Here is a 125,273-nt window from a genome sequence, read left to right on the forward strand (position 1 = left end):
GAAACGCGTTTCGCGTCATTGCGTCCATTGTCTGTATATCATATACTCTGGCCGTGCTCGCAAGCTCACGTAAACTACGACCAGGACAAGCGCAAGTTTGAAGAGGCAATCCGGAGTGAAAAACCCGCTCTCCAACTCTGGGCCGTCCAGCAGGTCCACGACGCCGCCAGGAAACTCAACCTTCCGGTTCCGTCGTGGGAGACGCCCACTCCATGAGAGCCCAAAGCTCTCGTGGCCTGCAGGACCTGAATAAAGTTGATTTCCTTCCTTCCTTCCTGGGGTTTCCCCAGTTCCTGCCTCGTCTATGTACATTTCGGTGCTATGTCGTTCAATCTTCGAGTCCGACAAAGGATGCTCCAGGCCAAACCTTCGTTAGGCTTTGGCGCGCTCACACGGGACTCGTGCGATTTATGTGCGGTAAAAACTCGCAAAGTTCACGCTCACCCAAAACATTGGTATCCCTGGGTTCACAATGACTTGCTCTTTCCGATTACATGTCGCTTTTGTGTGTAAGATTCTAAAAACCGGCGGAAATACTCATGAATCAACGGAGTCGATGCGAGAAGCGTCCGGTCTCACTGCCGGCTTCTTCCCCCAAAGTTAATGAAAACAGAGTTAATTCTAATACACGAACCAGCGACCTTCAGTGCTAGTCGAACCCTTGTGCTTATATGGAAGTCGGACCCACGACCTTTGGAATTAAGGCAAATTAATCCACCGTTTCTCAGTGTAGAGTTAAGGCACTCGAATCCACGAACTTTGATGGACGTCGCACCCTCTACCTTTGGTGGATGTAGAACCCAGGACCTTTGGAGTTAATTAGAACAATGAAGGCAGTTAACGTAGCGTCAGATAAGGCATTATTGTTCCCTCCCACGATCTATGGTGGAAGAAAACAATAAGCAGCAATAACGCATTCGAGTGAGAATGTCAATTTATTTATTGTGAATTGAGCGCACAGGCTTTCGCCTTCACCCTCTGCCGTATGCTAAAGTGGGCGTCAATATTTTTAATTGCCCCTATACTGAATAACCCAAATACGTTGCAGTACGTGTAACTTTAATGCGTGAACATTAAATTTTGACATCTGTGCCTCCAGTGCAGAAGGCTCCTGCATCGTACAGCACTCATGTCGCCACATTCGCGTGCGTTTTGTCGTCGCCTGAAGGAGATTCGGTGCACTGCTTCACCACACCGGTGAAAAGGCAACTGGCATGTATTTCAAGAAGCTCGAAACTACTAACATTTAAAAGTGCTAATGAGACCAAGATACTACTATGATCAAACTCCGAATAAGATCACATGATCGTGTAGGCAACCACGGCTGAATTAACAAAGCTTTTTATTGTTCTCAAGTGCTCCCTGCTTTGACAGGTAGCGTTCGCTAATACTACGTGCACCATTAGGATTGGTTTAATTATCTTACGAACGAATCGGTTGCAAAAGCAAATGCTAGCCAACCTTTATGTTGAACACATCACCAAAGGACACTAGCCAATGGCAAAGAGCCCTTACGAACGGCTCTTTGTTAAAGTCTTCCTTATGTTAAATGTTAAAGCCCTCCTTATCGCATGACACTTTTTAAGCAACACACAAGTATTGAAGCGAGCTAGACTATTTTACGTGAATTCATATTGAAAAAGACTGCTCAAGAAAAAAACTGTTAAATACGTTCAACGATATCAACAAGCTATTGCAGAGCGCAGTCATAAAACGCTTTTATTCAGAACGTGCCCGTGCTATCTTGATAACGCAAAGGCGCTGATCAGAGTCACAAATGCTGTCGTCCTGGCTTAATGTGCATATACGTTTCACGGCAGTGTAAGTCACACTGCAATTGTTAGTGCTTGTTCAATGCTATCGAGCAACAGAAGCTACTGTTCAAGCTTTAAGAACCGCATAAATGTGTGTGTGGCTATTAAACAAGGTCCCCCACAAAAGGCCACTATTGTCTACGCGCAAGAGGAATGTCTTACCAGCTGCAACCAAGAATCGTTCAGGTTATATAATGACATGTAAACAGCCGTCATGCCCAAACGAAAGCCACAGGACGTTTATAAATCTGCTGGAAGTGACGCCAAGACTTACGAATATGCAGTTCTCTTGACAAAAGTGAACGCAAGGCAACGCCGTATACTTGAAGACCACATAACAGAGCACTTCCCGAACAGCACTAGGTGTCGAAAGATTCGGCACTGAAGAGCAGCCCACTGAACACGTTTCCATCCACAGAAATATGTACGACAAACAACAAAATGTCTGTAACACGCCAATGAAGTGATTCCTATTTACAGCACTAATATACGCTGAAACAAGAGCCATTATTTTTGAAGACTGCTGGGCGAGAAAATAATTTACGCAGAAAAACTCACGAAGCAGAAAAACATTTTGGACGATCGCGATCCTTTACGCTTGTTCCATAGCACAATAAAAAATCTTGGCAAATTAAACACGAAGAAAATGTTTCGCGAGCGATGAAGACATCTAGATGCAAAAAAAGGCACTGCGAAATGCAAATTGAGATCAGTGTTCGTGCGCGTTGTTCTCAAACTGCGCCGTAGCACATCAATAAGCACAATTCGCGTTGCTGCCCTCGTTGTCGTCTCGTAGTTCCACAGCTGCTAGAGGACACACGGCACGTCACTCATTGCCGCGCTTTCTCGCAGGCTTCGATTGCGTTCCACATAGGCGTCCCCGCACAGTCGAAAGCCTTGAAGAACTCGTCGAAGCCCCGCATCTGCGCCGACGCTTTCACTCCACTCCCATAGGAACCACTCGGGACACAAACGTGGTGAACAAAGAAGAGTATGAAGAACACCTGGCTGGCCGACAAGCTATGGTAGCCGAATACAGGGGCCCGGTCGTGCCAGCTGGGTGTGGCATAGGCGCGGACCGCGGCTGACATCGACAAAATTGTGTACTTCAGTTCAGTGTTCACAACACCTCCACTTTGCCGTCGAAGGCAATGCAGGTGCGCTACCAGCCCTTCCCAGCTATCGGTTTCCTGCTCTGCGTAGTCGAAAAGCTTGTCCCACAAGGCGTCGGCAAGCATGACGCCCAGCACGGCCGCGTTGATGACATCTGCGCCGTGGGCTAAGCTGCGGCTTCCTCCGGCGGTCTCCTTGCCGAAACTGAGAAGCGCGTACACGTTTGCCGCGACGGCGATCTGGTTGCCGAATCTCACGAGGAATGTGTGAGACAAGTCGGCGCGCAGTCTGTACAACCCAGAGAGGCCCCGTATTGCATTGCTGCTGCGTATCTGAAATAAGAATGCACCGTTTCAGTTGCACGTAGGCAGCCAGCTTGACCCGCAAAGCCGAGAAAACAATATAAGCGTTTCACGTGTCATACGTATGAATTGATTACAGCTCAGTGCGCGTAAGGATGTCTAGAAATTATTGAATCACAACACCCAGTGTTTTCTGTCCTGGTTACTGTTACTGCATGATATACAGGCACTCTATATTTCATTCTCTATGGCGCCACTAAGTAGACATCAAAAATAGTGATGTGGCTGATGTTCAAGCAGAGCGTTCGCTCCTATTTCCTCGTTGCTTCGATATCTATCCGGGACATCTCGGCGCGATTCAGGCGCGGCCGACAATATAGGATCAGACAACAACGACTTCTTGTGTGAAGGAATTGAGAAGAGAATCAATGACCATTGATTGCAGGCAATCAGGCTACACCACAGAGTCACCGCAAAAGATGGCAATATCACTCCGCGATCGCAGGGCTCAGCACTACGTGGAAGCAGGCTGCCACTGAAGATCTGTGGCTCACGGTATGCACTATTGATTTGTGGTCGGTCTACACTTGCAACAATTCTGCTCAATTAAATTCACTCTCCCGTTACTCAATATCCTCGCAAAAGCTCAAGCTAAGCTGATTACACCCTCAAAGAAGATGATGCACTACGTCACTGTTTACGACCCACCTGGCGGCACGGACGTTATAATCATTGACAAGTACAGAACTGAAACATCCGAGTAAAGGATATAGAACGTACTAGGCAATGATTTTTAAGAATGAAGGAGCAGCAACGAAATGGGTGCGACAAATAAATGGCAGTAGCAAACTGCGCTAAGTGTAGCTCCAGTCACATGGCCCTTTTCGCACGACCTACTAATCTAAGTCATGTTTTGATAGGTCCTTGGATAACAGATTTCATTATCCTCGTTGTGTAATGGTGACAGACACTTCCACTATGCTATTCTACATTTAAACACTCATTCTGGGTACGTTTAAAGGTTCGCAAAGGTTACCTGCTCACTGTCATTCTGTTGATGTGCCACCTTTGTGGTTAAATATTACACCCCTGTCAAGCGAGCAACTTAAGTGCACTTACGGGGAGTGCACTTAAGCACCTAGAGTGATACGTTAGGCTACGCGGTGCTAAACGAAATTCCACCTGTGGTATGTCTTGAAGGTGGTAAGACAATGAAATGTGCACTATGTCACGTATCGGAAATACGAGAACAGCACATTTGCTGGCATTGAGGGTGAAGTGACTAGCATCTAACCACCTCTCCAGATCATAAAGGTAAGTTTGCAGTCGTTGGTATAGCGTGTGGATGTCGTTTGCAGATGCAAAAACGCAATATCGTCTGCATAAACATAAGTAGTTATTTCTTGATGACAAGGTAGTGTGCTCATGAGAATATTAAAAAGTACCAAGGAAAGAACTGAGCCTTGCGGTACGCCTCTCGTTTGTTTGTGTCTAGAAGAAGAAACGCCGCTTTCGTAGCAATAGAATTCTCTTTCACCTAAGAATGACCGAATCCACGCTACTATATACCCAGGAACACAACAGGAAGTTAACCGATTGATCAATATAGTGTGCTCCACAGTGTCGTATGCTTTAGCGATATCGAGCGTCACTAAGGCAGCGTATTGCTTATGACGTCGAGCGAGTTGTATTCGGCTGTCTAAGTCGACGTGGGCATGCCAGATGGAGCAGCCGGCCCTGAAACCAATCTGACAGGGACTAAGAATGGAATTATCATTAATAAATTTCATGATGCGACGGTGAAGAAGACTCTCAATGAATTTTACTACGTTTGATGTAAGCGCAATGGGCCTAATGTTCTCCAATACATACCTTCCTCCTTGGTTCGTAAGCATCAATATTACCTTGGCAAGCTTCCAGTGCAACGGAATCCATGCGTATTTAAGTGAATAATTCACCAGGTCTAAAAGAACGTTAGGCGATTCATGTAACAATATTTTTAACATTGCATTTGTGACACCATCAGGGCCAGGGGCTGAATTCGGTAAACATATTGCAGTCTCATTTAGTTCAGCTAAGGAAATTGGAGTAAAGTCATCCCAAGGACCTAATGTAGAATGAATAGCCGGAAGCCTGGCCGTAAATCGATTTTCTAAGCCTTCGGCAATCCCTTCTAGGAAGGCGCTCAGTTCCTGCGGGGTCAAAACAATTGAATCTAATGTTAAGGGTGTTGGTAGCACCTTCCTAGCACAAAGGAAGGAAAATAAAGCACGCTTATTTTTTGAATTAGATAGATAATCGTAATGTCTAATATCGTATTCCTTTTTGGCTCGAATAACAGTACGCTTAAATAAACCAGCATGAAACTGATAATTTTTCCAATTGGTCGGGCACTGATTATGTAGAAGCATTTTCCAAGCGGCCTTTCTTTTTCTGTAGTCCCGCGTACACTCATTATTCCACCAACGACAAGCGGTGCCTTTAGCCGAAGGGATGACAAATTCAGCTTGCTTCCGGGAATCCTCTAGAATTCAGCAAATGATAGAAGCGATTTCCTTATCATTGGCATTGGCAAGTTTCGAAACGGCAGAACGTAAGAAAGTCGTAAATTTCGTATGGTCCATAAATGTGCATGCCTGGTAATCTAAAGATGTTATTTGACAATTGATTTCAAATGACACAGGAAGATGATCACTGTTGGTTGCTGATTCAACCGCTACCCACGACAAAACCTTGATGCCAGCGCTACAAAATGTCAAATCTAACACTGAACGGAAGGGTCCTCTAACAAACGTTACTTGTCCTGTGTTCTTACATGAAAGGTGACTATCAATAGTCCACTCCCAAAGTCGCTTACCGCACAAATCTGTTTTGTGTCCCCACGACACGTGATGCGAATTGAAATCCCCTACAAACAAAATTTCTTTTCTACATGCAGCCACAGCCCTATCAAGTTGACGCGTACTTTGCACACCGCTGGGGAAATAAGCATTTATAATTGAAAATGGGTGGTATCCTGGGAGACATAAATCTATGGCCAAAATTTCACAGTCGCAGTCCATGATTTGAAAAGAAATTTTTGCCTTGTGACAAATTTTACTGGAAACAAGTATCATTAATCCTCCACCTCGCGAGTCTCTATCTAATTGGAAGGACCGAAAACCTTTTAAATGAAAATGTTTCTCTGGTGAAAGCCACGTTTCTTGAAGAAGTAAGATATCTGGATTGAATTGAATAGATAGGCAAGATAAATCTGTTGAAGCTGAAAATATAGAACGACAGTTCTACTGCAGCACTTTCAACTGTCCAATGGTGTTGAACGCACAGCAGTGGCAACTGCCGCCTTTAGAATACTTTCTGTAAGCACAGGAGTTGGTTGACTCTTTTTTGATTTTGGTTTCATAGTTTGTGAAATTGGGGTCCCCATACGTTTGGGAGCTCGAGTGTCAAGTTCCATGTCTGTGACAATAGCAGTGTCTGAATAGGAGGGCTCATCCTCGCGTGTTTGGACTAGCGGAGCAGTGTCTGTGGAATATTCTGCAACTGTGGAAGGCGTCTCTACCTCGTTGCTAGGAGTCCGAGGTGTGGCGTTATATTCTGGGCACTGCATCGGTGTCCTAGTGGGCTGCATTATTTGCATCATGTGACTGGAAATTATTTGCGCTAAGCAATCAGAGAGACTGGATATCAATTTATCCATCGCTTTAGCCATTGCTTTGTCCACAGCAGAGTCAATTGCTTCTGAGAGGTTAAGATCCATGCTTGGAGTGTTGCGCGCTGTAACACCAGAGTATCCGAAGGCCCTGTCTTTGATAACTGAAATTGCATCTCTTCGGGAGCAACGACGGCGGTCGATTATTTCAAGAATTTGTATTTCTTGAGCGCGAGCTGAGCAGTGCGAATAGTCCGCAGGGTGTTCTCCCCCACAGAGGCAGCACTTTGGAGATTGAGTAGAGCATTCACTTGAAGAATGACCATCCCCACAGGTGCGGCAACGCAAGCTAGACTTACATCCTCCTGCGCTGTGCCCGAATCTCCAACAATTGGGCACGGGAACATTGCAAGAAGCATGGCTCCTGATTTTCGCTTTGCTCCGATGCAGGTTACGCTGACGCTCTTCTTCACCTGGCTGATACCGGAATCGCTATCTCCCTCATGCCCACCAGCTCAGATGCTACCACCGCCACTGCCCGACTGTGGCCCCTTCAACAAATATTTCATCCCTGCGCACCCGATGGAATCCCTCGCCTTCGGCCGTTCAACCCCATCGACGACTGCATCATCGCCCGCAAGGAATTTAAGCTGTGGCCACTCCGTCCTCGGATTCAGTGGGCACGGGAACATAGCAAGAAGCATGGCTCCTGATTTTCGCTTTGCTCCGATGCAGGTTACGCTGACGCTCTTCTTCACCTGGCTGATACCGGAATCGCTATCTCCCTCATGCCCACCAGCTCAGATGCTACCACCGCCACTGCCCGACTGTGGCCCCTTCAACAAATATTTCAACCCTGCGCACCCGATGGAATCTCTCGCCTTCGGCCGTTCAACCCCATCGACGACTGCATCATCGCCCGCAAGGAATTTAAGCTGTGGCCACTCCGTCCTCGGATTCAGTGGGCACGGGAACATTGCAAGAAGCATGGCTCCTGATTTTCGCTTTGCTCCGATGCAGGTGTGTACGTTTTCCTTGTACGCTAAAAAAAGCGATGACATCTGCTTATTGCTGTTCCCGTGCCCAGGGGTGCTGTGTGAAACTGTGCATGATTGCTTTTCTATGGCTTTCCTACTCTTGTGCTCCGGCGACATAGAAACGAACCCTGGCCAATGGCTGCTAGCGTAGACACCAGCGTCTTTCGCTGTGACGCGTAGAGAGGGTCGTCGCAAAACAGACATTTTTGAGTTTTAACATTTGGCAGCGATTGCAGTTCGCAGTGACAGGGTTCGCAGACGATGGAGAGGTGATGTGTAGCTTGAAGTGTACAGAGCTGATTCAGGGATGTCGGGAGCCCGGCGTAAGAAAAAGTAGTCTCTCCACTTCACCACCGGGCACCGTTACCTCGACAAACAGGAAAATATATTGCCGCATTTAGGGCTAGGAAAACTAGTACAGTTGCTACAAGGTTTATTGAGGTTAGCGGGTTAGTGGGTCCAGCGCAGAGAGCAGCCGAGCAGCCTCAGCCAAATGACAGCGCGAGCCCGAGCAGTGACGCCGACCCTTTGCATTTACCTTCCTGAATTCAGGAGCCATGCGTCCCCAATTACGCTTGTGCTATCTTCGCCATTGCATGGTGTTTGATTTACCTGTCCCATTCTACTTACATTTTCCCCCTTGAAGCGCAGAATCTGTTCAAAACTGTCCGCTGCAGTTCTCGTCAGTATCTTTTCTTTTCTATGGCGAAAGCCTTACATGGCTCATACACCCGATGGTCTGGAAAACGCAGCGTCCGGTACAGAAAGTCATGTGAGCTCACCTCGCGCAGACACGCGTCCGTGCCACTGCTTGCGCGTTCGTGAGTGAGTGAGTGAAGTAACTTTATTTCGGTCCAGAAAAGACGCAGGGGAGACCCCGCGCCACCTGGCTAGTCCGCCCTAGGGACCGCCAAGCCGAGCTTGACGGCCCAATCGCGGGCACTGTGGACGTTCGTCGCCGCATTCTACCACAACTGGCTCCGACGCCGCTCATCATGCCAGCGTTACCGTGCTGCCCCTCGCGCTCGTGCCACTGCTCTCGCGTTTGTCGTCGTCTTCTTGCACAGGTGTCTCCGATGCCGCTCACATGCCAATAAAGAAAGGCAAAGTTAAGGAAGATAGAGTTAATTCAGGTGCACGAACCAACGACCTTCAGTGGGAGTCGAACCCTCGAGCTTTAAGGTCAGTTAGCTTTAAGTCAATTAAGGCAATCGAACCCACGAGCTTTGGTGGGAGAAAACAATAAGCAGAAACAACGCATTCAAACGTCGAGTAATTTCATGAATGCGTCTTACGCGCGCAGGCTTTCGCCTTCACCCTCTTTGGTGAATGCTAAAGTGAGTGTCAATATTTTTAAAAGCCGCTATTGAACCACTGAATAACCTAAATACATTGCAGTATGTGTCACTTTAATCAGTGAACGTTAAATTTTGAATTCTGTGCCGCCAGTGCAGAAGGCTGCTGCATGGTACAGCACTGTTGCGCCGCATTGGTGTGCGTTTTGTCGTCGCCTTAAGGAGATCCTTAAGGAGATTCGGTGCACTGCTGCACCAGACCAGGGAAAAGGAAACTGGCATGTATTTCAAGAAGCTCGAAGCTACTAACATTTAAAAGTGCTAATGAAACAAAGATACTTCTATGGTCAAACTACAAATAACATAACATTTTCGTGTAGGCAACCAGCGCTGCATTAACAAAGCGTTTCCTTTTTCGCAAGTGTTCCCTGCTTTGACAGGTAGCGTTCGCTAATAGTACGTCCAACATTAGGATTGGTTAAGTTATCTTACGAACGAATCGAGCGCAAGAGCAAATGCTAGCCAATCTTTGTGTTGAACACATCACCAAAGGTCACTGGCCAATGGCAAAGAGCCGTTAGAAACCTTTGCGAATTCGGCCCTTGAAATGTTAAAGCCCTCCATATCGCATGAGACTTTTATGCGAAGCATATTACGAGAGCTCAACCCAGCTCCTCAGGCGCGGCGGTGTCGCCTTCAATACCACGTGACACCGTGACGTCACGACAGAGGAGAAACAGGGCTCCAACTCGCGCCGTCGCTCGCGGCGTCGCGGCGGTATATAAGCAGCTGCGCTTGCCTCTGCTAGACACTCACGAGGTGAGACGCCTCCTGGAGACAAAGCTGCTCGTTGGAATGAGGAGCGAAGGTTGCGGCGTGCTACAGAGACTGTTTCTAGGTGGCTTTGGCTCAACTCTTGCAAGATGGGCTGGGTGGGAACCGAACCAGGGTCTCCGGAGTGTTAGACGGAGACGCTACCACTGAGCCACGAATACGATGCTTCAAAGCGGTACAAAACCGCCTCTAGTGAATGCGGTGTTGCCTTAGAAACGAGCTGTTTCTAAGGGTCAGGCGTGCGTCGCTTGCTCAGGCGCACATTTCGTTGCCGCGCCGAACGCTGCGTTGCTCGACGCTCACTGCGTCCAATTCGGGGCGCGTAGTCGCTGCGCCGTAGCCCATTGTCTTACATCCCTTGGCGGGTCGACGGGAACGCTATCGCGTTCCACTCTTGAAGGCGAAGCAGAGTAACGCATGAGTTGTTTCTTCGTCTAGCCGAACCAAATATAGCCAAGCAACAGCAGTTCACCAGGCTAAACAGTGGTTCAACAACTAAAATAAAGGCTAGTATGCTTCGCATCCTGGGCTTAACCTTAGCTAAGCCACAGCCATTTCTTTAAGCAACGCAGAAGTATCGAAGCGAGCTAGACTATTTTATGTGAATAGACGTTGAAACAAACTGCTCATGAGAAAAACTCTTAAATGTGTTCAACGATATCAACGAGATATTACAGAGCGCAGGTAAACGCTTTTATTCGGAACCTTCTCGTGCTAATATTAATAATAATATTTGGGGTTTTTACGTGCCAAAACCACTTTCTGATTATGAGGCACGCCGTAGTGGAGGACTCCGGAAATTTTGACCACCTGGGGTTCTTTAACGTGCACCTAAATCTAAGCACACGGGTGTTTTTCGCATTTCGCCCCCATCGAAATGCGGCCGCCGTGGCCGGGATTCGATCCCGCGACCTCGTGCTCAGCAGCCCAACACCATAGCCACTGAGCAACCACGGCGGGTCCCTTCTCGTGCTATCTTGATAACGCAAAGGTGCTGATCAGAGTCAAAAATGCGCTCGTCTTGGCTTAAAATGCATAAGCGTTTCTCGGCAGTGTAAGCCGCACTGCAATTGTTAGGGATTGTTCAACGCTATAGAACAATACAAGCTACTGTTCAAGCTTGAAGAATAGCTTAAATGTGTGTGTGGCTTTTAAACAAGGTCCTCCTTAAAAGAGGACTGTTGTGCTCGCACAAGGGGAATATCTTACCAGCTACAGCCAAGAATTGTTCACGTTAACTAATGAGATGTAAACAGCCGTCATGCCCAAACAAAACCCGCAGGACGTTTATAAATCTGCTAAAACTGACGCCAAGGCTTACGAATGTGCAGTTCTCTCGACATAAAGGAACGTAAAGTAACGCCCTATATTTGAAGACCACATAACAGAGCAGTTCCCGAACAGCACTAGGTGTCGAAAAGTTCGTCACTGTAGAGTAGCCCACTGAACACGTTTCGATCCACGGAAATCTACACAACAAGCAACAAAGAGTCTGTAACACGCCTATAAAGCGATTCCTACTGACAGCACTGATATTATCTATGTTCACCAGCTACGCTAAAGCAGGAGCCATTATTTTTGAAAACCGCCGGGCGAGAAAATAAATTACGCAGAGAAACTCACGAACCAGAAAAAAAATTCTACACGACCGCCATCCTTCACGCTAGTTCCATATATATCACAATAAAGCAGCTTGGCAAATTCGGAAACGCAGAAACAGTTTCGCAAGTGATGGAAACATTTAGATGCAAAATAGGGCACTGCGAAAGGGAAATGAGACCAATGTTCGTGCGAGTTGTTCTCGAACTGTGCGGTGGCACACCAATAAGCATGATTCTCGTTGCTGCCCTCGTTGTCGTCTCGTAGTTCCACAGGTGCTAGAGGACACACAGCGCGTCACTCATCGCCGCGGCTTTCCGCAGGCGTCCACTGCGTTCCGCATAGGCGTCCCCGCACAGGCGAAAGCCTTGAAGAACTCCTCGAAGTTCCGCATCTGCGCCGACGCTCTCACTCCACTCCCATAGGAACCCCTCGGGAGACAAACGTGGTGCACAAAGAAGAGTATGAAGAACACCTGGCTGGCCGACAATCTGTGGTAGCCAAATACCGGGGCCCGGCCGTGCCAGCTGGGTGTTGCAAAGGCGCGGACCGCGGCTGACATCGACAAAATTGGGTACTTCAGTTCAGTGTCCACAACACCTCCACTTTGTCGTCGAAGGCAGCGCAGGTGCGCTGCCAGCCCTTCCCAGCTGTCGGTGTCCCGTTGTGCGTGTTCGAAAATCTTCTCCCATAGGACGTCGGCAAGCATTACGCCCAGCACGGCCGCGTTGATGACACCTGCGCCGTCGGCTATGCTGCGGTTTCCTCCGGCGGTCTCCTTGCCGAAACTGAGAAGCGCGTAGACGCTTGCCGTAACGGCGATCTGGTTGCCGAATCTCACGAGGGATGTGTGAGACAAGTCGACGCGCCGACTGTACAACGCAGAGAGGCCCCGCAGAGCACTGCTGCTGCGTATCTGAAATAAGAATACACCGTTTTAATTGCACGTAGGCAGCCAACTTGATCCGCAAAACCGAGAAAACAATATAAGTGTTTCGCGTGCTATACGAATGAATTGCTTACAACTGAGCGCCTGTAAACATGCCTCGAAATCATTGAATCACGAACAGCCAGTTTTTCCGTCCTGGTTAGAGTTACTGTATGATATACATATCATAAGAAGCCAACAAACACTGACACCAAGGACAACATAGGGAAAATTACTTGTGTTTCATAAATGAAATAAAGAATTAATTTTCCCTATGTTGTCCTTGGTGTCAGTGTTTGTTGGCTTCTTATGATATGACTAATAAAAATCGGGCCCCTCGGTTAACCCCCTTTCTTCTCGTTATTACATAACGAGGGTCTCGAATCCGGCAACATTGATGCCTTCAGGTAGCATATGTGGGTTTATTGACCAGTTGCCTTCACCCTAAAAGATCATGTTCTCGTGACGCCTGCGGCGAAAAAGACGTTCCACGTCCGCCGCCAAGGTCTGTGAGTGGTGGCACTGGCTAACACTCCCAGGGTTCTACTAGGACACATAAATACCCAAGAAAGGGGATGGAAAAACGGCGCCGCGGTAGCTCAATTGGTAGAGCATCGCACGCGAAATGCGAAGGTTGTGGGTTCGGTTCCCATTTGCGGCAAGTTGCTTTATCATCCACTTTAATTTCCATTAATTTATGGTTTCTTTATTTCATTTATTAAACACAAGTAATTTTCCCTATGTTTCTTTTGGTGTCAGTGTTTGTTGGCTTCTTATGATATGACTAATAAAAATCGGGCCCCTCGGTTAACCCCCTTTCTTCTCGTGTATGATATACAGGCACTCTATTTTTAATTCTCAGTGGCTCCACTAAGCAGTCATCAAAAATAGTGATATGGCAGAACGTTCGCTCCTACTTTCTGGTTGGTTATATATCTATACGGGATATCTCGGAGCGATTCAGACGCGTCCGACAATATACGGTCAGACAACAACCGCTTTTTGTGTAAAGGAATCTAAAACAGAACCAATGACCACTGATTGCAGGCCATGAGGCTATACCACAGAGTCACCGCTAAAGATGGCAATCTCACTACGAGATCGCAGGGCCCTGCAATGCGTGGAAGCGGGGTGTCACTGAAGATCTCTGGCTTACGGTATACACTAATGATCGGTGGTAGGTCTACACTTTCAACAATTAAGCTCAATTAATTTCACTCCTGCATTACTCAACATGCTCGCGAAAGCTCAAACCAAGCTGATTACACCCTCACAGGAGATGATGTACTGCGTCACTGTTTACGACCCACCTGGAGGCACTGACGTTACAATTCATTGACAAGTACAGAACTGAAACATCCGAATAAAAGCAATAGAACGTACTATTAAGAATGAAGGAGCGGCGGCGACGAAATGGGTGCGACAAATAAATGGCAGTAACAAACTGCGCTAAATGTAGCTCCAGTACCATGCTCCCTTTCGCACGACCTACCAATCTAAGTCATGTTTTCATAGACCCTTGGATAACAGGTTTCATTATGCTTGCTGTGTCATGGTGACAGACAATTCGACTATACCATTCTACTGTGAAGAAGAAGACGCGCCTCGCGGCACAGCCGCATCGCCAACGCGCGGCTCGTCTCGGCTCGCGCTGTTGATTGCTGGCGTCCGTTTGGACAGTGCTTCGGGCTGCTTCGCCGTTCCCGGTTGCTGTGCCTTTGCATTAGGAGTCGGCAATAAACCTTCTCTCAATTGGTGGAGGTGCTGGGACTCAAACCCCGTCGCTTGAAACCCTGGAGCTGCGATCAAGAACGCTACCACCCGCCATGACCGACAGCTCCTCCCAAACGGCACCGACGCCACAGTCCGTCACCTGCACCGGCGTTCCACGACAACGGGACCCCAAGGTCTTCAGCGGTGCAGACGACGAAGACGTAGAAGACTGGTTTGCGTCATATGAACGGGTGAGCGCACACAACAAGTGGGATGATCCAGCCAAGTTAACTCACGTCATCTTTTATCTGGCTGGTGTTGCCCAACTGTGGTTTCACAACCACGAAAGTGACGTGCCCACATGGTCAGTCTTCAAGACTACCTTTACGGAAGTGTTCGGCCGACCCGCTGTTCGCAAGCTGCGTGCCGAACAGCGCTTGCGCGCCCGAGCACAGCAGACGGCGGAAACGTTCACAAGCTACATAGAAGACGTCGTGGACCTTTGTAAACGAGTCAACGCCGCAATGCCCGAAGCTGAGCGAATTCGCCATATACTGAAAGGCATCGATGACGGCGCATTCCAGATGCTCCTAGCCAGGAATCCGCGCACTGTGTCTGAAGTTGTCAGCCTCTGCCAAAGTTACGATGAGTTAAGGAAGCAACGCGCTTCGACTCGGCGTCCTTTGGGTAGCGACGACTCGTTGGCGAGCCTTGACAACATGTACGACCCATCTTCATTCTTTCAGCGGGTAAAGGACTTTGTGCGTGAGGAAGTTGCCCGCCAACTTTCTTTAGTCCCCTTCACTCAGGAGCCCACGTCCCATCTTCCAAACACGCTCCGCACCCTCATTTCCGAAGAGGTCGCCCAAGTTGTCCCTTCCGCACCACATCAGCCGCCTGCAGCCATGAATCTCAACTCTACGCGGGCAGTGCAGCCTGTCGCCACGCCTCTCACCTATGCGCAGCCAGTCCTGCCTGTGGCCGCGCCTCTTACGTACGCCCAGGCAGTACGCAGGCCTCCACCGGCGTCTTTCACGACCCAGTCCCAACCGCTGCCACCGGAAGCCCATGCTACATCTTGGACCGCACCGCGCGCTAATCCTTGGCGGACACCTGACAATCGACCCATCTGTTATTCTTGCTGCACTCCCGGACACGTCGCCCGATATTGCCGCCGTCGTCCTCAAGCGTTCGGCGACGCCTCGCGGCCCTTCCAGTACGGCAGCCAGCCATTTCGCCAATACGCCGCTCCTTCCCCCCAACCGTATGCTCGTGCTGACATCCCAGCATTTCCTTCGCGTCGCTCGCCATCCCCTCGCCGACGCTCGCTCTCCCCAATGCGTCGGCGACCCGCACCACCTGACCAGGAAAACTGAACGTCGCAGTTCAAGAGGCAAGAACTGCGCCCCATTCGAACTGTCAAAGTCCTCGCGCCTCTCCTGCTAACGTGGTCGAAATTTGTGTAGAAGGTGTTCCAGCATTCGCTCTTGTGGATACCGGCGCAGCCGTTTCTGTGATAGCCGCCAAACTGTGCCGTTCGCTGCGCAAGGTGACCACGCCGCTTTCTGGACTGTCGCTTCGTACGGCAAGCGCACAGCACGTCACTCCGCACGCAGCCTGTACTGTACGTGTGCTTATTCACGGCATTGTTTACATCGTCGAGTGTATTGTTCTTCCCACCTGCTCGCATGACGTCATCCTCGGATGGGACTTCTTATCCAGTCATAAAGCCGTGATCGACTGCGCACGCGCCGAAGTTGAATTTTCCCCTTGTGACGCACCCTTGGACGAAGATTGCGACCGCCCTCCTCAGCTTACCGTGCGCGAGGACACAGATATTCCACCTGGCTCCTTCGCCCTCGTACCCGTCTTTTGCGATGCCATCTCTGATGCAACGGTCCTCTTCACGCCGTCCGACGTCTTCATGAGCCGTAAATCTCTCCCACTACCCTTCGCGACGCTTGACATGGCTGGCGGCTGCAGCAATATATCCTTTTACAATCCCCTCTGTGCGCTCATTCTGTGTACATTTAAATGTTGGCGCAGGTTCCCTGCTCACTGTCATTCTCTTGACGTGCCAATTTGTGGATAAATATTATACCCCTGTCAAGCGAGCAACTTAAGTGCACCTACGGGATGTGCACTTAGGGACCTTGAGTGACACATTACGCTACACGGTGCTAAACGAAGAAACAGGGCGCACTAGCAGTAAAAAAAAATGTCGACAGACTAAAAGCGCGTTTTCGAAGATGTAGATTGCAACGAACTTTTTTAAAATGATTCTTTTACGTTGTATTATAAATAAAAACAGACTTAATATTTTTTCAACCGAAGAAAACGAGATTTCTTTTTATTATTATAAGAACATTGCAAGTCAACGCCGGCTAAGACGAGTGGAGTGAAGTGCAGTCTTCTGGGAGTTACACTCCACTTGAGACGTTTTGATTTGGCAAAGTGTACTTAAACTGAGTGAACACTCTCCGTAAGCGCACTTAACTTGCCCGCTTGACAGGGGTTATTAGTATGACTGTGACCAGCAAATTTGACTGCTACGTTGCTTTGTGCGGATATCATGGCGGAGATGCTGAACAAGAACTACGTCCAGCTGGTTTCCGCTTCCGTGCGTAGGCTCAAAGTGGGAGGACTAAACAAGGTATTTCTCCCACCTGCACCCGATGCAAACTACCTGGATGTTCAAACAGCCAGCGATAATGAATCGATATTCAGTCACTTGAAAAGAGGCGCAATATTTGTGACGCTTCAGGCGCGCGGACGAAGATGGCGCCACCGTGTGGGCGCCCAATATTGCGATAATGTAATTACCGGAGAACATGCAAGTGGGTAATATTCGGAAAGATTACTCTTTTGCACAATTCATTGCGCTCGCCAACGACATTTGTATATTTTGTACCCTTAAAAGCGGTCTTTTGACTTTCATCTGAATTATTAAAGAATGCGTTTCATAATTCTTGGTGTTACCTATAACGCGATATGTTACAGCTATCTGGTGAACAAGATGAGGTTATAACGCAACTTCTTTAGCTGGCAGCGCCTTGCTCGTCTAGAGCGGTTGGCACGTTTCTGTATGATAGTTAGTCCTACGTTGGAAGTACGTACAGCGCGAGATGATCAAGGGAGAGCAAGGAGCGATGCCGTGCTTGTTTATAGTGGGTCCCAATCAGAGTCATTGGGTTACTTTTTTGAAACCCAAGTAATCACGAGAGACGTTTCTTATCTGATTTACTTTTCCGGGGTCATCATCATCATCATCTTCAGCCTGGTTACGCCCACTGCAGGGCAAAGGCCTCTCCCATACTTCTCCAACTACCCCGGTCATGTACTAATTGTCGCCATGTTGTCCTTGCTTCCCTTGGAATTCATTCCGTAACTCTTAATGACCATTGGTTATCTTCCCTCCTTATTACGTGTCCTGCCCATGCCCATTTCTTTTTCCTGATTTTAACGAAGATATCATTACCTCGCGTTTGTTCCCTCACCCAATCTGCTCTTTTCTTATCCCTTAACGTTATACCTATCATTCTCCTTTCCATAGCTCGTTGCGTCGTCCTCAATTTAAGTAGAACCCTTTTCGTAAGCCTCCAGGTTTCTGCCCCGTACGTGAGTACTGGTAAGACACAGATGTTATAAACTTTTGTCTTGAGGGATAATGGCAACTTGCTCTTCATGATCTGAGAATGCCTGCCAAACGCACGCCAGCCCATTCTTATTCTTCTGATTATTTCAGTCTCAAGGTCCGGGTCCGCAGTCGCTATCTGTCTTAACTAGGTGTATTCCCTTACCAATTCAAGTGCCTCACTACCTATCGTAAACTGCTGTTCTCTTCCGAAACTGTTAAACATTACTTTAGTTTTCTACAGATTAATTTTTAGACCCGCCCTTCGGCTTTGCCTCTCCAGGTCAGTGAACATGCATTGCAGTTGGTCCCCTGAGTTACTAAGCAAGGCAATATCATCAGCGAATCGCAAGCTACTAAGGTATTCTTCATTAACTCTTATTCCCAATTCTTCCCACTCCAGGTCACTGAATACCTCTTGTAAACACGCTGTGAATAGCATTGGAGAGATCGTACCTCCCTGCCTCACGCCTTTCTTTATTGGGATTTTGTTGCTTTGCTTATGGAGGACTACGGTGGCTGTGGAGCCGCTATAGATATCTTTCAGTTTTTTAACATACGGCTCGTCTACAACCTGATTCCGCAATGCCTCCATGACTGCTGAGGTTTCGACTGAATCAAACGCTTTCCCGTAATCAATGAAAGCATTATATAAAGGTTGGTTATATTCCGCACATTTTTCTGTCACCTGATTGATAGTGTGAATATGGTGTATTGTTGAGTAGCTTTTACGGAATCCTGCCTGGTCCCTTGGTTGACGGAAGTCTAAGATGTTTTTGATTCTGTTTGCAATTACCTTAGTAAATATTTTGTAGGCAACGGACAGTAAGCTGATCGGTCCATAATTTTTCAAGTCTTTTGCGTCCCCTTTCTTATGGATTAGAATTATGTTAGCGTTTTTCCAAGATTCCGGTACGCTCGAACTCCTGAGGCATAGCGTATACAGGGTGGCCAGTTTCTCTAGAACAATCTGCCCACCATCCTTCAACAAATCTGCGGTTACGTGATCCTCCCCAGCTGCCTTCCCCCTTTGCATAGCTCCCAAGGCTTTCTTTACTTCTTTCGGCGTTACGTGTGGGATTTCCAATTCCTCTAGGCTATTCTCTCTTCCATTATCATCGTAGATGCCACTGGTGCTGTATAAATGCCTATAGAACTCCTCAGCCACATGAACTATCTCATCCATATTAGTAATGATATTGCCGGTTTTGTCTCTTAACGCATACATCTGATTCTTGCCAATTCCTACTTTTTTCTTCACTGCTTTTAGGCTTCCTCCGTTCCTGAGAGCATGTTTAATTCCATCCATATTATACTTCCTTATGTCAGCTGTCTTACGCTTGTTGGTTAACTTCAAAAGTTCTGCCAGTTCTATTCTAGCTGTAGGGTTAGAGGCTTTCATACATTGGCGTATCTTGATAAGATCTTTCGTCTCCTGCGATAGCTTAGTTGTATCCTGTCTAAAGGAGTTACCACAGACTTCTATTGCACACTCCCTAATGATGCCCACAAGAATGTCATTCATTGCTTCAACACTAAGGTCCTCTTCCTGAGTTAAAGCCGAATACCTGTTCTGTAGCTTGATCTGGAATTCCTCTATTTTACCTCTTACCACTAACTCATTGATTGCCTTCTTCTGTACCAGTTGGACCTCTTGCACGCAAGGCGGGTATTCTACCTCTACACCACCGCTGCAACGTTTTCCGGGGTGTTCGAGCGTAATTATACAAGACGCTAAGCAGACACCGGGTTGCTAGGTTACAACTGCCTCTCGCAGTAATTTGAACGGGTTGGCCTCTGCGGAATGGATGTAAAAGATGTTCCTGCCACCGCTCTTAATCGGTAATCGGTAATAAGCGCTAATTAAATAATCGCCTCTAGTGAAAGCTCACTGTCCGACTACATTATGTCATCAATGTAATACATAGTACCATACCGGCCGCGAAAGGAGAAACGAGAACATTTTACTGCGCATGTTTGCCCCGCTTATTACAATGCGTCATCGACCTTCAGGTGCTTACATGGAGCGACTCCCCCTGTGAGCACGGTCACGCAATATAGGCCCGTTACTACCAACACCAAGTAAAGGAAATGACAAAAAAGGCAGTCGGCACTAAGGTGTAGCCAAATATCATTAAAATTACCAAGACAAGAAGATTCCTACGGATCCCGTATTTCAACGAAACGAGCGTGTTCGCATTTTCAGCTCGCTACAGGTAAAGCAAGTGTACGCAAGTGTAAAGCAAGTGTACGCCGCTACGACAGGGAAGCCTGGGATTCAGCTAGAGGTCAAATTTGTTAAATGTGCCGTTTTAATCAGTGGCAGAAGTAACACTGCCCGTAAGTATATCTCAAGCCAGTAAAATTCGTTCGTACAACCTACAAGTCAACCTGAACGCAGCGCACGAAGCAAGCGTGCCGCCATAGCACGCATACCCATATTCATGTGCATTAAGCACCCTACTCAGCAAGTGCAGCTTCCGAAACATACCAACGAGGTAGGTGAGACTGCAGACAACATATGAAAGCTGACAGAACAACAGCCAACGCAATCGTTCTTCACCCTCACTCATGGTAAAGCACCAGTAAGTCCACAAAGCGTAGACGAAGAACTTGCTGCTAAAAACGATACACAGCGGCTGACAAGTCGTTTTCGAGAAGTGGAATTTTTCGTAAAAAAAGAAATCCTACAAATGTACAATAGCTGGAAACTTCCTTAAAGATCAAGAAAATGAAGCAATACGTTTTTTACCAGTCGATTTAGTAACTAATACAACTTTTGACTATTCAACTTCATTGCTTCGAGCGAGAGGGAAAAAAGAAAGACCGGTACAAGCTTGCCTCTCGGCAAACATGCAAGAATAACAGATATGGATAGAGATGGTAACGCAATCCGAGCGAAATTTCGCGTACGTTGTTCATTTATTGATGCAAACGCGCATCAAATCGACCATCGAGCGAAAAAGCCGGCGGCTGTCTTCTGGAAAAGAGAAAAACGGCCCCTAAATTCCCGTTGGCTGGCACGCCATGCCAGACGCACTCCTCGACGGATCACAGCGAGCGAAAGGGAACACCTGCTGAGCTAGCGCGCCAAGTGTTGCCCGAGGGGAGAGGGAACCAACACGACGCCACGTCACCCTGCCTCCCGCTCGCAGAAGCCTGTGTTATCCACGCGCATCTTGTCCGCGCAAGTTCTCGCCTGCGTTCTAATTGCGCCTCGGTAACGCCAAATAAAAATGCACCAAGCCAACGCCTCCGAAATAGCAGACCTGTGCACCCTGCTTTATGACGTCATGCTACTCGGAGCGATATTTCCATTGCCAAACCGGGCGTGGCGAAAGCGGTGACGTCAAATCACCGCGGCTTACTCAAGAGCGTCCACATTAGATTCTATGGCTATCGGGCGAGGAAGCATGACGTCACGGATCGAAGTCCACCGGCCTTGTGCTATCTTGGAGGCATTGGCCAAGCGTCTCAACACGCTCGCTTACCCGCGAGGAATGCGCAACTCGAAGGACCGCTCAACGGCGTTCAACTGGACATTCGTGCTTTCAAATTTCCAACTATCTGACGTGCTTAGGGGTCCTCGGATTTCTACGCACCTCCTATCTGGCGCCATCGTAGCAAACCTACACCCTTCTTTCCTAACTCCTCGTCAGAGATTAAACATCTTTGGCTCGTCAGGCGGCGCTGGCTCATTTGTCGCAGTCACAGAACAAAATAAATAGGTGTTGCTTTAGGGCAAAGGCAGCTCCGGAGAACAACTACTTGGAGAGCAAATATCATAATTGAAGTATTCCATAAAAGCAATAGTCGCATTAGATCTTTGAACACGTGAACTGTATCGAGCGGAGAGAAACCGAGTAATACGGAATTTCTTTTTTTCAATTTTTTTAATACCTACGTGTATTTCTTAGGCGACTTGCAGGAATCAGGGCCTGAATTCACAATACAATTCATACGCCAAAGTAAAAAGTAACAGACAGCATATAAGCGAAGGCTTATGTGCTGTCTATCAACATATAAGCCAGCCAAAAGCAAAGCTTCTTTCGAAATAAAAGCTTTCTGAATAAGGCCTAGAGGCGCTTGTAAAAATATAAGCTCTCGAACCAACCGCTTCCACAAATCGAAAGGTCGAAACTAAGGACACAATTGAGAGTGGAGTTATACGAAAGGATAGACAGTTGGGCGACTTGGTACGGTAACATGATTTTGGCTTCTAGCGCGAAGTGAAACAGGGACACAGAAAGGAGCAGACAGGACGAGCGCTAACTCTCAATTACATTTTTATTAAAACGAAGAACATATATATAGGTGATTGCAAAAACCGTAGCACAAGAACATGACAAGGTAAAAAGCATCAGTTAAACGTATCAGGGGGTAGGAAGTCAAATAACAACAACAAAAAAAGATTACTTCAGATTAGGGCCAAGAAGCCACTGCTAGAATTTTCTTCCTGTCATTCTAAACTTGTTAAACAGGGTATAGCTTATTAAACTCTTAGGTGTGCCATTACTAAGTCATCTCCGCAAAATATGCAACAAAGTTTTTCACAACACATAGAAAGGCTTAGAAAGGCTAGCTATCCCGTGCATTTATTATCACTAACCTGCGAAAAACTTTTAAAATGGGTAAAAAGTCCCGGTAAGAAACAAGAAAAACAGAAAAAAGAAACAAAGTTTGCTGTAGTACCCTTCATACATAGATTATCCCATAGTTTAAGGAATGTGGCCAATAGGTGTGACGTTAGTACCGTTTTCTCGGCCCCACGCAAGTTATCTAACATGCGTCCTATGACAAATAGGATACTTGAACAGGGAGGCAAAAAAAGCAAAGATGATTGCGGAGTTAAACATGTGTCCCCTTTAGTGCCTTGCAACACGGGTATAGTTTATCAGATTCCACTCGAGTGCGGGAAAGCTTACATTGGACAGAGCGGTAGGTGCATTAACATTAGACTAAAAGAACACAAACATTCACTAAACAACCCTAATGCATCACATTTAGCGGCAGATTGTTTCGATTGTGGTTGCAAATCTTTCTTTCAAGACACAAAAATTCTTTGTAGACACAGATGCCAAACTACGCGTGAAATTATCGAGGCATTCCACAACATAAAAAGATCAGGAGAACCCTTGCGTCAGTCAAGCTTCGTTGTCACTGTTAGATTGCGAATTTCAGTACCTTCGCAATACGTCTACTAATCTGAAGTAATCTTTTTTAAGTAAACCCCTGATATGTTTAACTGATGCTTTTTACCTTGTCATGTTCTTGTGCTACGGTTCTTGCAGTCACCTATATATATGTTCTTCGTTTTAATAAAAATTTCGCCGAGAGTTAGCGCTCGTCCTGTCTGCACCTTTCTGTGTCCCTGCTTCACCTCGCGCTAGAAGCCAAAATCATGGAGTTATACGATTGGACGCTGCCTATGCTTTATTAGGTAAAAAATAATCTCGCTACTCACCTGATAATAGAAGCTCCGAATTTCAAACTTATTCTCGAAGTAGTTCTCGCTTATAGAAGGCAGATGGCGCTTGTAGGGGGCAGTCAGGTTTTCAGGCAAAACAATATGAATGCTTCGCACCACACTCCGCACCGCGTCGGCGTCCAGGTGAGCAGAGAAGAAAACTTGGGCGTCCGCAATCACGGCTTCAGAGATCTTGTTGAACATTTCCAGCACAACCTGGTCACGGTCTGGACTAGTCATCTGCTGCGTCGCCAACACATCCCAGAATGGAGAAAGTCTCATGGTCAGTATTTCGCAAAGCGCTGCGTGATCCACTCCGCTAGCCTCCTGCCCAATTTCGTCGTCAAACGTGGCCAGCGTCGAGTGTATGGCGAAGTACAGTAGCGCGGCTGCTTGAACGAGGATGTTTTTGTCCATCAATATGCTTAAGACTGCCGCGACGTCGGGAGGGTTTTCGATGGCAATCACTGGGAATGCGCTCAACATCTCTTGCCACGTAGATATGCCCTCCTTTGGAAACTGTTCGCCTAACAACGGTATCGGGACGATAGAGTGCTCACTATCAGAGGTCTTGCGCGTCATGCGTAATCGGCGAATTAGACTAAGCACGTCTGCCTGCGTAGCGTTTATGCCAGCGTGTCTCCTGGCAGCCTCGAACATGGCATGTCCGGCACTTGACGCTTCTAAATCGATATATGGCGCAAGCTGAACGCGTATGACGTAGGTGGATTCTTTTTTCTCGAATGATAATTTGTAGTACATGTATAACACGCTGGCAATTGCGTACCTGAAGTGTAGCAGACCCACAAGCTTGATCAAGTCCACGTTTCGCGCCGTGCTCGTAGAGGTTCCCGACCAGCGGCGAAAGAGGTCCATGACGGCTTCCACTGCGTTCTCTGCAGTGAACAGATTTTTGACGCCTGCGATGAGGCAGCTCTTGTGGTTCCCCCAAATTATATCGCTGACCGGTGAGCGCAGTATGGCCTGGAGAGTAGGGTGAACCACGAGCGATGTGAACACTCGATCCGCAATCGCGCTGCGGTCCACTCCACTCTTTTTGTAGCAGGCATAACTGAGAATGTCAGTACATGGATCGTTTGAAAGGTTGGCCAGCGTCAATATCGTCTACGTGGCGTCGGGGCAGCAGAATGGCGGCACTTCGGGCAATTCACCGTTGGAGCTTGTCAACTCGTTCATCAAGATCCACACGAGTGCCACCAATCCGGAAAGAAGTAGTGTCGCGAACAGAACGACAAGCGCCACGACAGCGCGAGGGCCAGAGCTGCTCGGCGCCTCGTCGTTGGGCATTTGCTGCGAGAAGCGTCTTCCGATAGCCAGCAGGTTCGCCGCGGGCAACTCGTGCAACGCTCCGCCTTCTTCTTCTCTGGCCCGTGCCACGTTCCATACGACTGAACGCGAGCCGCGCCAAAACCAGGCAATCAGAACCAATTGGTGAAGAAGTTGTACATGTAGATCCTTGGGATATACTGGCGCGTACCAACTCTGGGTGATTGGTTGAGAATCGGGTAGATTGAAGCAGGATGTCAGATAAGAGTGAAAAATTTTATACTGGTTAAGTTAGAATTGAAACTTAGAGCATGGAGAGCCTGCATGATCTTGTAAATATGAAAATTTTATTATAGCAATAAAAATAGAAATGTTCCAAGTCAAATTCGGTGAAATAAAAGAAGGCTTAAAAATATTGTCTTGAGAGTTTAAGTCTCATTTATCCTAAAGAAAAATGTTGAACGGAAACATTAACCTTCCCGTCACTGTGCCCAAGTGTAGAGGCACGCAAAGATAGTACATTCTGAACAGTTAAATTTAATCCAAGAAGGCCCAGTGGGTGTTTCTAGGGTTCCTTTTCTTAAACAAACACCATGACATTTACTCGCACTTTAGATCATACCGTTCCCGAAGTCTTTTGTTCATGAGAACTGTTTTTCATTCCATGACCGCTTTCATTTACAGCAGCTCCTCTTTCAGGATTTGCGGAAACGCTATCACGAACCGTAATCGCGAACCAGAACGTGAACTTACAAGTTTCTCTGCTTTTTGACGTGAAACGTCTTTCATTTCGGTCAGTCTAGACGGTCGGTTGCTAAAAACCGTATGCAACGCTATTGTCAGTAAAGAAATGTAATGAAATCATGTTATGCTAATATCATTTACATGTTTGCAATCCTATTACGCAGACACTATGTCTTGGTTTGGCTGCGTAGAGGAAACACGCCATTACTCAATCATCTATTTGTCGCGTGCACAGATGGCACCGCTGTGGCGCCACGCGTTTACGCATTCGGAGCCAAATTTAGTTTAGCCAAATTCATTAAGGGTTACGGACTGGATTCCAAGGGAAGAGAGCGCAGCAGGGGGCGGAAGAAAGTTACGTGGGCGGATGAGATTAAGAAGTTTGCAGGGACGGCATGGCCACAATTAGCACATGACCGCGGTTGTTGGAGAAGTATCGGAGAGGCCCTTGCACTGCAGTGGGCGTGACCAGGCTGACGATGATGACTGAGCGTTCTGTCCCGCATCGGATTCCTTCAGCTTTGTCAGGAGTATGTCAAACATTCGCTCCGTCTTGTTCGTCAATCTGATCACCATCTCTTCGATTGCGTCTATCTTCCTAGCTCCTGACCTGGGCCTCTTCAGAACATGAGCGTGGTCCACAGCGTCTTCCGTAGGTGGCGCATCGCTCATGCTTTTGCGCTTGGAGCCCGCTGTCGCCGGCGGTTCTTCTTCACCATGTCACATGTCCATCTGCCCTACCTCGCCTCCTGTCGCGTTCGCATATCGCCTCGCTCGGCGGCCTCGCGGGAGGTGGAGGAGAATATCCTCTCATGCCCTTCAAGATTTCGTTCAGCGTCTGCTGTAGCTCGTCGATTTTTCCCGCTCATTGTTCGTTCTGCTTTCTCGCCCTGCCCAGCTCTTCTCGAAGTTCCTTATTCTCTCGCTCCATTTTCTCCACCCTCGCCGCCAGGAAGCAGTCGGGTCGCCCCTCGTGCTGCTATAGAGGGTGGAGCTCTCTACAGAACATCCATTTCTTCCCGCAACTACGTCGGACCAGGTGACCTTCTGCGGCCCTGCCTGTATCTCGCCAAGTGTGGCCCGCTTACAGTCTGGCAGGGGGCGGTTTCGGCTTCAGTTGCGGCTTCCACTCTGACTCCGGCTTCGACTTCTGCTCTTACCTCTGTTACGACTTCGGCTACATCTTCTTCTCGGCAAGAGAGATACGATCTAGAGCGACTTTGGCTTTTTCCCTCCGCCATACTGTAACCCGATGGTGATGGTATCCGGTGAGGGGTCGTCTTTCCTTCTTCCAATGTGCGTTCCCTTTCTTCTCTGCTTCTCGCTCGCCACCTTCTTTCCTTTACTATGTGCGACAACTTGTATTTTGCCTTACACATTCGGTAGTGGTCGGCCGTGAAGTGCGCCTCGCCGCAGGTCACGCACTTGGGCGTCCACTCGTGTTCGATAATTGGGTTCTTCGACACGCAGGTCGGACATAGCTTGACCTCCAGTCTTGGGCACACGTCAGGTGGGTGGCCGAGCCTGCCGCACCCCTTGCAGTAGTCCATCTGTTTCCGATACAACCATGCTCTTATCATGATGCTATTGAAGTAAGTCCATGTGGGGACTCTGTTTCCCTCGTACACCAATATAACGGTGGTGGTACTGCCAAGCCGCTTGGAATATATGTTGTGTTGGCGTATGGTTTCTCGAGTTCACCAGCGCGTGCATGAGCAGGTCTTGCGTATACTTCAGCTGAATGTTGCGGATAACCCGTTTTACCATTTGCTCAGCCGCCGAAACATACGCGTTGGTCTCGTGCCTCTTTCCGTTGGTCGTCAACACCTTGATCTTAGCGATTTTCGTCGTAGTTGTCTCGTCCGGTGTGCTTATAACCAGGATGTTTTGCATACGATTGCGACAGATAGTTAACATCTCGTGGTCGCCCACTACCACATCTTGGCGTATCGCCTCGTCGCGACTCTTTCCGCACGTGTTCTTTATATTCAGCCCGTATATCGGTCAAACAATTATCTTGATATCATCCCTGTGTATTATGGGCATCCTTCTTGCTCGGAGAACTTTGCTCACTATGCTTCGGCCGCCTCGGCACATCGGGCTTCGCGAGCGGGTGTTGTCCTTTCCCGCGATGTCGTTAGCGTTCGTGCGGTGCCCTCTTCCGTGTGTAACTTCGATCCAACCGTCTGCAACGCTTTCACTGTCTTCTGCCAAAGAAACGCGTTTTAACGCGATAGCGTTAAGGAGCTCGTGTCGCAGAAAAGCCGGTGTCGTCGGCGTCGGTGTCGGCGTCCGCGGCGTTGGCCGTGAGCGATAAATCACGACAGGCACTTCATAAATAAAAACAACTTCCAAGATGTGCTGGGTGGGAATCGATCCAGGGTCTCCAGAGTGTGAGACGGAGACGCTACCACTCCGCCACGAGTTCGATGCTTCCATGCGGTACAAACGCGCCTCTAGTGAATGCGGTGTTGCCTTCGAAACGAGCCGTGGAAAGTTATACTGCGGTGTATATCGGTAATTATTAACATGTAACTTACAGAAGTCGCAATTACACGAGTAGTGAAGTGCGTTTCCGCTGCGTTTCTTCTGCGCTTTCAGCACACGCAGAGCCATCTTGCGGCAAACACAGAAGACCCCCTCCTCTCCATGTAGGGCGCTGCCCCGACAGATGGCGCGCCACGCGCGCATTGGAGCTGCGAGGACCGGTGCGAGGCGGTTCGCGGCCCGGACTCTCTCTCCCCTGACAACGCTTCGACTTGCTCCCTCTGCAGAATCAAGCGTCCTTCGTTTCTTTAGATCGCTATCTGTCTATCTCTCTGCCCGTGCCGATCACGACACGTTTGGCTGGCGTGCATCATTTCCCCCTCCGAAATACCGAGTTCTTCGGTTCGTTCCGCTTGCTCAGGCGCACGTTTCGTTGCTGCGCCGAACGCCGCGTTGCTCGACCATATGGCTCGACGCTCACCGCGTCCGATGCGGGGCGCCTCGTAAGTGATGGCTGCCCTGTAGCCCATTGTCTTACACCCCTTGGCGGGTCGACGGGAACGCTGTCGCGTTCCACTCTTGAAGGCGAAGCTTAAGGGTCCTCCAATTTTTGCTTCATTGGGTCCGCTGTCTGGGGTTTGCCCAGTTCCTGCCTCGTCTATGTACATTTCGGTGCTATTTCGTTCAATCCTCGGGTCCAACAAAGGATGCTCCAGGCCCAACCTTCGTTAGGCTTGGGCGCGCTCACATGGGACTCTGCGAGTTTTTGCCGCACTTAAATCGCACAAGTTCACGCTCACCCAAACAATTGGTATCCCTCGGTTCACAATGACTTGCTCTTTCCGATTACATGTCGCTTTCGTGTGTAACAATCTAAAAACCGGCGGAAATATTCATGAATCAACGGAGTCGATGCGGGAAGCGTCCGGTCTCACTGCCAACTTCTTCCCCCAAAGTTAATGAAGACAGAATTATTTCTAGTACACGAACCAGCGACCTTCAGTGGTAGTCGAACCCTTGTGCTTATGTGGAAGTCGAACCCACAACCTTTGGACTTAAGGCAAATTAATGCACCGTTTCTCAGGGTAGAGTTAAGGCACTCGAATCCACGAACTTTGATGGAAGTCGCACCCTCGACCTTTGGTGGATGTCAAACCCAGGACCTTTGGTGTTAATTAGAACAATGAAGGCAATTAACGTAGCGTCACATAAGGCATTATTGTTTCCTCCCGCGATCTTTGGTGGAAGAAAACAATAAGCAGCAACAACGCATTCGAGTGAGAATGTCAATTCAATTAATGCATCTTGAGAGCACAGGCTTTCGCCTTCACCCACTGCCGTATGCGAAAGTGAGCGTCAATATTTTTAATTGCCCCATATTGAACCGCTGAATAACCCAAATACGTTGCAGTACGTGTAATTTAATCAGTGAACATTAAATTTTGACATCTGTGCCTCCAGTGCAGAAGGCTCCTGCATCGTACAGCACTCATGTCACCGCATTCGCGTGCGTTTTGTCGTCGCCTGAAGGAGATTCGGTGCACTGCTTCACCACAACGGTGAAAAGGCAACTGGCATGTATTTCAAGAAGCTCGAAGCTACTAACATTTAACAGTGCTAATGAGACCAAGATACTACTATGATCAAAGTCCGAATAAGATCACATGATCGTGTGGACAACCACGGCTGAATTAACAAAGCTTTTTATTGTTCCCAAGTGTTCCCTGCTTTGACAGGTAGCGTTCGCTAATAGTACGTGCAACATTAGGATTGGTTTAATTAGCTTACGAACGAATCGGTTGCAAAAGCAAATGCTAGCCAACCTTTATGTTCAACACATCAACAGAGGACACTAGCCAATGGCAAAGAGCCGTTACGAACGGAAACCTTTGCGAATTCAGCCCTTGAAACGTTAAAGCCCTCTTTATTGCATGACACTCTTTAAGCAACACAGAAGTATTGAAGCGAGCTAGACTATTTTACGTGAATCCATGCTGAAAGATACTGCTCACGAAAAAATCTGATAAATACGTTCAACGATATCAACGAGATATTGCAGAGCGAAGTCATAAAACGCCTTTATTCAGAACGTGCTCGTGCTATCTTAATGACGCAAAGGCGCTGATCACAGTCAGAAATGCGCTCGTCCTGGCTTAAAGTGCATATGCGTTTCCCGGCAGTGTAAGCTGCACAGCAATTGTAAGTGATTGTTCAATGCAATAGAGCAATAGAAGCTACTGTTCAAGCTTTAAGAATAGCATAAATGTGTGTGTGGCTATTAAACAAGGTCCCCCACAAAAGGCCACTATTGTCTTCGCACAAGAGGAATATCTTACCAGCTACAACCAAAAATTGTTCAGGTTATATAATGACACGTAAACAGCCGTCATGCCCAAACGAAACCCACAGGACGTTTATAAATATGCTGGAACTGGCACCAAGACTTACGAATGTGCAGTTTTATCGACAGAAGTGAACGTAAGGCAACGCGGTGTACTTGAAGACCACATAACAGAGCAGTGCGCGAACAGCACTAGGTGTCGAAAGATTCGGCACTGAAGAGCAGCCCACTGATCACGTTTCAATCCACAGAAATATGTACAACAAACAACAAAGAGTCTGTAACACGCCAATGAAGCGATTCCCATTGACAGCACTACAAATACGCTGAAACAAGAGCCATTATTTTTGAAGACTGCTGGGCGAGAAAATAATTTACGCAGCAAAAATCACGAAGCAGAAAAAAACATTCTGGACGATCGCGATCCTTCACGCTTGTTCCATAGCGCAATAAAAAATCTTGGCAAATTAAACACGAAGAAAATGTTTCGCGAGCGATGAAGACATCTAGATGCAAAATAAGGCACTGCGAAATGCAAATTGAAATCAGTGTTCGTGCGCGTTGTTCTCGAACTATGCGGTGGCACACCAATAAGCACGATTCGCGTTGCTGCCTCGTTGTTGTCTCGTGGTTCCACAAGTGCTAGAGGACACACAGCACGTCACCTATCACCGCGCTTTCTCGCAGGCTTTGATTGCGTTCCGCATCGGCGTCCCCGCACAGTCGAAAGCCTTGAAGAACTCGTCGAAGCCCCGCATCTGCGCCGACGCTTTCACTCCACTCCCATAGGAGCCGCTCGGGACACAAACGTGGTGAACAAAGAAGAGTATGAAGAACACCTGGCTGGCCGACAAGCTATGGTAGCCGAATACAGGGGCCCGGTCGTGCCAGCTGGGTGTGGCATAGGCGCGGACCGCGGCTGACAGCGACAAAATTGTGTACTTCAGTTCAGTGTTCACAACACCTCCACTTTGCCGTCGAAGGCAATGCAGGCGCGCTACCAGCCCTTCCCAGCTATCGGTTTCCTGCTCTGCGTAGTCGAAAAGCTTGTCCCACAAGGCGTCGGCAAGCATGACGCCCAGCACGGCCGCGTTGATGACACCTGCGCCGTCGGCTATGCTGCGGCTTCCTCCAGCGGTGTCCTTGCCGAAACTGAGAAGCGCGTACACGCTTGCCGCGACGGCGATCTGGTTGCCGAATCTCACGAGGAATGTGTGAGACAAGTCGACGCGCAGTCTGTACAACCCAGAGAGGCCCCGTATTGCATTGCTGCTGCGTATCTGAAATAAGAATGCACCGTTTCAGTTGCACGTAGGCAGCCAGCTTGACCCGCAAAACCGGGAAAACAGTATAAGCCTTTCACGTGTCATACGTATGAATTGATTACAGCTCAGTGCGCGTAAGCATGTCTAGAAATTATTGAATCACAACACCCAGTGTTTTCTGTCCTGGTTACAGCTCCTGTATGACATAGGGGCACTCTATATATTTCAATCTCAATGGCGCCACGAAGTCGACATCAAAATAGTGATGTGGCTGATGTTAAGCAAAGCGTCCGCTCCTATTTCCTCATTGCTTCGATATCTATCCGGGACATCTCGGGGCGATTCAGACGCGGCCGGCAATATAGCATCAGACAACAACGGCTTCTTGTGTGAAGGAATTGAGAAGAGAATCAATGACCATTGATTGCAGGCAATCAGGCTACACCACAGAGTCACCGCAAAAGATGGCAATATCACTCCGCCATCGCGGGGCTCAGCACTGCGTGGAAGCAGGCTGCCACTGAAGATCTGTGGCTCACGGTATGCACTATTGATTTGTGGTCGGTCTACACTTGCAACAATTATGCTCAATTAACTTCACTCTCACGTTACTCAACATGCTCGCGAAAGCTCAAACCAAGCTGATTACACCCTCATAGGAGATGATGCACTGCGTCACTCTTTACGACCCACCTGGCGGCACTGACGTTATAATCATTGACAAGTACAGAACTGAAACATCTGAGTAAAGGCAATATAACGTACTAGGCAATTATTTTTAAGAATGAAGGAGCAGCAACTAAATGGGTGCGACATATAAATGGCAGTTGCAAACTGCGCTAAGTGTAGCTCCAGTCCCATGCCCCCTTTCGCACGACCTACCAATCTAAGTCATGTTTTGATGGACCCTTGGATAACAGATGGCGCCAGCGTGTGGGCACCCAGTATTGCGATAACGTAATTCCCGGAGAACAACCAAGCGGATAATATTCGGAAAGTTCACTCTTTTGCACAATTTATCGCGCTCGTGAACGACATTTGTATATTTTGTTCACTTAAAAGCGGTCTTTCACTTTCTTCTTAATTATAAAACAATGGGTTCATAATTCTTGGTGTTACCTATAACGCGATATGTTATAACTATCTGGTGAACAAGATGAGGTTATAACGCAACTTCTTTAGCTGGCTGTGCCTTGCTCTTCTAGAGCCGTTTCTGTATGACACGTTTCTGTATACACGTTTCTGTAGGATAGTTGGTCCTACGTTGGAAGTACGTACAGCGCGAGATGATCACGAGAGAGCAAGGAGCGATGCCGTGCTTGTTTGTAGTGGGTCCCAATCAGAGTCATTGGGTTACTTTTTTGAAACCTAAGCAATTACGAGAAACGTTTCTTATCTGATTTACTTTTCCGGGTTGCTAGGTTACAACTGCTTCTCGCAGTGATTTGAACGGGTTTGCCTCTGCGGAATGGATGTAAAAGATGTTGCTGCCACCGCTGTATATCGGTAATCGGTAATAAGCGGTAATTAAATCATCGCCTCCTGTAAAACTCACTGTCCGACTACATTATGTCATCAATGTAATGCATAGTAGCATACCGGCCACGAAGGGACAAAAGAGAACATTTTACTGCGCATGTTTGCCCCGCTTATTACAATGCGTCATCGACCTTCAGGTGCTAAGATGAAGTGACGGTTTTTGCAATCACCTACATATATGTTCTTCGTTTTAATAAACATTTAGCTGAGAGTTAGCGCTCGTCCTGTCTGCTCCTTTCTGTGCCCCTGTTACACTTCACGCTAGAAGCCAAAATCATGGAGTTATACTATTGGACGCTGCCTATGCTCTATTAGGTAAACAATAATCTCGCTACTCACCTGATTATAGAAGCTCCCAATTTCAAACTTGTTCTCGAAGTAGTTCTCGCTTATGGAGGGCAGATAGCGCTTGTAGGGGGCAGTCAGGTTTTCAGGCAAAACAATATGAATGCTTCGCACCACACTCCGCACCGCGTTGGTGTCCAGGTGCGCAGAGAAGAAAACTTGGGCGTCCGCAATCACGGCTTCAGAGATCTTGTTAAACATTTCCAGCAGAACCTGGTCACGGTCTGGGCTAGTCATCTGCTGCGTCGCCAACACATCCCAGAGTGGAAACAGTGCCATGGTCTGCTTTTCGCAAAATGCTGCGTGATCCGCTAGGCTAGCCTCCTGCCGAATTTCATCGTCAAACGTGGCCAGCGTGGAGTGTATGGCGAAGTACAGTAGCGCGGCTGCTTGGACGAGGATGTTTTTGTCCGTCAATATGCTTAAGACTGCCGCGACGTCTGGAGGGTTTTCGATGGCAATCACTGGGAATGCGCTCAAAATCTCTTGCCACGAAGATATGCCCTCCTTTGGAAACTGTTCGCCTAGCTGCGGCATCGGGACGATAGAGTGCCCGTCATGAGAATTCTTGTGGGCCCTGCGGAATCGGCGAATTAGACTAAGCACGTCTGCCTGTGTAGCGCTTATGCCAGAGTGTCTCCTGGCAGCCTCGAACATGGCATGTCCGGCACTTGACGCGTCTAAATCGATATATGGCGCCGGCTGAAAGCTTATGACGTAGGTGCCTTCATTCTTCTCGAATGATGATTTGTAGTACATGTAAAACACGCTGAAAATTTCGTACCTGAAGTGTAGCAGACCGACAAGCTTGATCAGGTCCACGTTGCGCGGGGCGTTCGTAGAGGTTCCCGACCAGCGGTGAAAGAGGTCGATGACGGCTGCCACTGCGTGCTCGGCAGTGAACAGATTTTTGACGCCTGCGAAGAGGCAGCTCTTGTGGTTCACCCAAATTATATCGCTGACCGGTGAGCGCAGTTTGGCCTGGAGAGTAGGGTGAACCACGAGCGATGTGAACGCTCGAACCGCAATCGCGCTGCGGTCCACTCCGCTCTTTTTGTAGCAGGCATAACTGAGAATGTCAGTGCACGGATCGTTTGACAGGTTGACCAGCGTCAGTATCGTCTCCGCGGCGTCGGGGCAGCAGAATGGCGGGACTTCGGGCAATTCGCCGTTGGAGCTTGTCAACTCGTTCATCAAGATCCACACGAGTGCCACCAATCCGGAAAGAAGTAGTGTCGCGAACAGAACGACAAGCGCCACGACAGCGCGAGGGCCAGAGCTGCTCGGCGCCTGGTCGTTTGGCATTTGCAGCGAGAAGCGTCTTCCGATAGCCAGCAGGTTCGCCGCGGGACACCCGTGCAACGCTCCGGCTTCTTCTTCTCTGGCCCGTGCCACGTGTCATACGTGGCACGGGCCAGATATGCAGATCCTTGGAATATACTGGCACGTACCCACTCTGGGAGATTGGTTGAGAATCGGGTAGACCGAAGCAGGATGTCAGATAAGAGTAAAAATTTTATAGTGGTTAAGTTAGAATCGAAACATAGAGCATGGAGCGCCTGCATGATTTTGAAAATATGAAAATTTTATCTTAAACATCACAATAAAAATATTCAAATTCAAATTCGGTGAAATAAAAGAAGGCTTAAAAATATTGTCTTGAGAGTTTAAGTCTCATTTATCCTAAAGGAAAACCTTGGACGGCAAAATTAACCTTCCCGTCACTGTGCCCAAGTGTAGAGGCACGCAAAGATAGTACATTCTGAAGAGTTAAATCAAATCCAAGAATAGCGGTGTGTGTTCGTAGGGTTCGTTTTATTAAACAAACACCATGACATTTACTCGCACTTTAGTTCATACCATTCCCGAAGTCTTTTGTTCGTGAGAATTGTTTTTCATTGCATGACCGCTTTCATTTACAGCAGCTTCTCATTCAGGATTTGCGGAAATGCTCTTACGAACTATAGTCGTGAACCAGAACGTGAACTTACAAGTTTCTCTGCTTTTTGACGTGAAACGTCTTTCATTTCGGACAGTATAGACAGTCGCTTGCTAAAAACCGTATGCAACGCCATTTTCATTAAAGACATGTAACGAAATCATGTCGTGCTAGTATCATTTACATGTTTGCAATCCTATTACGCACACACTATATCTTGGTTTGGCTGCGTAGAGGACACACGCCGTTACTCAATAATGTATCTGTCGTGTGAACAGATGGAACCTTCTATGGCGCCACGCGTTTACGCATTCGGAGCTAAATTTAGTCCCTCACTCGGTGTTCAGAAAGGCATAGCTGTGCAGTACGCTTGCAGATTCGAGCGGGAGTGGACGCGTTTGCGAATGAGCCAAAGGGAGAGGGAAAGAAACAATGCAATGCACAAGGTTATAACCAGGCTGACATCCGCTTTGCTGCCCTGCTCGAAAGGGGTGGGCGCGGGGGGGGGGGGGGGGGGGCGTGGCTATGACGCAAGGAAAGAAATAACTTGTGCGGAATCAATCGACGATTATTGTCAATGCGAGCGAATAGCCGAACGCTCCTAGAAAGCTAGTCTTTTATTATAGGAATGATGCGTTGGATGGCGCTTATTATAATTAGTTAGAGGGCACGGCACCTGGCCTGCGGACAGCATGGTTCACCGGCTTCTGCTGCCTGTGCAGGCACTGCCATGCATCCTGCATGAAACACCAGCCACGATAACGACGACCAGCGCTGGAACGATGCCGTTTTTGGTGTTTCACTCTGACCACGTGACAACGAACTTTTCATTCGTGGGATACGAACTGCACGGTGTGACGTCACCAGCAACAGACCTACTAAAGGAGCGACGCGACTACGACCGGATCAGAGGGCACGGCAGCTGGCCTGCGTACAGCATGGCTCACCTGCTTCTGCTGTTTGTGCAGGTTCGTCCTTAGGGCACTGATTGCTCCTACCGAAGTGACAACAAATTTTTGTTTATCCTGCCGTGCCCTCGCATGTGTTATATTGTTGTCGACTGTTTGTCCATGATGTTGCTATTAGTGTCTGAATTTCTTTTTTGTCGGACTGACTGAATTCGAATTTCTTGTCATGATACAGGAAATGAACAAGAAAATTGGGCATCTTGAGGCTACAGTTCGGCACCAGGCTGAGAAATTGATCGGGTATGAAAACCGCAGCAGGCGTAACAACTTCTTGGTTTTTGGAATCTCGGAGGAAAGCGGTGACTCAGAGGCGAACTTCAGGGCAGCTGTCATTTATGAACTGTTTCACGAAATACAGAGGGTTCAAGACAAAACTGTAGAAAGAATTCATATCATTGGCGAAAAAAACCGTAAACGACCGATACCAGTTACTATGAAGCTTTATGATACCAGAGAAAAGGAGCACGTACTGAATAACTGCAAAAAAAACTTAAAAGAAGATCAGTTAGTATAAACAATGATTATGCAAAGGAAACAGTAAAAAGGCGACGGAAGTTGAGGGCGAGCGCTTCTGCCGAAATGGCGAAGTGCGTGAATGTATTTTCAACCGACGACAAGCTCAAGGTTAACGATAAGCTTTACACATGGGACCACGAAAACAACGCATGTCTGCTTCTAAACCACCAAGATGAGAAAAAGCACCGCGCACGAAAGACAGATGACACCCATGACGATTCTGGTCCCTCAGGCAGTCCCAGCGATTCTCCGTGCACTTCAGTCCTTTCACAGCTCCGAATCTTGTCGCTGAACGCACGCAGTATTGTTAATAAGGTAACTGAGTTAGTATACGTGTTGCTGACGGAGACGCCTCATGTGCTAGTGGTAAGCGAAACATGGCTGAACAGCAACGTACCTACTCACTGTATAGTGCCACCAAACTACCGAATGTTTACATGGGATAGAGACACTGGTGGTGGAGGTGTTGCGATTATTGTTGAACAGCACATTGATGTTGTAATGATTGAATGTACTATCCCTCAGACAGTGTCCCTGTTGTGATGATTGAATGTACTATCCCTGATCCATGTTAACGATGTAACAGTAACGCAAAAAGCAAATATTCCGAGTCATTTTATTAATTTCTTCGAATCAGTTTTTTTCAGCGCCTAGCAGCAATTGCACAGACGCCTATCTGCCGTCTTCCTTTTCATGTAGGATGGAAACTCTTCTCGTCACTCAACAGGCATGTTTACCCAAGTGCGACTTTTAAATTCTAAGAAGGCTAGCTGGCCGGATGGAATACCAACAAAATTTCTAAAGCGATACACAGAGTGGGTGTCATTTTTCTTAAATATAATCTTTGTTAAGTCATTGCGAACTCACTCGTTGCCACAAGACAGGCGCTGCGCAGCCATAACTCCTGTTTTTAAAAGCGGTAACCGATTGCTAATAAATAACTATCGCCCAGTTTCCCTGACCAGCGTCTGTTATAAAGTCTTAAAGCATATCATATGTAAGCATGTTCTCGTTTTTTCTTGAAAATAACGATTTTTTTTTTATCAGGACCAACATGGTTTCCGAAAGGGACTGTCTACAGTAACCCAGCTCATCGAAACTATTCATGATTTTACTTCTGCGTTAGATGCCCAAGAGCAAATTGACATCACCTGCGTAAACACTGCGAAAGCCTTCGACAAAGTTTCACACAATAAATTACTTCCCAAGTTACATAAAGCAGGAATGAATGATACTATTATAAAATGGATTGAAGCCTACCTACACTATCGCAGGCAGGTTGCCATGAGAACGATTGCTTGTCCCCTCCGTAAGAAGTGTTTGCTGGTGTCCCCAGGGGTCCGTTTGGCCACCTTGCTGTTTATGGTTTATATTAATGACATTACAGAGATTGTCCAGTTTCCTGTGGAATTGAAGCTTTTTGCTGACGATTATTCAATTTATTCAACGGTGACACACACTGACGACCAAATCAGAATTAACCGTGTCCTTCATTCCCTTCACCTTTGGTGTGAAAAATGGGATGATGATGATGATGAAGCAACATTTACTGGGCCCGACATAAATCGGTGGTGCACGCAGGCACCAGATGGGGTGGTTCCCTAGTTACGGGACCAATATGTTTCCAGCAGCTCCTGGCCCCTGTCCGTCAGTGCAAGCTGAATCGGTAGGGCGGGGCTGGATAACAAGGTCTCCCATCGCTCAAGGGGTTGGGGGTTGGGGGTGTTGGCGGGAAGGGGAGGAGGGGGGGTCTTGAGTTCTGTGCACTCTGCCAAGACGTGCGGCAGGGTGCCCTTTCCTCTTCTGCAAAAAGGAAAGAGCATATCGTATTCCGCAGGGTACATGCGGTTCATCAGTACGGGATGCCCAAGCGATCCCGCCTGCGCTCGACACAGGATCGTCTGTTGTTGCCTGGTGTGTTTGGGGTGCGGTTCTAGCAGAGTGCACCTTTCCTCTCGGTACATCCGGGTAATGTCCCGAAAGCTGGTAACCGGGTGCGGTAGCTCTTCCGGCTCGTGCTCGGCCCAGATTGACATTTCTCGGGCATGGTAGTTCGCGATGGTGTTGCCTGCTACCTGCGAGTGAGCCGGGACCCACAAGAGCTCTATGGCTCTTCCCAGAGGCTTCTGCTTGGCTGGAATGGCTCGGGTCGCGGAGGAGATTACCCCCCTGCGGAAGCTTCTGTCAGTGACTACGGTGTCCACGCTCGGCTGCGCGAGTGCGAGGGCCACGGCCGCTTCTTCGGCAACAGCGGGGTCTGTTGTCATCAGGGACGCGCTGACGATCAGCCTGTCTTTTGATGTAACCACCACCACTGCACGGTCACTGTGTTTTCGGAGCGAGGTATCCGCGTAGAGGACCCTGGGGTACTCTTCCAGCTTCCGGGCTAAGGCTTTGGCTCGCGCGGTGCGCCTCTCGTCATCCTTGCCCGGCGTCATGATCCGGGGAAGGGGTTTTGTCTGAATGATCGTTTTCCAGTCTTCCGGAAGGGCCGTCTTGATGGGTACTGGCTCGATCTGCGATCCTATCTTGCGTAGGACGGCTCGTCCGTGTTCCGTGTGACTGAGCCGGATTCTCTGATTAGAGAGGTGGGCTTCGATGAGCTCCTCCACCGTGTTGCGGGCGCCCATGTCTAGCAATTTTTGCGTGGACGAGTATATGGGCATGCCCAGTGCTTGTTTCGTTGCCTTACGAAGCATCGTGTTTAGGATGTCCCTATTCGCCTTCGTCAGCTGGAGATACGGAGCGGAGTAGGTAACCCGCGACACGACGAACGCGCGTACCAGGCGCATGGCATCGTCCTCTTTAAGGCGTCGGTTTCTGTTTGATACCCTCCGAATCATACCAAGTATCTGTTCTGTTGTAGTCTTGATCTTTGTGATGGCGGCCTGTCCCTTTCCGTCGCTCTAAGTAGTAGGCCGAGAATCCTAATCTGCTGTGTTAGCTTGATGGTCGTTCCGGCGATCGTGATAATCACGTTCGGCGGCAGCTCCTTCTTGGATTATCCCGGTTGGATCATGAGCAGCTCTGATTTCTGGGGAGCGCAGCTCAGTCCGCACGAATTTGCGTACTCGTGCACGGTCGTTGCCGCCTCTGCAAGACTTCTTCCATCCAGGCATCGGATCCGGCTCGGGCCATCCACACCGTAATATCGTCGGCGTAGAACGCGTGGTCCACGCCTTCGATTTGCTTGAGTAGATCGGGCAGGGGCAGCAGGGCCAGATTGAAGAACAGGGGCAACAAGACCGATCCCTGAGGGGTGCCCCTATCGCTGAGCTCGACAGCGTCCGACTTCTCCTCCCTTATCCTGATGGTCGCCGTTCGGTTTGGCAGAAAATCTTTTATGTAGCCCAATGTCTTTCGGCCACACCGGGTTTTTTTAGATTCTGCAACACGCTCGCGTGGGACACGTTGTCAAACGCTCCCTTCAGGTCGAGGGCGAGTATCCCGCGCGGCGCGTGCCTCGTTGCCGGCTTGACAACCAGTTCATGGAGTTGGATCATCACGTCTTGGGTGCTGAGATGTTGCCTGACGCCGTACATCGTCTCTGGCATCTGATCCGTTTCTTCGAGGTGCTTCTGCAGCCGGCGAAGGACCATGCGCTCCATCACCTTCCCCACGCAGGATGTGAGGGAGATGGGCCGCATGTTGTCTATCGTGAAAGCCTTGCCGGGCTTTGGAATGAAGCGGACCTCGGCGTCCTTCCATACCTTCGGCAACTGTGAGCAATCCCAGGCTTCGGTAATGTGCTCTAGGAGGCCGCGGACCGCTGTACCGCTCATGTTACAGAGTAATTTGTAAGTTATGGTGTCCCTACCAGGTGCACTTCTCTTGTTACTGTCATCTATCGCTGTCCACAGTTCCGTCATGGTAAACGGCCGGTCCAGTTCTTCGTTGTCGAGTCCTTCGTGCCCCTCGGCCACCGGGTACTGCCCCTTCTCTGTCTTTAGGCACTTGGCCTTCAGGTCTTCCAGGAACCTGCAGCCGCTTCCCTTGTACGTGTTCAATACTTTGGTGAGGTTGCGATTGGTCGCAGTTTTGCTACTCAGCGGGTCGATCAGATGCCTCAAGAGACACCACGTCTTCCACGTCGAGAGCTAGCCCTGTAGGCCGTCGCAGGTCCTCAAGGCACCGAAGGCCGGACTCGGTAACAACAATTCTGCGTTCGCGTGGGCTTGAGTTGCTGGAAACACGAAGGAAAAAAGCCAGACTTAAGATTATTTTCCAGATACTTCGAGGACTTTCGAAGATAAAAAAAAGGAAAAATACGCCCAGTTCCCTGAAAATTGTAGCCAGAGAATAAACCGCACCAGAGCCGTAAAGCCTTATAACACACGTGTTGATGTTTTTCATTATTCCTTTTTCCTGGATGTAATTGAAATGTGCAGTGCCTTACCTGATGTTATTGTAGATCAGATGGGCACAAATTTCAATGCTCGATTGATGTTTTGTATTGTGGGTACCTAACCTGATGTTATCAAATGTCAAATTTGCTTGTGTTCTACTATTTTCCGTCCCTGTGACAGCCCTCAAGCGAGGATTAACAGTACGATTTTTAAAAAAAATGAGGGTATTTAGGCAGCGCTCGCTGTGTCATTACGTGATTCAGGGGAGAACAGCGCCCTTAGTCGGCCGATCTCATCAGGGTGCGTCCATTTTTTTCATGACCTGCATTGCTCTCACACTATTTCGCGCTTGTACACCCTCACATTAACTACTACATAACCTCCTGGGGTAACACGTACACTACTCACCTAAAGCCGATACAAACCATCCAAAATCTGCCAATTAGAATAATCACGTCGAATCCACACACCGACAATGCTAAACAGTTACTACAAGCAAATAACATTCTAGACGTTGCAGCCCTTGTCAAGTACAACCTTTTTTTTTTCAAACTAATAAATGACACAATCTCATTATCGCTAATTCCTATATCATCTCTAACAAATACTAACTCAACTCGTTTTGCGCTGCATAATACCTTCGTTTTGCCCAAAGTGCGCACAAATTATGGGAAACAGAAAGTTCACTTTGCAGCCATATCATCATGCAATACATTACCATTTGTCATAAAAACCCTGAAATCCAATCGATGTTGTGATGAACGGAAAACTTTTTTGTTATGTCATGTGTAAGGGACATTATGCACTGTATAATCCGATTTTTGTTTTAGACCTGCTATTCTTATGCGCTCCAACGTGCAATTATTTTTTTCTTTAATATTTTTCTCTTTCTTCCACTTTTACTTTAGTTTTATCTAGTTTCGAAATATAGCTTACGGCCGTTATATTGTCTATTAATTACTTCATCTACTTATATTTGTATCTCATTATTTATCATTACTACAACTGTACCAATTCAGCTGCTGCTGCTGCTTGCCAAATGAACTTTTATGTTAACAATGAACTGGAGGTCCCAATTCAGTTTTAACTATGGGACCTCCTTCTGTATACCACTATCTGTAAATTATTTTTATGTAATAATGAAGGTTGATTGATTGATAGATAGATAGATAGATAGATAGATAGATAGATAGATAGATAGATAGATAGATAGATAGATAGATAGATAGATAGATAGATAGATAGATAGATAGATAGATAGATAGATAGATAGATAGATAGATAGATAGATAGATAGATAGATAGATAGATAGATAGATAGATAGATAGATAGATAGATAGATAGATAGATAGATAGATAGATAGATAGATAGATAGATAGATAGATAGATAGATAGATAGATAGATAGATAGATAGATAGATAGATAGATAGATAGATAGATAGATAGATAGATAGATAGATAGATAGATAGATAGATAGATAGATAGATAGATAGATAGATAGATAGATAGATAGATAGATAGATAGATAGATAGATAGATAGATAGATAGATAGATAGATAGATAGATAGATAGATAGATAGATAGATAGATAGATAGATAGATAGATAGATAGATAGATAGATAGATAGATAGATAGATAGATAGATAGATAGATAGATAGATAGATAGATAGATAGATAGATAGATAGATAGATAGATAGATAGATAGATAGATAGATAGATAGATAGATAGATAGATAGATAGATAGATAGATAGATAGATAGATAGATAGATAGATAGATAGATAGATAGATAGATAGATAGATAGATAGATAGATAGATAGATAGATAGATAGATAGATAGATAGATAGATAGATAGATAGATAGATAGATAGATAGATAGATAGATAGATAGATAGATAGATAGATAGATAGATAGATAGATAGATAGATAGATAGATAGATAGATAGATAGATAGATAGATAGATAGATAGATAGATAGATAGATAGATAGATAGATAGATAGATAGATAGATAGATAGATAGATAGATAGATAGATAGATAGATAGATAGATAGATAGATAGATAGATAGATAGATAGATAGATAGATAGATAGATAGATAGATAGATAGATAGATAGATAGATAGATAGATAGATAGATAGATAGATAGATAGATAGATAGATAGATAGATAGATAGATAGATAGATAGATAGATAGATAGATAGATAGATAGATAGATAGATAGATAGATAGATAGATAGATAGATAGATAGATAGATAGATAGATAGATAGATAGATAGATAGATAGATAGATAGATTGATTGATTGATTGATTGATCTCTACCGTTTGTAATGGTGGCCTTAACATAAAACTCCATTCGTCATTTGTGTTGTCTCCAGCAGCGTGGAACGCGACTGCCATCCATATCCTCTTCGGCGCAATCCCTCCTCGTTCGTCGTCGCTTTCTACCGCAAATAGCTCCGATGCCGCTCATCATGCCAGCGTTGTCATGCTACCCCTCGCCCTTTTGCCACTGCCCTCGCGTTCATCGTCGTCTTCATGCACAGCGGGCTCCAATGCCGCTAACATGCCAAAAAAAGGCAAAGTTAAAGATAGTGGGATAGAGATAAACTTTATTTGTCCAGCGGTTATTGCCATTGATGCCCGGGACTGCCAGGGTTCCATCACCAGAGGAAAATCTTTCGAAATCCTCGGTCATGGCCCTGGCCCGCGGGACGGTCCACTCCTAGTTTCGGGTGCGTCGCTCGCGAGGGCGGCTGGCCATCTCTAAGCGAGGCGCCCCGCTTTATAGGGTCATGCTGTTGTCTTCCCCTTTCCGCCTAGTCCTTCTTCCTCATGGCGTTGGCATTCCCAAAGCACATGGGCCATATCGATGCGTTCATGTTCGCACCACTGGCAGCCGGATGACGCACGGGCCACAGGCGGTGCAGGTGGTAGGGGTTGGCGGAAGTGCCTGTGTGCAATCGTCTCAGGTCGACCGCGTGCGACCTGTCCAGATGCCCGTGGGGTTGTGGATATTTCCTTCATTCCTTCCTGTAGTGACCAAGCACCTCTCGGTACGTTGCCGGAAACTCCTCGACAGCGCGGTCGGCGACCCCGTGATCCCCAGCTCAGTCCGCTGCGGTTTGGGTTGTGTTGGTTACGACAGCGTCGGCGCCGGACGGGGTGGCCGTCGCCATCGCCGTCACTCCTTCGCTGGGATCCCGCACAACAACGGTAGCGGCTGCCTTCTGGGTGACCGCGTCGAGACGGGTAAGCTGCCTCGCGACGAGGTGGGCGCGCTGGTTGTGGTTGGGCGGAGTTAGGATGTGTCTTCGGCTGTTAGATGCTGTTGTCGTTCTCGTCGCGGCTGCTCTTGTTGGTGTCGTTATTGCCAAGCTCCAGGACATGCGCGGGAAACCACTCGAGGGACTTGTTTGTAATCGTGCCGGACCCGAAGACCCTGGCTTTGGCGTTGAGCATGCGCGCTACATCGGCGGACAGCCAACCTTTAGTGTAGTTCTGAATCGCTGCTTTGGAATCACTAATGATCAGGCTATCCTCCGCACCTCCGTGGAGTACCGCGAGGGCTATGGCTATCTTCTCCGCTGCTTCGGCCGACGGCAGCCTCACTGATGCCGCGACTCAGATCCTGCTCTTCGTATCTACGACTGCCATGGAGAAGGCGGGCGCCGCCGCCGTCGGCCGGCCGTGTCGATGTTGTCGCTGTTGCTGCTGCCGTTTTTGTCGTAGTAGTAGTAGTGATGGTGGTGTTGGTAACTCCGGTTCATCTCGCACATTCCGTCGTAGCAGCGGTGGTGGTCGGCGTCCCTCGTCGCCCTCACAGTCACCGGCTGGCCGCGGGTACCTCACTACATCGACCAAGAGGACGCCTTCTCGTTTACGTCCTTGCACGTCATGCACAGAGCGAACATTCTTCGTCACGTTTTCCGTCTTCATGGCGACCCAGACTTCAGGTAGCTGTATTTCCTTCAGCGCACACGCCTCGTGATATCGAATCCCGAGAAGGCCTAGAATTCGTCTTCCCGTTCAGATGCTCGACAGCCTCTCCAGGTGCGCGATTCTCGGCGCCTCGGCGATCTCCTCGAGTGTGTTGTGTGCGCCCAACTCGAGGAGTCTGTGGGTTGGCGTGTACTGGCGTACTCCCAGGGCGGTCTTGAACGGCCTGCGGATCGACACGTTCAGCTTCTAGGGTTCGCTTCTGTTCCAGTCATCGTACGAGGCAACGTACGCTATGTGGCTCATCGCGTACGCCTGTATCAGCCTCGTAACGTTGTGTTCCTTCATTCCTTTCCTCTTGTTCACGACCCGCCGCACGAGGTGTGTGGCGGCGGCCACTTTCTTCTGCAGTCGGGCAACCAGGTCGCGGTTGGCACCATTCTTTTCCAGCCACAGGCCGAGCACTCGCAACTGGGACACCGTCGATATTCGGGTACCCTCCCTCGTCGTGACGTGGATTCCCGAACGACGGGCGTTTAGCACGCCCTGCGGTAGGGATCCTTTCTTGCGCGGTCTGCGGAACGGTATCTCCGACTTGTCGGTTGAGCAGACGAGGCCCCTGTCTTCGAGGTGCCTCTCTCTAACCTCCCGGACGGCCCACTGCAGCCGCTCTTGCATTTCGCCGACGCTCGTGCTCTCCATGGTCCACACCTTCACGTCATCTGCGTAAATCGCGTGGTTGATGTCCACTATCGCGTAAAGTCACTCCGGCAGGCCGCTCATGACGAGCGTGAAAAGCATGGGGGAGAGTACGGAGCCTTGCGGCGTTCCCGCTTCACCCATTCGGACCGTTCGAGGCGGGGCTCCGTCGACCTTGACCGTCGCCTCACGCCCATTGAAGCAGCTGCTGACATATCGGTTGAACCTCGCCCAGAGATCGAGTCGGTTGATCTTGGCCAGTATGGTCATGTGCTTCACAGTGTCGAAGGCGCTCTCGAGGTCTAACCCGAGCAGGGCGCACACGTACGTGCTTGGAGCGTTCACGACCTGTTCCTGGATCTCTAGCATGTCGTTCTGCGTGGAAAATCCCTTCCGGAAACCAATGATGTAGGTGCCGAAAGCGTCCTGCTTCTCGAGGAGCGTCGTCACCCTGTTGAGGCAGGCATGCTCCATCACTTTCCCGACGCAGGACGTGAGGGAAATCCGCCTCATGTTTCGGACCTCTAGCGGTTTGCCCCGGTTTGGTAGGAGTATAACGACCGCGGTCTTCCACTCTCGCGGAGTTCGGCCCTCCTTCCGACACGCGTTGATGTTCTCGCAAAGCTTCTCGATGGCGGCGTCGTTCAGGTTCTCTAGGATTCTTTAGTGATCCTCTAAGGATCGGGCACCCATTTGTTGTTGAACAGCTGGAGGACTGTTCTAATTTCCTGCACGGAAAAGCCCGCGTCCATCTCCTCGTTGGGAGCCCCGCTGTACTCTTGGTGACTCTCCCCTTCCGGTCGAGTGAGGTGCCTCTGCACGATCTCTTCCGCGAATGCCTCCGGGTCGTCCTTGTACTTGTGTCGCAGCTTGGCCATCTCTGCACGGGTCGCCATTCTGGTTCTTGTCGGGTCGAGCAGGTGCTGGAGAATCTTCCAGGTGCCTCCCGCGCTCATGATGCCGTTCATCCTGTGGATCAGCTCTTGCTATTCTTGCTCGCACAGGCGGGCGCAATGCATCTCGATCTCCCGATTGATTTCGGCCATCTGCTGTTTTGGCTTACTAGCTCTCCGTTACATGGATTTCTTGGCCGCAACGAGATGTGTAAGCCGGCTGTCCACTCAGGACGGCTGGGGAGCGCCGTCGTCCCCGGCTCCGCGGAGTCTGTCGCCTCCTCCTCTGGGCGGTTCTTGTCGCCAGTCCGTCCATTCGATCTCATCGGTGACTTTCTCTACGTCCGCGAGTAGTTCCCTGCGCCATTCGCTGTTGTCTTCGATCGGGCCCTCCTTCTCGTCTCGTTCTCCATTTTTCCGGAATCTGTCCGAGTCCACGATTCGGGCCTTTTGGCAGACGTCCTCGTCATTTTCATCCTCATGAACGGTCACGCACAGGATCCTGTGGTCACTCCCCAGGCCCTAGAAGGAGTTCTACCAAGTGAACACGCCCGCACCTGACCAAACGGAGAGGTCGGGGGATGTGCAGCGGCACACACCCTGTCCGATCCTAGTGTGCGACACCAGTTCGTTGAGTACAGTCAGGCCGAGCTCGTCCGTCAGACCGGCCTTCGGGAGCGGCTCCATATTCCTATTGTCGGCTCCATATAGCTCCATATTGTCGGCTCCATAGAGTCGGCTCCATATTCCTATTGCGTGTGCGGCGCGTTAAAGTCTCCGCATATCAGCAATTGAATGGAGGCGGCCTTGGCCATCGCTTCGCGAAATAGGGCGTCGGAAGTGTGAGTGTAGTGTCTTTGCGAGGGGGAGCTATATACGTTGTGCACGAAGAGGCCGGTCTTCCTTCTTCCACTACTGGGCACGACTTCGATAAGCACGTGGTCTATATCCGACTCTTCGTTGAGCACTAGTTCGTGTTCGATGAAGGCCGTCCCGCGCTTAACCAAGGTGCACACCCTCACATCCCTCCCCATGCATTCGTAGGGGGGACGGCACGTCCCATAGCCCGGGAACTGGGCCCGGTCGAACGGTTCTTGCAAGGCAAGCACGACAGGAAGTTTGTTATTCGAAAGCGTTTTCATGTATTGCACCATCGTTGCTTTCTTGTTTTTGAAGCCCCTGCAGTTCCAATGCCAGACTATGTGTCTGTTGTCGGACTTCCGGGACACAGCCATGATTGTTATGCTGAGGTGTTTGGGGACACAACTGTCGGTGCGTCCCTCCCGCCCCGGTGCATGTGGTGTTGGCGTTGTTGCCGCTCGTGAGGATGCAGGTACGTTTACCGCTTGTGACGACGGTACCACAACGGTACCCCGGCCGTTCCGGGCAGGGATAGTGATGTCGCTGTTGCTGCAGGTGCATCGTCCCGCATTCCAGATCTTCATTCGCTTATTCATGGCAACGAGTTGGGAGTTAACTGCTGCGTACTGAGCGTTCCGTCCCGCGTCGGATTCGCTCAGCTTTGTCAGGAGTATGTCACACATTCGCTCCGCCTTGTTCGTCAATTTGATCACCATCTATTCGATCGCGGCTATCTTCCTAGCTCCTGACCTGGGTCTCTTCAGAGCATGTGCGTGGTCCACAGCGCCTTCCGTACGTGGCGCATCGCTTATGCCTTTGCGCTTGGAGCCCGCTGTCGCGGGCGGTTCTTCTTCACCATGTCACATGTCCATCTGCCCTACCTCGCCTCCTGTCGCGTTCGCATATCGCCTCGCTCGGCGGCCTCGCTGGAGGTGAAGGGGAATATCCTCTCATGCCCTTCAAGATTTGGTTCAGCGTCTGCTGTAGCTCGTCGATTTTTCCCGCTCATTGTTCGTTCTGCTTTCTCGCCCTGCCCAGCCCTTCTCGAAGTTCCTTATTCTCTCGCTCCATTTTCTCCATCCTCGCCGCCAGGAGGCCGTCGGGGGCTCCCCTCGTGCTGCCATAGAGGGGGGAGCTCCCTACAGAATATCCATTTCTTCCCGCGACTACGTCGGACAAGGTGACCTTCCGCGGCCCTGCCTGTATCTCGCCAAGTGTGGCCCGCTCGCAGTCTGGCAGGGGGCGGTTTCGGCTTCAATTGTGGTTTCCACTCCGACTCCGGCTTCTACTTCTGCTCTTACCTCTGTTACGACTTCGGCTACATCTTCTTCTCGGCGAGAGAGATACGATCTAGAGGGACTTTGGCCTTTTTCCTCCGCCATACAGTAACCCGATGGTGATGGGGTCCGGTGAGGGGTCGTCTTTCCTTCTTGCAATGTGCGTTCCCTTTCTTCTCTGCTTCTCGCTCGCCACCTTCTCTCCTTTACTATGTGCGGCAACTTGTCGTTTGCCTTACACATTCGGTAGGGGTCGGCTGTGAGGTGCGCCTCGCCGCAGGTCACGCACTTGGGCGTCCACTCGTGTTCGATGATTGGGTTCTTCGACACGCAGGTCGGGCATAGCTTGACCTCCAGTCTTGGGCACACGTCAGGTGGGTGGCCGAGCCTGCCGCACTCCTTGCAATAGTCCATCTGTTTCCGATACAACGATGCTCTTATCATGATGCTATTGAAGTAAGCCCATCTCTGTTTCCCTCGGACACCAATATAACGGTGGTGGTACTGCCAAGCCGCTTGGCGTATGTTATGTTGGCGTATGGTTTTTGGAGTTCACCAGCGCATGCATGAGCTGGTCTTGCGTATACTTCAGGGGAATGTTGCGGATAATCCGTTTTACCATTTGCTCAGCCACCGAAACATACGCGTTGGTATCGTGCCTCTTTCCGTTGGTCGTCAAAACTTTGATCTTAGCGATTTTCGTCGCAGTTCTCTCGTCCGGTGTGCTTATCACCACGACGTTTTGCATGGGACTGGGACAGATAGTTGTCATCTCGTGGTCTCCCACTACCACATCTTTGCGTATCGCCTCGTCGCGACTCTTTCCGCATGTGTTCTTTATATTCATCCCGTATATCGGTCAAACAATTATCTTAATATCGTCCCTGTGTATTCGGGGCATCCTACTTGCTCGTAGAACTTTGCTCTCTATGCTTCGGCCTCCTAGGCGCATCGGGCTTCGCGAGCGGGTGTCGTCCTTTCCCGCAATCTCGTTAGCGTTCGTGCGGTTCCCTCTTCTGTGTGTAACTTCGATCCAACCGTCTGCAACGCATTCACTGTCTTTTGCAAAGGAAATGCGTTTTGCGTCATTGGGTCCATTGTCTAGGGTTTCCCCAGTTCCTGCCTCGTCTATGTACATTTCGGTGCAATATCGTTCAATCCTCGAGTCCAACAAAGGATGCTCCAGGCCAAACCTTCGTTAGGCTTGGGCGCACTCACACGGGACTCCAGCGATTTAAGTGCGGTAAGAAGTCGCAAAGTTCACGCTCACCCAGAAAATTGGTATCCCTGGGTTCACGATGACTTGCTCTTTCCGATTACATGTCGCTTTTGTGTGTAAGATTTTAAAAACCGGCGGAAATACTCATGAATCAACGGAGTCGATGAGAGAAGCGTCCGGTCTCACTGCCGACTTCTTCCCCCAAAGTTAATGAAGACAGAGTTAATTCTAGTACACGAACAAGCGACCTTCAGTGGAAGTCGAACCCTTGTGCTTATGTGGAAGTCAGACCCACGACCTTCGGAATTAAGGCAAATTAATCCACCGTTTCTCAGTGTAGAGTTAAGGCACTCGAATCCACGAACTTTGATGGAAGTCGCACCCTTAACCTTTGGTGGATGTCGAACCCAGGACCTTTGGTGTTAACTAGAACAATGAAGGCAGTTAACGTAGTGTCACATAAGGCATTATTGTTCCCTCCCACGATCTTTGGTGGAAGAAAACAATAAGCAGCAACAACGCATTCGAGTGAGAATGTCAATTCAATTAATGTTTCTTGAGCGCACAGGCTTTCCCCTTCACCCTCTGCCGTAGGCTAAAGTGGGCGTCAATATTTTTAATTGCCGCTTTACTGAATAACCCAAATACTTTGCAGTACGTGTAACTTTAATCACTGAACATTAAATTTTCAATTCTGTGCCTCCAGTGCAGAAGGCTCCTGCATCGTACAGCACTCATGTCGCCGCATTCGCGTGCGTTTTGTTGTCGCCTGAAGGAGATTCGGTGCACTGCTTCACCACACCGGTGAAAAGGCAACTAGCATGTATTTCAAGAAGCTCTAACCTACTAACATTTAAAAGTGCTAATGAGACCAAGACACTACTATGATCAAACTCCAAATAAGATCACATAATCGTGTAGGCAACCACGGCTGAATTAACAAAGCTTTTTATTGTTCCCAAGTGTTCCCTCCTTTGACAGGTAGCGTTCGCTTATAGTACGTGCAAAATTAGGATTGGTTTATTTTCTTACGAACGAATCGTGTGCAAAAGCAAACGCTAGCCAACATTTATGTTGAACACATCAACAGAGGACACTAGCCAATGGCAAAGAACCGTTACGAACGGAAGCCTTTGCGAATTCGGCCCTTGAAATGTTAAAGCCCCCCTTATCGCATGACACTTTTTAAGCAAAACACAAGTATTGAAGCGAGCTAAACTATTTTATGTGAATTCATATTGAAAAAGACTGCTCAAGAAAAAACTGATAAATACGTTCAACGATATCAACAAGCTATTGCAGACCATAGTCATAAAACGCCTTTATTCAGAACGTGCTCGTGTTATCTTGATAACGCAAAGGTGCTGATCAGTCAGAAATGCGCTCCTCCTGGCTTAAAGTGCATATGCGTATCCCGGCAGTGTAAGCCGCACAGCAATTGTAAATGATTGTTCAATGCTGTAGAGCACTAGAAGCTACTGTTCAAGCTTTAAGAATAGCATAAATGTGTGTATGGCTATTAAACAAGGTCCTCCACAAAAGGGCACTATTGTCTTCCCACAAGAGGAATATCTTACCAGCTACAACCAGGAATTGTTCAGGTAATATAGTGACACGTAAACAGCCGTCATACCCAAACGAAACCAACAGCACGTTTCTAAATATGCTGGAAATGAGGCCAAGACTTACAAATGTGCAGTTTTATGGACCGAAGTGAACGTAAGGCAACGCGGTGTATTTGAAGACCACATAACAGAGCACTTCCCGAACAGCACTAGGTGTCGAAAGATTCGGCACTGAAGAGCAGCCCACTAAACACGTTTCAATCCACAGAAATCTGTACAACAAACAACAAAGAGTCTGTAACACGCCAATGAAGCGATTTCTATTGACAGCACTAATATTATCTATGTTCACCAACTACGCTAAAACAAGAGCCATTATTTTTGAAGACTGGTGGGCGAGAAAATAAATTACGCAGAAAAACTCACGAAGCAGAAAAAACATTTTGGACGATCGCGATCCTTCACGCTTGTTATAGCACAATAAAAAATCTTGGCAAATTAAACACGAAGAAAATGTTTCGCGAGCGATGAAGACATCTAGATGCAAAATAAGGCACTGCGAAATGGAAATCGAGATCAGTGTTCGTGCGCGTTGTTCTCAAACTGCGCCGTAGCACATCAATAAGCACAATTCGCGTTGCTGCCCTCGTTGTCGTCTCGTAGTTCCACAGCTGCTAGAGGACACACGCCACGTCACTCATCGCCGCGCTTTCTCGCAGGCTTCGATTGCGTTCCGCATCGGCGTCCCCGCACAGTCGAAAGCCTTGAAGAACTCGTCGAAGTTCCGCATCAGCGCCGACGCACTCACTCCGCTCCCATAGGAACCCCTTGGGAGACAAACGTGGTGCACAAAGAACAGCATGAAGAACACCTGGCTGGCCGACAAGCTATGGTAGCCGAATACAGGAGCCCGGTCGTCCCAGCTGGGTGTGGCATAGGCGCGGACCGCGGCTGACAGCGACAAAATTGTGTACTTCAGTTCAGTGTTCACAACACCTCCACTTTGCCGTCGAAGGCAATGCAGGTGCGCTACCAGCCCTTCCCAGCAATCGGTTTCCTGTTCTGCGTAGTCAAAAATCTTGTCCCACAAGGCGTCGGCGAGCATGACGCCCAGCACGGCCGCGTTGATGACACCTGCGCCGTCGGCTAAGCTGCGGCTTCCTCTGGCGTTCTCGTTGACGAAACTGAGGAGCGCGTAGACGCTCGACGCGACGGCGATCTGGTTGCCGTATCTCACGAGGAATGTGCGATACAAGTCGACGCGAGGTCTGTACAACCCAGAGAGACCCCGCCGAGCGTTGGTGCTGCTTACCTGAAATAAGAATGCATCGGCAGGCAGCCAGCTTGACCCGCAAAACCAGGAAAACAATATAAGCGTTTCACGTATCATACGTATCAATTGATTACAGCTCAGTGCGAGTAAGCATGTCTCAAAATTATTGAATCAACACCCAGTGTTTTCTGTCCTGGTTACAGTTACTGTATGATATACAGGCACTCTATATTTCATTCTCAATGGCGCCACTAAGTCGACATCAAAAATAGTGATTTGGCTGATGTTTAGGCAGAGCGTTCGCTCCTACTTCCTCGTTGCTTCGATATCTACATCTACATCACAGAGTCACGGGAAAAGATGGCAATATCACTCCGCGATCGCGGGGCTCAGCACTGCGTGGAAGCAGGCTGCCACTGAAGATCTGTGGCTCACGGTATGCACTATTGATTTGTGGTCGGTCTACACTTGCAACAATTATGCTCAATTAACTTCACTCTCGCGTTACTCAATATCCTCGCAAAAGCTCAAGCTAAGCTGATTACACCCTCAAAGAAGATGATGCACTACGTCACTGTTTACGACCCACCTGGCGGCACTGACGTTATATACATTGACAAGTACAGAACTGAAACATCCGAGGAAAGGCAATAGAACGCACTAGGCAATCCTTTTATGCGAAGCATATTACGAGGGCTCAACCCAGCTCCTCAGGCGCGGCGGTGTCGCCTTGAATACCACGTGACACCGTGACGTCACGACAGAGGAGAAGTGGCTTTGGCTCAACTCTTGCAAGATGGGCTGGCTGGGAATCGAACCAGGGTCTCCAGAGTGTGAGACGGAGACGCTACCACTGAGCCACGAGTACGATGCATCAAAGCGGTACAAAAGCGCCTCTAGTGAATGCGGTGTTGCCTTAGAAACGAGCTGTTTCTAAGGCTCAGGCGTGCGTCGCTTGCTCAGGCGCACATTTCGTTGCCGCGCCGAACGCTGCGTTGCTCGACGCTCACCGCGTCCAATGCGGGGCGTCCAAGGCGAAGCAGAGTAACGCATGAGTTGTTTCTTCGTCTAGCCGAACCAAATATAGCCAAGCAACAGCAGTTCACCAAGCTAAACAGTGGTTCAACAACTAAAATAAAGGCTAGTATGCTTCGCATCCTGGGCTTAACCTTACCTAAGCCACAGCCATTTTTTTAAGAATGAAGGAGCAGCAACGAAATGGGTGCGACAAATAAATGGCAGTAGCAAACTGCGCCAAGAGTAGCTCCAGTCCCATGCCCCCTTTCGCACGACCTACCAATCTAAGTTATGTTTTGATAGACCCTTGCACTACAGATTGCATTATCCTCGTTGTGTCATGGTGACAGACACTTCCACTATACTATTCTACATATAAACACTCATTCTGGGTACGTTTAAAGGTTCGCACAGGTTACCGGCTCACTGTCATTCTGTTGATGTGCCACCTTTGTGGTTAAATATTACACCCCTGTCAAGCGAGCAACTTAATTGCACTTACGGGGAGTGCACTTAGGTACCTTAAGTGACACGTTAGGTTACGCGGTGCTAAACGAAAAAAACAGAATGCACTCGCTGTAAAAAAAGATAATGTTGACAGGCTAAAAGCGCGTTTTTAAAGATGTATATTGCAACGAACTTTTTAAAATGATTGTTTTACGTTGCGTTATCAATAAAAACAAACTTAATATTTTTTTTTCAACAGATGAAAACGAGATTTTTTTTATTGTAAGAACATTGCAAGTCAACCCTTGTTAAGACGAGTGAAGTGAAGTGCACTCTTCTGGGAGTGACACTCCACTTGAGACGTTTTGATTTGGCAAAGTGCACTTAAACCGAGTGAACACTTTCCGTAAGCGCACTTAACTTCCCCGCTTGACAAGGGTTATTAGTATGACTGTGACCTGTAAAGTTGGCTGCTACGTGGCTTTGTGCGGATGTCACGGCGGACAGGCTAAAGAGAAATAAGACCAGCTGGTTTCCGCTTCCGTACGTAGGTTCGAAGTGGGCAGACTAAACAAGGTATTTCTCCCACCTATGCACGATGCACCATAGTCACTACGTGGAAACTACGTGGATGTTAAAACCGCCAGCGATAATGAATCGATATTCGGTCACATGAAAAGAGGCGAATTATTTGTGACGCTTTAGGCACGCGGACGAAGATGGGGAAAGCGTGTGGGCACCCAGTATTGCGATAATGTAAATTCCGCAGAACATGCAAGCGGATAATATTCGGGAAGTTTACTCTTTTGCACAATTTATTGCGCTCGTGAACGACATTTGCATATTCTGTTCACTTAAAAGCGGTCTTTCGACTTTCTTCTTAATTATAAAAGATTGCGTTTCATAATTCTTGGTGTTACCTATAATGCGATAACTTACACCTATCTGGTGAACAAGATGAGGTTATAACTCAACTTCTTTAGCTGGCAGTGAATTGCTCTTCTAGAGCGGTTGACACGTTTCTGTATGATAGTTGGCCCTACGTTGGAAGTACGTACAGGGCGAGATGATCAAGAGAGAGCAAGGAGCGATGCCGTGCTTGTTTATAGTGGGTCCGAATCAGAGTCATTGGGTTACTTTTTTGAAACCTAAGTAATTACGAGAAACCTTTTTTATCTAATTTACTTTTCCGGGGTGTTCGAGCGTAATTATACATGACGTTAAGCAGACACCGGGTTGCTAGGTTACAACTGCTTCTCGCAGTGAATTGAACGGGTTTGCCTCTGCGGAATGGCAATAAAAGATGTTGCTGCCACCGCTCTTTATCGGTAATCGGTAATAAGCGGTAATTAAATCATCGCCTCCAGTAAAAACTCACTGTCCGACTACATTATGTCATCAATGTAATGCATAGTAGCATACCGGCCGCGAAGGGAGAAACGAGAACATATTACTGCGCATGTTTGCCCCGCTTATTACAATGCGTCATCGAACTTCAGGTGCAAAGATGGAGTGACTCCTCCCTGTGAACACGGTCAGGCAATGTAGACCAGTTACCACCAACACCAAGTAAGGGAAACGACAAAAAAGACAGGCATCATTAAGGTGTAGCCATGTGTCATGACAATTACCCAGACAAGAAGATTCGCACGGATCCTGTATTTCAACGAAACCAGCGTGTTCGCATCTTGAGCTTGCTACAGGTAAAGCAAGTGCACGCAAGTGTAAAGCAAGTGTACGCCGCTCGACAGGGAAGCCTGGGATTCAGCTAGAGGTCAAATTTGTTGAATGTGCCATTTTAATCAGTGGCAGAAGTAACACTGCACGGAAGTATATCTGAAGCCAGTAAAATTCGTTCATAAAACTTACAAGTTAACCTGAACGCAGTGCACGAAACAAGTGTGCTGTCATAGTACGCATACCCATATTCATGTGCATTAAGCACCGTACTCAGCAAGTGCAGCTTCAAAACATACCAACGAGGTAGGTGAGACTGCAGACAACATATGAAAGCTGACAGAACAACATCCAACGCAATCGTTCTTCACCCTCACTCATGGTAAAGCACCAGTAAGTCAACAAAGCGTAGACGAAGAACTTGCTGCTAAAAACCATACACAGCGGCTGACAAGTCGTTCCCGAGAAGTGGAATCTCTCGTAAAAAAAGAAATCCTACAAAAGTACAATAGCTGTAAACTTCCTTAAAGATCAAGAAAATGAAGCAATATGTTTTTTACCAGTCTTTTTTAGTAACTAATACAACTTTCGACTATCAACTTTATTGCTTCGAGCGGGAAGGAAAAAAGAAAGACCGGTACAAGCTTGCCTCTCGGCAAACATGCAAGAATAACAGATATGGATAGAGATGGTAACGCAATCCGAGCGAAATTTCGCGAACGTTGTTCATTTATTGATGCAAACGCGCATCAAATCGACCATCGAGCGAAAAAGCCGGCCGCTGTCTTCTGGAAAAGAGAAAAACGGCCCTTAAATTCCCGTTGGCTGCGATTCCATGTCACAAGCACTCCTCGATGGATCACAGCGAGCAAAAGGGAACACCTGCGGTGCTAACGCACAGAGTGTTGCCTGAGGGGAAATGGAATCAACACGACGCCACGTCACCCTGCCTCTCGCTATCAGAAGCCTGTGTTATCCGCGCGCATCTTGTCCGTGCAAGTTCTCGCCTGCGTTCTAACTGCGCCTCGGTAACGCCAAATAAAAGCGCACCAAGCCAACGCCCCCTAAATAGCAGGCCTGTGCACCCTGCTTTATGTCGTCATGCTACTCGGAGCGATATTTCCATTGCCAAAACACGCGTGGCGAAAGCGGTGACGTCAAAATCACCGCGGCGTACTCGGAAGCGTCCCCATTAGATTCTATGACAATCGGGCGAGGGAGCATGACGTCACGGATCGAAGTACACCAGCCTTGCGCTATCTTGGAGGCGTTGGCCAAATGCCTCAACGCGCTCGCTTACCCGCGAGGAGTTCACGACTCGAAGGACCACTCAACGGGGTTCAACTGGACATTACCGCTTTCGCATTCACAACTATCTGGAGTGCTTAGGGGGTCCTCGGATTTCTACGCACCTGCTATCGGGCACCGTTGTAGCAAACTTAGACGCATCCTCTCTAACTCCTCGTCAGAGATTTAACATCTTTGGCTCGTCAGGCGGCACTGGCTCATTTTTTTCAATCACAGAAAAAAAAAGAATTAGGTAATGTTTTAGGGCAAAACCAGCTCCAGAGAACAGCTACTTGAACATATATGATATTTAAGGCATTGCATAAAAGCAATAGCTGCATTAGATCTTTGAACATGTGAAGTATCTCGAGCAGAGATACACCGACAATGTTTTATAAATACGTGTATTTCTTAGGGGACTTGCAGGAATCAGGGCCTGAATTTACAATACAATACATACGCCAAAGTGGATTGCAATAGACAGCATGTAAGCGAAGGCTCATATGCTGTCTGTCAGCATATAAGCCAGCCAAAAGCAAAGCTTCTTACGAAATAAAAGCTTTCTGAATAAGGCCCTAGAGGCACTTGTGAAAATGTAAGCGTTTGAACCGACCGCTTCCACAAATCGAAAGGTCGAAACTAAGGACACAATTGAGAGTGGAGTTATGCCATTGAACGCTGCCCCTGCTCTATTAGGTACACAATAATATCGCTACTCACCTGATAAGAAAAGCACCGAATTTCAAACTTATTCTCGAAGTAGTTCTCGCTTATGGAGGGGAGATAGCGCTTGTAGGGGGCAGTCAGGTTTTCAGGTAAAAGAATATGAATGCTTCGCACCACACTCCGTACCGCGTTGGCGTCCAGGTGGGCAGAGAAGAAAACTTGGGCGTCCGCAATCACGGCTTCAGAGATCTTGTTAAACATTTCCAGCACAACCTGGTCACGGTCTGGGCTAGTCATCTGCTGCGTTGCCAACACATGCCAGAGTGGAAACAGTGCCATGGTCTGACCTTCACAAAATGCCGCGTGATCCGCTAGGCTCGCCGCCTGCCGAATTTCGTCGTCAAACGTGGCCAGCGTCGAGTGTATGGCGAAGTACAGTAGCGCGGCTGCTTGAACGAGGATGTTTTTTTCCGTCAATATGCTTAAGACTGCCGCGACGTCGGGAGGGTTTTCGATGGCAATCACTGGAAATGCGCTCAAAATCTCTTGCCACGTAGATATGCCCTCTATTGGAAACTGTTCGCCTAACTCTGGCAACGGGACGATAGAGTGCCCATCATGAGAATTCTTGCGGGCCCTGCGGAATCGGCGAATTAGACTAAGCACGTCTGCCTGTGTAGCGTTTATGCCAGCGTGTCTCCTGGCAGCTTCGAACATGGCATGTCCGGCACTTGACGCGTCTAAATCGATATATGGCGCCGGCTGAAAGCTTATTAAGTAGGTGGCTTCATTCTTCTCGAATGATGATCTGTGGTACGTGTAAAACACGCTGAAAATTTCGTACCTGAAGTGTAGCAGACCGACAAGCTTGATCAGGTCCACGTTGCGCGGGGCGTTCGTAGATTTTCCCGACCAGCGGCGAAAGAGGTCGATGACGGCTTCCACTGCGTGCTCGGCAGTGAACAGATTTTTGACGCCTGCGAAGAGGCAGCTCTTGTGGTTCACCCAAATTATATCGCTGACCGGTGAGCGCAGTTTGGCCTGGAGAGTAGGGTGAACCACGAGCGATGTGAACACTCGATCCGCAATCGCGCTGCGGTCCACTCCGCTCTTTTTGTAGCAGGCATAACTGAGAATGTCAGTGCACGGATCGTTTGACAGGTTGGCCAGCGTCAGTATCGTCTCCGTGGCGTCGGGGCAGCAGAATGGCGGCACTTCGGGCAATTCACCGTTGGAGCTTGTCAACTCGTTCATCAAGATCCACACGAGTGCCACCAATCCGGAAAGAAGTAGTGTCGCGAACAGAACGACAAGCGCCACGACAGCGCGAGGGCCAGAGCTGCTCGGCGCCTCGTCGTTGGGCATTTGGTGTGGGAAGCGTCTTGCGATAGCCAGCAGGTTCGCCGCGGGACACCCGTGCAACGCCCCGCCTTCTTCTTCTCTGGCCCATGCCACGTGCCATACGACTGACCGCGAGCCGCGCCAAAACCAGGCAATCGGAACCAATTGGTGAAGAAGATCCTTGGGATATACTGGCACGTACTCACTCTGGCGGATTGGTTGAGAATCGGGTAGATCGAAGCAGGATGTCAGATAAGAGTGAAAAATTTTATACTGGTTAAGTTAGAATTGAAACATAGAGCATGGAGCGCCTGCATGATCTTGTAAATATGAAAATTTTATTATAGCAATAAAAATAGAAATGTTCCAAGTCAAATTCGGTGAAAGTAAAGAAGGCTTAAAAATTTTGCACTCAGAGATTAAGTCTCGTTTACCCTTTGGCAATGTTGACAAGCCTGTAGGTTTTGGTTCTCGAAGACTTACCAAAGCGGAAAGGAATTATTCCCAACTTGAGCGCGAAACGTTGGCCCTAGTGTTCGGGGTATCAAAGTTTCGGGACTACCTACTGGGAAGAACATTCACCTTGATCACATATCACAAGCCACTGGTGAGTCTATTTCGCGAAGATCGTCCCACGCCCATCATGGCTGCCGCAAGAATTCAGCGTTGGTCCTAGCTATTGGGAGCATAACAGTACAAGATAGAGTACGAGCGTGGCTCGGACAACCTGAATGCAGACGCACTCAGTCGGCTTCCTCTAGAAACCACCGAGGACACATCAGAGGAGCTACATGGGTACGTACACTCGCTGCAGTGGCTGCATTACACGCCCCTTCCTTCGCAAGCAATGAGACAGTTGACCGAAAAAGATCACGTACTTCATGCTTCGTGCTTAATGGTTGGCCAAAGGAGCGCAACGCTCCCGATCCGCGGTTGGGACCATACTTCGCACGAAAGAGTGAGCTAACTCGCCTACGAAGGTATCATTTACTGGGGTCACAGGGTCGTGATTCGCAAGGCTGCTCGTGGCGCCATGCTGCAATTCCTGCATGAGACGCACTCGGGACTGTCTACAATGAAGGCATTGGCCCGTAAGGTCGTGCGGTGGCCCGGCATCGAGGGAGTTATCGAACAAATCAGAAGGAATTTACTACATGCATACAAGCAAGCTGAATGCCACCGGCAAAAATACCAGTAATCTGGCCACTAACGCACGAGAATTGGTCACGTGTACCTTTAGATTGTGCTGGTCCAGTGAATAACACCATAATCCTAGTGGCCATAGATTCACATTCGAAATGGATCAAAGCAATTCCAGTGCGTCATGCCACAGCGCAATCGACAGTTACATCAGTGCGTGAAATCTTCAGCAGGCTGGGCATACCAAGAACCATTGTGACAGACAACGAAACTCAGTTCACGTCAGAGACAAGGTCGATTCAAATAGGTCGCGAAGCTTCGGGCGAAAAGCGGTTCAGTACAGATTGTCACCGACATAAGCATGGGGGGTTATGGGAGCAGCGATTGAAGCGCGACTTAGTTTGAAGGGAACAAACATTGGGAAAGAAAAACCCGTTTTTTAATTCAAACGAGACAGTTAGATTCATTCAATGAAAATAAAATTCCTAGTCAATTTTATTTATTCGTGATAAGTTAAGAAAATACGTTTAATTTTATTATTATAATAAATGCATTTTTTTTCAGCGCCGATCGCTACAGGGGGCGTTGACGCCACTATCACTCGCTGTGCAATGCACGTCTTGAAATGGGCAGAAAGGCGCACTCGTATCACCTGTTGAAATACGCCCCCCTCACAATTTGTGCTTTCTTGCTTGTCGAAGTTTGTTTGAATTTGGTGACACGGGTAGATTCATTGCTTCTTAATCTCTTCACTCACGCGGCCAACGCTATTCGCGAAAGCGAGCTTTCTCATAGAAACGCGGCCTCTTGCGTGCGCCGATCCCGGGATAGCGCACAGCCGCACGAAGACATTTACATCATCTTCAGGTTTCTGTTATTGCTTGACCCTTTTCATATTGCAGCGTGAGAAGACTTTCCATAAAAAGCATGCGCTGTCGGTGCTTTTTTTTTTTGATGACATTTGCATGTGAGCTGTCATTGTCAAAATTCAGAGGACTAACTTTGTCAAGAACGTAAGACAAGGCATGAGCGACATTAGTGAGAGAATGGTGCGGCAATATAACCCGCACACACCGCACGTCATACGGCAAGGCGTGGCATATACATATACCTAAAATATATATGACAATTTTCGCTCACGGAACGCCCGGCGCAGGACGCCAAAACCGGATTTTCTGCGACACGGAGCGCTTAACGCTGTCGCTTTGAAACCACAGGTAAGCTGCCCAAATGCCTGTTCGGTGGGCCAGCTCGAATTTTGAATTAGACACTAATGCAATCGTCGGTGAATTTTTTTCTAGATAACATTCCAAACAATGCTTACTTGAGCAGCTGCCAGTACCAGTGTCCAACGTCTACGCTGTCTATGATGGCGATGGCGAGAACGTAACAATTTGTGTTTTCAATCTTTTTTGCCGTGTACATGGCTGTTGCGCCGTCAGAAGCAATTGTGTTTATCGATTGTGTATTGGACTGGGCCGGGCCAGGAACAGGCTACCTGGCTCTCGGTCAATCGTCGGGCGGGGGTGGCCCGCTTTGTATAGCGTCGGGGCCGGACCGGGCCGAGCCACGAAATTGAGGCCCGTGCAAATCTCTATAGCCGCGAGCACCGCGTGCTAGCTGATGCACGCCGCGCATGGACAATACGGACGCGCCAAGCTGGCGATAAAGCTTTCTAAAATGCAATTAATTATTTAAATAATTATGGGGTTTTACGTGCCAAAACCACTTTCTGATTATGAGGCACGCCGTAGAGGAGGACTCCGGAAATTTCGACCACCTGGGGTTCTTTAACGTGCACCTAAATCTAAGTACACGGGTGTTTTCGCATTTCGCCCCCATCGAAATGCGGCCGCCGTGGCCGGGATTCGATCCCGTGACCTCGTGCTCAGCAGCCTAACACCATAGCCACTGAGCAACCACGGCGGGTATTCTTAAATGCAAGAAATACAAAATAGGCGTTACGATATCAACCGGAATGCGTAGCGAGCAAAACAATATGCTCACCTTCAGGCGCACGTCGCACTCCACGCTCTTCAATTCTGCCCTGCACTTTCCGAAGATTTTCTGAAGAGCGGAAGGCACTGCCGAGTTATTCCCTTGCGCAATAAACATGATTAGCAGCGTACGAGTCAGAACCACCAGCCAACCTGCTTCGTTTCAAGCACTCGCCGACGTTGCTGACGCTTCCGTAGCTTCAAAGCAGCAGGAGTGGCTCGTTCCGCGGTGCCATTATCGCACGGCGACAGCAGTGGCACACACGCTCGGCCTACGCGTTGCGAACTTCTGTTGGCTGCCTTTCACCTTAGATCAACCACTCACCACGTGATAACTAGCCCAGCACTTAAGGCGCGGATACAGTCCGGCGCCACGCGCGATGCAGTCACGCTACGCGGCGCGAAGCGGACGCTCTGTACAGTCTAGCGTCACCGCTCAGCCAGCGTGACTGGCGGCATACGGCGCGCTTTGACGCGGCCGGCTCGGGAATAGAACAAGTATCACGCGCTCGAGTCGCTCGACAAGAGCGCATCGCGAGCTAGCTTGGCTGGCTGGCCTACAGTTTCGGTGCAATGAAGACATTGCGCTGTGTTTGCGCATTTGGCAAACGAGAACAAAAGGCTCGCTCGCCGCCCCTGTGTAAGCGCATGCGCTGCGGCGACAACCACCGTGGCGACAGCTCGTCGCCGCACATGACCGCACGGGTGCGGGCCATTTTCAGAGCGGTGAACTGCACACGGGGGCCAAATCTTCGGCGATCCTGGCGTCGCCGGCGTGACGTATCAGGCTTCGTCAGTCGCAGCCCGGCACGCTGCAAATGCCAAAAATTATTCCTCAGATTTTTTTTAGAATGGCAGCCCTCAAACTAATTTCATGAAACATAACTCTGACAGCAAATGCCTTTTATCTTAAATCTTCTCCGAATATTAAATATTAAAGGTGCGAAACAATACCAGAGCTCCAACCTAAATGCGATGAAATTCCGCTGGCGCGGCTCTTTTTAGGTTGCACTATATCTTCGGAATCGACCCACGAAATAAGTTTGAAACATATCTGATACGGAAAGGTGTTGGTAAGTCACTAAGAAAGATTTTGTCTTGAATAATAAATAAACATAAAGAGCCCGACGGCAGGATGGGAACAGAGCAACACTAGCACAACATATCGATCTTCTAGCCATTAGGCCACTTGCGCATGCCTCAGTAAACCAAGCGTGCAAAACGCTTGGCGCGTTTCATGGGATAGTCATAAACCAGGGCTAGCTATAGAGAAAATTAATTATGATTGGTACTGCGTTAGGCTACTGCATACACGCTTTCCACAAGCTGTGCATTGCCGTTAGAAAAAAAAACATGAAATGGTTCACCATCACAAGTAGTTGGAAACAGGTATCGTACACTGTGAGGGTCGATGTTGCAATCCTTTTTCAGAGTTCGAGTTTTTGCATCTAATAAAACAATGTTCAGCTGCCTCCGGCACATCACACACACTGCAGTAACCAGGAAAAACAAAAATGCACTTTTTTTTTTATTTTGCAACAATGTTTTCACTGACAATGTTTAAGAATGTCGTTTATGAAAATACATCTTTGTGTTAAGAGGAATATACATTTTGCGAACTTCGTTATTTAGTATGTTGTGGCCCGGAAAACGAATATATAGTGACCGGTCAAAAGGGGGCGGCAACGTCATGGATAATAAATCATTACATAGTGTCTTGCGCGACGCTGTGCACAGGTACTAGATGGCAAACCAAGTTCGAAGGAAGAGAACCGAGCTTTCCGGGGGGGGGGGGGGGGGGGAGGGGGTTTTGGGCCCCGGAGCTCCTCTTAAGGTGGCGCCTTTGATCAGGCAGGGCTCTAAGAGTCGATTGTTAAAATTAAACGAGTCGAAATCCGGTTATAACAAAGCTTCCCTCCTTTGAGGTCAATGGGTTTAGCGTTGGCGTGCCCCAGAAGAGAAAAAAGCAATGAATGACTCACACAATCTAGATCTACTTGGAGCATTTCAAGCTACTCTTCACAACCGTGCAGGGGATATGTATATTGGTTCGTACGAAGCGGCTCCTAATCCCACACGTCCGATGAGAACCAATGAGAATTGTCATCGCCAGTAGTGATAGATTAGATAAAGCTTTTGCAAATATTTTATAGTCGACATCTGACAGCGTTATTGGCCTGTAGTCCTCAACGGAACGCACTTTCTCTCCGTCAGACGTTTTCGGAATTAAAACATTGTGGTTTTCGCAAAACGAACGTGGAAGAGTCTCCATTTCGATACATTCGAACGCCAGCGTGGCGTTCCAGTCGCGGTGATGGTTGGAGACGTACATCGACAGCATCTCTATAATTGTTCGCTTGAGACGTTCCGCAAGGCCACTCGTTTGTGGGTGGTAGGCGGTGGACAGATTGTGCTCAGTGGCACAAGAGCGGAGAAGGCCGTCGACAACTTGAGACAAGAACGAGCGGCCGCGATCTGTAACTGTCGAAGTGCACCGTGCTGCAGAATGACCTCGTGGAGGAGAAAATCGGCGACATCTTTTGCACAACTAGTTGGCAACCCCTTTATTATCGCGTAGCGTGCCGCGTAATGAGTAACGGCGGCGATCCACTCATTCCCTCTAGTCGACGTCGGAAAAGGGCCAAGCAGGTAAAGGCCTACGCGAAAGAACGGTTCAGAGGGAACTTCAATTGGATGGAGTCGTCCGACAGGTGGTAGGGGAGGTTTCTTCCGGCGCTGACACAATTCGCAAGTTGCGACATAACAAGGCACAGAGCGGTAGAGACCCGGCCAGAAGAACCGGCGCCGTACGCGGTCGTATGTACGCAAAACTCCGAGGTGCCTGCCATCGGTGCATCGTGAAGTTCTTCGAGAGCGATGGGTCGCAGATGACGAGGAAGGACAAAGAGCAACTCAGGGCCGTCAGGGTTGGTGATGCGGCGGTAGAGGGTGCTGTCGTGCAGCAGGAACATGCGGCACGTGCCATCAGTGGCGCCAGATTGCACTCCGGCGATGATGGACTGTAAGGTTTCACCGCGTTGTTCTTCAGCGCGCATGTCGGTCATGTAAGTAAAAGCCATCATGCAGGTCACCGGATCACGCGCAGCAGGATCAGGGGGATCCACGGGGTGACGAGATGGGCAGTCAGCGTCCTTGTGGAGGCATCCAGTCTTGTAATTGACAATAAATGAAAATTCCTGGAGCCGCAAAGCCCAGCGACCTAGCTGTCCTGTCTGCTCCCGGAGGGAAGACAACCATCAGAGTACGTGGTGGTCTGTAACGACCGAAAACGTGCGGCCATACAAATGTGGCCGGAACTTGGAGGCAGCCCAAACTAAAACCAAGCACTCCCGCTCGGTGATGGAGTAATTTCTCTCGGCAGGTGACAGCAGGCGGCTGGTGTAAGCTATCACGCACTCGGTACCAAACTGTTGTTGAGCGATAACAGCGCCGATGTCATGGCCGCTTGCGTCAGTGTGGACTTCGGTCGGTGCAGATGGATCAAAGTGGGCAAGTATGGGAGGGGTGGTCAGAAACCCGATAAAAGCGGCGAACGCGTGAGCCTGCTCCGGTCCCCATGTGAATGGCGTGTTCTTTAGAAGATGTGTCAAAGGCCGAGCAACGTCGGCGAAGTCCTTGACGAAACGGCGAAAGTAAGAACACAGGCCGACGAAGCAGCGCACGTCAGAAGCAGAAGATGGTACAGGGAAACTGCGTACGGCGCGAACTTTTTCCGGATCTGATCGGACACCGGATGCGTCAACAAGGTGTCCCAACACAGTAATCTGACGGCGCCCGAACTGACACTTCGTGGAGTTCAGTTGCAGACCGGCGTTTTGGAAGACCGCAAGATGGCAGCGGGTCGGGCAAGGTGGCTGCCGAACGTGGGAGAAAAAACAATAACGGCGTCAAGGTAACAAAGGTGGTTTATTGGTAGCCTCGCAGAAGAGAGTCCATCATACGTTCTAATTTCGCAGGGGCATTGCATAGGCCAAAGAGCATGACTTTGAACTGATATAAGCCATCCGGTGTGATGAAGGCCGTCTTCTCGGGGTCCATTTCATCAACTCAAATCTATTAGTAGCTGGATCAAAGATCGATGGACGAGAAGTATTTAGCTCCGTGCAAGCAGTCCAAGGCGTTATCGATGCGTGGTAGTGGGTAGACGTCTTTTCACGTGATCCTGTTTAAATGACAATAATTGACGCAAAAACGCCAGGTACCATCTTTATTTTTCACAAGGGCGACAGTTGAAGCCCAAGGGCTGGCTGTTGGCTCTATGACCCCCTTGCGGAGCATTTTGTCCACTTCTGATTGGATGACTCGACGTTCCGCATGCGACACACGATAGGGACGCCGACAAATAGGATTCGTGTCTCCAGTATTTATACGGTGGTGAAACACAGATGTTTGCCCTAAAGGCATGTCGCCGAAACCAAAGATGTCACTGTACGATTCAAACAGGAGACGTATGTCCGAGGCCTGTGAAGAAATAAGGTCAGGCGCAATCATTTTCGCGAGATCATCCGTTTAGGAACGAGAGCTGTGAGCTGCAATTGGCGCCAATAAACCACTCTCGGCATTCAGACTCTCAATGTCAAATTCGGAACCACTAGAAATACTAGCCAAGAACATGCCGGCCAGAATCACTTGAGGGCACAGGCTGAAATTCAGAAGTGGTAGAACGACGTCGTTATTATTAAATTATGGGGTTTTACGTGCCAAAACCACTTTCTGATTATGAGGCACGCCGTAGGGCAAGACTCCGGAAATTTTGACTACCTGGAGTTCTTTAACGTGCACCTAAGTTTATACAGACAGGTGGTTTCGCATTTCGCCTCCATCGAAATGCGGCCACCGTGGCCGGGATTCGATCCCCCGACCTCGTGCTCAGCTGCCCAACACCATAGCCACTGAGCAACCACGGCGGCTTGACGTCATTATTAGTAACCGTGACCAGCATATGCGGAACAGCAACGTTCCGGTCCAAATGGATGTCGATGATAGAGCGAAGCACACATCGTCAGGAACCTGTGGCTGGGCGGTCAAAGTGACGTAAGTAACTGCCTCCGGTGATAGACGCACATCGGGAAGCGAGCAATAGCGCGGTGGGCCGGTGCTAGGGGCATCGGCGAGTTGAGGCAGTTCCAACTGAAGAACGCCTGTCACTCAATCGATGAGAGTAGAATGAGTGGATAAAAAGTAGAATCCAAGGATAACGTCGTGAGGGCAGTTGTCGATCACAGCAAAGAGAACAGTAGTAGGGCGACCGGCTATGCTTAATCGCGCAGTACACATTCCAAGAACAACCAGCACGTCGCCATCGGCCACACGAAGCACTCGGGCAGCTGCTGGGTTGAGGGCCTTCTTTAAACGTCTACGTAGGCTGGCACTCATCACAGATACGTGGGCTCCAGTGTCGACGAGTGCTTGGACAGGTACGCCGTCTATTTTAGCGTAAATTACACTTCTCCTTGTAGGCACAAACAGAGGATTTGCTGCAGTAGTAGGCAATGCAGCACCACCTCCAATGGCTGCATTTCTCAGTTTTCCAAAAGGGTGCGGCCAAAAGTCACAGGGGACGAAAGGCGACGTGGCTGCGGCGCGTGACGATGGGCGACGTGTTTACAGTGAACGAGACTGGTGTCCACGCGGCGATAGTGCGCGACTGTACCACGTGTTCCTAGCAGAGTTGTCGGCGCTGTTAGACTCGGAGATGGGCAAAACATTGCGAGCATTTCAATCAAAACGGCTCAGATTGGTCGGCGTGCGAGGTGTTGAAGGCCACGAATTGCGACAGTATCGAGTGACATGACCAGTGTGGCGACAAGTGAAACATAACGGCTGCTCGTCCGTGGTTCTCCACTCAGTCGGATTGCGATAACGCGGAGGGAAGCATTGGAGTGGAGCGAAAATAGTAGAAGGGCGTTCGTCAGCTCTGCGATTGGTGACAGCACAGACAGAATGTAAACCAATGTTTTCAAGTTCCTGGCGAACGATGGCTTGTACGAGGGGAACTGAAAAAGTGGTAGCATCAGGGCTACGCGAACAGAAGGCTGCAGGCGCCATCGCATCCAGTTCATGTCGGACGATTCGCACCACATCCTCTGATGGCGACGCATGCTACGCATGAACGTACGGGTTGATCTTCACACGTCGATGTTGCGGCAGTATTGGGAAGTCTGACGAATGGTAGCAGGACGCGTCAGCTTTTGATCTGCGCGAATTATCGGGACTCTTTAATGATAGCACTAGCTGTAGAGCAGCTTTTGCACATGGGCAGATTAAAGGCGTCGTCAGCAATGCCCTTAAGCACGTGCCCGACCTCATCAACTTCTGTCATGTCGTGATCGGATTTACGACAAAGTGCCAGCACGTCCTGGATGTACGAGACATAGGACTCCGTGAGGGAATGGGCACGAGAAGCCAGTCCCTGCTTTGCGGCACTCTTACGGCCGTCTGGTTTGCCAAACAATTCCGTCAACTTCTCCTTGCATTGGTCCCAGCTGATTAGCTCCTCTTCGTGGTTTTCGCACCGCACCTTTGCCGTGCCTCTTAGGTGGAACAACCGGTTAGCTAGCATAAGCGTGGAGTTCCATCTGTTGATTCCACTCACGCGTTCATACATAGCCACCCACTCTTCAACGTCGGCACGATCGGTCCCGCAGAAATTTTCAGGATCCTTGGGTTGTACAACCACAACCGAAGGTGACAGCGATGTTGCTGGCGACGGTGACGTAGGAGGCGGCAACGACGTTGATCCTGCGTGCTTACCGTCATTCATGGTGCGGACGGTGACGCGACGTCCACTGCGGAGCTCCGTTTCCAGCCGTGGTACCGCGCAGTTACGGAGATGTTGGCAGTATAGAAAGACTGTGTTTACAATATATATATATATATATATATATATATATATATATACATAGAAGATGAGTCAGAGTAGTTAAGATGGTTGACCACCAACAACACGCAACAGCCAGCGTCTCGCAATCTTCTTCCTCTCTCTTCTTTCATCCTTCCGTAACAATATTTTAGAGCGCAGCTCATAGGCGCCCGTTTCTGCAGCGAGCAGCGGCGTTCCCCGCGTAACCGAACAAACGAACACAGCGAAACATGAGAGCGAACAGTGCGCACAGCGGGGGATGCAGGAAGTGGCGAGAGAGAAGAGCGAGGAGGAAAGCGAAGAGAAGGCGGCAGCAGAACCATTAGGCCGAAAGCTGAGGAAGGTATGACGAAACCATGAGGAGAAAGGCGTAGTGCCGCGCACGAGGGGCATTGCGGCGATGGCTATGAAATGGCGCCAGAGTAGCGCGAGTCGTCTGGGTCTGTCGGTGGCGGCTTCTGTGAATCGTGCCAACTCGTCACCCACGCGCTTGCTCCACGCGCTGGGTCCCGTTATCTCCAGATTAGCCAGGCAGTCGCACCTCACTTGGCTCCATTTGCAACGTGCCGCACGAGACCGACTATACGCGCGAGCCGATATATCGCTAAATGAAAACACGTATAGAGCTGTCCTTAAACTTTGCATTAGGGAGTATCGTAATCGTCAGTGAGTTTTTAAATGATGGCGAAAGTCACGTGGGGCACCCTGAACATATATTCGGAACATACCGGCGACCAGTGGTCGCTGGGGTACATACCCGGTAGCACACTGGCCCACATTTTTAAGATGCACTATTTCTGATGCCGCATTTAGATGCACAGGAACACCTGATTCGGAAAAATGGTGGTGACTCGCTGAGCAAGACAAAGTCTTGCTTAGCATAATTGTGGATATATTGTAGGAGTACGATATTTAGCGCGCTGCCCTCCCTGCAGAGACGATGTATTCATGCAAAAATACACACAGTTCCTCACAATGAACATGCCGAGTGCTCGCACTGAAGGCTGTCGTGAAATATCTACCAGACATCTTCGCTGTCCTGTTGTTTTCCCGGTTTTTCTATGATGCTTTCCTTTTTTTTTATGAAGCGCTGGAAATGTCTTAAATTTGCTACTAGTCGAGATTGCCGCATTAAGAGCATGAAGAAAGAACATAGTATTCGGAACAATGCTATTCTCAAACCTAATAAATAAATAAGAAATTGTTCTTACTGTATGAATGATGATGCTGACAAATGATGATGATAAGCAGTTATGGCGCGTACCCACTAAGGAAGATAGGCTAACAATGCTGCCGCAGGACGTAGCTAAAAACAAGCGGAAAATGACACCGTCTAGGCGGAAAACAAGGTTAGTGTCAATCGCGTCCCTTCCGCTGTTCCTTCGTAAAAACATGTACCAACAGCGCCAATTTAGCACACTGTTGGAAAATCTAAAAGCAGAAGAAAGGTCGAATACAGAGAATAAAGGAGCTTCTTTTCCGCTATTTCGTAGGAATTTGCCTAAAGTCCGCTTTGTATGGGTCTCCTGTCATAGCGGAATCTTTTTAAATGAATCAGCTGACTCACTCGCATCGTCGTCCCTAAATATATTAGTCTTAAATTTTGTTCCCGATTTCGCTGTTTTAAGGAAAGCTAGATTTAAATGTCTTGTATTTCTCAATTGTAATGAATCATGCCTACTTTGTGCAGATTATTTTCAACATCTAAATTACCAGTGGAACACGAGCAAATGCCTTTCCCAACAATGCGAGGTTACCTCATCAAGCTTCCGTTGTATAGTTTCCCGTATAAACTTTCACCTTTATAGATCTGGCTTATCCATAATTAACGTCTGCACTTTTTGCAATGAACCAAAAACTATGAACCATTTCTTACTTTCCTGCTGCCGCTTCTCCTCCCTCTACGCAATGTTCCTCATATTTCAAATTACTAAGCTTGAGTTAGTGCTTATTACACCAAATATTTCGTCCTCTGGTGCCTGTCAATTAGGCACAAGGCATGGGTGAACGATTACTGCTGTACACTAGTTCATTGAAGCGTCAGGAATGTGTCGCTGCTAGGGTACCGGCTGTGGGACACTTTTTTCATTTTATCCTCAATCTATGTATAGGCCCTCTAAAAATGTTTATTGGCATTTACTTACACCGTTTTGAATGTTTGCCTTCACCCCTCTTGGTATTTTGTCAGATGCATCCCCCTGAAGGTACGAGCCATGTTTTGAGGCAACGACTGCCGCGTCCTCCCATGGTTCGTGCCGCATCTTTGGAGCATGTCATGAGGTGCGAGTCAAAGGAGAAGAAAAAAGGAGCATCTCGAGCATAACGTCCACATCTGCAGAAGAAGAAGAAGAATCTCTGCTCTCTTTCCATAAGGCGTTTCCCAATGAAATGCCCGCTGAGGAAGCGTCGAGTACCGACCACCCCGACGTTTTCCTTACAAACTTGGTTCTGCTAGCGCCACTGCTTCTGTCCGTCATTGTAGTGCTCCTCTGGACTCTGGTCCACGCGCCCGTAGACACCTCATCCGAGCCCAGTCCTGAAGTGCCGCCCTTCTGCTGCCCCGACGCCATCCAAACGATAATCATGCTGTCCAACCTGACGGTAGACCCCTGCAACAACTTCATCAGCTACGCCTGCTACAAGAAGAGCGAGCTGGACCGCCAGGCGATCGTGGAGCGCGCGCTCGCCTCGGCCGTGGTCCATCCGACTCTGCAGGGCAAGCTGCGCTCGCCGGTCAGCGACATCCTCAGGATGCACCACGAGAGCTGCCTCGTCTCAGCCGTCAGAAATCTGTTCACCGCCGAAAACGCAGTGCGAGCCGTCATCGACCTCTTTCACCGCTGGTCGGGAACACCTGCGATCTCGCCGCATGCCGCGGACCTGCTCAAGCTCGTCGGTCTGTTACACTTCCGGTACTACATCTACAGCATCTTTAGAACTAACATTCTTTTACGGCGTGGAAGCAACGAAATGATCTACTTCATCGGCGCTGTAACCGCGCCATACATACTGACCACCGGCTCTAAGGATTCGATGAAGTTCAGGAACGTCATGTTCGAGGCCGCGAACAGTTATACTGGTCTAAATGTTACTCGCGCAGCCCTGATGACTCTGATCACCCGACTAAGAAACGCGCGCAAACTTTTCGAAGAGAGAATCTACGGCGGGAAATTGACCTTCCTGGACGAAGTGTTTCCCAATGCAGACATGTCCTCATGGAAGGTAATTCTGAGGACGTTCCCACTGATTCGAATTGAGGATCCCCCCAATCTCGCGGCCATCGTAGAAGTACTCACGGACAAGGACGCGTCCGTCCAGGCCGCGGCGCTCATCTACTTCTCTGTGCACACGGCGTGGCTCGTGTTTCGCGAAGAAGTCATAAATACGGAGGTGGCACCGAGTCTTGTGGCTCGGGCGTCTTTCTGCAGCAAGCGGATCGTGCAACTGTTTTCGCTTTGGGACGTGTTGTTAACGCAGCAGATGACTAGTCCAGACCGAGATGCGGTCGTGCTACAGCTATTCGAAAAAGTCGCTGATGCCGTGCTTGCGGACGCTCAAACCACCTTCTCCGCACACCTCAACTCGAGCGAGGTTCGCAGAGTGGTGCGAGGCGTTCGCGTCGTGTTGGCCGTGGACATGACAGCGCCATACTCTCACCATCTGCCCGACGCCAGCGATAACTACTTTGAAAATGCCATGGAGATCCGCGATTTCTATTTCCAGGTGAATACTCGGTGGCTAAAGTATCATTGATCCAACCATGACAGAAGTTCACTGGGAAGTTGGAGGCTTCGAGTGAGCAACAGAGATCGAACAAGCAATGTTGCTGGGGCCCCAGCTGGACTCCAGCGGCATTCCTCGTTCAATAACTATTGATCACTCTAAAATAATATTAGTAAGCCCGGTTGCTATCGCTTCATTTCAAGTAGGCAACTTAACACATTTATACAGTACGTGACGCTCCTAAATGAGAATTGCAGTGCATGTCCCGTTTACATGAGGGGGAGGGGGGGGGGGTTAGATGACTTGCAGAAAACTCGTGATCGGACTAAGTAGATCTCGAGACAAACGAGCCACCGCGCACGCATCTTTAGCATTTACCAAATAAAGTGGCGTTTCGAATTCCGGTGGAACTTTATCGAGGTCCTCGAATGACGTCCTTAGCGCTTCCGCTTGCCCCGCATTGAGTCAGAGAAATACACATTGATCCAGGGAGGCATAGCAACGCCCGCCTGCGTACGCGTTGTACTGATCTCTTGGCAGATCCGCAATTTAAGGTGCCGGCGCGCTTTGAGACGGGTCTACTTAGGAGGCTAAGTCAGTGCAGGTCTATCATGACATCAGTATATGCACGATATGTGTCCTCTGAATTGTTTTGATGCAACAGGGTGCAGAACAAATTATTTTGGATGATGCAGCCAGGTATGACATAGACGGAGCAACAAACTGCATGAGAGTTCAATATAGAACATTTAAAGGGGCTTTGAAGCACTGTTTATCAAAGTCGAGAAATTCATTTGAAGCTAAAATAGACTATTTTACAGATAACTTTGATGCAGCGGGTAGTTCAATGCGTTCAGGAGAAGTGGAGTTATTGGCAACCAAAGGATGCCAATGATCCCGCTCATCGCAGTGCACCCGCTCCTTCACCAGTACATTGCACTGCGAAGGCTACGGCGGATCCTGGTGTACCCACAACGCTCCGCCTAGAGAACGTCACCATGGCGCGTACTTCAAATTTGATTTTGTATGTACCCATAGGCGACCCCAATTTCGATTTTGGCACCTACGACGCGCCAAACGTGGTTGTCCTCGGAGAGCCGCAGTGCGCTGAGTGAGAGGAATCGTCACGGCATCCCGTGAAGGCCGCGGTATCTACGCTACGTAGCAGACCACAGCTTCATGCAACTGTAGTGTGCAGCGTTTGCTTTGTTGCACTATGCTTGAGTGCGCGCTCGCGCTCATATGCTCCAATCTGCTACGTGGCGCGGACCAGCTTTGTCCTGCACCAGCTTCACCAACGGATAGTTTTCTTAAGCGCTTTCAATAGCTCCAATTACGAAGCGAAGTCTGCCAAGGCGTCTAGCCAGGAGCGGCCAGGAGTCAGCGCGCGGTGGCAAGCGTGCCGGTAGTCGGACCTCAAGTTTAGTGTGGTTCGAGGCTAGTTGTGTTTTCAAAACTAGTCGAAATTAGCGAAACCCGACGCTTACGAAGCTGGTAAGCAGGGTGGTCAAAGTTTGATTTCTACACGGGCGTCCGCGGCCGACCATGAGCAGACGGCACTCAGCTTCTTCCGGAAGCGCGTAATTCTTACCGAAATTCGAAAGCAGATTTCCGCTTACTTCAGCCTGTTTATTACACTGCATTAATAAATACACACTAGCAGTAAGAAGAGGCAGCCGGAAGAAAATGAGGCGAATGTTTCTGTTGAAAGAGAGAGCTCGAGAAAAAGGTGGCTTCGCGCTCCGCTTGCAAGCTCTACGCGTCGCGCATGACTGCAAAATTGCGCCAAAGGGGTTGTTGAGGACCCTTAAACCTCATGCAAGACTGATATCTGCGCTTCCTAATGATGTAAGGAATTTTCATTTCCACTTTTCCAGGTGCGACGCATGAACGCTGCGCGCGGCCTCGTAGAGCTGCACAGGTTCCGAGAAAACTTGTTCCAGGCGTTCGTCAGCAGAGCGGGCAACAGTATCGTCATCTCGGCCGCCGTGTATGCGCTCCTGAACTTCAACGTCACCCACAGAGGAAACCGTAGCCGAATCAACGGCGCCATTGTCAACAATGCCGCTGTGCTGGGAATCCTACTGGCCGACGCTCTCTGGGACGCACTGGTCGAGCGAGCACACTTGGATATGGAGACCAGCGAGCACCTGTCAGATCGCGTGTCCTGCACGAAAGTGATCTTCGGACGCGCGTTGGCCCCTAATCTGAAGCACCCCCTGCTATCGCTGCGATCGACGGCCCGTATCGTCGCCACCCCGGGCTGGCACCGGAGGGAGCCGGCGTTCGGCTTTCACAGGTTTTCGGCCAGTCAAATATTTTTCATGCTTTTCGCCCTGCACCACTCGTGCCAGACTCTCAGCTCGAACGACGACGACTTCGGGCTAAGATTGTCGACGTCCATTCGGCACCTGGAAGAGTTTCGCGAGGCCTTTGGTTGCGCGTCGCAGCGGGAGGTCAACTGGGAGACTGTCTGTGAAGAAGAACCGGAAGACTGACTCACCGGGTTCCTTGTCCCGCCTGTTGCGTACGCGCGGATTTGTGGCGCGAAAGCTGGGCTTTTAGTCAGGGTGCGCTGTATTCTGCTTAAATGATAGTTCCCACGTATTGGCGCCCTTTAGGTATGTGTACTCTGAAACTAACTTGAACTAAGATATATAGGAGTCACGATTTCAACGTGATTCTTGTCTGCCACGTTATATAGCTGCTTTGTTATTGTGCGCCTGTACTGTCGAACACCAACACTACTAGCTGAATGCGGTGAACGCGGGTGACACCTTTAATTTTGAATTTTCGAATAAGCCAATTTCGTCACTATTGTTTTGCATTCTTCCAGTTATTTCTTGCCAGTTTCATGAACGTCAGAGTTTTAGAACGAGGACGGCAGTGGTGTCTTGCTCTGCTCGCCAGCCGCCGTGTAATGTATGGCCAACAAAGATGCGACAACGTCGTAGGCTGGCCCCAGGTGTTAGAGTTGTGCCTCTTTGAATCCTCTGTTATGCAACTGTTTGATAGCCACTGGCACGTTGCGCGATGCTTAGTCATGTACCTGTAGTTTTTCTTGAAACGCGTGCCGTTTAGTACGTTGTCGTTTCCAGTCGTTTTGTTTTCCTCTCGTTACTTGCAATGTTACGATGTCCTGTTCATGTCTGGCGTGTTTGTGATTTTAGATCTTTAATTTTATTTACTTCGTCTGTTGGTGTTCCGTATATCCCACGCCTACCTAAAACCTGACACAGAGGTTGGCAGTTGTGCAAAAATAATTAAATGCGCGGATCAAATTGTAAAAAAAAATCACAAACGAGTACAGCGTCTGTAGACATCAGGATTCTGTCTATATTTACGTTCTTTGCCCATGGGTCACCTTAAACAGAGCCTGAACACCCGTGCGCATAACATTTTGGAACGAATTCGTAAAGCGCACTGTCAAGTTCAATAGCCCGAATATTTTTCGCATGATTGGGTTAATTTATGGCAATTTATTTGATGCTGAGCTCAATTCAACGTTGAACATTTTTAATCGACAAATTCTGCAGGGTAGCGATGGCGGTCCGGGAAGAATTACGTGGGAAAACAATTGCTCCCGCCGGAAGGCAAGGGGAACGCGGCCATAACGAAGCACGTATGAAACGCTATGGGGGACGACAAGTGTAACTGTATCCCAGGCGACATCGGCACGAATTGCTTTAAAAGCGTTAGTATTAAAGAAAACGGGGCTCATTGAAAAACTTTAGAATGTGAGAACTCATGCGTTCCTTTCTTTTCTGTTAAATCTTATCTTTTCTGCCTTTACTTTGTCCCCCTGTGCAGAATAGGCAACCGGAATTTAATCTGTTAATCTGTGTGCCTTTCACCTCTTGTTTTCCTTCCTCCTTTCCTGTATAAGGTAAGCCGAGGCGCGTGAGAAGGTATCATGGTTACCTGAACTTGAGTATGAAAACTTGATATTACGTATGCGCATAAAATCCGAAGTGCGCACTAGACTAAAGATCGCTCAAACAGCGGCTTTTTCTTCTTTGTTTTTTTTTTGTTTTTTTTTTCAGGCTGGCTGTAGTGGCATAGCAAAAACTACGAATGAGACGCGCATAGTACAATGAGAGATGGGCTGGGTGTCCTTCGGTGCACGGGAGGCCCAGAGCAAATTCTGTTTCGAAAAAACAACTCATGAATAACAAGAAAACTAGATAGGCCACTAAAGTTTGGAAGTTGCATTGGGGAAACAACATGGACTCATAATGAAAAAAAGGGGGGGGGGGAGGAACCAAGAAACTACAAGTAAATATTGCGTTAATGGAGTTGAAAGTGACAAAAACAAGCGTAAAGTTGGTGGTGGTGGTGGCGTTAATGATGATGAATAAAATCTGAAAAGACATGTTTTACGATAATTCAAAGGTAAGTGGACTATTCTTCTACGCTGTCTGACAGCACTGTGCTCCACGAAAATATTTGCCAATGACGATTGTATATGCGGAGCATGCAGAAATAACGCAGCAACCATAGGCCACATGTTAGCCTGCCGCATCCACCCTGAGGTAAATGAGAACGTATTTTTTTTATTTTTTTTATTTAACATACTGTTAGTCCCACTGGGAATGTTACAGGAGTGGATTTATCAGCAAGATACAGGAATACAGTATACAGTACATTAAATAATATGCCAGTTACACATCAAGCGGGCAACAATACAAACAGTATACAGTACAGTACCGTAATACGCCAGTTACACACCAAGTAGGCAACAACACAAAATCAATACAGTCTGAACATGATCATCAGGTCTGGATTGTTGACAAGACTAACGAGGCTGCGAGCTCAGCGAACTTTTCCAAGGAATCCTGCGCAGTTATAGATTTGTCTAGGCTGTTCCATTCTCTTATGGCTCGAGGGAACAAGGAAAAGTAATATGTGTTGTTAGCACAAGAGTATTCATTAATCGTAAAGTCATGCTTGTGACGTGTTTCTCTAGAACGATTAAAACTAATGTAAGTAGCAGGATCCATGTTAAATGCGTTATGAATTAATTGATAAAGAAACTTGAGTCTATGGAGCGTGACGCGGCTTGATTAGGTGTCTAGGCTTGCGCAGGAAAGCAGCTCTGTGGGAGAATCAGTGCGCCGGTATCTATGGTAGATAAAACGAACAGCTTTTCGTTGAACTGATTCGAGCATGTGTACATCTTTTTGCATATATGGAAACCAGACGACGTTTGCATATTCTAAGATTGGATGGATAAGGACTTTATATGCGAGGACTTGGTCATTAAGGATATTAAAGGAAAGAAGGATTAATGAACCTGCGGTGGAGAGTAGTGAGAGACGGCTGCTGTACTGGTGACGTAAAGACAGGGAACACAAGCAATAAAACGACACTTGTGCTCAAGGCAATAGATTTCTTCGGGTTGGACGGCTGATTAACACAAACCACGGGTTTTAAGAAACTACACTAGCGCAGCAGGCGAATTGCGAGCTTGGTGGCATTGGTGGCTTGGTGACTAACGGGCTATACTAACGGCTTTAGAGATGCCACAACGTAGTGGACTTGTACATACGCAGTTCCTTCCCACTTCATCATTATTCATGAGTGCTTTTCCTCCTAGGCACTTTTCTCTAGTGTAGAGTAGCAGACCAGAGCAAGCTACATCTCAGGCCGACCGATCTGCCTCTCTCTAAAGAGATTTTTGTCTGCCTTGGTGGCATTAGCCACCATTCTTATATTTTTTCAAAGAGGATACAATATTTATCCACCAACTTAAGAGCCTTTAACTCAAAATGGTGCAACGTCTGTCCTGTTTGCCCTGGAGGGCGCTCCACGTCTTTAATGCACTGGAGCCCTCGGTTACAGCTGCCCGTGCTGTGTGAAATAGGGACATGACTCTGGATGCATTCTTTGCTACACCGAACAAAGCTGTGCGAATATTCGGTTCGGAAACGGAATCGAAAATGACTATTACTAAATACGAATATTCTTTAATAGTTTTCGAATACTTCAAAACGTTGACTATGCATGATGAAACATCGGAAACCTTTTTTTTCCATTCTTGAGATGTCTGTGCCCTTCCTTTCTGCCAGCGCAGCCACAACCGCCTTTTACTGAACGCTGTTGCAGACTTGCTTACTTTCACGCTGCTATCCATGAACCCAAGGGCTTCACGGAGGCCAGCGGAGCATACACAGAAAGTCGGGTTAGGCGTGCCTCGATGTAGCGCGCCGCTGTACAAGGTGAAGACACTGCTTTCGTGACCGCCATATTGAGGCGAACGCAGATACGGCGGGCAATGGAGCGTCGGCCGATATTCTTGTTTAGCATGCGCTTGCGACAGCAAATTGAGGTGTCTTACACATTTACTCGCAACCTTAAGCGCTCCTTGCACACAGAAATAAAATAGCACACGCTTGCATGCATAGATCTCAGAAGGAATGACTACTGTGCAGCTAGCTTCACGTTGGCCAACTGGGATGCTCAAATCGATGAATTACTTGACTAGATTAACTGCTTTATAAAGGAACGCCTTTCGGTGCTGTCGGACATGAGAGTTCATAAGGTGCGTAACATGCAGTAGTCTTCAATTGTGTCTCTTGCTACAGATCAGCAACCAGTTGACGTTGAGCACAACTTCGCGGCGGCGATAGCAGCAAACGATCTCGGCTGTCATCCACGAACAGGATGCCCCGCGCTCTCGGCCGAGCTCAATTTAATGCAGGTAAGGAAACTTCGAGATCACTTGCTAAAGACAACGACAAAATTCTGGAACCCGACATAGTCGCGCGTGGCTCGGATCAATCGAGATAAATCTGGTCGCATCTCGCGTCACAGAAAAATTTATAATGCTGCGTGCTGGCCGCTTCAAGAATGATCAAACAAACAAAAGCAAGCTGTCCGCACAATACTGGTACCTGAAATCGGACAGGTGCAGACATTTATCCGTTCTTTATCCCGTGGAAAGCGAAAACAGCGCATGCCTTTCGTTGTCGAGCCGGCACACAGCGGTGTACAACACCCTAGCGTGCTGGTTTTTGCGATTGAACACAGTTCAATCGCCCAGCACCTGGCGCAGAGCACAGGAGCTTCGTAAACTTCCAAACAATGCTGCTTTACAAACGCTGGAAGGAACGGGCGCAGCAAGCGACTCGCCCCAATATGGCGACCATGGAGCAAAATGGCGGCGCGGCGCAGGCCACAAGGTGTCACCACCCTGTACGGCGGCGCGCTGCATCGAGGCACCCTAAAGTCGGGTAAAATCACAGCGCTACGCCTTGACTAACGAGGACGTAGCACTTTTCAAGAATTGCCGTAAATGATCATAAGGAGCAGTGACCACTTCTGTCAAGTGCTAGCGCTGCTATCTATTTCCTTGATTTACACAAACATGTTAGAATGAAAAGTATGTAAGCATACCTGATTAACTCGTACAGGCTAGGCAACTATTTTTCACCGCCCCGATTACAAGGGAAGGCCAATTAATCATCATCATCGTCGTCGTTGTGTCGAGATGGAGTGTTGAGTGGAGAAACGTTCTAGAATACGGGGGTATCTTAGGAGATCGATCCCACTGGTGCCGCTTTCTAACAATTTCGAGTGAAAGCCAATATTCTTTATTTTGGACAGATGTCAAGCAGTTCAAACGTATTTTCGCGTTATGTCCCCGTATTAACGATGCTGCAGGAGTAGCGAATCGGAAAGCAATCGTATAGATGGTAATGTGGCACAAGCGATGACTCGTAAGTCAGGACAGCCAAAAGCTTCATTGAAAATAATAAGCTGTTATGAATGCTATAAGAGATCGGGCATCAGTGACAACCTTATACGAGCCGCAAGCGTAATAGTTTGGGAACAAGCATTCGTTGGGAACAAGCATTCGTTGTTGCAGACTTAACAAGCACCCGCGCGAAGAGAAAGATAGAGAGAGAAAGCAAGGACAGGAAATGCACGAAGGTCAACCAGAAGAGCACCCGGTTTGCTACCCTACACTGGGGGTGGGGGAAACGGGAATATAAAGATGAAAAAGGGAGAGAGTAAGCACTGAGTGCATGTGGGAGGGACGCTATACACAGGGACACTACAAACGATCTCCTAAGCCGGTGCACTTCAAGTATTGTACTAGTGCACAAATCGCTTTTCGTGCCAGTGACGGGTGTGGCCGCGGTACGAGTATATTTAACTCGATGAATGGTCTTGAGTCCAGTCGGTGTAAAGTTGCCCGCCAAATTCGTGACAAGTATACAGTGGATACTCTTCCACATTATTCAGATCTGACACGAAAAAAAAATATTTTTTTTTTCTTTTGCTATGTGACGGCAGAAGTTCACGCCTATTACGTAGAACCGATGCAGCACGTCCTATAAAGGCAACAGAACAGGTGACTTCATTCATTCATCAACTCTTATTTTCCTTTCCTTCTTTGTTTTCCACGAGAGCAAATACCTGTGATCAACGAGCAGTGTATTGGTCTTGGATTGCGGCCCAGTGTCGGTAGTCTTTTGAACGGCGTGAAAGGCTTTCCCGCGTAAAAGACGAGTCAGTATACAGGTAGTATTCAGTAGTCAGTATCGGCGTATAGCAGAACAAAAGCGAACCTTATCAAAGAAATACTTACCCATTGCTGTTTACGAGGAAAACATAATATAGGTATCTTAACATAGGTGTCTCAGCCTATTTGTCACTCTAAATCTGCCACCATAAAATGCAGGCGGAGCCATATTTTCAAATAACAACGCTTTGTAGCGCTGCCATACGGGTCACGCGAAAGTAAAAAGCACTAGAGCTTCCCCAAATTAAGTTGCATATCTATATTAACGCAAAAGTATGGAGTTATTTCTTAGCGCCTTATTTCAAGCATTAGAATCCAGGAGCTCTGCCGAACACCTCGAACGCTGAGCAATCGAGAGAAGGGAAAGAGTAATACCAACTCAGAGACACGGAAACAAACAAGTAGGAAAGAGGTACGCGCGTTATGCAAATCTCGCTGCGCTGGAAATAATCTCTCGCTGAGCTGGAAATAATGACGAGGAGCAGGCTAACGACTACCTGTAGCTGAATATTAAAATGTGATAGCGACTGCCTTGGAAGCAGAATGATTTTGGAGCAAGCTAACTGGTTAATTCAGCGTCGGTCCTTCCTTGATATGTGTTCCTCCGCTCCTCATCTTCTCTGCACTCCTAGCCTTGCAAGCCATGTTTACTATATGCAGAAGTCAGTCCATAATGTCCCACTACGCTCAAAGGAATTGGTAGATGGGGAGAGCGGGGAGATCAAGGGGGTTCATGCGTTCATTAGAAATTTGCTATTCCACAATTTTAGCAATCGCAAATAACGTTTTACAGACGCAAAAGTGGCACTGAAGCAAATGAGATGCAAACTATCTAACAGACGAAGTAAACGTAAACGTGTCCCACTGGAGGTTGTTCTTGTACTTAATAAAAGTAGCTTAATAAAGTTTCTCGTTGGGTGAATTGGTCCATAAGGCTTTAGAAAAAGATACTGCGCCAAAGGCAGACAAGTACGAAATGTTATTGACACCACTGTTTGAGAGAACTGGGATTTGCAGCTTATCTGGCATATATCTGACGAATAAACTTCAGCGCGATCGCATCGGCTTATTTTTTCACGCTAAACTTACGATTTTCCTTGCCAGCTAGAAATCCGCGTGTTCTCACGTTTACCAGTAAATTGTTGTCATGCGACGCGACTCGCGAGCGCAAAATGTCACAGTGTGAGCACTGAAGCTGGTAATGACGCTCGCAAGCGTGTCCTCTGGGATTTCTTGGTGCGCGTGCATGGTCTAAAGAGTATCACTGTAAAATAATTTACACCCTAAAAAGAGAATAAGAGTGTAAATGTGTCTATAACTCACACCCTTAGGCTGTTATCTAAATAACGGACACCCTAAGGGTGTGAGTTATAGACACATTTACACCCTTTTTCACTTTTTAGTGAAAAATGGTGTAAATGTGTTTATAACTAACACCCTTACGGTGTTATCTATATAACGGACACCCTATGGGTGTGAGTTGTACACATTTACACCCTTTTCACTTTTTAATGAAAAGGGGTGTAAATGTGTTTATAACTCACACCCTTGGGGTGTTATCTATATAACGGACACCCTAAGGCTGTAAGTTATAGACACATGTACACCATTTTGCGCTTTTTAGGGTGCAAATTATTTTACAGTGACATAGCATCGGGCTGCTGTGCCGTGGGAACCGGGCTCGAAACCAACCGTCGCGCAAGCTTTCTTCAAAGATAGTCATGCGATAACGGTTCGAAAGCAGCGCACCAAATGCGCCTCATTAAGCTAATGATGTTAAGCGAATTTAAATATTGGCAGACCACTCATCGCCACTCTTGCCATTTTAGCGATTTTGTGCCGAGATTAAGCGACTTTCTTGTCTGTTTAGAGACAAATACTTTTACGTTGCGATCGGGGCCATTTTTTTAGCTACAAGACAGACCAATTAGCGACGTTTTGGCGACTTTGAAATTGGAAAGGTCACTTGGAAGATAGCATTATAGGACGCACATCCCTGTTCGAAAATTTGCACGACGCTTCAGCTTCGTCTCCAAGAGTGGAACGCGATATCATTCAAAGATCCCTGACTGCTTCTCAAGCTTCCCAGCAACTGCAGCTTACGTGGCCGTTAATATTTACCGGGAAACGCTCGTGGCGAATGCTTTGCGCGAAAGCGAGCTTTCTCATAGAAACGCGGCCTCTTGCGTGCGCCGATCCCGGGGATAGCGCACAGCCGCACCAAGACATTTACATCATTTTCAAGTTTCTGTTATTGCTTGACCCTTTTCATATTGCAGCCTGAGAAGACTTAACATAAAAAGCATGCGCTGTCGGTGTTTCTTTTTTTTTTCATGACATTTGTATGTGAGCTGTCATTGTCAAAATTCGGAGGACTAACTTTGTCAAGAACGTAAGACAAGGCATGAGCGACATTAGTGAGAGAATGGTGTGGAAATATAACCCGCGCACACCGCACGTCATACCGCAAGGCGTGGCATATACGTATATCTAAATATATATGACAATTTTCGCTCACGGAACGCCCGGCGCAGGACGCCGAAACCGGATTTTCTGCGACACGGAGCCCTTAACGCTGTCGCTTTGAAACCACAGGTAAGCTGCCCAAATGCTTGTTCGGTGGGCCAGCTGGAATTTTGAATTAAACACTAATGCAATCGTTGGTGAATTTTTTCTAGATAACATTCCAAACAATGCTTACTTGAGCAGCTGGAAGTACTAGTGTCCTACGTCTATGCTGTCTATGACGGCGATGGCGAGAACGTAACAATTTGTGTTTTCAATCTTTATTGCCGTGTACGTGGCTGTTGCGCCGTCAGAAGCAAATGTGTTTATCTATTGTGTATTGGACTGGGCCGGGCCAGGAACAGGCTACCTGGTTCTCGGTCAATCGTCGGGCGGAGGCGGCCCGCTTTGTATACTAGCGTCGGGGCCGGACCGGGCCGAGCCACGAAATTGAGGCCGTGCAAATCTCTATAGCCGCAACCACCGCGTGCTAGCTGATGCACACCGCGCATAGACAACAAGGACGCGCCAAGCTGGCGATAAAGTTTTCTAAAATGCAAGAAATACAAAACAGCTGTTTTAACTGGATTGCGTAGCAACAAAGCAATATGCTTACCTTCAGGCGCACGTCGCACTCCACGCTCTTCAGTTGTGCCCTGCACTTTCCGAAGATTTTCTGAAGGGCGGGAGGCACTGCCGAGTTATTCCCTTGCGCAACAAACATGATTAGCGGCCGTACGAGTCAGCACCACCAGCCAACCTGCTTCGTTTCAAGCACTCGCCGACGTTGCTTACGCGTCCGCAGCTTCAAAGCAGCAGGAGTGGCTCGTTCCGCGGTGCCATTATCGCACGGGGACAGCCGCCGCACACACGCTCGGCCTACGCGTTGGGAACTTCTTTTCGCTGGCTTTCACCTCAGATCAACCATGCACCACGTGACAACTCGCCCAGCACTTAAGACGCGGACACAGTCCGGCGCCACGCACGATGCAGTCACGCTACGCGGCGCGTAGCGGACGCTCTGTACAGTCTAGCGTCACCGCTCAGCCAGCGTGACTGGCGGCATACGGCGCGCTTTGACGCGGCCGGCTCGGGAATAGAACAAGTATCACGCGCTCGAGTCGCCAGACAAGAGCGCATCGGTAGCTAGCTTAGCTGGCTGGCCTTCGGGTGCAATGAAGAGATTGCGCTGTGTTTGCGCATTTGGCAAACGAGAACAAAAGGCTCGCTCGCCGCCCCTGTGTAAGCGCATGCGCTGCGGCGACAACCACCGTGGCGACAGCTCGTCGCCGCACATGACCGCATGGGTGCGGGCCATTTTCAGCGTGGTGAACTGCACACAGGGGCCAAATCTTCGGCGATCCTGGCGTCACCGGCGTGACGTATCAGGCTTCGTAGGTCGCTGCCCGGCACGCTGCAAATGCCAACAATTATTCCTCAGATTTTTTTTTAGAATGGCAGCCCTCAAACAAATTTCATGAAACATAACTCTGACAGCAAATGCCTTTTATCTTAAATCTTCTCCGAATATTAAATATTAAAAGTGCGAAACAATACCAGAGCTCCAACTTAAATGCGAGGAAATCCTGCTGGCGTGGTTCTTTTTAGGTTGCACCATATCTTTGGAATCGACCCACGAAATAAGTTTGAAACATATCTGATACGGGAAGGTGTTGGTAAGTCGCTAAGAAAGATTTTGTATTTAATAAATAAACATAAATTAGAGTCTCCGATGGCAGGATGGGAACAGAACCCGCCGTGGTTGCTCAGTGGCTATGGTGTTGGGCTGCTGAGCACGAGGTCGCGGGATCGAATCCCGGCCACGGCGGCCGCATTTCGATGGGGGCGAAATGCGAAAACACCCGTGTACTTAGATTTAGGTGCACGTTAAAGAACCCCAGGTGGTCGAAATTTCCGGAGTCCTCCACTACGGCGTGCCTCATAATCAGAAAGTGGTTTTGGCACGTAAAACCCCATAATTATTAAATTAGGATGGGAACAGAGCAACACTAGCACAACATATCGATCTTCTAGCCATTAGGCCACTTGCGCATGCCTCAGTAAACCAAGCGTGCAAAACGCTTGGCACGTTTTATGGGATAGTCATAAACCAGGGATAGCCATTGGGCAAATTTAATTATGATTGGTACTGCGTTAGGATACTGCATACACGTTTTGCACAAGCTGTGCGTTGCCGTTAGGAAAAAAAATATATGAAATGGTTCACCATCACAAGTAGTTGGAAACAGGTATCGTACACTGCGAGGGTCGATGTTGAAATCCTTTTTCAGAGTTCGCGTTTTTGCATCTAATAAAACAATGTTCAGCTGCCTCCGGCACATCACACAGACAGCAGTAACCAGAAAAAACAAAAATACACTTTTTTTTTTATTTTGCAACCATGTTTTCACTGACAAGGTTTCAGAATGTCGTTTATGAAAACATACTTTTGAGTGAGTAGGAATATACATTTTGCGAACTTTTTCTTTTTTTAGTATTTCGTGACCCGGAAAACGAATATATAGTGAGCGGTCAAAAGGGGGCGGCAAAATCATGGATAATAAATCATTACATAGGGTCTTGCGCGACGCTGTGCACAGGTACTCGATGGAAAACCAAATTCGAAGGAAGAGAAGCGAGTTTTACGGGGAGGCTCGGGCCCTGGAGCCCCCCTTTAGGTGGCGCCTTTGATCAGACAGGGCTCTGAGAAACGACTGTTAAAATTAAACGAGTTTAAATCCAGTTATAACAAAGCTTTCCTCCTTTAAGGACAATGGGTCCAACGTTGGCGTGCCCCAGAAGAGAAAAAAGAAATGGATGACTCACACAATCAAAGGCTTTTGCATTATCTACTTGGAGCATTTCAAGCTACTCTTGACAACCATGCAGGGGATATGTATATTTGTTTGTACGGAGCGGCCCCTAATCCCACACGTCCGATGAGAACCAATGAGAATTGTCATCGCCAGTAGTGATAGATTAGATAAAGCTTTTGCAAATATATTATAGTCGACGTCTGACAGCGTTATTGGCCTGTAGTCCTCAACGGAACGCACTTTCTCTCCGTCAGACGTTTTCGGAATTAAAACATTGTGGTTTTCGCAAAACGAACATGGAAGAGTCTCCATTTCGATACATTTTTGTAATATGTCCAGCAATATGGGACTGAGAATTTTTTTGTAAACGTAAAATTCAGCTGAGATTTCATCAGGGCAGGGCGTATTCGAAAAAAGCACGTATGAATGGCTAGCTCAATTTCCTGTATAGTAGTGGAGCTACTAAAGGCCAGCGCAGTCATTCTTCTGAGATGACAGAGACAGAAAGCTAGCTTTGAGCTCGACATCCCGATCATCGGGAGGAGCGCTAAACAAATCGCTGTAATACCTTTCAAACTGTGAAATGATTTCCCTTGCATCTGTTACAAGGTTTCCGTTACAGTACATACGTCCCGAATCACCCTTGATATTACGTGACGACGTTCATCGAGCAAATTTTGACGCGTCGGTTGTTCAGAATGCAAAGTCCACCTGTTACGAGATCGAATACGAGCACCTCTGTAGCTAACAACACCATACTTTTGAAGTTGACATTGCATATTCTTGATGTCACTTATGTACGAACCCGGCATTTCCCATTCCTACTCATGAAGGTTGCAGTTTGTTTTTATGGAATGTCCTTTCTTCATTCTTTCTGTAGAATATTTCAACAGATCTCATCTTTACATCAATTACACGAACTTCTTGTTTAAAAACAAGTAATTTCAAAACAGGATGTCTCCCAGGTCTCAGTGAGGAGGGGGCGATAAAAGAGAGAGAGAGAGAACTTATTCGACGAAAGACCGAGAAGTCGGCATGAGCTTGTATAATCTACCATCTTACTTGGCACAGGCGAAAAAGGACAGTGATAAAAATGGGCCCCAGTCCACGCTATGAAAGTGGTTGGCCAGCGAAGCTGTGGTATCACCTGATCAGATGGGTGAATGTGACGTAGCCTTCAATTGTGTCCTGCTTAGCCTGGGTACGACGTGGTTGCTGTTGTTTCGTCACTCATCACATTCGCTTTACTCTTCAGGCATCCTAAATGTCCGTGGCTTGCTTTGGGCAGGAACCACTGTATCCTGCCTAGTCTGAGCACGACGCTGTTGTGCATGTTGACGTTACTGTTAGCGTCACCACTCATCATGCACATGCTGCTCTTTGGCCTTGCCATAGCGCTATCACGACACAAATGAAATCAGTTGCTAGTCAGTTTCTTCTTTTATATATGAAGGTGTACTTAAGTCACTCCCTTCTTCGTATGCTACAGTTGCCGCTTCTTGGCAGCTGCAGCTTAAGCAACCGTAGTATTTACCGGGAAACGCTTGCTGCGAACGCTATGCGCGAAGGCGAGCTTTCTGGTTCCTCGTGTTTTTTCCTCCGCACGACCAGTGCCACCGCTGCCACGAATAAGTGGAGGCGAGCGCCATCTGGATTTGCCGCGAGGAACCCAGCGGCAACGCGGCGCGCGCCTCCCGCTGTGATTGATTAAGCTTATCAGGCTGCGGAAGCGAAGAAATCCCGGGATCCTAGTCATATACACCTTTGCTGTAAAAACATTAATGAATAATGGCGATGGAGACAAGAGGAGGGAATGCACATACGATCACTTATACATAACAAAGTGGTTTTCATAAAGTATTTAATCTAGTCCGGTGCTCTTCGAAAAGGCTAGAACAGTCCTTGTGGCTGTTGTTACTACTGTGCAGTCACACATTGCGTACAAAAGAAAACTTTCAGACAATGTTAGCCAACCAATGGCTGCTAGCGTAGACACCAGCGTCTTTCGCTGTGACGCGTAGAGAGGGTCGTCGCGAAACAGACATTTTTGAGTTTTAACATTTGGCAGCGATTGCAGTTCGCAGTGACAGGGTTCGCAGACGATGGAGAGGTAATGTGTAGCGTGAAGTGTACAGAGTTGGTTCACGGATGTCGGGGGCCCGGCGTAAGAAAAAGTAGTCTATCCACTTCACCACCGGGCACCGTTACCTCGAGAAACAGGAAAATATATTGCCGCATTTAGGGCTAGGAAAACTAGTACGGTTGCTACAAGGTTTATTGAGGTTAGCGGGTTAGTGGGCCCAGCGCTGAGAGCAGCCGAGCAGTCTCAGCCAAACGACAGCGCGAGCCCAAGCGGTAACGCCGACCCTTTGCATTTAACCTACTCAATTCAGGAACCATGCGGCCCCAATTACGCTCGTGCTATCTTAGCCGTTACACGGTGTTTGATTTACCTGTCCCATTCTACTTACATTTTCCCCCTTGCAGCGCAGAATCTGTTCAAGACTGTTCCCTGCAGTTCTCGTCAGTATCTTTTCTTTTCTATGGCGAAAGCCTTACATGGCTCATACACCCGATGGTCTGGAAAACGCAGCGTCCGGTACAGAAAGTCATGTGAGCTCACCTCGCGCAGACACGCGTCCGTGCCACTGCTTGCGCGTTCGTGAGCGAGTGAGTGAAGTAACTTTATTTCGGTCCAAAGAAGACGCAGGGGAGACCCCGCGCCACCTGGCTAGTCCGCCGTAGGGACCGCCAAGCCGAGCTTGACGGCCCGATCGCGGGCACTGTGGACGTTCGTCGCCGCATTCTACAGCAACTGGCTCCGACGCCGTTCATCATGCCAGCGTTACCGTGCTGCCCCTCGCGCTCGTGCCACTGCTCTCGCGTTTGTCGTCGTCTTCTTGCACAGGTGTCTCCGATGCCGCTCACATGCCAATAAAGAAAGGCAAAGTTAAGGAAGATAGAGTTAATTCAGGTGCACGAACCAACGACCTTCAGTGGGAGTCGAACCCTCGAGCTTTAAGGTCAGTTAGCTTTAAGTCAATTAAGGCAATCGAACCCACGAGCTTTGGTGGGAGAAAACAATAAGCAGAAACAACGCATTCAAACGTCGAGTAATTTCATGAATGCGTCTTACGCGCGCAGGCTTTCGCCTTCACCCTCTTTGGTGAATGCTAAAGTGAGTGTCAATATTTTTAAAAGCCGCTATTGAACCACTGAATAACCTAAATACATTGCAGTATGTGTCACTTTAATCAGTGAACGTTAAATTTTGAATTCTGTGCCGCCAGTGCAGAAGGCTGCTGCACGGTACAGCACTGTTGCGCCGCATTGGTGTGCGTTTTGTCGTCGCCTTAAGGAGATCCTTAAGGAGATTCGGTGCACTGCTGCACCAGACCAGGGAAAAGGAAACTGGCATGTATTTCAAGAAGCTCGAAGCTACTAACATTTAAAAGTGCTAATGAAACAAAGATACTTCTATGGTCAAACTACAAATAACATAACATTTTCGTGTAGGCAACCAGCGCTGCATTAACAAAGCGTTTCCTTTTTCGCAAGTGTTCCCTGCTTTGACAGGTAGCGTTCGCTAATAGTACGTCCAACATTAGGATTGGTTAAGTTATCTTACGAACGAATCGAGCGCAAGAGCAAATGCTAGCCAATCTTTGTGTTGAACACATCACCAAAGGTCACTGGCCAATGGCAAAGAGCCGTTAGAAACCTTTGCGAATTCGGCCCTTGAAATGTTAAAGCCCTCCATATCGCATGAGACTTTTATGCGAAGCATATTACGAGAGCTCAACCCAGCTCCTCAGGCGCGGCGGTGTCGCCTTCAATACCACGTGACACCGTGACGTCACGACAGAGGAGAAACAGGGCTCCAACTCGCGCCGTCGCTCGCGGCGTCGCGGCGGTATTGGCCTCGAGCTCCACCACTGGAAAAGCTGGCGCCACCGTCGACGTGACGTGCTAGGAGGGATCACGTGGACATAGCGGCCGCGTCGGCTGCTTCGGGCGCGCCGAAGCGAGCTGAAAACGAGCTTAAATTCCCTCGTACGCTGCGGTTTTCATTTAGTGGCGAAATTTTCACGCTTCGAGTGTCTCCTTTACAACGCTTGAAAGCACTACAATAGGTAGTGGCTGCCTTTGAAGGCGCGCAACATGGTAGGCTACTGCTCGGTGCCGCAGGGCCGGACGCACGTAACGGAGGCCGGTGTCAGCCTTTTCGCACGTAGCCGCAGGACAAGAAGCTGTGTGAAGCTTGGCTCGCGAAACATAAAACCGGCAAACAGTCATCGGCTACAACTCGGGTATGCAGCAAGCACAGACGCAAGGAAGATTTCTGCTACGGCGCCCGGTCTGCGATGTTCTGGAAACGCGCACTGAGACGCTCGCCCGAGTCCGCTGCCCGACTAATGTCATGACGGTTTTGTCTATGAACTTGTCAAAGGTCAAAGAATTTAGAAGAAAAAAAAGATTGAATCGTCGCGACGGCACATCACAGTCCCGTAGGCGTCGAAGTCTCTACAATGAAATTATTTTTGAACAGCTCTGATAGCGCCCACGCAACAATGGTTGCTTGTATACTGTCAATGCTCATATTCTGCGGCCTAAAGCTCATGGCACGGTGCGAAAACGCGCGCGCGCAGAAAGCGAAGCAGTGCGCGGACAAGCATGCAGACGCGCAGTCGGTCGCTGTGAATCTGCGCGATCGCTGCAATGAGGCTTCAGTCTATTACGCTCCATTTAGTTATACAAACACTATAAGAACATATTTCACATAGTTTGCTCTCAGCGTTTACCTACCTTTCACGCAAGAAGCCGGTTCGGGAGACTCCATCGCGGCGATAGCGCGCAGTGGCGTTCACTGTACGTATTCGGTAAAGAGATAGCGGCTGTAAACGATTGTGTGCTTTCAGTTTGCCCAAGATTATTATTTAGACAGTAAGAAGCTTCTCTCGTTTCGAAAATACTTGCAGAAATGTCCGGGAGAGCTCGCGCGTGGTGTTTTCAGTGAGCGCTGACAGCAAAACCTATGAGGAGCGCGCCACGTGATCCCTCATACTACGCCAGTGAGGCGCTTCCGATAGAGGGCGACTCCGTAACTCCTCGCCGCCAATATAAGCAGCTGCGCTTGCCTCTGCTAGACACTCACGAGGCGAGACGCCTCCTGGAGACAAAGCTGCTCGTTGGAATGAGAAGCGAAGGTTGCGGCGTGCTACAGAGACTGTTTCTAGGTGGCTTTGGCTCAACTCTTGCAAGATGGGCTGGGTGGGAACCGAACCAGGGTCTCCGGAGTGTTAGACGGAGACGCTACCACTGAGCCACGAATACGATGCTTCAAAGCGGTACAAAACCGCCTCTAGTGAATGCGGTGTTGCCTTAGAAACGAGCTGTTTCTAAGGGTCAGGCGTGCGTCGCTTGCTCAGGCGCACATTTCGTTGCCGCGCCGAACGCTGCGTTGCTCGACGCTCACTGCGTCCAATTCGGGGCGCGTAGTCGCTGCGCCGTAGCCCATTGTCTTACATCCCTTGGCGGGTCGACGGGAACGCTATCGCGTTCCACTCTTGAAGGCGAAACAGAGTAACGCATGAGTTGTTTCTTCGTCTAGCCGAACCAAATATAGCCAAGCAACAGCAGTTCACCAGGCTAAACAGTGGTTCAACAACTAAAATAAAGGCTAGTATGCTTCGCATCCTGGGCTTAACCTTAGCTAAGCCACAGCCATTTCTTTAAGCAACGCAGAAGTATCGAAGCGAGCTAGACTATTTTATGTGAATAGACGTTGAAACAAACTGCTCATGAGAAAAACTCTTAAATGTGTTCAACGATATCAACGAGATATTACAGAGCGCAGGTAAACGCTTTTATTCGGAACGTGCTCGTGCTATCTTGATAACGCAAAGGTGCTGATCAGAGTCAAAAATGCGCTCGTCTTGGCTTAAAATGCATAAGCGTTTCTCGGCAGTGTAAGCCGCACTGCAATTGTTAGGGATTGTTCAACGCTATAGAACAATACAAGCTACTGTTCAAGCTTGAAGAATAGCTTAAATGTGTGTGTGGCTTTTAAACAAGGTCCTCCTTAAAAGAGGACTGTTGTGCTCGCACAAGGGGAATATCTTACCAGCTACAGCCAAGAATTGTTCACGTTAACTAATGAGATGTAAACAGCCGTCATGCCCAAACAAAACCCGCAGGACGTTTATAAATCTGCTAAAACTGACGCCAAGGCTTACGAATGTGCAGTTCTCTCGACATAAAGGAACGTAAAGTAACGCCCTATATTTGAAGACCACATAACAGAGCAGTTCCCGAACAGCACTAGGTGTCGAAAAGTTCGTCACTGTAGAGTAGCCCACTGAACACGTTTCGATCCACGGAAATCTACACAACAAGCAACAAAGAGTCTGTAACACGCCTTTAAAGCGATTCCTACTGACAGCACTGATATTATCTATGTTCACCAGCTACGCTAAAGCAGGAGCCATTATTTTTGAAAACCGCCGGGCGACAAAATAAATTACGCAGAGAAACTCACGAACCAGAAAAAAAATTCTACACGACCGCCATCCTTCACGCTAGTTCCATATATATCACAATAAAGCAGCTTGGCAAATTCGGAAACGCAGAAACAGTTTCGCAAGTGATGGAAACATTTAGATGCAAAATAGGGCACTGCGAAAGGGAAATGAGACCAATGTTCGTGCGAGTTGTTCTCGAACTGTGCGGTGGCACACCAATAAGCATGATTCTCGTTGCTGCCCTCGTTGTCGTCTCGTAGTTCCACAGGTGCTAGAGGACACACAGCGCGTCACTCATCGCCGCGGCTTTCCGCAGGCGTCCACTGCGTTCCGCATAGGCGTCCCCGCACAGTCGAAAGCCTTGAAGAACTCCTCGAAGTTCCGCATCTGCGCCGACGCTCTCACTCCACTCCCATAGGAACCCCTCGGGAGACAAACGTGGTGCACAAAGAAGAGTATGAAGAACACCTGGCTGGCCGACAATCTGTGGTAGCCAAATACCGGGGCCCGGTCGTGCCAGCTGGGTGTTGCAAAGGCGCGGACCGCGGCTGACATCGACAAAATTGGGTACTTCAGTTCAGTGTCCACAACACCTCCACTTTGTCGTCGAAGGCAGCGCAGGTGCGCTGCCAGCCCTTCCCAGCTGTCGGTGTCCCGTTGTGCGTGTTCGAAAATCTTCTCCCATAGGACGTCGGCAAGCATTACGCCCAGCACGGCCGCATTGATGACACCTGCGCCGTCGGCTATGCTGCGGTTTCCTCCGGCGGTCTCCTTGCCGAAACTGAGAAGCGCGTAGACGCTTGCCGTAACGGCGATCTGGTTGCCGAATCTCACGAGGGATGTGTGAGACAAGTCGACGCGCCGACTGTACAACGCAGAGAGGCCCCGCAGAGCACTGCTGCTGCGTATCTGAAATAAGAATACACCGTTTTAATTGCACGTAGGCAGCCAACTTGATCCGCAAAACCGAGAAAACAATATAAGTGTTTCGCGTGCTATACGAATGAATTGCTTACAACTGAGTGCCTGTAAACATGCCTCGAAATCATTGAATCACGAACAGCCAGTTTTTCCGTCCTGGTTAGAGTTACTGTATGATATACATATCATAAGAAGCCAACAAACACTGACACCAAGGACAACATAGGGAAAATTACTTGTGTTTCATAAATGAAATAAAGAAGTAATTTTCCCTATGTTGTCCTTGGTGTCAGTGTTTGTTGGCTTCTTATGATATGACTAATAAAAATCGGGCCCCTCGGTTAACCCCCTTTCTTCTCGTTATTACATAACGAGGGTCTCGAATCCCGCAACATTGATGCCTTCAGGTAGCATATGTGGGTTTATTGACCAGTTGCCTTCACCCTAAAAGATCATGTTCTCGTGACGCCTGCGGCGAAAAAGACGTTCCACGTCCGCCGCCAAGGTCTGTGAGTGGTGGCACTGGCTAACACTCCCAGGGTTCTACTAGGACACATAAATACCCAAGAAAGGGGATGGAAAAACGGCGCCGCGGTAGCTCAATTGGTAGAGCATCGCACGCGAAATGCGAAGGTTGTGGGTTCGGTTCCCATTTGCGGCAAGTTGTTTTATCATCCACTTTAATTTCCATTAATTTATGGTTTCTTTATTTCATTTATTAAACACAAGTAATTTTCCCTATGTTTCTTTTGGTGTCAGTGTTTGTTGGCTTCTTATGATATGACTAATAAAAATCGGGCCCCTCGGTTAACCCCCTTTCTTCTCGTGTATGATATACAGGCACTCTATTTTTAATTCTCAGTGGCTCCACTAAGCAGTCATCAAAAATAGTGATATGGCAGAACGTTCGCTCCTACTTTCTGGTTGGTTATATATCTATACGGGATATCTCGGAGCGATTCAGACGCGTCCGACAATATACGGTCAGACAACAACCGCTTTTTGTGTAAAGGAATCTAAAACAGAACCAATGACCGCTGATTGCAGCCCATGAGGCTATACCACAGAGTCACCGCTAAAGATGGCAATCTCACTACGAGATCGCAGGGCCCTGCAATGCGTGGAAGCGGGGTGTCACTGAAGATCTCTGGCTTACGGTATACACTAATGATCGGTGGTAGGTCTACACTTTCAACAATTAAGCTCAATTAATTTCACTCCTGCATTACTCAACATGCTCGCGAAAGCTCAAACCAAGCTGATTACACCCTCACAGGAGATGATGTACTGCGTCACTGTTTACGACCCACCTGGAGGCACTGACGTTACAATTCATTGACAAGTACAGAACTGAAACATCCGAATAAAAGCAATAGAACGTACTATTAAGAATGAAGGAGCGGCGGCGACTAAATGGGTGCGACAAATAAATGGCAGTAACAAACTGCGCTAAATGTAGCTCCAGTACCATGCTCCCTTTCGCACGACCTACCAATCTAAGTCATGTTTTCATAGACCCTTGGATAACAGGTTTCATTATGCTTGCTGTGTCATGGTGACAGACAATTCGACTATACCATTCTACATTTAAACACTCATTCTGTGTACATTTAAATGTTGGCGCAGGTTCCCTGCTCACTGTCATTCTCTTGACGCGCCAATTTGTGGATAAATATTATACCCCTGTCAAGCGAGCAACTTAAGTGCACCTACGGGATGTGCACTTAGGGACCTTGAGTGACACATTACGCTACGCGGTGCTAAACGAAGAAACAGAGCGCACTAGCAGTAAAAAAAAATGTCGACAGACTAAGAGCGCGTTTTCGAAGATGTAGATTGCAACGAACTTTTTTAAAATGATTCTTTTACGTTGTATTATAAATAAAAACAGACTTAATATTTTTTCAACCGAAGAAAACGAGATTTCTTTTTATTATTATAAGAACATTGCAAGTCAACGCCGGCTAAGACGAGTGGAGTGAAGTGCAGTCTTCTGGGAGTTACACTCCACTTGAGAAGTTCTGATTTGGCAAAGTGTACTTAAACTGAGTGAACACTCTCCGTAAGCGCACTTAACTTGCCCGCTTGACAGGGGTTATTAGTATGACTGTGACCAGCAAATTTGACTGCTACGTTGCTTTGTGCGGATATCATGGCGGAGATGCTGAACAAGAACTACGTCCAGCTGGTTTCCGCTTCCGTGCGTAGGCTCAAAGTGGGAGGACTAAACAAGGTATTTCTCCCACCTGCACCCGATGCAAACTACCTGGATGTTCAAACAGCCAGCGATAATGAATCGATATTCAGTCACTTGAAAAGAGGCGCAATATTTGTGACGCTTCAGGCGCGCGCACGAAGATGGCGCCACCGTGTGGGCGCCCAATATTGCGATAATGTAAATACCGGAGAACATGCAAGTGGGTAATATTCGGAAAGATTACTCTTTTGCACAATTCATTGCGCTCGCCAACGACATTTGTATATTTTGTACCCTTAAAAGCGGTCTTTCGACTTTCATCTGAATTATTAAAGAATGCGTTTCATAATTCTTGGTGTTACCTATAACGCGATATGTTACAGCTATCTGGTGAACAAGATGAGGTTATAACGCAACTTCTTTAGCTGGCAGCGCCTTGCTCGTCTAGAGCGGTTGGCACGTTTCCGTATGATAGTTGGTCCTACGTTGGAAGTACGTACAGCGCGAGATGATCAAGGGAGAGCAAGGAGCGATGCCGTGCTTGTTTGTAGTGGGTCCGAATCAGAGTAATTGGATTACTTTTTTGAAACCGAAGTAATCACGAGAAACGTTTCTTATCTGATTTACTTTTCCGGGGTCATCATCATCATCATCTTCAGCCTGGTTACGCCCACTGCAGGGCAAAGGCCTCTCCCATACTTCTCCAACTACCCCGGTCATGTACTAATTGTCGCCATGTTGTCCTTGCAAACGTTTTAATCTCATCCGCCCGCCTAACTTCCTGCCGCCCTCTGCTACGCTTCCCTTCCCTTGGAATTCATTCCTTAACTCTTAATGACCATTGGTTATCTTCCCTCCTTATTACGTGTCCTGCCCATGCCCATCTCTTTTTCCTGATTTTAACGAAGATATCATTAACTCGCGTTTGTTCCCTCACCCAATCTGCTCTTTTCTTATCCCTTAACGTTATACCTATCATTCTCCTTTCCATAGCTCGTTGCGTCGTCCTCAATTTAAGTAGAACCCTTTTCGTAAGCCTCCAGGTTTCTGCCCCGTACGTGAGTACTGGTAAGACACAGATGTTATAAACTTTTGTCTTGAGGGATAATGGCAACTTGCTCTTCATGATCTGAGAATGCCTGCCAAACGCACGCCAGCCCATTCTTATTCTTCTGATTATTTCAGTCTCAAGGTCCGGGTCCGCAGTCGCTATCTGTCTTAACTAGGTGTATTCCCTTACCAATTCAAGTGCCTCACTACCTATCGTAAACTGCTGTTCTCTTCCGAAACTGTTAAACATTACTTTAGTTTTCTACAGATTAATTTTTAGACCCACCCTTCGGCTTTGCCTCTCCAGGTCAGTGAACATGCATTGCAGTTGGTCCCCTGAGTTACTAAGCAAGGCAATATCATCAGCGAATCGCAAGCTACTAAGGTATTCTTCATTAACTCTTATTCCCAATTCTTCCCACTCCAGGTCACTGAATACCTCTTGTAAACACGCTGTGAATAGCATTGGAGAGATCGTATCTCCCTGCCTGACGCCTTTCTTTATTGGGATTTTGTTGCTTTGCTTATGGAGGACTACGGTGGCTGTGGAGCCGCTATAGATATCTTTCAGTTTTTTTAACATACGGCTCGTCTACAACCTGATTCCGCAATGCCTCCATGACTGCTGAGGTTTCGACTGAATCAAACGCTTTCCCGTAATCAATGAAAGCATTATATAAAGGTTGGTTATATTCCGCACATTTTTCTGTCACCTGATTGATAGTGTGAATATGGTGTATTGTTGAGTAGCTTTTACGGAATCCTGCCTGGTCCCTTGGTTGACGGAAGTCTAAGATGTTTTTGATTCTGTTTGCAATTACCTTAGTAAATATTTTGTAGGCAACGGACAGTAGGCTGATCGGTCCATAATTTTTCAAGTCTTTTGCGTCCCCTTTCTTATGGATTAGAATTATGTTAGCGTTTTTCCAAGATTCCGGTACGCTCGAACTCCTGAGGCATAGCGTATACAGGGTGGCCAGTTTCTCTAGAACAATCTGCCCACCATCCTTCAACAAATCTGCTGTTACGTGATCCTCCCCAGCTGCCTTCCCCCTTTGCATAGCTCCCAAGGCTTTCTTTACTTATTTCGGCGTTACGTGTGGGATTTCCAATTCCTCTAGGCTATTCTCTCTTCCATTAATAGATGCCACTGGTGCTGTATAAATGCCTATAGAACTCCTCAGCCACATGAACTATCTCATCCATATTAGTAATGATATTGCCGGTTTTGTCTCTTAACGCATACATCTGATTCTTGCCAATTCCTACTTTTTTCTTCACTGCTTTTAGGCTTCCTCCGTTCCTGAGAGCATGTTTAATTCCATCCATATTATACTTCCTTATGTCAGCCGTCTTACGCTTGTTGGTTAACTTCAAAAGTTCTGCCAGTTCTATTCTAGCTGTAGGGTTAGGGGCTTTCATACATTGGCGTATCTTGATAAGATCTTTCGTCTCCTGCGATAGCTTACTTGTATCCTGTCTAAAGGACTTCTATTGCAGACTTCTGTCTGTCTTAAAGGACAGACTTCTATTGCACACTCCTTAATGATGCCCACAAGAATGTCATTCATTGCTTCAACACTAAGGTCCTCTTCCTGAGTTAAAGCCGAATACCTGTTCTGTAGCTTGATCTGGAATTCCTCTATTTTACCTCTTACCACTAACTCATTGATTGGCTTCTTCTGTACCAGTTGGACCTCTTGCACGCGAGGCGGGTATTCTACCTCTACACCACCGCTGCAACGTTTTCCGGGATGTTCGAGCGTAATTATACAAGACGCTAAGCAGACACCGGGTTGCTAGGTTACAACTGCTTCACGCAGTGATTTCAACGAGTTGGCCTCTGCGGAATGGATGTAAAAGATGTTCCTGCCACCGCTCTTAATAGGTAAACGGCAATAAGCGGTAATTAAATAATCGCCTCCAGTAAAAGCTCACTGTCCGACTACATTATGTCATCAATGTAGTACATGGTACCATACCGGCCGCGAAAGGAGAAACGAGAACATTTTACTGCGCATGTTTGCCCCGCTTATTGCAATGCGCGTCATCGACCTTCAGGTGCTTACATGGAGCGACTCTCCCTGTGAGCACGGTCACGCAATATAGGCCAGTTACTACCAACACCAAGTAAAGGAAATGACAAAAAAGGCAGTCGTCACTAAGGTGTAGCCAAATATCATTAGAATTACCAAGACAAGAAGATTCCTACGGATCCCGTATTTCAACGAAACCAGCGTGTTCGCATTTTCAGCTCGCTACAGGTAAAGCAAGTGTACGCAAGTGTAAAGCAAGTGTACGCCGCTACGACAGGGAAGCCTGGGATTCAGCTAGAGGTCAAATTTGTTGAATGTGCCGTTTTAATCAGTGGCAGAAGTAACACTGCCCGTAAGTATATCTCAAGTCAGTAAAATTCGTTCATACAACCTACAAGTCAACCTGAACGCAGCGCACGACGCAAGCGTGCCGCCATAGCACGCATACCCATATTCATGTGCATTAAGCACCCTACTCAGCAAGTGCAGCTTCCGAAACATACCAACGAGGTAGGTGAGACTGCAGACAACATATGAAAGACTAGCAAAACCACGTCGAACACAATCCTTGGTCTCCCTCACTCATGGTAAAGCACCAGTAAGTCAACAAAGCATAGACGAAGAACTTGCTGCTAAAAACCATACACAGCGGATGACAAGTCGTTTTCGAGAAGTGGAATGTTTCGTAAAAAAAGAAATCCTACAAAAGTACAATAGCTGGAAACTTCCTTAAAGATCAAGAAAATGAAGCAATACGTTTTTTACCAGTCGATTTAGCAACTAATACAACTTTTGACTATTCAACTTCATTGCTTCGAGCGAGAGGGAAAAAAGAAAGACCGGTACAAGCTTGCCTCTCGGCAAACATGCAAGAATAACAGATATGGATAGAGATGGTAACGCAATCCGAGCGAAATTTCGCGTACGTTGTTCATTTATTGATGCAAACGCGCATCAAATCGACCATCGAGCGAAAAAGCCGGCGGCTGTCTTCTGGAAAAGAGAAAAACGGCCCCTAAATTCCCGTTGGCTGGCACGCCATGCCAGACGCACTCCTCGACGGATCACAGCGAGCGAAAGGGAACACCTGCTGAGCTAGCGCGCCAAGTGTTGCCCGAAGGGAGAGGGAACCAACACGACGCCACGTCACCCTGCCTCCCGCTCGCAGAAGCCTGTGTTATCCACGCGCATCTTGTCCGCGCAAGTTCTCGCCTGCGTTCTAATTGCGCCTCGGTAACGCCAAATAAAAATGCACCAAGCCAACGCCTCCGAAATAGCAGACCTGTGCACCCTGCTTTATGACGTCATGCTACTCGGAGCGATATTTCCATTGCCAAACCCGGCGTGGTTAAAGCGGTGACGTCAAAATTACCGCGGCTTACTCGGAAGCGTCCACATTAGATTCTATGACAATCGGGCGAGGGAGCATGACGTCACGGATCGAAGTCCACCGGCCTTGTGCTATCTTGGAGGCATTGGCCAAGCGCCTCAACGCGCTCGCTTACCCGCGAGGAGTTCACAACTCGAAGGACCGCTCAACGGTGTTCAACTGGACATTCGTGCTTTGAAATTCCCAACTATCTGACGTGCTTAGGGGTCCTCGGATTTCTACGCACCTCCTATCGGGCGCCGTCGTAGCAAACCTACACGCTTCTTTCCTAACTCCTCGTCAGAGATTAAACATCTTTGGCTCGTCAGGCGGCGCTGGCTCATTTGTCGCAGTCACAGAACAAAATAAATAGGTGTTGCTTTAGGGCAAAGGCAGCTCCGGAGAACTACTTGGAGAGCAAATATCATAATTGAAGTATTCCCTAAAAGCAATAGTCGCATTAGATCTTTGAACACGTGAACTGTATCGAGCGGAGAGAAACCGAGTAATACGGAATTTCTTTTTTTCAATTTTTTTAATACCTACGTCTATTTCTTAGGCGACTTGCAGGAATCAGGGCCTGAATTCAAAATACAATTCATACGCCAAAGTAAAAAGTAACAGACAGCATATAAGCGAAGGCTTATGTGCTGTCTATCAACATATAAGCCAGCCAAAAGCAAAGCTTCTTACGAAATAAAAGCTTTCTGAATAAGGCCTAGAGGCGCTTGTAAAAATATAAGCTCTCGAACCGACCGCTTCCACAAATCGAAAGGTCGAAACTAAGGACACAATTGAGAGTGGAGTTATACGAAAGGATAGACAGTTGGGCGAGTTGGTACGGTAACATGATTTTGGCTTCTAGCGCGAAGTGAAACAGGGACACAGAAAGGAGCAGACAGGACCAGCGCTAACTCTCAATTACATTTTTATTAAAACGAAGAACATATATATAGGTGATTGCAAAAACCGTAGCACAAGAACATGACAAGGTAAAAAGCACCAGTTAAACGTATCAGGGGGTAGGAAGTCAAAGAACAACAACAAAAAAAAGATAACTTCAGATTAGGGCCAAGAAGCCACTGCTAGAATTTTCTTCCTGTCATTCTAAACTTCTTAGCAGGGTATAGCTTATTCAACTCTTAGGTGTGCCATTACTAAGTCATCTCCGCACAATATGCAACAAAGTTTTTCACAACACATAGAAAGGCTTAGAAAGGCTAGCTATCCCGTGCATTTATTATCACTAACCTGCGAAAAACTTTTAAAATGGGTAAAAAGCCCCGGTAAGAAACAAGAAAAACAGAAAAAAGAAACAAAGTTTGCTGTAGTACCCTTCATACATAGATTATCCCATGGTTTAAGGAATGTGGCCAATAGGTATGACGTCAGTACCGCTTTCTCGGCCCCACGCAAGTTGTCTAACATGTGTCCTATGATAAATAGGATACTTGAACAGGGAGGCAAAAAAAGCAAAGATGATTGCGGAGTTAAACATGTGTCCCCTTTTGTGCCTTGCAACACGGGTATAGTTTATCAGATTCCACTCGAGTGCGGGAAAGCTTACATTGGACAGAGCGGTAGGTGCATTAACATTAGACTAAAAGAACACAAACATTCACTAAACAACCCTAACGCATCACATTTAGCGGCAGATTGTTTCGATTGTGGTTGCAAACCTTTCTTTGAAGACACAAAAATTATTTGTAGACACAGATGCCAAACAACGCGTGAAATTATCGAGGCATTCCACCACATAAAAAGATCAGGAGAACCCTTGCGTCAGTCAAGCTTCGTTGTCACTGTTAGATTGCGAATTTCAGCACCTTCGCAATACGTCTACTAATCTGAAGTAATCTTTTTTAAGTAAACCCCTGATATGTTTAACTGATGCTTTTTACCTTGTCATGTTCTTGTGCTACGGTTCTTGCAGTCACCTATATATATGTTCTTCGTTTTAATAAAAATTTCCCCGAGAGTTAGGGCTCGTCCTGTCTGCACCTTTCTGTGTCCCTGCTTCACTTCGCGCTAGAAGCCAAAATCATGGAGTTATACGATTGGACGCTGCCTATGCTCTATTAGGTAAAAAATAATCTCGCTACTCACCTGATAATAGAAGCTCCGAATTTCAAACTTATTCTCGAAGTAGTTCTCGCTTATGGAGGGCAGATGGCGCTTGTAGGGCGCAGTCAGGTTTTCAGGCAAAACAATATGAATGCTTCGCACCACACTCCGCACCGCGTTGGCGTCCAGGTGGGCAGAGAAGAAAACTTGGGCGTCCGCAATCACGGCTTCAGAGATCTTGTTAAACATTTCCAGCACAACCTGGTCACGGTCTGGGCTAGTCATCTGCTGCGTCGCCAACACATCCCAGAATGGAGAAAGTCTCATGGTTAGTATTTCGCAAAGCGCCGCGTGATCCACTCCGCTAGCCTCCTGCCCAATTTCGTCGTCAAACGTGGCCAGCGTCGAGTGTATGGCGAAGTACAGTAGCGCGGCTGCTTGAACGAGGATGTTTTTGTCCGTCAATATGCTTAAGACTGCCGCGACGTCGGGAGGGTTTTCGATGGCAATCACTGGGAATGCGCTCAACATCTCTTGCCACGTAGATATGCCCTCCTTTGGAAACTGTTCGCCTAACAACGGTATCGGGACGATAGAGTGCTCACTATCAGAGGTCTTGCGCGTCATGCGTAATCGGCGAATTAGACTAAGCACGTCTGCCTGCGTAGCGTTTATGCCAGCGTGTCTCCTGGCAGCCTCGAACATGGCATGTCCGGCACTTGACGCTTCTAAATCGATATATGGCGCAAGCTGAACGCGTATGACGTAGGTGGATTCTTTTTTCTCGAATGATAATTTGTAGTACATGTATAACACGCTGGCAATTGCGTACCTGAAGTGTAGCAGACCCACAAGCTTGATCAAGTCCACGTTTCGCGCCGTGCTTGTAGAGGTTCCCGACCAGCGGCGAAAGAGGTCCATGACGGCTTCCACTGCGTTCTCTGCAGTGAACAGATTTTTGACGCCTGCGATGAGGCAGCTCTTGTGGTTCCACCAAATTATATCGCTGACCGGTGAGCGCAGTATGGCCTGGAGAGTAGGGTGAACCACGAGCGATGTGAACACTCGATCCGCAATCGCGCTGCGGTCCACTCCACTCTTTTTGTAGCAGGCATAACTGAGAATGTCAGTGCACGGATCGTTTGACAGGTTGGCCAGCGTCAGTATCGTCTCCGTGGCGTCGGGGCAGCAGAATGGCGGGACTTCGGGCAATGCACCACTGGAGCTTGTAAACTCGTTCATCAAGATCCACACGAGTGCCACCAATCCGGAAAGAAGTAGTGTCGCGAGCAGAACGACAAGCGCCACGACAGCGCGAGGGCCAGAGCTGCTCGGCGCCTCGTCGTTGGGCATTTGCTGCGAGAAGCGTCTTCCGATAGCCAGTACGTTCGCCGCGGGCAACTCGTGCAACGCTCCGGCTTCTTCTTCTCTGGCCCGTGCCACGTGCCATACGACTGACCGCGAGCCGCGCCAAAACCAGGCAATCGAAACGAAGTGGTGAAGAATTTGTGGATGTAGATCCTTGGGATATACTGGCACGTACCAACTCTGGGCGATTGGTTGAGAATCGGGTAGATCGAAGCAGGATGTCAGATAAGTGTGAAAAATTTTATACTGGCTAAGTTAGAATCGAAACATAGAGCTTGGAGAGCCTGCATGATTTTGTAAATATGAAAATTTTATCATAACCATGAAAATAAAAATATTCGAATTTGGTGAAATAAAAGAAGGCTTAAAATATTGTCTTCAGACTTTAAGCCTCATTTATCCTAGAGGAAAATGTTGAACGGAAACATTAACCTTCCCGTCACTGTGCCCAAGTGTAGAGGCACGCAAAGATAGTACATTCTGAACAGTTAAATCTAATCCAAGAAGGCCCAGTGGTGTTTCTAGGGTTCCTTTTCTTAAACAAACACCATGACATTTACTCGCACTTTAGATCATACCGTTCCCGAAGTCTTTTGTTCATGAGAACTGTTTTTCATTCCATGACCGCTTTCATTTACAGCAGCTCCTCTTTCAGGATTTGCGGAAACGCTATCACGAACCGTAATCGCGAACCAGAAAATGAACTTACAAGTTTGTTTACTTTTTGACGTGAAACGTCTTTCATTTCGGTCAGTCTAGACGGTCGGTTGCTAAAAACCGTATGCAAAGCTATTGTCAGTAAAGAAATGTAACGAAATCATGTTATGCTAATATCATTTACATGTTTGCAATCCTAGTAGGCAGACACTATGTCTTGGTTTGCCTGCGTAGAGGAAACACGCCATTACTCAATCATCTATTTGTCGCGTGCACAGATGGCACCGCTGTGGCGCCACGCGTTTACGCATTCGGAGGCAAATTTAGTTTAGGCAAATTCATTAAGGGTTACGGACTGGATTCCAAGGGAAGGGAAGCGCAGCAGGGGGCGCAAGAAAGTTAGGTGGGCGGATGAGATTAAGAAGTTTGCAGGGACGGCATGGCCACAATTAGCACATGACCGGGGTTGTTGGAGAAGTATGGGAGAGGCCCTTGCACTGCAGTGGGCGTGACCAGGCTGACGATGATGACTGAGCGTTCTGTCCCGCATCGGATTCGTTCAGCTTTGTCAGGAGTATGTCAAACATTCGCTCCGTCTTGTTCGTCAATCTGATCACCATCTCTTCGACTGCGTCTATCTTCCTAGCTCCTGATCTGGGTCTCTTCAGAACATGTGCGTGGTCCACAGCGTCTTCCGTAGGTGGCGCATCGCTCATGCCTTTGCGCTTGGAGTCGGCTGTCTCCGGCGGTTCTTCTTCTCCGTAACACATGTCCATCTGCCCTACCTCGCCTCCTGTCGCGTTCGCATATCGCCTCGCTCGGCGGCCTCGCGGGAGGTGGAGGAGAATATCCTCTCATGCCCTTCAAGATTTCGTTCAGCGTCTGCTCTGGCTCGTCGATTTTTCCCGCTCATTGTTCATTCTGCTTTCTCGCCCTGCCTAGCTCTTCTCGAAGTTCCTTATTCTCTCGCTCCATTTTCTCCACCCTCGCCGCCAGGAAGCCGTCGGGTCGCCCCTCGTGCTGCTATAGAGGGGGGAGCTCTCTACAGAACAACCATTTCTTCCCGCAACTACGTCGGACCAGGTGACCTTCTGCGGCCCTGCCTGTATCTCGCCAAGTGTGGCCCGCTTACAGTCTGGCAGGGGGCGGTTTCGGCTTCCGTTGCGGCTTCCACTCTGACTCCGGCTTCGACTTCTGCTCTTACCTCTGTTACGACTTCGGCTACATCTTCTTCTCGGCAAGAAAGATACGATCTAGAGCGACGTTGGCCTTTTCCCTCCGCCATACTGTAAACCTATGGTGATGGTATCCGGTGAGGGGTCGTCTTTCCTTCTTCCAATGTGCGTTCCCTTTCTTCTCTGCTTCTCGCTCGCCACCTTCTTTCCTTTACTATGTGCGGCAACTTGTATTTTGCCTTACACATTCGGTAGTGGTCGGCCGTGAGGTGCGCCTCGCCGCAGGTCACGCACTTGGGCGTCCACTCGTGTTCGATGATTGGGTTCTTCGAAACGCAGGTCGGACATAGCTTGACCTCCAGTCTTGGGCACACGTCAGGTGGGTGGCCGAGCCTGCCGCACTCCTTGCAGTAGTCCATCTGTTTCCGATACAACCATGCTCTCATCATGATGCTATTGAAGTACGTCCATGTGGGGACTCTGTTTCCCTCGTACACCAATATAACGGTGGTGGTACTGCCAAGCCGCTTGGCGTATATGTTATGTTGGCGCATGGTTTCTCGAGTTCACCAGCGCGTGCATGAGCTGGTCTTGCGTATACTTCAGCTGAATGTTGCGGATAACCCGTTTTACCATTTGCTCAGCCGCCGAAACATACGCGTTGGTCTCGTGCCTCTTTCCGTTGGTCGTCAACACCTTGATCTTAGCGATTTTCGTCGCAGTTGTCTCGTCCGGTGTGCTTATAACCAGGATGTTTTGCATACGATTGCGACAGATAGTTAACATCTCGTGCTCTCCCACTACCACATCTCGGCGTATCGCCTCGTCGCGACTCTTTCCGCACGTGTTCTTTATATTCAGCCCGTATATCGGTCAAACAATTATCTTGATATCACCCCTGTGTATTATGGGCATCCTTCTTGCTCGGAGAACTTTGCTCACTATGCTTCAGCCGCCTAGGCGCATCGGTCTTCGCGAGCGGGTGTCGTCCTTTCCCGCGATCTCGTTAGCGTTCGTGCGGTGCCCTCTTCCGTGTGTAACTTCGATCCAACCGCCCGCAACCCATTCACTGTCTTCTGCCAAAGAAACGCGTTTTAACGCGATAGCGTTAAGGATCTCGTGTCGCAGAAAAGCCGGTGTCGTCGGCGTCGGTGTCGGCGTCCGCGGCGTTGGCCGTGAGCGATAAATCACGACAGGCACTTCATAAATGAAAAGCAACTTCCAAGATGTGCTGGGTGGGAATCGAACCAGGGTCTCCAGAGTGTGAGACGGAGACGCTACCACTCCGCCACGAGTTCGATGCTTCCATGCGGTACAAACGCGCCTCTAGTGAATGCGATGTTGCCTTCGAAACGAGCCGTGGAAAGTTATACTGTGGTGTATATCGGTAATTATGAACATGTAATTTACAGAAGTCGCAATTACACGAGTAGCGAAGTGCGTTTCGCTGCATTTCTTCTGCGCTTTCCGCACACGGAGAGCCATCTTGCGGCAAACACAGAAGACCCCCTCCTCTCCATGTACGGCGCTGCCCCGACAGATGGCGCGCCACGCGCGCATTGGAGCTGTCGCGGCTCGGACTCTCTCCCCTGACAACGCTTCGCCTTGCTCCCTCTGTAGAATCAAGCGTCCTTCCTTTCTTTAGATCACTATCTCTCTATCTCTCTGCCCGTGCCGATCACGACGTTTGGCTGGCGCGCATCATTTCCCCCTCCGAGATACCGAGTTCTTTGGTTCGCTCCGCTTGCTCAGGCGCACGTTTCGTTGCGTTTCGTTTCGTTTCGTTTCGTTACCATATGGCTCGACGCTCACCGCGTCCGATGCGGGGCGCCTCGTAAGTGATGGCTGCCCTTGTAGCCCATTGTCTTACACCCCTTGGCGGGTCGACGGGAACGCTGTCGCGTTCCACTCTTGAAGGCGAAGCTTAAGCGTCCTCCAATTTTTATATATGAAGTTACTCCCTTCGTATGCTACAGTTGCCGCTTCTTGGCAACTGCAGCTTATGCAACCGTAGTCTTTACAGGGAAACGCTTGCTGCGAACGCTATGCGCGAAGGCGAGCTTTCTGGTTCCTCGTGTTTTTTCCTCCGCACGACCAGTGCCACCGCTGCCACGAATAAGTGGAGGCGAGCGCCATCTGGATTTGCCGCGAGGAACCCAGCGGCAACGCGGCGCGCGCCTCCCGCTGTGGTTGATTGAGCTTCAGGCTGCGGAGGCGAAGAAATCCCGGGATCCTAGTCATATACAACTTTGCTGTAAAAATATTAATGAATAATGTCGATGAAGACAAGAGAAGGGAATGCACATACGATCACATATACATAACAAAGTGGTTTTCTTAAAGTATTTAGTCTAGTCCCGTGCTCTTCGAAAAGACTAGAACAGCCCTTGTGGCTGTTCTTACTACTGTGCAGTCACACATTGCGTACAAAAGAAAACTTTCAGACAATGTTAGCCAACCAATGGCTGCTAGCGTAGACACCAGCGTCTTTCGCTGTGACGCGTAGAGAGGGTCGTCGCAAAACAGACATTTTTGAGTTTTAACATTTGGCAGCGATTGCAGTTCGCAGTGACAGGGTTCGCAGACGATGGAGAGGTGATGTGTAGCGTGAAGTGTACAGAGTTGGTTCAGGGATGTCGGGAGCCCGGCGTAAGAAAAAGTAGTCTCTCCACTTCACCACCGGGCACCGTTACCTCGACAAACAGGAAAATATATTGCCGCATTTAGGGCTAGCAAAACTAGTACGGTTGCTACAAGGTTTAGTGAGGTTAGCGGGTTAGTGGGGCCAGCGCAGAGAGCAGCCGAGCAGTCTCAGCCAAATGACAGCGCGAGCCCAAGCACTGACGCCGACCTTTTGCATTTAACTTCCTCAATTCAGGAGCCATGCGGCCCCAATTACGCTTGTGCTATCTTCGCTGTTACACGATGTTTGATTTACCTGTCCCATTCTACTTACATTTTTCCCCTTGCAGCGCAGAATCTGTTCAAGACTGTTCGCTGCAGTTCTCGTCAGTATCTTTTCTTTTCTAAGGCGAAAGCCTTACATGGCTCATACGCCCGATGGTCTGGAAAACGCAACGTCCTGTACAGAAAGTCACGTGAGCTCGCCCACTGCTTGCGCGTTCGTGAGTGAGTGAGTGAAGTAACCTTATTTCGATCCAGAGAAGACGCAGGGGAGACCCCGCGCCACCTGGCTAATGCCACGTAGAGACCGCCAAGACGAGCTTGACGGCCCGATCACGGGCACTATGGATGTTCGTCGCCGCATTCTACCACAACTGGCTCCGACACCGCCCATCATGCCAGCGTTGTTGTTGTTGTTGTTGTTGTTGTCCTTAGTGGCCGTGGCACATAACCACAGTGGGGGATTGGCCAAGAATCGGGCAGTTTAATTAGGTACCTAAAAATAATAATGATAACAAGGGAGTTAACAATTTGGGAGTGCGAGTTTAAAAGTAAACGTTTTGTGTTTGGAGAAAAAAGGAAATAATCAGATGAAAACCGGGTATAAGATAATAATAATAATAACAATAATCAATAAAAGATAAGAAAGAAAAAAGAAGCTATGGTTGGGAGGGAGAACGATCAACCTAACATGGAAATCGATTGGTTTCAATGAGGTAATTTTGGATCGCCAAGCAAACATTTCTGTTGCTGAACCCAACAATGGAGGCTCCAAAAGACAGGGTCACAGGCACTGATAAAGTTAGACCAATAGAGCGAAGCGGGATTTCGAGTAGTCGTTTTCTTATAATAGAAAAACGTCTGCAAGACAACAAGAAATGGTCGATTGTCTCCGCTTCGCCACAGAATGAGCATAATGGTGAGGGGACCAGACCAGACCTGTGGAGGTAGAAGTTCAATGCAGGTATACGGCAGCGCAGCTTCGTGATGGACACTTCAATTTTCCGTGTTCGGCAAAAATCTCTGTTCCAAGGGTGCAGGAGATGTCCGTAATCCGCAGAGTTAGTAATTGCGGAGCCTGATACTGACAGTATAATGATACTCCTGCGAAATATAGCTGCACTAACATAAGCAGTAAAAGGGCAGCAAGGAAGAATCGGGCCACTTATCGATGCCTTGGCTAGAGAGTCTGCAATTTCATTAATGATTAGTCCTTTATGGCCAGGCACCCAAATCAAACGCACGCTTCTCAAGTAACCAGGTACCAATGATTGAAATGTCCTCATCACGCGAGAATCACTAGAAGCAGTAAGAGATGAGCACAATGATAAAGAATCAGTGACTATCACGGCTGACGTAATTGATGGTCCTAATTTGCGTAATGCCAGCACCACGGCCATGAATTCGGCTAAAAAAATCGGTATGAAATCTGGCAGCCGAAGAGAAAATCTCCAATCGAGAATCGGGGAAAAAATTCCTACACCTGACTTTTCTTCACATTGTGAAGCATCTGTACCAATTACAACGTTTGTTTGAAGGTTTTTCAGGTGATCTTGTAATATACCGTCTAGAATACGGTGTGGAAGTAATTTTGCATTATTAGGAAAGATGTCATCAAATTGAATATCCGTGGCAACAGCTCTGTCGGTACTAGGAAGAACATCGCATATGCGCACGCCCAAAGAGTCAAGTAATTTTTGCACAAATATAATTTGCGGATTATGTAGTCGCGGCCAGATGATACCGAAAAACAACGCAGGTTGTGAAATAAAGATTATTTGGGGATGACGCAGTGGTGATTCGTAAATCCTTAAAAACGTCTGCACCGTCAAAAGCCGGAACCTGCACGAAAGCGGCGGAACACGGGATTCTAGATAAAGAATAGAATTTGCCATGCCAGCGTTACCGTGCTGCCCCTCGCGCTCGTGCCACTGCTCTCGCGTTTGTCGTCGTCTTCTTGCACAGCTGGCTCCGATGCCGCTCACATGCCAATAAAGCAAGGCAATGTTAAGGAAGATAGAGTTAATTCAGGTGCACGAACCAACGACCCTCAGTGGGAGTCGAACCCTCAAGCTTTAAGGTCAGTTAGCTTTAGGTCAATTAAGGCAATCGAACCCACGAGCTTTGGTGGGAGAAAACAATAAGCAGAAACAACGCATTCAAACGTCAAGTAATTTAATGAATGCGTCTTATGCGCGCAGGCTTTCGCCTTCACCCTCTTTGGTGAATGCTAAAGTGAGTGTCAATATTTCTAAAAGCCGCTATTGAACCACTGAATAACCTAAATACATTGCAGTACGTGTAACTTTAATCAGTGAACATTAAATTTTGAATTCTGTGCCTCCAGTGCAGAAGGCTGCTGCACTGTACAGCGCTGTTGCGCCGCATTTGTGTGCGTTTCGTCGTCGCCTTAAGGAGATCCTTAAGGAGATTCGGTGCATGGCTGCACCACACTGGGGAAAGGAAACTGGCATGTATTTCAAAAAGCTCGAAGCTACTACCGTTTAAACGTGCTAATGAAACAAATATACTTCTATGGTCAAACTACAGATAACATCACATTTTCGTGTAGGCAACCAGCGCTGCATTAACAAAGCGTTTCCTTGTTCGCAAGTGTTCCCTGCCTTGACAGGCAGCGTTCGCTAATAGTACGTCAAACATTAGGATTGGTTGAGTTATCTTACGAACGAATCGAGCGCAAGAGCAAATGCTAGGCAATCTTTGTGTTGAACACATCACCAAAGGTCACTGGCCAATGGCAAAGAGCCATTAGGAAGCTTTGCGAATTCGGCCCTTGAAATCTTAAAGCAATCCTTATCGCATGACACTTTTTAAGCAACACAGAAGTATCGAAGTGAGCTAGACTATTTTATGTGAATAGATGTTGAAACAAACTGCTCATGAGCAAAGCTATTAAATATGTTCAACGATATCAACGGGATATTACAGAGCGCAGTCAAGCGCTTTTATTCAGAACGTGCTCGTGCTACCTTGATGAAGCAAAGGTGCTGATCAGAGTCAAAAATTCACTCGTCTTGGCTTAAAATGCACATGCGTTTCCCGGCAGTGTAAGCCACACTGCAATTGTTAGAAATTGTTCAACGCTATAGAGCAATACAAGCTACTGTTCAAGCTTGCAGAATAGCGTGAATGTGTGTGTGGCTTTTAAACAAGGTCCTCCATGAAAGAGGACTATTGTCTTCGCAAAGGGGAATATCTTACCAGCAATAGCCAAGAATTGTTCAGGTTAAATAATGACATGTAAACAGCTGTCTTGCCCAAACGAAATCCGCAGGACATATACAAATCTGCTGGAACTGACGCCAAGGCTTACGAATATGTGCAGTTCTCTTGACAGAAGTGAACGTAAAGCAACGACCTAAATTTGACGACCACATAACATAGCAGTTCCCGCACAGCACCAGGTGTCGAAAAGTTCGTCACTGTAGAGCAGCCCACTGAACATGTTTCGATCCACGGAAATCTACACAACAAGCAACAAAGAGTCCGTAACATGCCTATGAATCGATTCCTATTGACAGCACTGATATTATCTATGTTCACCAACTACGCTAAAACAGGAGCCATTATTTTTTAAAACCGCCGGGCAAAAAATAAATTACACAGAGAAACTCACGAACCAGAAAAAATTTCTCGACGGCCGCCATCCTTAGCGTTAGTTCCATATATATCACAATAAAACAGCTTGGCAAATTCGGAAACGAAGAAACACTTTCGCAAGCAATGAAAACGTCTAGATGCAAAATAAGGCACTGCAAAAGGGAAACTGAGATCAATGTTCGTGCGCGTTGTTCTCGAGCTGTGCGGTGGCACACCGATCAGCATGATTCGCGTTGCTGCCCTCGTTGTCGTCTCGTAGTTCCACAAGTGTTAGAGGACACACAGCGCGTCACTCATCGCCGCGGCTTTCCACAGGCGTCCGCTGAGTTCCGTATAGGTGTCCCCGCACAGCCAAAAGCCTTGAAGAACTCCTCGAAGTTCCGCATCTGCGCCGACGCGCTCACTCCGCCCCCGTAGGAACCCCTCGGGAGACAAACGTGGTGCACAAAGAAGAGTATGAAGAACACCTGGCTGGCAGACAAGCTGTGGTAGCCGAATACCGGGGCCCGGTCGTGCCAGCTGGGTGTGGCATAGGCGCGGACCGCGGCTGACATCGACAAAATTGGGTACTTCAGTTCAGTGTTCACAACACCTCCACTTTGCCATCGAAGGCAATGCAGGTGCGCTACCAGCCCTTCCCAGCTATCGGTTTCCTGTTCTGCGTAGTCGAAAATCTTCTCCCACAAGGCGTCGGCAAGCATGACGCCCAGCACGGCCGCGTTGATGACATCTGCGCCGTGGGCTAAGCTGCGGCTTCCTCCGGCGGTCTCCTTGCCGAAATTGAGAAGCGCGTAGACGCTTGCCGTAACGGCGATCTGGTTGCCGAATCTCACGAGGGATGTGTGAGTCAAGTCGACGCGCAGACTGTACAACGCAGAGAAGCCCCGCAGAGCACTGCTGCTGCGTATCTGAAATAAGAATGCACCGATTTAGTTGCACATAGGCAGCCAACTTGATCCGCAAAACCGAGAAAACAATATAAGTGTTCCGCGTGCTATACGAATGAATTGCTTACAGCTGAGCGAATGTAAACCTGCCTCGAAATCATTGAATCGCGAACAGCCAGTTTTTCCGTCCTGGTAGAGTTACTGTATGATATACAGGCACTCTATTTTTCATTCTCAGTGGCCCCACTAAGTAGTCATCAAAAATAGTGATATGGCAGAACGTTCGCTCCTACTTTCTGGTTGGTTAGATATCTATCCGGGACATCTCGGGGCGATTCAGATGCGTCCGACAATATGCGGTCAGATAACAACGGGTTTTTGTGTAAAGGAATGGAAAGCAGAACCAATGACCGCTGATTGCAGGCCATGAGGCTATACCACAGAGTCACCGCAAAAGATGGCAATCTCACTCCGAGATCGCAGGGCCCAGCAATGCGTGGAAGCAGGGTGTCACTGAAGATCTCTGGCTTACGGTATACACTAATCATCGGTGGTAGGTCTACACTTTCAACAATTATGCTCAGTTAACTTCACTCCTGCATTACTCAACATGCTCGCGAAAGCTCAAACCAAGTTGATTACACTCTCATAGGAGATGATGCACTGCGTCACTGTTTACGACCGACCTGGCGGCACTGACGTTATAATCATTGACAAGTACAGAACTGAAACATCCGAATAAAAGCAATAGAACGTACTATTAAGAATGAAGGAGCGGCGGCGACGAAATGGGTGCGACAAATAAATGGCAGTAACAAACTGCGCTAAATGTAGCTCCAGTACCATGCTCCCTTTCGCACGACCTACCAATCTAAGTCACGTTTTGATAGACCCTTGGATAACAGGTTTCATCATGCTTGCTGTGTCATGGTGACAGACAATTCGACTATACCATTCTACATTTAAACACTCATTCTGGGTACGTTAAAATGTTGGCACAGGTTCCCTGCTCACTGTCATTCTCTTGACGCGCCAATTTGTGGATAAATATTATACCCCAGTCAAGCGAGCAACTTAAGTGCACCTACGGGATGTGCACTTAGGGACCTTGAGTGACACATTACGCTACGCGGTGCTAAACGCAGAAACAGAGCGCACTCGCAGTAAAAAAAACATGTCGACAAACTAAGAGTGCGGTTTTGAAGATGTAGATTGCAACGAACTATTTTAATATGATTGTTTTACGTTGTATTATAAATAAAAACAAACTTAATATTTTTTTTTTCAACCGAAGAAAACGAGATTTTTTTTTCATTATAAGAACATTGCAAGTCAACGCCGGCTAAGACGAGTGGAGTGAAGTGCAGTCTTCTGAGAGTGACACTCCACTTGAGACGTTTTGATTTGGCAAAGTGTACTTAAACCGAGTGAACACTCTCCGTAAGCGAGCTTAATTTGCCCGCTTGACAGGGGTTATTAGTATGACTGTGACCAGCAAAGTTGGCTGCTACGTTGCTTTGTGCGGATGTCATGGCGGACATGCTGAACAAGAACTACGTCCAGCTGGTTTCCGCTTCCGTGCGTAGGCTCAAAGTAGGCAGACTAAACAAGGTATTTCTCCCACCTGCGCACAATGCAAACTACCTGGATGTTCAAACCGCCAGCGATAATGAACCGATATTCGGTCACTTGATAAGAGGCGCATTATTTGTGACGCTTCAGGCACACGGACGAAGATGGCGCCAGCGTGTGCGTGCCCGGTAGTGCGATAATGTAAATACCGGAGAACATGCAAGCGGATAATATTCGGAAAGTTGACTCTCTTGCTCAATTTAATTGCGCTCGTCAACGACATTTGTATATTTTGTTGCCTTAAAAGCGGTCTTTTCACTTTCTTCTGAATTATTAAAGAATGCGTTTCATAATTCTTGGTGTTACCTATAACGCGATATGTTACCGCTATATGGTGAACAAGATGAGGTTATAACGCAACTTCTTTAGCTGACAGTGCCTTGCTCTTCTAGAGTGGTTGACACGTTTCTGTATGATAGTTGTTCCTACGTTGGAAGTACGTACAGCGCGTGATGATCAAGAGAGAGCAAGGAGTGATGCCGTGATTCTTTGTAGTGGGTCCGAATCAGAGTCATTGGGTTACTTTCTTGAAACCTAACTAATTACGAGAAACGTTTCTTATCTGATTTACTTTTCCGGGGTCATCATCATCATCATCAGCCTGGTTACGCCCACTGCAGGGCAAAGGCCTCTCCCATACTTATCCAAGTATCCCGGTCATGTACTAATTATCGCCATGTTGTCCTTGCAAACTTTTTAATATCATCCGCCCATCTTACTTTCTGCCGCCCTCTGCTACGCTTCCTTTCCCTTGGAATTCATTCCGTAACTCTTAATGACCATCGGTTATCTTCCCACCTCATTACATGTCCTGCCCATGCCCATTTCTTTTTCTTGATTTTAACTAAGGTATCTTTATCTCGTGTTTGTTCCCTCACCCAATCTGCTCTTTTCTTATCCCTTAACGTTATACCTATCATTCTCCTTTCCATAGCTCGTTGCGTCGTCCTCAATTTAAGTAGAACCCTTTTCGTAAGCCTCCAGGATTCTGCCCCGTACGTGAGTACTTGTAAGACACAGATGTTATAAGCTTTTCTCTTGGGGGATAATGGCAACCTGCTGTTCATGATCTGAGAATGCCTGCCAAACGCACGCCAGCCCATTCTTACCCTTCTGATTATTTCAGTCTCAAGATCCGGGTCCGCAGTCACAATCTGTCCTAACTAGATGTATTCCCTCACCACTGCCAGTGCCTCACTACCTATCGTAAACTGCTGTTCTCTTGTGAGACTGTTAAACATTACTTTAGTTATCTACAGATTAATTTTTAGACCCACCCTTCGGCTTTGCCACTCCAGGTCAGTGAACATGCATTGCAGTTGGTGCCCTGAGTTACTAAGCAAGGCAATATCATCAGCGAATCGCAAGCTACTATGGTATTCTCCATTAACTCTTATCCCCAATTCTTCCCACTCCAGGTCTCTGAATACCTCTTGTAAACACGCTGTGAATAGCATTGGAGAGATCGTATCTCCCTGCCTGACGCCTTTCTTTATTGGGATTTTGTTGGTTTGCTTATGGAGGACTACGGTGGCTGTGGAGCGCTATAGATATATTTCAGTATTTTTACATAAGGCTCGTCTACAACCTGATTCCGCAATGCCTCCATGACTGCTGAGGTTTCGACTGAATCAAACGCTTTCCCGTAATCAATGAAAGATATATATAAAGGTTGGTTATATTCCGCACATTTTTCTGTCACCTGATTGATAGTGTGAATATCGTCTATTGTGGAGTAGCTTTTACGGAATCCTGCCTGGTCCTTTGGTTGACGGAAGTCTAAGGTGTTTCTGATTCTATTTGCCATTACCTTAGTAAATACTTTGTAGGCAACGGACAGTAAGCTCATCGGTCTATAATTTTTCAAGTCTTTTGCATCCCCTTTCTTATGGATTAGAATTATGTTAGCGTTTTTCCAAGATTCCGCTACGCTCGAAGTCATGAGGCATAGCGTATAAGGGGTGGCCAGTTTCTCTAGAACAATCTGCCCACCATCCTTCAACAAATCTGCTGTTGCGTGATCCTCCCCAGCTGCCTTCCCCCTTTGCATAGCTCCCAAGGCTTTCTTTACTTCTTTCGGCGTTACCTGTACGATTTTCAATTCCTCTAGCCTATTCTCTCTTCCAATAATTCGTAGGTGCCACTGGTGCTGTATAAATGTCTATAGAACTCCTCAGCCACATGAACTATCTCATCCATATTAGTAATGACATTGCCGGTTTTGTCTCTTAACGCATACATCCGATTCTTGCCAATTCCTACTTTTTTCTTCACTGCTTTTAGGCTTCCTCCGTTCCTGAGAGCATGTTTAATTCTATCCATATTATACTTCCTAATGTCAGCTGTCTTACGCTTGTTGATTACCTTCGAAAGTTCTACCAGTCCTATTCTAGCTGTAGGGTTACAGGCTTTCCTACATTGGCGAATCTTGATCAGATCTTTCGTCTCCTGCGATAGCTTACTGGTATCCTGTCTAAAGGAGTTACCACAGACTTCTATTGCACACTCCTTAATGATGCTCACAAGAATGTCATTCCTTGCTTCAACGCTAAGGTCCTCGTCCTGAGTTGAAGCCGAATACCTGTTCTGTGGCTTGATCTGGAATTCCTCTATTTTACCTCTTACCACTAACTCATTGATTGGCTTCTTCTGTACCAGTTGGACCTCTTGCACGCGAGGCGGGTATTCTACCTCTACACCACCCCTGCAACGTTTTCCGGGGTGTTCGAGCGTAATTATACATGACGCTAAGCAGACACCGGGTTGCTAGGTTACAACTGCCTCTCGCAGTAATTCGAACGGGTTGGCCTCTGCGGAATGGATGCAAAAGATGTTCCTGCCACCGCTCTTAATCGGTAATCGGTAATAAGCGGTGTTCTTTTTTGACTTCCTACCCCCTGATATGTTTAACTGATGCTTTTTACCTTGTCATGTTCTTGTGCTACGGTTTTTGCAATCACCTATATATATGTTCTTCGTTTTATTAAAAATTTAGTTGAGAGTTAGCGCTCGTCCCATCTACTCCTTTCTGTGTCCCTGTTTCACTTCGCGCTAGAAGCCAAAATCATGGAGTTATACGATTGGACGCTGCCTATGCTCAATTAGGTAATCAATAATCTCGCCACTCACCTGATTATAGAAGCTCCCAATTTCAAACTTATTCTCGAAGTAGTTGTCGCTTATGGAGGGCAGATAGCGCTTGTAGGGCGCAGTCAGGTTTTCAGGCAAAACAATATGAATGCTTCGCACCACACTCCGCACCGCGTTGGCGTCCAGGTGGGCAGAGAAGAAAACTTGGGCGTCCGCAATCACGGCGTCAGAGATCTTCTTAAACATTTCCAGCACAACCTGGTCACGGTCTGGGCTAGTCATCTGCTGCGTCGCCAACACATCCCAGAATGGAAACAGTGTCATGGTCAGATATTCGCAAAGTGCCGCGTGATCAACTACACTACCCTCCTGCCGAATTTCGTCGTCAAACGTGGCCAGCGTCGAGTGTATGGCGAAGTACAGTAGCGCGGCTGCTTGAACGAGGATGTTTTTGTCCGTCAATATGCTTAAGACTGCCGCGACTTCGGGAGGGTTTTCAATGGCTATCGCTGGGACTCCGCTCAATATCTCTTCCCACGAAGATATGCCCTCCTTTGGAAACTGTTCGTAAAACTGCGGCATCGGGACGATGGAGCGCCCATCATGAAAATTCTTGCGGGCCCTGTGGAATCGGCGAATTAGACTAAGCACGTCTGCCTGCGTAGCGTTTATGCCAGCGTGTCTCCTGGCAGCTTCAAACATGGCATGTCCGGCACTTGACGCTTCTAAATCGATATATGGCGCAAGCTGAACGCGTATGACGTAGGTGAATTCTTTCTTCTCGAATGTTGAGTTGTAGTACGTGTATAACACGCTGAAAATTGCGTACCTGAAGTGTAGCAGACCCACAAGCTTGATCAAGTCCACGTTTCGCGCCGTGCTAGTAGAGGTTCCCGACCAGCGGCGAAAGAGGTCGATGATGGCTTCCACTGCGTTCTCTGCAGTGAACAGATTTTTGGCGGCTGCGATGAGGCAGCTCTTGTGGTTCCCCCAAATTATATCGCTGACCGGTGAGCGCAGTATGGCCTGGAGAGTAGGATGAACCACGAGCGATGTGAACACTCCGTCGGCAATCGCTCTGCGGTCCACTCCGCTCTTTTTGTAGCAGGCATAACTGAGAATGTCAGTGCACGGATCGTTTGACAGGTTGGCCAGCGTCAGTATCGTCTCCATGGCGTCGGGGCAGCAGAATGGCGGCGCTTCGGGCAATTTACCGTTGGAGCTTGTCAACTCGTTCATCAAGATCCACACGAGTGCCACCAATCCGGAAAGAAGTAGTGTCGCGAGCAGAACGACAAGCGCCACGACAGCGCGAGGGCCAGAGCTGCTCGGCGCCTCGTTGTTGGGCATTTGCTGCGAGAAGCGTCTTCCGATAGCCAGCAGGTTCGCCGCGGGACACCCGTGCAACGCCCCGCCTTCTTCTTCTCTGGCCCATGCCACGTGCCATACGACTGACCGCGAGCCGCGCCAAAACCAGGCAATCGGAACCAATTGGTGAAGAAGATCCTTGGGATATACTGGCACGTACTCACTCTGGCGGATTGGTTGAGAATCGGGTAGATCGAAGCAGGATGTCAGATAAGAGTGAATCTGCATGATTCACTGCATGATTCCTGCATGATTTTGAAAATATGAAAATTTCATCTTAAGCATCACAATAAAAATATTCAAATTCAAATTCGGTGAAATAAAAGAAGGCTTAAAAAGATCTTCCCAAGGCTTTAAGTCTCATCTATCCTAAAGGAAAACTTTGGTCGGCAATTTTAACCTTCCCGTCACTGTGCCCAAGTGTAGAGGCACGCAAAGATAGTACATTCTGCAGAGTTAAATCAAATCCAAGAATAGCGGAGTGGTGTTCGTAGGGTTCGTTCTATTAAACAAACACCATGACATTTACTCGAACTTTAGTTCATACCATTCCCGAAGTCTTTTGTTCGTGAGAAGTGTTTTTCATTGCATGACCGCTTTCATTTACAGCAGCTTCTCTTTCAGGATTTGCGGAAACGCTCTTACGAACCGTAGTCGCGAACCAGAACGTGAACTTACAAGTTTGTTTCTTTTTGACGTGAAACGTCTTTCATTTCGGTCAGTCTAGACAGTCGCTTGCTAAAAACTGTATGCAACGCCATTTTCAGTAAAGACATGTAACGAAATCATGTCGTGCTAGTATCATTTACATGTTTGCAATCCTATTACGCACACACTATATCTTGGTTGGAAACTTAATAAGAGGTACAAAATGAAGATTGTACAGGTCTACGCCCCTACATCCAGTCATGATGACCAGAAAGTCGAAAGCTTCTATGAAGACGTGGAATCGGCGATGGGTAGAGTGAAAACCAAAAACACTATACTAATGGGCGACTTTAATGCCAAGGCAGGCAAGAAGCAGGCTGGAGACAAAGCAGTGGGGGAATAGGGCATAGGCACTAGGAATAGCAGGAGAGAGTTATTAGTAGAGTTTGCGGAACAGATTAATATGAGGATAATGAATACCTTCTTCCGCAAGCGGGATAGCCGAAAGTGGACGTGGAGGAGCCCGAACAGCGAGACTAGAAATGAAATAGACTTCATACTCTGCGCTAACCCTGGCATCATACAAGATGTGGACGTGCACGGCAAGGTGCGCTGCAGTGACCACAGGATGGTAAGAACTCGAATTAGCCTAGACCTGAGAAGGGAACGGAAAAAACTGGTACATAAGAAGCCGATCAATGAGTTAGCGGTAAGAGGGAAAATACAGGAATTCCAGATCAAGCTACAGAACAGGTACTCGGCTTTAACTCAGGAAGAGGACCTTAGTGTTGAAACAATGAACGACAATCTTGTGGGCATCATTAAGGAGTGTGCAGTGGAAGTGTGGCAACTCTGTTAGGCAGGATACCAGTAAACTATCACAGGAGAGGAAAGATCTGATCAAGAAACGCCAATGTATGAAAGCCTCCAACCCTACAGCTAGATTAGAACTGGCAGAGCTTTCGAAGTTAATCAACAAGCGTAAGACAGTTGACATCAGGAAGTATAATATGCATAGAATTGAACATGCTCTAAGGAACGGAGGAAGCCTAGAAACAGTGAAGAAGAAACTAGGAATTGGCAAGAATCAGATGTATGCGTTAAGAGACAAAGCCGGCAATATCATAACTAATATGGATGAGATAGTTAAAGTGGCTGAGGAGTTCTGTAGAGATTTATACAGTACCAGTGGCACCCACGACGATAATGGAAGAGAAAATAGTCTAGAGGAATTCGAAATCCCAAAGGTAATGCCGGAAGAAGTAAAGAAAGCCTTAGGAGATATGCAAAGGGGGAAGGCAGCTGGGGAGGATCAGGTAACAGCAGATTTGTTGAAGGATGGTGGGCAGATTGTTCTAGAGAAACTGGCCACCGTGTATACGCAATGCCTCATGACCTCGAGCGTACCGGAATCTTGGAAGAACGCTAACATAATCCTAATCCATAAGAAAGGGGATGCCAAAGACTTGAAAAATCATAGACCGATCAGCTTACTGTCCGTTGCCTACAAAGTATTCACTAAGGTAATCGCAAATAGAATCAGGAACACCTTAGACTTCTGTCAAGCAAAGGACCAGGCAGGATTCAGTAAAGGCTACTCAACAATAGATCATATTCACAATATCAATCAGGTGATAGAGAAATGTGCGGAATATAACCAACCCTTATAATAGCTTTCATTGATTACGAGAAAGCGTTTGATTCTGTCGAAACCTCAGCAGTCATGGAGGCATTACGGAATCAGGGTGTAGACGAGCCGTATGTAAAAATACTGAAAGATATCTATAGCGGCTCCACAGCCACGGTAGTCCTCCATAAAGAAAGCAACAAAATCCCAATAAAGAAAGGCGTCAGACAGGGAGATACGATCTCTCCAATGCTATTTACAGCGTGTTTACAGGAGGTATTCAGAGACTTGGATTGGGAAGAATTGGGGATAAAAGTTAATGGAGAATACCTTAGTAACTTGCGAATCGCTGATGATATTGCCATGCTTAGTAACTCAGGGGATCAATTGCAATGCATGCTCACTGACCTGGAGAGGCAAAGCAGAAGAGTGGGTTTAAAAATTAATCTGCAGAAAACTAAAGTAATGTTTAACAGTCTCGGAAGACAACAGCAATTTACAATAGGCAGCGAGGCACTGGAAGTAGTAAGGGAATACATATACTTATGGCAGGTAGTTACGGCAGATCCGGATCATGAGACAGAAATAATCAGAAAAATAAGAATGGGCTGGGGTGCGTTTGGCAGGCATTCTCAGATCATGAACAGCAGGTTGCCATTATCCCTCAAGAGGAAAGTGTATAATAGCTGCGTCTTACCAGTACTCACCTACGGGGCAGAAACCTGGAGGCTTACGAAAGGGTTCTACTCAAATTGAGGATGACGCAACGAGCTATGGAAAGAAGAATGATAGGTGTAACGTTAAGGGATAAGAAAAGAGCAGAGTGGGTGAGGGAACAAACGCGAGTTAATGACATCTTAGTTGAAATCAAGAAAAGGAAATGGGCACGAGCAGGACATGTAATGAGGAGGGAGGATAACCAATGGTCATTAAGGGTTACGGACTGGATCCCAAGGGAAGGGAAGCGTAGCAGGGGGGAGCAGAAAGTTAGGTGGGCGGATGAGATTAAGAAGTTTGCAGGGACAGCATGGCCACAATTAGTACATGACCGGGGTTGTTGGAGAAGTATGGGAGAGGCCTTTGCCCTGCAGTGGACGTAACCAGGCTGATTATAATGATGATATCTTCGTTTGGCTGCGTAGAGGCCACACGCCATTACTCAATAATGTATCTGTCGTGTGCACAGATGGAACCTTCTATAGCGCCACGCGTTTACGCATTCGGAGCTAAATTTAGTCCCTCACTCGGTGTTCAGAAAGGCATAGCTATGCAGTGCGCGTGCACATTCGAGCGGGAGTGGACGCGTTTGCGAATGAGCGAAAGGGAGAGGGAAAGAAACAATGCAATACACAAGGTTATAACCAGGCTGACATCCGCTTTGCTTCCGTGGTCGAAAAGGGTGGGCGCGGGGAGGGGGGGGGGGCGCTATGACGCAAGAAAAGAACTAACTTGTGCGGAATCAATCGACGATTATTGTCAATGCGAGCGAATAGCCGAACGCTCCTCGAAAGCTACTCTTTTATTAAAGGAATGATGCGTTGGATGGCGCGTATTATAATTAGTTAGAGGGCACGGCACCTGGCCTGCGGACAGCATGGTTCACCGGCTTCTGCTGTTTGTGCAGGCACTGCCATGGATCCCGCATGAAACACCAGCCACGATAACGACGACCAGCGTTGGAACGATGCCGTTTTTGGTGTTTCACTCTGACCACGTGAGAACGAACTTTTCATTCGTGGGATACGAACTGCATGGTGTGACGTCACCAGCAACAGGCCTACTAAAGGAGCGACGCGACCACGACCGGATCAGAGGGCACGGCAGCTGGCCTGTGGACAGCATGGCTCACCCGCTTCTACTTATTGTGCAGGTTCGTCCTTAGTGCCCTGATTGTTCCTACCGAAGTGTTAACAAATTTTTGTTTATCCTGCCGTGCCCTCGCATGTGTTGTATTGTTGTCGACTGTTTGTCCATGATGTTGCTATTAGTGTCTGAATTTCTTTTTTGTCGGACTGACTGAATTCGAATTTCTTGTCATGGTAAAGGAAATGAACAAGAAAATTGGGCATCTTGAGGCTACAGTTCGGCACCAGGCTGAAAAATTCATCGAGTATGAAAACCGCAGCAGGCGTAACGACTTCTTGGTTTTTGGAATCTCGGAGTAAAGCGGTGACTCAGAGGCGAACTTCAGGGCAGCTGTCATTTATGAACTGTTTCACGAAAAATTGGGGGCTCAAGATAAAACTGTAGAAAGAATTCTTATCATTGGCAAAAAAAAACGTACACGACCGACACCAGTTATTATGAAGTTTTATGATACCAGAGAAAAGGAGCAGGTACTGAATAACTGCAAAAAACCTTAAAAGAAGATGAGTTAGTATAAACAATGATTATGCAAAGGAAACAGTAAATGTGCGACGGAAGTTGAGGGCGAGCGCTTCTGCCGAAATGGTGAAGGGCGCGAATGTATTTTCAATCGACGACAAGCTCAAGGTAAACGATAAGCTTTACGCATGGGACCACGAAAACAACGCATGTCTGCTTCTAAACCACCAAGATGAGAAAAAGCACCGCGCACAAAAGACAGATCACACCCATGACGATTCTGGTACCTCAGGCAGTCCCAGCGATTTTCCGTGCACTTCTGTCCTTTCACAGCTCCAAATCGTGTAGCTGAACGCACGCAGTATTGTTAATAAGGTGACTGAGTTAGAATACGTGTTGCTGACGGAGACGCCTCATGTGCTAGTGGTAAGCGAAACATGGCTGAACAGCAACGTACCTAGTCACTGTATAGTGCCACCAAACTACCGAATGTTTACATGCGATAGAGGCACTGGTGGTGGAGGCGTTGCGATGATTGTTGAACATTGATGTTGCAATGATTGAATATACTATCGCTGGGACAGTGTCGCTGTTGTGATGATGGAATGTACTATCCCTGATCCATGCTAACGATGTAATAGTAACGCAAAAAGCAAATATTGCGAGTTATATTATTAATTTCTTCGAATCAGTTTTCTTCAGCGCCTAGCAGCAATTGCACAGTCGCCTATCTGCCGTCTTCCTTTTCATGTGGGACGGAAACTCTTCTCGTCACTCAACCAGGCATGTTTACCCAAGCGCTACTTTTAGATTCTAAGAAGGCTAGCTGGCCGGATGGAATACCAACTAAGTTTCTAAAGCGCTACACATGGTGGGTGTCA

At 47.9% G+C, this 125,273-nt stretch overlaps 5 protein-coding genes across 7 annotated transcripts; 1 reads left to right on the forward strand and 4 right to left on the reverse strand.

The window, feature by feature from the left end:
• Positions 1-11,306: 11,306 nt before the first annotated feature.
• Positions 11,307-85,447, reverse strand: LOC135914667 (uncharacterized). Of its 2 annotated transcripts, XR_010568375.1 has the most exons (3): positions 84,733-85,447; positions 62,489-63,290; positions 11,307-12,562 (listed from the first exon to the last, which is right to left on the reverse strand). XR_010568375.1 is itself a non-coding variant. In XM_065447602.2 (2 exons), the coding sequence occupies exons 1-2, from the start codon at positions 24,262-24,264 to the stop codon at positions 11,948-11,950; spliced, it is 1,494 nt and encodes a 497-aa protein (XP_065303674.1). In that variant the 5' UTR covers positions 24,265-24,758; the 3' UTR covers positions 11,307-11,947. The 2 variants fall into 2 exon arrangements, 1 of the variants encoding a protein (XP_065303674.1); XM_065447602.2 differs by lacking the exons at positions 62,489-63,290; positions 84,733-85,447 and adding an exon at positions 23,386-24,758.
• Positions 29,969-34,761, reverse strand: LOC135914668 (uncharacterized). The gene is made up of 2 exons (XM_065447603.1): positions 33,391-34,761; positions 29,969-31,527 (listed from the first exon to the last, which is right to left on the reverse strand). The coding sequence occupies exons 1-2, from the start codon at positions 34,699-34,701 to the stop codon at positions 30,916-30,918; spliced, it is 1,923 nt and encodes a 640-aa protein (XP_065303675.1). The 5' UTR covers positions 34,702-34,761; the 3' UTR covers positions 29,969-30,915.
• On the reverse strand, positions 51,001-104,580 carry LOC135914666 (uncharacterized). Of its 2 annotated transcripts, none has more exons than XM_070537515.1 (2): positions 103,133-104,517; positions 51,001-52,945 (listed from the first exon to the last, which is right to left on the reverse strand). In XM_070537515.1, exons 1-2 carry the CDS (start codon positions 104,441-104,443, stop codon positions 52,331-52,333), a joined length of 1,926 nt encoding a protein of 641 aa, XP_070393616.1. In that variant the 5' UTR covers positions 104,444-104,517; the 3' UTR covers positions 51,001-52,330. The 2 variants fall into 2 exon arrangements, with proteins under 2 accessions (XP_070393616.1, XP_065303672.1); XM_065447600.1 differs by lacking the exon at positions 51,001-52,945 and adding an exon at positions 92,777-94,362 and having other exon boundaries at positions 103,133-104,580.
• Positions 71,714-76,389, forward strand: LOC135914652 (uncharacterized). Its single transcript, XM_065447582.2, has 2 exons — positions 71,714-73,084; positions 74,962-76,389. Exons 1-2 carry the CDS (start codon positions 71,750-71,752, stop codon positions 75,580-75,582), a joined length of 1,956 nt encoding a protein of 651 aa, XP_065303654.2. The 5' UTR covers positions 71,714-71,749; the 3' UTR covers positions 75,583-76,389.
• A 7,556-nt stretch (positions 104,581-112,136) lies between the features above and the next one.
• On the reverse strand, positions 112,137-119,947 carry LOC135914653 (uncharacterized). The gene is made up of 2 exons (XM_065447583.1): positions 118,464-119,947; positions 112,137-113,723 (listed from the first exon to the last, which is right to left on the reverse strand). Exons 1-2 carry the CDS (start codon positions 119,772-119,774, stop codon positions 113,109-113,111), a joined length of 1,926 nt encoding a protein of 641 aa, XP_065303655.1. The 5' UTR covers positions 119,775-119,947; the 3' UTR covers positions 112,137-113,108.
• Positions 119,948-125,273: the final 5,326 nt, after the last annotated feature.

Source organism: Dermacentor albipictus, chromosome 4 (assembly GCF_038994185.2).
Source record: "Dermacentor albipictus isolate Rhodes 1998 colony chromosome 4, USDA_Dalb.pri_finalv2, whole genome shotgun sequence".
Classification (NCBI taxonomy): Eukaryota; Metazoa; Arthropoda; class Arachnida; order Ixodida; family Ixodidae; genus Dermacentor; species Dermacentor albipictus.

Bases quoted from the DNA above. Each gene is read 5' to 3' on its own strand.
- LOC135914667 (XM_065447602.2), bottom strand. From the start codon at position 24,264: ATGGACCTCTTTCGCCGCTGGTCGGGAACCTCTACGAGCACGGCGCGA. The intron at 12,563-23,385 runs GTGAGTAGCGAG...TTCTTATTTCAG, and splicing joins TTCGGAGCTTCTATTATCAG to ATACGCAGCAGCAGTGCTCT.
- LOC135914668 (XM_065447603.1), bottom strand. From the start codon at position 34,701: ATGCCAAACGACCAGGCGCCGAGCAGCTCTGGCCCTCGCGCTGTCGTG. The intron at 31,528-33,390 runs GTGAGTAGCGAG...TTCTTATTTCAG, and splicing joins TTGGGAGCTTCTATAATCAG to ATACGCAGCAGCAATGCAAT.
- LOC135914652 (XM_065447582.2), top strand. From the start codon at position 71,750: ATGCCCGCTGAGGAAGCGTCGAGTACCGACCACCCCGACGTTTTCCTT. The intron at 73,085-74,961 runs GTGAATACTCGG...CCACTTTTCCAG, and splicing joins TCCGCGATTTCTATTTCCAG to GTGCGACGCATGAACGCTGC.
- LOC135914666 (XM_070537515.1), bottom strand. From the start codon at position 104,443: ATGCCCAACGACGAGGCGCCGAGCAGCTCTGGCCCTCGCGCTGTCGTG. The intron at 52,946-103,132 runs GTGAGTAGCGAG...TTCTTATTTCAG, and splicing joins TTCGGAGCTTCTATTATCAG to GTAAGCAGCACCAACGCTCG.
- LOC135914653 (XM_065447583.1), bottom strand. From the start codon at position 119,774: ATGCCCAACAACGAGGCGCCGAGCAGCTCTGGCCCTCGCGCTGTCGTG. The intron at 113,724-118,463 runs GTGAGTGGCGAG...TTCTTATTTCAG, and splicing joins TTGGGAGCTTCTATAATCAG to ATACGCAGCAGCAGTGCTCT.